The sequence below is a fragment of the Nomascus leucogenys genome, chromosome 15, assembly GCF_006542625.1.
Source record: "Nomascus leucogenys isolate Asia chromosome 15, Asia_NLE_v1, whole genome shotgun sequence".
Taxonomy (NCBI): Eukaryota; Metazoa; Chordata; class Mammalia; order Primates; family Hylobatidae; genus Nomascus; species Nomascus leucogenys.
This window is the reverse complement of record NC_044395.1, coordinates 66,557,165-66,701,343: the sequence shown is the minus strand read 5'-3', so window position 1 is coordinate 66,701,343 and position 144,179 is coordinate 66,557,165. Positions and strand designations below refer to the sequence as shown.

The 144,179-nt window shown below is 39.2% G+C and overlaps 4 protein-coding genes and 2 pseudogenes across 9 annotated transcripts; 2 read left to right on the top strand and 4 right to left on the bottom strand.

Annotated features, from left to right (window-relative positions):
* Window positions 1-4,682: 4,682 nt before the first annotated feature.
* Window positions 4,683-5,974, bottom strand: LOC100590898 (putative olfactory receptor 52P1). The gene is made up of 2 exons (XM_030828729.1): window positions 5,100-5,974; window positions 4,683-4,797 (listed from the first exon to the last, which is right to left on the bottom strand). Exons 1-2 carry the CDS (start codon window positions 5,972-5,974, stop codon window positions 4,683-4,685), a joined length of 990 nt encoding a protein of 329 aa, XP_030684589.1.
* Window positions 5,975-24,934: 18,960 nt separating this feature from the next.
* Window positions 24,935-25,866, top strand: LOC100580651 (annotated as a pseudogene).
* Window positions 25,867-40,131: 14,265 nt separating this feature from the next.
* LOC100580314 (olfactory receptor 52K1-like) lies at window positions 40,132-41,112 on the bottom strand. The gene has a single exon (XM_012502352.2). It carries the CDS (start codon window positions 41,110-41,112, stop codon window positions 40,132-40,134), a length of 981 nt encoding a protein of 326 aa, XP_012357806.2.
* A 22,057-nt stretch (window positions 41,113-63,169) lies between these two features.
* LOC100590562 lies at window positions 63,170-64,112 on the bottom strand (annotated as a pseudogene).
* An 11,337-nt stretch (window positions 64,113-75,449) lies between these two features.
* On the bottom strand, window positions 75,450-96,659 carry TRIM22 (tripartite motif containing 22). Of its 2 annotated transcripts, XM_012502104.2 has the most exons (8): window positions 96,449-96,659; window positions 89,631-90,119; window positions 88,943-89,038; window positions 87,742-87,972; window positions 80,104-80,126; window positions 78,031-78,131; window positions 77,701-77,727; window positions 75,450-77,260 (listed from the first exon to the last, which is right to left on the bottom strand). In XM_012502104.2, the coding sequence occupies exons 2-8, from the start codon at window positions 90,051-90,053 to the stop codon at window positions 76,665-76,667; spliced, it is 1,497 nt and encodes a 498-aa protein (XP_012357558.1). In that variant the 5' UTR covers window positions 90,054-90,119; window positions 96,449-96,659; the 3' UTR covers window positions 75,450-76,664.
* A 4,527-nt stretch (window positions 96,660-101,186) lies between these two features.
* On the top strand, window positions 101,187-140,731 carry TRIM5 (tripartite motif containing 5). Of its 5 annotated transcripts, none has more exons than XM_030828610.1 (8): window positions 101,187-101,280; window positions 112,252-112,732; window positions 113,322-113,417; window positions 114,042-114,272; window positions 122,607-122,629; window positions 124,855-124,955; window positions 125,254-125,280; window positions 126,746-127,715. In XM_030828610.1, the coding sequence occupies exons 2-8, from the start codon at window positions 112,313-112,315 to the stop codon at window positions 126,829-126,831; spliced, it is 984 nt and encodes a 327-aa protein (XP_030684470.1). In that variant the 5' UTR covers window positions 101,187-101,280; window positions 112,252-112,312; the 3' UTR covers window positions 126,832-127,715.
* The last annotated feature ends 3,448 nt before the right edge of the window (window positions 140,732-144,179 follow it).

The window sequence follows — 144,179 nt, the reverse complement described above, 5'->3', positions numbered from 1 at the left end:
TGTCCTTTGTAGGGACATGGATGAAGCTGGAAACCATCATTCTCAGCAAACTATCGCAAAGACAAAAAACCAAACACTGCATGTTCTCACTCATAGGTGGGAATTGAACAATGAGAACACTTGGACACAGGAAGGGGAACTTCACACACCAGGGCCTGTTGTGGGGTGGGGGGAGTGAGGAGGGATAGCATTAGGAGATATACCTAATGTTAAATGATGAGTTAATGGGTGCAGCACACCAACATGGCACATATATACATACATAACAAACCTGCACGTTGTGCACATGTACCTCAGAACTTAAAGTATAATAAAAAAATATAAAAATATATATATATTGTTTGTGTATGTGTATGTTTTTGTTGTTCTTCTTTTTGGTGGTTATTTCTTTTACTCCAAGCTATGTTTAAACTTTAATAAGATTACCAACTACTCTGTTACACACAGTGAGGATTTAATTTAATAACTGTATCTATATCTGTCACCTGCCCTTTCCCTCAAAATATTTTATGTGTATATATGTATGTATATAATCACACACACACATATAAAACATCAATGTTAGTTATATCTTTAATTTTCTGTTACAAGATAATTACCACCCTACATTAATTCTGGAAATCTTTTTGATTTGTTTATAGTTTGGTTGCAATAATGGAAAATTAATAAATAATATTTGAATTACTATAATTATATAAATAATTTTATGAGTGTTGAATATGAATGCTAATCACTTTACAGCAAAGTAGGGATTATATTTTCTTCTTCATTAGTTCAGTATCATCATCTTCATTATTCTTGAAGTATGTTTCCAGTATCAATATTTTTTCAGAGATTTCTGAGAATATTTTGGACCAATCAAAAAAGGAAAGGAGTTATAGACAATTAGAAAATAACATTTATAACAGAGAAAAAGGAATGATAGCAGAAATATCCAAGAAAAGAAATATAAAGTTGTGAAAATCTCACAAAAAGGACACGAAAAAGGCAAGGCAATGTAAAACATGAAAGTAACAATATAGATCATCTCCTCAGGATGTCAAATGTCTGACTTTATGATTGCTATTAAAAGAGAAAACTGCTAAAGCAAAGAATAATTTATCCCAACCACTATGAAATAATTTTTAAAAACCAAATTCAAAATGTGATTTTTAAGAAATACCAAGAAATGCCAAAATACCTAGAAGAATTGTTGATAGAAGACTCAAACCCAGACACACAACTGTGAGGATATGTGACCTACTTTTTATGCAAATTTCAATATACAATGCATTATTATTAACTCTAGTCACCATACTGCACATTATGTCTTTATAATGTACTCATTTGATAACTGTAAGCTTATATTTTTTGGCCAACATGTCTTCATTTCCCTCACTACCCTAACACGCTTCTAATCTGCTTCCACCCTTCTCTCTGTTTCTATGAATTTGGCTTTTTAAAAATTCTACATGTAAGTGAGATAATGAAGTATTTATCTTTCTATGCCTGGCTTATTTCACTTAGTTTTCCAGGTTCATCCATGTTGTTACAAATGGTAGAATTTCTTTCTTTTGAAGGTTAAATAATATTCTATTGCACATATATGATGTTTTCTTTATCCATTCACCTATTGACACACTTGCCAGGAGGAATACAGATAGTCTTCTGCTTTATTTTAGCTCATAACTGCATCTTTGTTTTAATTTTCTTGATAGTTATTTTCTTGAATCAATAATTAAAGAAAGTGATTTGAATAAACTCAGTTACTGATAACTTGCTTGTTCATATTTAAAAAGTGGAGGCCGAGAAACTACAATGCTTATCAAAATTACTGAATTTTTTTTTTTTTTTTCTGGAGACAGAGTCTTGCTCGTCACCCAGGCTAGAGTGCAATGGTGCAATCTTGGCTCACTGCAACCTCTGCCTCCCAGGTTCAAGCAATTCTCCTGCCTCAGCCTTCCCAGTAGCTGGGATTACAGGTGCCCACCACCACGCCCTGCTAATTTTTGTATTTTTAGTAGATATGAGGTTTCATCATGTTGTCCAGGCTGGTCCTGAACTCCTGACCTCAAGCCATCTGCCCGCCTCAGCCTCCCAAAGTGCTGGGATTACAGGTGTGAGCCACCGCACCTGGCCCTAAAATTACTGAAAGTTAAGTAGAAAATCTTCAAGCTCAGAAAGGTAGTTTATTGGGAAGTTAAATAGTAATTTCAGCACATCAAGAAATCCAACGTAACAATGACCCTCAATTCTGACTATGGGTAAGGTTGACCCACTTACATCTACTTATGGCCTGTTCTATTTTACTTTCCATTATCTGGCACCTATAGTTGGGGGAGACCAGTTACTCATAGAGAACCTTACTGAATAAGGTGGCATATATGCTTGGATTGTGTTCAAGAGCATAGAATAGAGTTTTGGTGCAATCTTTCTGGGGGGAAAAAAGTCTAGCAACATAAAAGCTTTAAAATTAGCGTATTTTTTACTCAATATCTATTCAGGCCTATAAATTTTCCAGTGGAATTAATCGTGATTGTGTTGATGTTCACCATAAAGTTATAACATATTGGAAATTAACTCAATCTTTTAAATTTTAAAAATAGGTAAGGAAAGTTTATAGCCATAAAGTAGCTTTGCTGACTTTGACATTCATATTGCAGAGGAGTCAAAGGGTGAAATATTCATGACATAATGGAAAAAATCGTGATAAAATATCCTCTAAACTATGAATATCTCGGCCGGGGGCGGTGGCTCCCGCCTGTAATCCCAGCACTTTGGGAGGCCGAGGCGGGTGGATCACAAGGTCAGGAGATCGAGACCATCCTGGCTAACACAGTGAAACCCCATCTCTACTAAAAAATACAAAACATTAGCCGGGCGTGTTGGCAGGTGCCTGTAGTCCCAGCTACTCAGGAGGCTGAGGCAGGAGAATGGCGTGAACCCGGGAGGCGGAGCTTGCAGTGAGCCAAGATCACGCCACTGCACTCCAGCCTGGGTGACAGAGTGAGACTTCATCTCAAAAAAAAAAGAATATCTCAATTTGAGGATTAGATACGTGGACACAGGAAGGGGAACATCACACACGGGGGCCTGTTGTGCGGTAGGGGAAGGAGGGAGGGGGGAGGGATAGCATTAGGAGATATACCTAATGTAAATGACGAGTTAATGGGTGCAGCACACCAACATGGCACATGTGTATATATGTAACAAACCTGCACGTTGTGCACATGCACCCTAAAACTTAAAGTATAATTAAAAAAAATTGAGGGTTAGAATAAAAAAATTAAAACCAGTGACAGCCCATATACTAGTACTCTCCCTATAAAAAGTGATTATTTTCTCTCTGAAAAATGGACAGTGCTCAGCCTACTTCATTGAGTTTCACTATTTGCGCACTGTTTATCCCAACATTATTTGAAGTATCTCAATAAAACACTTATATTCCTGACAGAGACAGAGCTTTGAAGAGCTGGGCATTGGCTTTCTACCTCAGGACTGATACTTTCCCAGGACGGGAGCGTCTGTGAACTTCCACAAGGGAGTTTTGTGTTCCCGCCACCTAACAGGGTAGGATGGCATACTGGCGGATGACAAGAAAAAAATGTGTACCACTGACGAACTCAAACTCGAAAGTGCTAATTTGTTAAGAGAATGTGTTTGATAAATTGTCTGAAGCTATTTGGTGGGGAGTGGACAGAAAGCTCAGTATGTACAGTAACTGGTTTCCAATCTTAGTTTCATGGATATAGTTAGGAACTTTCCATCACTACATGGAATCAACTAGAATCAAACTTGATCTTCATTATAAATAAATAGATGAATTGATAAATAAAGACTAATTTAATAATTAAGAATTCCCATTCTGAGTGGTTTGGGTAAGTGACCATTTCTTATAGGTTCAGGAGATAAGTCAATGACTTCTGAAAGGTCCTCCCATTGTATGTATGTAGAAGAATATTTGGAAACTGCTTGTGAGGGATGATATCCAAGGTCATTCAGACTTAGGTTAGTTCCTGAGAGGCTGGAGACAGGAGTGTACCTGTGAGATAAATAGAAAATGTCTAGAAATGAAGAGTTATTCCTAACCTCTCTTGTGCCCTCATTCATAGAAGTCCTAAAGGATTCTAGTTTTCAAGCCTTTGTTCTGCCACTAAGTAATATTGTGGATATTGGTGGATCTTTTTCTCCTCTTGGTTTGAAGCTCTAATGGAGAAATACAGGGTTTATGGAAAAGCATAATAATTTTTTTGTGGCTTTAACGTCTTTAACTGTGGCTATATTGTCCTATCTTCTGATTCTTGCAGCTGGTAAGATAGCTGCTATATCCTAAGGTATGAAATTAGAAATCCATGCCTGGAATATTGGAAGGGTGCCAGGAAATGAAAAGAGATCTTATGGCTATGCAGGGACTCTTCTAAACTGCAGCAGGGTAGAAACCCTCCAGAATGCAGTGGGTTGTTTTCAATATCTGCATGTTACCCAGGTTGCAAGAATCTTCCCATGTTTACACTTCTCTGAAAGGAAAGAAAAAATGCCTTTCTCTGTGATTTATCATTCTTGGAAATGGTCTAGAAAGTTCTGCAGAAGACATTATCCCCCTCTTGAAAGCTCTTTCTGGTCTCACATACTGAGGATTATCTTGAAAAGTTTTTTTTTTATTATTTTGGATTAAGGGATTAAGTCCCTTCTATACTCCAGGGTCACTCAGATGCCTTGATGCCCATTCCCTGCCCACTTTGAAACACCCTGACAACTCCTTTACGGATCTCTTTGGTCTTAACTCCATATACCACAGGATTAAGAGCAGGTGGGAGGCCGGGCGCGGTGGCTCACGCCTGTAATCCCAGCACTTTGGGAGGCCAAGACGGGCGGATCACGAGGTCAGGAGATCGAGACCATCCTGGCTAACATGGTGAAACCCCGTCTCTACTAAAAATACAAAAAATTAGCCGGGTGCGGTGGCAGGCGCCTGTAGTCCCAGCTACTCTGGAGGCTGAGGCAGGAGAATGGCGTGAACCCGGGAGGCGGAGCTTGCAGTGAGCCGAGGTCATGCCACTGCACTCCAGCCTGGGCGACAGAGCGAGACTCCGTCTCAAAAAAAAAGAGCAGGTGGGAAAAGCAGATAAACATTGGCCAAAAGAATGTGAATATGGACTGGAACATGATGGCCAAAGCAGTGTGTAAAAAAGGAGAAGAGGGCTGGTGTATAAGAGATGAGGATGACACAGACATGGGAACCGCAGGTCCCTAGGGCCTTGGACTGAGCTTCATGGGATAAGAGGCGAAGGACAGCTTGTGCAATTAGGGCATAGGAGAGACCAATGCAGAACAAGGCAACCCCAATGACCAACAGTGCAGCTGTCAGCCCATACACACGGTTAGGCCTGGTGTCTCCACAGGCCAGCTTCACCACAGCCATGTGCTCACAGTATGTGTGTAGGATCACATGGCTTTGGCAGAAGTTCAAACACCCAATAAGGAAGGGACATGGGAGCATGAGCAGGGAGCCTCGCACTACAGCTGCCACCCCTATGCGGGCAATGATGGGGTCAGTGAGGATTGTGGCATAGCAGAGTGGGTGGCAGATGGCCACGTAGCAATCAAAGGCCATGGCCAGTAGCACAGTGGACTCTATCATGCAGAAGGCATGAATGAAGAACATCTGTGCCAGGCAGGCAGAGGCAGATATATGTCCGGCTCCACACCAGAGGATGGCCAGTAGCTTGGGAACTGTGGGGACAGAGGCAGCCAAGTCGATGGTTGAGAGCATGCACAGAAAAAGGTACACAGGCTTGTGCAAGACTGGTTCAGTGGCAACAACAACCAGAATAGTTACATTGCCCACAATTGTGGCTGTGCCTAAGCCACACACAGGGAGTGAGAGCCACAGATGAAATTGTTCCAGACCTGGGATGTCCAGGAGGAAGAAGACAGAAGGGTCAACATCAGTGTGATTAGGAGATTCCATGTTGTGGCCAAGAGTGCTGGACATTCTCTGTGGTCAGAAACCTCCACATAGTATCACATTACCTGGAGGAACAAGATAGAACGGAAATAGGAATGAGAGAAGAGTAACACTTACTAGCTCTATCATGTTTAGAAAGCTTCGTCATCCATAAAATAGCAATAATAATCATATCTATTCCCTATAGAGAAGAGAATTATATGGGTTAATATTTCTAAAGATTTCTAAAAAGCTTTGAATAATACCTGATATATAATGCTTATTAAATAAAATAAATGAATGTGAGAAAGGGCTCAAATAAGCCTTTAGATAAACTAGAATTGTCTCCTAGCTAAGGCTATACAAATATACCTGAATACATACATACACACAAAGAAACACACACACATACATACACACTGTCTTTTATGGAGTATAAAAAGAAATTAGGTGTGACTATCAGTTTAGTGACACAAACTACAAACATAGGTCACTGGGTAATCTTGGACGTTCTGTTTCTTGTCCTTTAAGTTGGAATAGATTCTAATTTGGGACCCTGTACTTGGGAATTATTTTCGAACTTAATATTACTCTAGTCGTTTCCACTCTTTTTACTAAGCTATAGGTATATTTTCACATATATCTGTTCAAACTTCATCTGAAATTTCATAAGATGCTTCAGCTATCCTTTCCCCAAAATGTCGAAGGTAACCCTTTTGGACTCCATTCTACTTATGAAACTGAAAATTCCAAGCTTTTTCAGCCCACATCTTGGTCAATCCTTTATTCACATTCCATCTGCAGTACCTGGTGATTTCTAAGAAAGGACATAGTCAAATCCTTCTCAATGTTACCGTTCCACAATGGCAAGAAGTGATTTTACAAGAGTACTTTGACTTTAGCTGGACAGTGATGACTAATGTCTTTTTATGGAAAAAGAATGTATACTATTCTCTAATTTATCTGACCCTTCCAGTACCCTAGCCCCTAAGGGGACTCAATCCACAGCAAGTGTTACTTAAGCTAAAAGGAATTATGCAGAGTATGTGGGACCATGGTGTTGGGAATAAACAGAGGGGCAATCATTAGGATAAAAGTTGAGAAATAATTTTAGCTAAAAGTTTTCAAGATGAGTATGAGAACTTCACTGCCTGGAAATTTATATCCAGGTGTCCAACCACAAATATTTAATGTTTGTCTCATATATAACTAGCCTTATTTTTAAAGCTGGAGATAATGTGAAGATCAGTACAAAAAAGCCAGGAAATCTGAGGAGTTAGAATATAGTTATCAAAGGAGAATCAACTCTGTCGTATCTCTTTCTCCCTTTGGGTGTGTACATATTAGGGTGTGGGGGAGAGTTAAACTCTCCTGTTTCTTAACAGACCAGCTACTCTGTGTATATAGTCACTGAGAACATAAATTTAAAGGGCCCTCTCCATTTTTTAACCACACAGATGTTCCTATTTTGGAATGTACATGGATTTAAACTAAACCACACCAGAAAGCCCAAATATGTTGGTGAACGAGATCAACTATTATTTTTTATTTTCAGAGACTTAGGAACTAACTGAAGAAGAGGAGCTTGGTGACCGTGTTAATCTGATCACAGCTCAGAGTCAACAAATGATATGACTTCCAGGAAAGACAGAGATAAACCCCTGTAACGGAGGTGTGTATGAAGGGTCTTGCACACAGTGCTCTGTGAGCTTATGCCTAGGAGGGCAGAGGCAGCAAAGATACAAGGTTCCAATCAATTTCAGCTAGGGGCTTATCTTTCTCAAAGAGAAATACATTAAGGGGAAAGTTTGGATGTGGTCAAATGTGTGACCATTACTGATATTGTTTGCACTTTCCAGACCTTCACCTAATATTCAGGTAAGAACGTATGCCAGATCTCATGATTGCCTTCATGTACTCTTTGAAGAGGCAGGCTATTTCAGAGGTATAAAATCTTGGGGATTTAAAGCAGCAAAGTTCAGTGGTTAAAACAAATGTAGGCATTGGAACCCACAAAACTGGGAACAAATCTTTGTGTTTACTTCCTATAGGCAGTGTTTCCTTGAATGAGTCAATTTTCCTCTAGAACCTTACAGTTTTCTAATAAGCAAAATGGGAACAACACTTTACAAGCTGGTGAGAATTTAAAGAAAAGTATCTACTACAGCGTGTGGCCAACAGAAGGTGCTTAATAAATGTCATTTATTATCATCATCTTCGTTTTAATAGGAAACAATCTCATGTCCAATGCAGAATCCTCACTGCAGTTTTTTTAACCAGCTAGAATCTTGTCTTAGTGTACATGTTTATATGAGTAACTAGTTTACATTCAATGTAATTTGCTCCATTGTAGGGAAAGCTTATTGATAAACTATAAACACATGTTCTTTATAATTTTTTTCTGTATGCCTTCTAGGGCTATACAACAATAATTTGGAAAACAGCTTTCCTGATCGCTCTCAGCCAAATTGGATGCACTCAGCTATGGCTTTCATGACATAAATTTAATTTATCAGTGAATGTGATCTCTACTCAACTGATGGCTCAACACAGATAATGGACCTGAACTCAGAATACAGAAGTAGAGGGGCCCCGCTCACAGCATCCCCACAACTCTTTAGTTTATGCCACATTTCCTACAGTTTTCGGTCTTCTTACAAATTCACTTACTCAGAGCCAGGAGGCTTAATTTGATGATTTTTTTTTTTGAGGTTCCTTTTGCATTTTAGGTTTTTCCCTTGAAGAAACTGGACTGAGCACAGATGACCATATATTACTTGATTAGATTCACTCCTCCTTTAATTGATGTAAGCGAACATTACTTGCAGTTCCTCTTGGTTCCTCTAGTCTTTTCATTTTTAGGAACCCCAACCTTTGCACGCACCAATCCTTTACAGAGCCATGTGCTCTTATCCATTCCCTCACTTCCAACACTATTCCATCCAACTTGCAGATCTGTGGTCTCACATCTTTCCTTATACAATGTATAAGGAAACTTTTTGACCATTCTCACTCATACCTCAGTTTGAACTTGTCCTCCAACCCAATCACAAACCTGATGCTTATTGTAACATTAAAGCCAGTATCTTCAGTAAGACAAAAGTTCTAACATCACAACTGGGGGAAGGCCTAGGGGTGGAGAATGTTTTCCATGCCCTGAAACCAAAGCCTGTAAGCCTATCTGCACCAGAGCATAGCTACACTTGGGCTGCCTCTGCCTGATGTCAGAATACTAGGGGGAAAAAAGCTCAAGGAAATCTAAGGTTCTGCTGATTCTCCTCTGCCTAGTTTCATGCTGTTCATCTTTATAGTGTCTGTCCATCTCACTAGGCATACAAATTCCCCCTTCCGTGCTTCGTGAGAAATTATTGCTTGTTAGTAATTTCAGGAACATTATAGTAAATGCCATAAACTTTCTTCACAATGCCTCGCATGTCTTTCGTCTGGTTAATGTACCACTTACTTCTTCCTTTCCAGGCAGTTCCCCACTGTGTTCCCCTTTCCAACTACTCAGCTTAATGCCAAACTATAATTTCTGTTTCAGGATGCCTGCTAACTAAAATTCCAAATCAGACTCTATAGAGGTGTTACTCGGGCAAATTTCCTTTCCTGGTCTTTAAATCTTATTCTCCATGCTTTCAAGCAAACTTTCCCTAACCAGTTTGCACAGAAAAACTTCTCTTGAGGGCTAAGAAATGACTTTTCCAGAGTCTTCCTAGCCAAACTCACATGGTTCCAGAAGAGCAGAAAAGAGAAGGCACCACAGTGTAGAAGCATCCTCAGAAGATTGCAAGAACATTACAAGTCTCTGCTCACCCTCAACTGTCTGAAATATATTTCACAGCCCCCTGGGAGTGTAGTGGCTTGCACTGAGTTTAAGGCTAGAGCCGCCTAGGGAGCCTCTATGTTCCCTAGGAAACTGGGCATTCCCACCCTACTCTTCTGAATGCAGTCCAGATCAGAATGTGAAGGTGAAGCCAGAGGCTTTTGTTAAAGATTCAGGGAAGACATATTTGTAGTCTGTTCCCTTGGAATTCTTTTCCTGTTGTTTTGGTTTGGTTTTAACTCCCCACGTATCAGTACTGGCACCATTTCCATAAGGGCACCTAACATTTTAGACTCATTGAGGATACAAATACTGTGGTTACTTGAAGGCAGCTCCACCACCCAAAGGATTCCAGGACATGCTTTCTTTTCCTTCCACTCTTTTATGTGATTATCTCTGGCACATTCTGCTATGTTTACTTTTTCCTAAGACTCTAATACTGTAGAAAATTTACTACACATGTTCCCAGACTTGCTGACTGGCTTTGTGAAATGCTCTGCTGATTTTTTTATATTACCTGTGAATGATGTAGCAAGATGGTAATGAAACTCAGTAGGATATTGTACCCATACATGATATCTAGGAGATGTGACTTATTAAAGACAATTTTTCACCATATAAAGTAATTATCTTATGAACTGAGCACACCGGAGAAGACACGCATTAAGCATTACCAAACCTATATCTCCTGGTGGCCTTTGCTGAAAACCTGTCCACTGTACTTATTTCAGTAAACTATATTGTCAGAGAGCTCATTGGCATTAAACCTAAAACCTAATTTTTCTATGGACTAACTTACTCTTGGTACCAATACTCTAATACTCAAATATTTATTTGGTATAGCCCTACCACTACTGTAATTTACTCCACCATGCATCCCTGACCTTCTTCAGGTTATGAATGAGTGTCTTCAACCTCTCAGAAAAGTAGCTCCTGCCATGATCTGGATTCCACATTATGCAGGGAGAGTTTGGAGAACTGTCAATGTAGAACTGTAATCTTTTTCGACAGTTTACGGCAGTTGGACTACTTATCATCTTTACTTAAGTTGGTCTCCTTATTCTCTTTCCAAAAGCTCCCCTGGTTATTTTCTCCTCCAGCCACACCCTAACTAAAGAGATCTGTCCTTACCATGAATAGTGCCCACACCTGGACTGGATCTGAATTCTGGTGATCATACTCTTAGTTCCTGAGAGGCTCTCTAAGCCTGTGGTTTGAAAATGTTCTTGTACTTCAAAATTACTTACTTCTCTTGTTAAACACGGATTGCTAGTCCACATCCCCAGAGTTTCTAATTCAGTGAGTTTGGAGCAAGATCTCAAAATTTCCTTTACTAACAAATTTCCAATTAAAGGGAATGCTGTTGGTCAAGAGACCGTACTTTAAAAAACCACCACTCCAAAAAAGCAGTTTTTTTTAAGTTTTTTGATTGAGTTTTTCTCCCCAAACTGCTATCTGGTCTGCACTCTTCGCGGGTTCTACTAGATGATTTGGCTACCACAAATATCCTTAACAAGTCATGTTAAAAATCTAGAGCAGAATAGGCTTGCAGTAACTTTCCTTTCCTAGAATCTTGACCTGAAAAATTTTATCTTTCTAGAGCTAAAGATGCCTCCAAAAGCTTTCATCCCACTGGGAATTTCTTTGTTCATCCCACAAAACAAGTCTACCTCTCAGCAACTTCTGGGAAAATTTGTGGATAATGCATTCTATGGAGAATATAATAGCCCTGCGGAGTGTCAACTTGCTTAGGCAAAACTATATTCCCTGGAATTCACTTTCTATTATCTTTTCAGATAAGTGGACTACTAGAAATAATCTCTTGTGAGACTTAAGATGGAAGGGAAATAACAGCCATTGCACTGCACACACACCACTCTCAGTTATTCAAACACGAATACAGGTGTTGCTGCAAAGTTATTGCAGAGATGTACCAGAATACCGTAATCAGTTGGCGTTAAGTTAGGTGAATTATCTGGGGTGGGCCTGACTTAATCAGTTAAAAGCCCTTAAAAGAGGGCTTAGCCCTTCCTTGGAAAAAGAAAGACTCATAGCTCTCGAAATCAGCTTCATCCCATGCCTGGGCAGATTCCAGCATGCTTGTGATTTTTACTTTCTGACTTGTCCATTCTGTGAACTTTGGACTTGCCTAGCTAGCCTCCACGATTATGTAAGCCAATCCCTTGAATGCGTATGTGTATGTGTATATCTCTCCTAATGGTTTTGTGTTTGTGATTGAATCTTGACTAATAAAGAAACCAATGTGTTTTCTCCATTTATTTTACTATGTCGTTATTGTATTCTGCAAGGAATTTGGGGTATTTGCAATAAGCACTAGAAATGGCAAAAAGACACAAATCAGACACTGCAAAAATGAAGGCATAATATGATGTTACTACAAAAGCCCAATGAAAATAGGTATGTAATCTTAGACTGACTATATTACTTTTTAAGAAAATATGAGACACAAGTAGTATGAGATATTGCTGAACTAAAAAATTAGAAATGTGTAATAAATGGTAAAAAAGTTAGAAGCATTTCTAAATGCTTCTAAAGCAAGAATAAAAAGGAGTACGCAATCCCCGTGCTCCTTCCATATTGAGTATTGTACCAAAGGTCACAGCCGTGCAATAAGAAGAAAAGATAATAAAAAATTAGGAAGCATGAAAGGTATTACAATTTGCATAGAAAGTATAAGACAATCTACGGAGAATTTGTTAGTCTATAAAGATTTCAACAAGATTGATAGATACAAGATCAAAATAAAGAGATTAGCAAAAATTATAAAAAATTATGGAATTTTTTATGAATATAAAATGCGTAATAAAAGAGAACACCACACCATAAACCTGGATAAAAGATTCAATACCATAAAGATATCTGATCTTTTCAAATGAATCCATAAATTGGATAGGACTCCAATTAAAATACCAAGAGGAAATCTCTAGAACTCAACAAATAATAAAATTAACATGAAAAAATAAAAGTCTAAAAACAACCAAGACTGTGAGAGCAATATGGGGAGACTTGCCCTATTATACCTTACAAATTATTTTAAAATGCAGAAGTTTGTGTCAAACTTTTACTAGAATAACACTGAGATAAAAAGAATGAAGAGCCCAGAAACAAATTCCTAAGTTTTTTTAAACATACATGACATTACTAATCAGAAAGGATAGCATGTACTAATCAGTATCTGAGATTAGATATTAATGTACTTAAGTATGTAATGAAATATGACCATTTAATGAGCTATAAAAACATGAATTCCAGATGAATTGAAAATAAATTCTTAATTTTATATTTATATTATATAAAAATCCTCATTTTGCAGGAATATAGTATTGAACACAAGAAAAATTAAGACACAATGTACAAATCACAAATGAAACAATTGATATCATTCCCTTTTTTATAATTTATGTTAGTATAACATGAAACGATAGCATTTGAATAAATAGGAGAAATTAGGAGAAAATTAATGAAATAGATATGTGACAGGGTATTTATAATATAAGCATGAAATAAAAACAACCTCAAATCAATTTCCAAGAAGAGTAACAACCCATTAGGAAATTAGGCAAAAATACATGAAAAGAAAGTTCATTTAATTAGCTAATAAGGCTAGCAGAATAAATACAAGTGTACACAATAGTGAGATGTCATTTCACATGTATCAGATTACCAAAAATAAGCCATATCCATTGCTATCAAGAATGTGGGAAAATGGGGAATTTCATATTGTGTATGGGTGTATAGAATGACAGTAATATTTTGAAGAGATATGTAACAATATGCAGTAAAGGTGAAAGTATATATAACCTCAAGTAAAGAAGCTGTGTTTATTTGTATACATTGTGTTGTAAGATATTTACCATTGTAATATCATAAAGTTGACAAAGATTTTCTGCTTCAACAAACTTCAGAACAAATAGAAAGAAGTCTCATAACACCATTATTATATCATGACATGAAAACTGGAAATGGACACAATTATCTCTTTTCCTCTGAGAATTCCTTTTCAGGTCATGTTGCCCTTTGAATAAGAGGCCCAATGGGATGCTCTAATAAAGGACTTCTTCCATTCTTCCTCTATCCTTGATCTCTGGAGAGTCATGGCTGTGCCCAGATTACTTGGAAAACAAAATCACAGACTTCAAAATCTCCCTTATATAGTGCGAGAGAGACTTGGCCCACTGTAACAAGAAAGCTTACATGTTGGGTCTCAGGAAAGAAACACAGAAGGAGGGCCAGGGGAGACAGGGAACTCCTTCTCAGGTGCTTTTCCTTCCCAGCTTAACAAAGATAGTGTTCCATGAAACATGAGATGGGCAGATTTAAGTTGTGACTTCCAAACGGCAATGCTCTGGTTATCAGAAGAAAAGAATGTGGTAGGAAGAATATAGTGTTCTAGGTAAGTTATAATTTAAATAATTAAATAAACTAACCCCACGTCCCCTTTTTAAAATCAGATTGTTTTCCCTAAGCTCCTTCTATCTGGAGCTTTAACTGATTCTGTCTACCTGGCATTTATTTCCTAGCCACACAGCAACCCTCTATTCCAGACACCTGAAACTACTGCCTCCCTTCTGAAAGTTGAGCAAGTTTACAGAAGATGTAGAGGGTGAATGAGTAAAAGATTCAAGAATCTAGGACTTTAAAATAATGCAAACACATTATCAAGCATGACAAGGTGGAGTTAGTTTACAAATTCTAGCTCATGGTGAGTATTTAATAAATACTAGTTAATGAGAAGAATTGTTTAAAGAAAAATTTAATGCTTAAGTGTTAGGCAATGGAGTACAGATATGGGCAAAGCCATGATATGGGCAAGAGGAAGGTGAGAATAAGATTGAGCTGAATATGAGTTTGTCAAGAAAAGAGGAATGTGATGTGAAAACTATTCTAAGCAAATGGAGCTGTCAATCACAAGTTCACCTCTTACCTTGTTTCCAGGACTGCATGTATTTGACAGCAAGGACACACAGAATTCCTCACCATTCCTTAAATATACCTACATTTTCTGATACTGTGTTTCCCCCACTTATTGTTTTCTCTATGCAGAATTCTTTCTCCCCACCTCTCTATTTGACTAACTCTTGTTGTTTTTTTAGGCTATGATAAATCATACTTTCTTAAAATTTTCTTTGTCCTCCCTACAAGGAAGAGTCCTTTCAAACTCCATAAACTCTTTTACATCTCAGTTATAACATTTATTGAGTTGTGTTGTGACTGTCTGTTCATATGTAAGTTAACCTACTGGACAAAGAATAATGAAGGAAGATGAGAAGGAAAGGGCCAGAAAGAACAAAGAAGAAGAGAATTACTGAGTTTTGAGCACCCTTGCATCTGCAGTTTCTGACTCAGCTCTTGGGCTGGTCATTCAAAACATGGTTACACGGGGAAAGGCCTCCACAAGCTCTGAAAAGAGTTTGTTTCTAGGGTCCAATTCCATACATTCAGATCCAATCAGTGGCACCTACATATCAGTAAGTTTTAAACTCTTCAGTTTTTTCATAGACACAGTCAGGACTTTGAATTCCTTTTTGATTCCATCAAGTATAAAGGCATTTATTTTTTAAAAAGATTGTTTTAAAAGCTGACATGTTTAATGTGACTAAAATAGAAGTTTAAGATGCAATAATCACAGATCCACATAAAAACAGAGTAAGTCATGTGAATATTTGTGGGGAGACGGAATAGCAAGGACAGGTACCTTGAGGCAGGGACAAACTTATCATGCATAAGGAAGAGAAAAGACCAAGAATAAAGTGAGCAAATGGTAGGGTGTAGAAGATGAAGTTGGAGAGGTGAGGTGAATCCAGGAGATTCCTTGTACCTCATGAGGATCATGAGTATTTATGATCGGTGTACATCACAGTGCCTTGTACATCGTGGCACAGACTTTTGATACTATTCTTTATATAACAGGAAGCCATTATGATGATATGATAAGCTGTTATGAAATCATACTACTTATATTTTTTAAGATTTTGAAGATCACATGGCTGCTTCATGAACAATAAGCAGTACATAGGCAAGAGAGAAGCAGAACAATCAGTAAGGAGTTCTATCAGTTGTCCAAGTAAAAATTAAGGACATTCTGGCTAGAATGATGATGGTGAAAATGAGGGTAATGGGAAGTCTCGCTAGAAGTAGAATGCTGATAAGGCAGTAGAGAAGAGTATGATTGCAGGAAGAAGTTTTTGTATGAGGGAAAGAAAACATTCATTTTATAAGCAGATGAGTAAGCTTTAAATAAGAGTGTGGCAGCAGGTCATCCATTGTTACAGGAAGACACGGTACCAATGCAGTGGGTGCTATTTTTGGTGTTGGGGAAATGAGGAAATTGTTTCGGTTTCTTCTACTTTCTTATAAAATATACAGAAATAGCATTTTATTTTAGATGAGAGGTGTACGTGTTGCGAGATTAAGAAGAAAGACAATAAAATGTCTCACAGAATAGAAGTGTTAATAGAAAGATACTATGATTGCCTGGGTGTGCTGATAATTCCCCCTGAGGATTATAGCTAAACTAGAATCAGTGATCGCGAATGTGCTTCTTGAAGTCACGTTCAGCTGTTCAGATGTGAATGCAAAGCAGATAGAGCTGGTATTGCGTCATTACTATATTAGTACAATGAAGGAAGAGGAGAATGAAGAAGTGGAGCGTAAACATATGAAAGTGATTATAGTGATTGAACATAGTTTCTAACTAGCTGGTGAGAAGGTAAGATGGTAACAGGAAAAGGTGGAAGCATTGATGGATTAGAAACCCTTATGATGTCAAGGAATTGCTGAAGTAGAAGGTTACTGACAAAAATGAACTAGAAAAACATGAGCTAAATGTAAAGGCTAAATGTAAGACCCTTAAAAACAATATTTTAAAGGTGATGCCATTTTCTAGTGTATTATTTATAATATTCTGAGTGGCTGATGTGGGGTGAAGAAAAAGACTATTAAAAGTAAGGAAGTCAAGAAACAAAAGGCCAAGCCTCTTTTTCGTTGCTGATATAAATCAATTATAGGCAGCTGTTATGACAGAAGTAGTAATAGAGGGAAAGGCATCAAAAACCTACCTTGATATGAAAAAAAGTGCCAAAAGCACAACTTGATGAGAAAAGGTAAGCAAAAGAAGAACAAGTAACTGAAAAGGGAGTGGGGAATAGGTAGTGTGATATGACAGTCTGTATTTCATAGGGCCCTGGGATTTTAAAGTGGGAAGAGAAACAAAGATCTGGAAAGTACAGTGAGGAGCAAGACAATCTAATACATACCCGCACTCCTAGAATCTGTGGTCTGTGAGCAGTGATATTTATTAAAAATATAAAAATAAAATAATTATAAAATCCAATATCTATAAAATCAATGCATTGTTAAAGTTGCTACAAATGATTATACAGAATGTCAGTGCCAGATTCTTTCACATACTTAAAAGTCATCTTCATTCACAGAGCAACTGGACTAGGTTTAGTCTAAGCATTCAATCTTCCATTTGATATGGCTATTTAGAATGCAATATGCTCAGAGCATAGCCTACTTTCTGTTAGAGGAAGAAGGTAAAGTGAATTTTCATGGAAAGATATAAGTTTTTGACCATACTGTCTGATTTCTAGAGAGCAGAACATATTTTGGAGCTGATGAGTAGCTATGGAATTAAAAATAATTAGGAGGTTTCATAAACATTTAATGATAAAAGTAATGGTGGTTGAGCTTGACCCGGAAGGTTGTTTTCTTAAAATGTCAATAGTAAATAAGGATGTGAGGTATGATTAGATTAGTTCTGAAAGTATCTGAGATAAGATGTTCAGAGGTAACTTGAATTCTTTTGTTCAGAACCAAATTCTATTCTTTTGTGGTACTGTTCCACAGATAGGTTGTATTGACAAAGGGTATAGGGGATATTACGTGTTGATAGGGGAGGAAGCATAGGTTGGAGGATGAGAGCTGGTTTACCAAAAGCAGAAGAACTGCAGGTCTCCTGTAACTCCTGTCATGGACTGCCTTTTGTTCAAGAGAACTATCAGTTTTATTAAGAGCATGCCTCCCCTAAATGCTACAGAGTCAAGTGTTAAAGCTATAGGATAAGGGTGGTCTCACAAGGAGATAATATATTCTACACTTCTTTCAACAATTCAACATATGATAATTTTTTTCAATAATTGAAGTACTATATCTATACTTATTTTTTCTGTGACAAATGAAAAATGTCGTTACCTGATAAATTAAATGTGGGATGATAACTGTTGGCCTTCTGGAAAGTAATGGCTTTTGAAATAAATGGTACATGAAAAATAATTATTGACATTTCAGAGCCCAATTAAGATTGAAAAACTATAAATGAATGATGGGTTCTATCAGAATTGTGCAACGTTTTATAGATGTTACAATAATCCGTGCATTGAAATGGGGGAAAGGGTCATGAAGGACAAGAGGGCAGAGATCTTACAGCCATTAAAAAAAAGAGAGATAGGTTTAGTGGAGGGAGAGTTAGAAGATTAGAAGAAGATGAGCGTGTGCAGGGATGGTGATGAACATTGTAATTGTGAAATCAGTTCATCTGCAGAAATATTTATTTTACCCAGAAGTGAGGCAACAGTGAGGATAGAATAAGACACTATGATCTATAATTCTTCTGTCTCAGTAATGGTACTTCCAACCTCTCTATTAATATTATTATTCACATTCTGTCTTTATGTCAGTTAGTTTCTTTTATGAATGCTTAGACTAAACCTAGTCCAGTTGCTCTGTGAATGAAGATGAGTTTTAAGTATGTGGAAGAATCTGGCACTGACATTCTGAATAATCATTTGTAGCAACTTTAACAATGCATAGATTTTATAGATATTGGATTTTATAATTATTTTATTTTTATATTTTTTATTTTTGTGAGTACACAGTAAGTGTATATATTTATGGGTTACATGAGATATTTTGATACAGGCATGCAATGTGTAATAATCACATCACAGCAAATAGGGTACCCATCACCCCAAATATTTATCCTTGGAGTTTCAAAACAATCAAATTGTACTCTTTTAGTTATTTTAAAACATACAATTAAATTATTTTTTACTATAGTCACCCAGTTGTGCAAGCAAATCTAGGTCTTATTTATTTGTCCTATTTTTGTACCCATTAACCATTCCCCTGCTTCTCAACTACGTTTCCCACCCCCGAGAAACCATAAAATGATTATAAAAATAAAACAATTATCTCTTGTCAGGTGGGTAATTTGGAAATTTTTTTCCATTCTGTGGGTTGTCTCTTCACTTTTTTTATTGTTTCCTTTCCTATGCAGAAGCTTTTCAACTTGATTCAATCCAGTTTGTCCATTTTCGTTTTGATTGCGTGTGCCTGTAGGGATATTTTCAAGAAATCTTTGCCCATGCCAATGTCCTGGAGAGTTTCCTTAATATTTTCCTTAGTAATGTCATAGTTTGAGGTCTTAGATTTAAGTCTTTAATCCATTTTTCTTTGATTTTTTTAATATGCTGAGATATAGGGGTCTAGTTTTATTCTTTTGCATATGAATATCCAGTTTCCCAGCACCATTTATTGAAAAGACTGTCCTTTCCCCAGTGTATGTTCTTGGCACCTTTGTCTAAAATGAGTTTACTGAAGATTTATACATTTATTTATGGGTTCCCTACTCTGTTCCACTGGTCTTTAGGTCTGTTGCCATGCCATTACCATGCCATTTTAGTTACTATAGCTCTGTAGTATAATTTGAAGTCATATAATGTGATTCCGTCAGTTTTTTTCTTTTTGCATATAATAGCCTAGGCTATTCTGGGTCTTTTTGTGGTCCTGCATAAATTTTAGGATGGTTTTTGTATTCCTGCCAAAAACGTCAGTATTTCGATAGAGAATTGCATTGAATCTGTAGATTGCTTTGAATAGTATGGACATTCTAACGCTATTGATTCTTCCAATTGATGAACTTGGAATATCTTTCTATTTTTTGTGTGTCCACTTCCATTTCTTGCATCAGTGTTTCATAGTTTTCACTGTAAAGATCTTTCACTTCTGTGTTTAATTCCTAGGTATTTTAATTTATTTGTAGCTATTGTAAATGGGATTACTTTCTTGATTTCTTTTTCAGATTATTCACTGTTGGCATTTAAAAATGCTACTGATTTTTGTATGTTGATTTTGTATCCTGCAACTTCACTGAATTTATCAGTTTAAATAGTATTTTGGTGGAGTCTAGGTTTTTCCAAATATAAGATCATATCATCCGCAAACAAGGATAATTTGACTTCTTCCTTTCCAATTTGGATGCCCTTTCTTTCTTTCTCTTGTTTGATTGCTCTAGCTAAGACTTTTAATACTGTGTTAAAGAACAGTGGTGAAAGTGGGTGTCTTTGTAGTGTTCAAGATATTGAGTAAACACTTTCAGTTTTTCCCCATTAAGTTTGATACTAGCTGTGGGTCTGTCTATATGGCTTCTGTTATGTTGAGGTGTACTCCTTCTATTCCCAGATTTTTTTAGGGTTTTTCTTATTAAGGGATGTTGAATCTTATCAAATGCTTTTTCAGCATCAATTGAAATGATTACATGGTTTCTGTCCTTCATTCTGTGGATATAATATATCACAATGATTGATTTGCATGTGTTGAAGTATCCTTGCATCCCTGGGATAAATCTCACTTGGTCATAATGAATGATCTTTTTAATGTGTTGTTATATTCAGTTTGCCAGTATTTTGTTGAGGGTTTTTGCATCAATATTCATCTGTGATATTGGCCAGTAGTTTCCTCTTTATTCTTTGAGGTTTATTTGTTTGGTTTTGGTATCAGGGTAATACTGGCATTGTAGAATTAGTTCAAAAGTATTCCAAATTATATTTTTTGAATAGTTTGAGCAGAATTGGTATTAGTTCTTCTTTAAATGTTTGGCAGAATTCAGGAGTGAAGCCATTAGGTCCTACGCTTTTCTTTGCTTGAAGCCTTTTTATTATGGCTTCAGTCTTGTTACTGTTATTGGTCTATTCAGGTTTTGGATTTCTTTATGGTTCAGTCTTGGTAGGTTGTATGTATCTAGGAATTTGTCCATTTCTTCTAGGTTTTCCAATTTATTGGCATATAGCTGCTTATAGTAGGCAGTAATGACCCTTTGAATTTCTGCAGTGTTAGTTGTAATGTCTCCTTTTTAATCTCTAATTTTATTATTCGGGCCTTCTCTCTTTTTTTCTTAGGCTATAGAAATGCTTTTTGTTTAACTTTTCAAAAAACAGCTTTTCGTTTCATTGATCATTTGTATGGTTTTTCTCATTTCAATTTCACTTATTTCTGCTCTGATCTTTATAATTTCTTCGAATTTGGGGTTTGGTTTGCTCTTGCTTTTGTTGCTTTTTAAGATGCATCATTAGGTTTTTCTTTGAAGTTTTTTTTCTTTTTTGATGTAGGCACTTGTAGCTATAAACTTCCCTCTTAGTACTGCTTTTGCTGTATCCCATAGGTTTTGGTATGTTGGGTTTCTATTATGATTTGTTTCAAGGAATTTTTCAACTTCTTAATTTTTTCATTTACCCACTGGTCATTCAGGAGCATGTTGGTTAATTTAAATTTGTTTGTATAGTTTCCAAAATTCCTCTTGCTATTGATTGCTAGTTTTATTCCATCATGGTCAGAGAAGATGCTTGATACTATCTCATTTTTTAAATGTTTTAAGGGCTGTTTTGTGACCTAACATATGGTCTTTCCTTGAGAATTATTCACATGCTGAGGAAAAGAAAGTGTATTCTGCAGCTGTTGAATAAAATATTCCATAAATATTTATTAGGTCAATTTGGTCTATAGCACAGATTAAGTCCAATGTTTCCTTGTTGATTTTCTGTCTGGAAGATCTGTCCAATGCTGAATGTGAGGTGTTGAAGTCTCCTGCTATTATTGTATTGTAGTCTATATCTCCCTTTAGGTTTAATAATATTTGCTTTATATATCTGGGTGCTCCAGTGTTGGGTGCATAGATATTTAAAATTAACTCTTGCTGAACTGACCCTTTACATTATATAGTGATCTTCTTTGTTTCTTCTTACGTTTTTGTCTTGAAATCTATTTTGCTTGACATAAGTATAGCTACTCTTGCTCTATCTTGGTTTCCATTGGAATGGAATATCTTTTTCTATCCCTTTATTGTCAGTCTATGTGTCTCTTTATAGGTGAAGTGTGTTTTTTGTAGGCAACTGGTCACTGGGTCTTGTTTTCTTTAGTCTATTCAGCCCATCAATGTCTTTTGATTGGAGAGTTTAGTCCATGTACATTCATTGGTATTATTGACAAGTAAGAACTTACTCTTGCCATTTTATTTGTTTTCTTGTTGTTTTGTGGTCTTCTTTTGCTTCTTCCTTTTTGTCTTCCTTTTACTGAAGGTGATTTTTTTCTAGTGGCATCATTTAATTTCTTGCTTTTTATTTTTTGTGTATCTGTTGTATGCGTTCTGATTTGAGATTACCATGAGGCTTGCAAATACTATCTTATATTCCATTATTTTAAGCTGATAACAACTTAACTTTGTTTGCATAAACATAATAACAAACAAAAAGAAAACTAATGAAAATTGTACACCTTAACTTCATCCTATCACTTTTTAACTTTCTGTGGTTTCTATTTTTGTCTTATTTTTACCGTCTATGTTTGAAAAGTTGTAGTTATTATTTTTGAATGGTTCATTACTTATCCTTTCTACTTAAGATAAGAATATTTTACACACTACAGTTATGGTGTTATAATACTCTGTGTTTTCCTGTGTACTTACTATTATCAGTGAGTGTTGTATCTTCAGGTGATTTCTTATTGCTTAATAACATCTTTTTCTTTCTGATTGAAATTCTCCCTTTAGCATTTCTTGTAGGACAGACTTGATTCCTCTTTCATGTTTGAAGGATATTTTCACTGGATATACTATTCTAGGATAAAATATTTTTTTTCCTTCAGCATTTGCAATACCTTATGCTGTGCCACTCACTCCTGGCCTATAAGGTTTCCACTAAAAAGTCTACTGCCAGACATATTGGATGGAGCTCCTTATATGTTATTTGTTTCTTTTCTCTAGCTGCTTTTAGGATCCTTTCTTTATCTTTAACCTTTGGAAGTTTGATTACTAAATGCCTCGGGGTAATGTTCATTAGGTTAAATCTTCTTGGTGTTCTATGAGTATTGAATTTTAATTGATACAAGCATGGTTAAAAGAGTAATCCATAAGAAGTGCTGCTTTCCCAGCATTTTAGTTATAATCATCAGTTAGGATGGATATCTATGAAAAAAGCAAAGATCTTTAGCTGGGGGCTTTATAAAAGAAACAAAAAGATTATAATTAATGACAGGCGTATTCAGATGCTAGAATGAGTACTGAAATGAGATATGACTATGTTTTCTAAAAGTCAAAGAATATGCAGAAACTACTTAATATAAGCAAATTTAATATTTATATTTTACTACATGCAGGCAAGTTCCAAAGATCTTGCTATGGGGTACAGTTTAATTGCAAAATTTATTTTAATAGCATTATTAATAATCTGAAACAATTATTTGTGAAATCATTAAGTTCCAGAGGAGTAGCTCAAATATTGAAGTATTATCTCTGTCTTTTATGGGTGGAAATTATATCTTGTGATAGTGTTAATGAGTTTAGTGATTCACAAAGTCATTAAAATGTCATGCATGTTATCTACACTGAGCTTCTAATACACCTATAGAGCTCCTAGCTATATCACTAGACAAATGTCTCTGTTTCATCCTACGCTTTTCTTCCTGTATTATACACAATCTACAGATTCTATTCCACAAACCTCATCTGGATGTTACTTGTGTGTATCAGAACTAATTGTTCTTAGTGTCTGCTCAGGTGTGAGTGCAAAGTTCTATCTAAGTACATTCTACATTTCTATTTTCCATATTTCATGTTAATATGATTTTCAAAATGCTAAGGACAGTGTTATTTTATTTATTCAGTTGAAGGGCTTTTTTCCATGTTATTGGTTATTTCTCCCCACACCATACACTCTATTATAAAGATTATCTTCCTATTAGAAGTCCAGATATAATACAGATTTCCCTCATTATGCAGATGTATGCACACCTGCTTCCTCTAAGAACTATTAATCAGCTTCACGACTGCATCAGCTCACAGGATATCTAAATATAATTTTATATCACAATGTTAAGTTCCCTAACATATGGAACCATGACCAGAGGCCATAAGCTTAAATTGAATGTCTACAACCAAAAAACAGATAGTTTGGACAATGCACAGGAAATGAAAGACAGTTAGTACCAAAGAGGTAGGAATTAGTGGAAAGAGTTCTTGATTTAATTAGTACTTAAAGTGTCCATAGATCCCTCGAAGGAGAGAGAAATTCTGCTTAATTTATGATAAAAACTAAAGAATGAGTACTCTTAGGTAGCCCAGTGTACAAATTTAAAGCAAATACCTCATAATTAAAGGTAATACAATTTACACGTGAAGGTCAGTTATAGTAAAGAGAGAGAGAGAGAGATGCACGAGTCAGATCCAAAACCTCAATGGATTGTCCAGCAAGTTACAAATATGCATAACTTGGGAGATGATGGGAAATAGCCACCTGATAGTGTTTTTATTTGGACATTGTATCTTTCATATTTTGTCTGCCAAAACCCAGAAGGCCCCAAGGGCAGTGAAGCAATCACCACCTAAAAGTGGATCTCTAAAAGAGGGACAAAACATAAAAGCAAAGGAACTCAGTTCTTCCAACAGCTCAGTGCCCCTGGAACAAGGTGGGGGAAAATATGTTTCCTCTCTTTTTGTATATTTTGCAGGCTTCCCAAGGAGACAGTTACGGCTCTTCTATCAAGTTTTTCCATCTTTCTATCAAAGGTAAAATTTTATCCTATTTAGTCAGATTTCTTAAAATGTGGAATTGCTGAACTGGAAATGGTGAGAATAAATGTTCACTACAATATCCTTTATACAGAAAAGAAGGCAAAGCCCCATAAAGAAATTACTGTGAAACAATATAGGTGCTTAGACGTAGACTTGAAACCAGATTGTGGATTTCATGATCCCAAAGGTCCATTCTGCCATCTTTCTCTAGGCCCCGTCTCAGCAAGTCTTTAGAACCCAAACCCAGTAAAAACAACGCACCAGCCATATCTCATTGACAGGTGTCTAACTTTAACAACTGCCAACTATTTCAACCATGCTAATCCTCAACCATTCCAGCTTCATGACCTTCACGCTGATGGGCGTACTGGCTTAGAGTCACAGCACTTGTGGCTATCTGTTCCTTTCTTCTCCATGTTTTTGGCTATCCTCATTGGCAATGGTTCTATCGTTTTCCTGGTGACCACAGAACCCACACTTCATTCACAAATGTACCTGCTTCTGGCCCTACTGATGGTGGCTGACCTCATATCCACTCTGGCTGTGGTGCCCAAACTCCTCTGCCTCTTCTGGTTCAATGATCGGGACATAGCTGCCAATGCCTGTTTCACTCAGATGTTTTTCATCCATGGATCATCCGTGGTACGATCAGCCCTCCTTGTTTCCATGGCTTTTGACCGCTTTGTGGCCATATGTGAGCCCTTACGCTACAACATAATTCTGAGCCGTTCTTTAGTTGGACGCCTGGGACTGCTGGCTCTTGCCAAGGGTGTGATCCTTATCCTGCCCATGCCTCCTCTACTTCAAAGATTACCCTTCTACCACACAGCCATTCCTCATACCTACTGTGATCACATGGCTGTGGCGAAGATGGCCTGTAACCGCACCAGGCCCAATCGTTATCTATGGGCTCTTCATGATCCTGCTTGTGGTAGGACTTGATCTGCTGCTCATTGGCTTCTCTTATGCCCTCACCCTATAGGCTGTGGTATGCCATCTCGAGATGCCACCTGCAAAGCCCTCAACACCTGCTCAGCACACCTCTTTGTCATCCTTGTCACTTATGTGCCTGCACTCTTTTCCTCTGTCACCCACTGCATTGGTCACAATATCTCACCTCATACCCATATTCTCCTTGCCAATCTCTACCTTCTCCTGCCCTCAATGCTCAACCCCGTCATCTATGGTATAAAGATGAAGGAAATACGGGGCAAGGTGACCAAATGCCTGTGCAGAGGAATTGCATAGACTGTGGGTCCCAGCAATAAACCCGTGAGTAAGTGAACAATAAGGCCAACTGATAATGCTTTTGCCCAACCATTCAATACCCAGTTGTATCTCCATATGAGCTGTGGGAAAAATAAACCATGGATAAGTGATTTTCTTTTTCTTTTTTTGTGGGGGCGGGGGGGTGGGTGGAGTTTACAAGAAGGACCAATGTATGTGTACTTTCATTGAGTTATGGACTACAAAAGGGAGGGCCTAAGCTATCTCTTTCTATTATGCCTATTTACCAGGGACATTCTGATGGCACGGGTCTCCTGATGACATTCACGTCTGTGTTTTGTTCATGTTCATCAATTACATACAATATTGCTCTGCAATGATCCAAGGTCATGTTTCCTTGTCTTGGTGAAGACTTTATATTTGCTTCAGTCTTCTTTATATTTTCTATTTCTCAAATTATCTGTGTCTATTTCTAACTAGTATCTTTTTGCTGAAAGGAATGCAGTACTTATTATCTTAGTACAACACCTTGACATGTAATAACTCTTCAGGCAACTGACCTTTTCATCAAAAATATTTTAAATGAAATAGCAATGTGGTATGTTCACAGTACTGACAGGATAATTGTGATGATATGGATGCAATGACAAAAACGAAGGAATTTGAGGATGACATACGTAGGCTGAACTCAGGGACTGCTGAGACACATATTTCAAAAAGTTTTATTGCAAAGGAAAACATGTATTTATACATCTAATTCAAAAGACTTCCATGACCAGGAACTTCATCTTTAAAAAACATATGTGAACATGAAGCCACCTGTTCTTGAAGTGTATTCCACAGTGACTCAGATTATGTACAAAGACTAACTTATATTGTTTTGGTCAAGCATTGCTTTGTTGATATGTTTTGAATCACTGTAATGAGTGAAATTTCTATCTAATCATTTAAATACACAGTTATCATTGGATCAATTGTACAACGTAATAAGACAAATAAAAGATTGGGTATTTAAGCAGATAAAAGTTAAAATTAACAAATATTAAATTGAAACTGCAGAATATAGGAACTACTGAGAAATAGTATAATCACAGCTTTAGCACAATTTAAACATATGTGATTAATGAGTTTAGAATCAGGAGAAAGAATCCAATATTTCTAAACTCCTTTCAAATCTAAATCACTGTATTTGAGATTCTTTAAAAGACAATGACATGGAGAATAAGTGTAATGTATGTACTCTTTATCCCTAGCCATGACTTCTAACAAATTCTTATCTCCTCTCTATTCTGGTGAGCTAAACAATCTATAAATTCTAAGAACATCTTTACTTCCTGTGATCTAGAACAGAGAGGTTCCTCTTTGCTGATTACTCCTTTCCGTTGGGTTTCACCTAGTCTTGCCTAGCCTTTAGAGTAGGAAGATGACTCCAAGCAGGAAAAACATCATTTTATCTATATAAGAGAGTAATCAAATTCTATCCAGCCAGTCCTGTTGTTAATTCTCTTAGATAAGAAATGGCCTAATTTACTCTTAACTATGAAAGTGTTTTTATGGAGACTGTGTTGGGAAAAGTTGGCATGGAAGGAGGAAAAGAGGTAAAGTCAGTGATATGGTTGGGCTCTGTGTCTCCACCCAAATCTCATGTCGAATTGTAATTCTCAATATTGGAGGAGAGACCTGGTGGGAGGTGACTGGATCATTTCAGCAGATTTCCTCTTTGCCGTTCTTGTGCCGGAGTTCTCACAAGATCTGGTTGTTTAAGGGTGTGTAGCACTTCCCCTTCGCTCTCTCTCTCACTCCTGTTCTGCCATGGTAAGATGCGCTTGCTTTCCTTTCGCCTTCTGCCATGATTGCAAGTTTTCTGAGGCCTCCTATCCATGCTTTCTGTATAGCCTGCAGAACCATGAGCCAATTAAACCTCTTTAATTCATAAATTACCCAGTCTCAGATAGTTATTTATAGCGGTGTAGGAATGTAATAACATAGTCACATCATTATTTTATGTTAGACTCTTTGTGCCTTTTTGTTCTCCATAAGCCAGATCTCCCACTGAAGGTAGAGCATGGAGAGAGGATATATGTCTAACACCTTCAGTCACCATCATGATTAGCATGGCAGAGTTCAGAGAAAACTAAAAAAAAAAAGGACTGAATATTCTACTCTCATTAAAATATAATCCCACTGATGGAAAAGAGTTATAGCATTCAAATCTTGGAAAGCAGGTGAAGATACTGGGTGATAAGAAACCCTAAGAAAAATTCAGGACTACCGCTAAGGTTGGGGTATTTCTGTCCTAGAAAAGGAACGAATAAAGGGTTCCACATTTTCTTCCTCATATTCTATTAATTCCAGCAAAAATACCAACTCTTTAGGTGGTTCCATGATAGTTATTCCAGGTATTTTTACATAAAATAGCTCATTGAATTATTTCAAATTTAACTCAAGTTATATAATAACATCTATTTTGCAGATTAAGTTACGAAGGCTCAATTTCCTTATGTAAGTTACACTTACTGGTAGTGAGTAGTTAGCCTGGATTCTAATCCTAATATATCTAATCATAAGACATCTTCCCATTCTATTATGCCTATATTGTCTTTTTAAAGACAACCAAGAATATAGAATGAAGAAGTTGTGGAGCAAGACTAAGTGGAACAGTTAGCAAGAATGGCTTCAGTCATAAACACAAGGCGACTATTGTGTGCCTACCTCATTCCTAATACCAAAAACTAATTCAACTTTGGTGTATAAACAGTTGCAATCTATTTGGAGAAGTAAAAATATCTTCCTTGTCTAGTTATTCATTTTTTAATGTTCCGCCTGAACTTCATTCAATTTCCACTCTTCTGAGATGCTTGTTGTATCACTAGGAGTTAGCTTTGATGGAGTGTGTCATCCAATATCCATTGCCATCTGATTTATGATAAGGTTTGCCAAAGAAAGCTATGTGAGTCTCAGTCCTCAGAAAAAGAGACAAGATTACAAATACAAGAATTTTGAAACCAAATAAAGAAGTGAAAGTGAAACACCTGTGTGGAAGGAAAAGGGAAACAGGGTAGGCTGGGAAAGACATATTAGAAAGTTATTGTTGGTCTCTGCTGCTGACAAGTTGAGTATTCAGTGGGAGTTCATGCTGTTGAGTTCACATGCAGCTTCCATCTCTGCCACCATGGTCACTATGTGCCAGTTCTACAGCGGCTGATGATGAATACTGGCTAATGTCATTTTGACTAAGTCATTTTGTCTACTTAGTTGTCTTTGGATGTGGATGTATTTTGGTATTTTGATAGTTATTAACATGTAACACAAAAGGCTTCAAATTTTATACCCATTCTCATATATTCGCCACATGCCTTTGACCCAGATCTTCTTGCCTTCAATCTTTATTCCATTTACTTTCATAACCCCAACCAGGCGTCCAGGCTATTGGGCACTGTCCAGGCATTTTTATTCTCACCGTAGGCCACTTCTTTCACTCAAAACCTATGGCTTTTGCACTGCTCACAGCTCCACCCATTGGAAAGATTTTTTTCTCTACTGTAATTTGGGGCCGGCCATGCCTGAATGTGGCTGCAAAGCAAACTCCATCCCTTTTCTTCTTGCACCTACTTACCAAGGTGGCCAATAAGTAAACCTTATAACCTTATTCAGGCTTTTTTCTCTTCCTTGGTTGGTCATTCTAGACCCCCTTCTCCCTCCCCAGGTATAAGTGCAAACCCTGGAGAAGCACTAGTGCAACTCAGTTGAGTAACATTGGTGTCTGGACTTCTTGCTCATGCAGTCTATTTGTGCCCTGTGGTCCCGCTCAGGATCAATTCTGATGTATTATTTACATCTAATGATGGACTGCTGACTTCATAACTTGATGGGTCTGACTTTATAACTTGGCAGGTCTGACAGTACCTTGGTCACTATAGGAAGTTCTTGACAGATAGTCACTGCCTGATATATTGCTGTGAAATGAATTATCCCTAAACAAAGCAACTTAGAACAAACAACACTTATTATCATGTAGAGTTGTTGAAAATAAGAAGTGTGGGAGCAGTTTGACAGTTCTAGTTCAGGTTCTTTCATGAGGTATGATATAAATATGTGGTATAATGATATAAATATACCAGCAAGGGTTAAAGTCATCTTAAGGCTTGAATGAGACTAAAGGATCCACTTCTAAGAATATATACCCACATGACTGTTGACTGGAGGCCTTAGTTTCTTACCACATAAATCTCTCCATGAGGCTACTGAAGTATGCCCATGGAAGCTGGTTTCCCCAAGAGTTAGTAATCTAAGAAGAGAGAAAAAGCTACAAAACCTTTTATGACCTATTCTCAGGTACAATCTAGTGTCATGTCTGCCATTTTCTATTGGCCATTTAGAATAACCCTGATATAATGTGTAACTGGACTAAAAAAGGTCTTGTGTACCAGGAAGCATGAATCACTGGGTGATATCATGGAATATGGTTACCAAAGTGTCTATGTTCAAGTATTTTATCTCTTCCAAGTCTCAGTAATATACCAAGAGCTGTTTATCAAAAGGCAAGCAAGCCTCTGCTGCAGTTGATACGGTCTTACTCCCAAATCCCAGGATTCTTCACTGTGATACTGCTACTGGAATTTGCCATTAGTTCCATCCTGCATCTTGTCCCACAACTGATACCCAGTAACAGGTTTACCAGATCATGTGGCCCAAGCAGCAGAGATGATTGTACAATGGCCTGGACGTGCTGTTCCTGGCCTCCAGTTGAAGTTACAGCCTCCTATGTCACCCACTATTCGAACTCAAGTAATTTTCCTATGTGTGGGATGTGTCACCCAGACTCTAAAGGTTATTATTAAGCTGTGTTTCTTTATTCATGGAGGTGCAGGAGAGTATGAAAAATACATCAATTTGACTTTTGCTTTTGAGGGGATATCTTGGTATTTACCTGATCCCTGCACCCTTAAAAACTTTACTGAAGTGGCTAGTTCTTGCATCTTCATAGGATTTGGCTTTTACCATTGGAGTGCGTGTATCTGAGAAAGTCCTACAATATTCAGGCAATCTCACTCATCTTGTCCAACAATTCAACATGATGTTGTCAATGTTATGGATCCGCGTGATATTTTGTGGGATGTCAAGCAGTCTAGATCTCTGTGGACTGTGTCATGATATACAGCAGTAGAGTTAACATAGTCTTGAAACAAAACTATAAATGAATATTGTTTGTCCCATGTGAATGCTGTTTGCGATTCACTTTTCTAATTGGAATAGGAAAAATGCATTTTACAAATCAATGACTACATTCTATGTACATCAGGGCTTAAGTATACTGTTCTATCTGTGATACCACATCTGGCACAATAGTTGCAATCAGTTTCTACATAAGTGTAAAATAGTCCATAGTTATTCTTCAGGATTCATCTACATTCTGCATGGACCAGAATTAAACAGATATGTGATAAGCACCACAACCCTGACACCTTTTAAGTCTTTAATGATGATACTAAGTTTTAACATTCTATTTCTGAGAAAGTAAGTTAATTCTTGCTCATCTATCCTTTATGTTCTAGCACTTTCAATCAAGCATCCTCAAAATCCAAACCCAAGGGTTGCCTTTGGCTCCTGCCAATACATGCCAGCTAGTTCTTATAATTCTTTAGATGCATATCTCCTTTATTCTCTGATGAGATCTAGAGTGTACCTACCTGTGTTATGCAGTAACGTAGCCTTAGTTACAAGCCTGGCAGCCAGGAGAAGGGGAGGAAGCATGTCGTGAGGAAGTGCCTGTTGTCTTTTGGGGCATTAGCTTCTGGAGCATCATCCAGTACAGAAGTAAACTGGACCTCTGCAGAGATCTCTGCATGTCTAGAATGTCCAAAAAACATTATTGAGTCAATGTCTTCAGAAGCACCCATCTAGATAATAATGACTCTGTCCCAGGTTTCCAAATTCTAGTTTTTCTTTACCAGCATCTTGACCTACACATAATAGAACCACTTTAGTTGAATGTTTAGACTTCACTGGATCCCTGTGAGTCTTCCAAGTAAGACTTCACCTGCCATTGACTGTGTATACCCTTCCACTATAGGTGATAAAAGCCTCTTCATATATTACCACCACTGAGGCTCTCTGGTTCTTACAATTAGCTATTAAGTGTTAGTGGCTTTGAGTCTCTCATCTTTCAAAACAACACCAAACTAAGTCACCAATAATCAGTAAACTCTATTATTTCTGTAGGCAATTCTTCCTCCATATATTTCAAATGGCTGTATCATCGCACTTACAACATTTACTTCCACTGGTGAAATAGCAACTGAACCACCACCTCTTATCAGGAACTATCCTGCCCCATCTCAATCAAGAGAGCATCCTCTGCCTGCCAGACGGAAAGTCCCAGTTCCTTATCTGACTACTTGTATCACTCTCAGGATTACTAGTATCAGTAAGAATCTTCAGCAAAGCAGATGCCAAGATGGGATTTACCATATAAGAATTTAATCAAAGAAACACTGTGTGAAAGAAAACAAGGAAGCAAATCATCATAGTTTGGACAGCAGTCACATCACAACAGAAGTTCAATCCCAAATTAAGAAGAAAGAAAGAGAAGTTTTGGCCAAAGTATCTTAGATTGTGATGCAAAGCCAAAGTCAGATGACCAAGGAGCCTACCAACGTGTCCCACATTCCCCAGTAATGAGTTTCCTTCAGCATGCTTGCCACACTCAGTCATAGTGGAGAGTAGCCAATGGGAGGCATCACTTTGATGCAAATTCAATGACAGATTTCAAATTGCAGGAGTTAGGCACTTCAGTCAATTAGGCTCCCTGTAGTAGGAGGCCTCTGCGGCACATTCATATGGCCATCATAGGACACAAAAGAATTTTGAGGGCAAGAGAAGAGCGAACCCTGAGTAATTATTCCCCACAATCTCTTTGTCTCTGACTCCTTTACTCCTTTAAACCAGGTGTCAGCAAACATTTTTCTGTAAAGTTTCAGAGAGTAAACATTTTTTGCTTTGCAGGTGATATTGTTTCTGTCACAACTAATCGGCATTTTCACTCGAGTGCACAAGCAGCCATAAATTATTATGTAAGTAAATGAGTCTGTCTGTATTCCAATAAAACTTTATTTATAAAACAGGCAGCAGGCAAAACTTAAATCACAGACCACAGTTTTCTAATCCCTGCTCTATAGCCATGGTATTGTTGATAAAAATGAAGAATCGGAATCAATGCACCTGTCTACTAATACAGGATTGGTTAAAAAATACTATGAGACAATTTTTTAAGTGCTATAAATTTACATATACCATCATGGGTTGATGTCAAACAATGTTAGGTTAAACAATAAATTTCAAAATACCATGTGTAAACATAATTCCACTTTATAGTGACAATACTTGTAGATTTTTGTTTACATAAGGAATAGGTATGAACAGATACATGTTGTATTGGATTGAATAGTGACCCGTCCTACCCAGAACTTCAGAATGTGACCTTATTAGGAACTAGTGTTTTTGCAGATGTAATCAAACTAAAATGAGATTTTACTGGATTAGGGTGTAACCTAATCTAATGACTGGTGTCATTATAAGAAGGGTGAAATTTGGACACAGACAGGCACAAAGGGGGGATGATGTGACCTGACGCGCAGGGACGATGCCATGTGTTGTCAGAGGCAGAGATTAAAGTGATATGTTTTCAAGCCGAGGAAATTCAAGAATTGCCAGCAGCCATCAGAAACTCAGAAAGAGTTAAGAAAAGATTCTCTCCTAGAACTTCAGAAAGAGCATATCCTTGCTGACACCATTTTGGACTTATAGTGGCCAGAACTGTTAAAAAAAAAATTATTCTGTCATTTTAAGCACCCAGTTTGTGGTAATTTGTTATAGCAGCCCTAATAAACTAATACATATGTCCAAATATTACCAGTTATCATTGGGGAAGATGTTTACATTCTACATTTTTTATCTTAATGTTTAAATTTTATGGTGTGTATTTTGGTGATGAGGTAAAATATGCTACAATAAGAAAGTAAAAAGTGTACATACCACTTCCTCTAATAATTTCATTTTTTAATGTTTATTCAATAATACTATGTGAAAAAGAAAAAAGACAGTCAATATAAAAAGATAACTTTTTCAAACAACAAAAGCCTAAAAACAAGCATCTGTCTATTGATAGGTGACTTCTTAAATAAATGTTGACCAACATACAAAGAAATGCTATAAGCCATGAAAAATAATAAATAATAAATAAATAGGACTATTTGGGTGATAAAGAACAGTCATCAAGAGATATTATTAAATAAATAAACGAACAAAAAAATTAGAATGATTTATTTCTATTTCTGTGAATTAAAACTATAATTCTATTTTGCCTACAGAAGTTATTTTTTGTTTAACCTTCACTATATATCTTGTTCCATAGAAGACAGGTCGTGACATCTATATTGTGTTAAGGATGCATTTTTCCTAAGTTCACACTTAGTAATTTGCTAAAAATTAGAATACTCTACTACCAAATTTAAAGTGGTCCCAAGCTGGAACATCCATCCAGATATCAATGGCCTAGGCCTAGTTCTTACGATTTCTGGTTAACTAAACAACAAGGTTCAGTTGCATGACAGTAGACAAGAGTGTCAGGACTCTTTGTGTTTTTAAACAATAGAACAACAGAAATAAGCTTCTAAAAATCTCTAATAAACAACATTGATTTTATCATTAGTATTGTGTTTAAGCAAATGACAGGCAATTCAGATAAAATGAGATGTGAGGATATCTGATACAAATTAAAATATTTTTCATTTATCATTTGCCAACAATTGCTTTAAAATTTCTTTGATTAAATTCTAAGCATATTTCACCAATCCAAGATTGAAGTTCCCTGAAACCAAACCATTTTTTAAGTATATCTCTCCCACATGACAACGGGTATTAACAGTCCACAGTTCATATAAAAATCCCCTAAGCTCCAGTGAAGTTTTCTTCCATTAGGATCCGTAGTGTTTTGCGTGATCTTGACCGCACTCCCCATTCTTCTGATATTAACCATTTGAATTAATATTTAAATATACAAAGTCAGTCCTTTGTCCTGATCATATTTTACAAAGAATCAAATTTGTAGCTTTTTCATAAACCTATAAAATATAACCATGTAGAAACAAAGGAAGACTTTTACATTCCATTGTATCTCCTATCGCATTTGATTGCTTTACCAAGGACACATAAATACTGTAATAACGATGACAAAAAATAAACAGCAGAATAATAATGATAATATCATTCTTATTTAGTTCTAGGTGAAAAATAGGACTGAGAATGAAATAAGGATTGAGAACTATGCATATCTATAGAAGCTCTTTTCTTTCTAGGAGTCCTTTAAGTATTTTTAAAAGACTATTTTCTAAGGTTACCTGAATTGGCTGTGATTGTTTGTGGAATTAAATTCTCTTAATAAATAAAGAAGACTTTGATGATTTTGGTATTCATAGCTGAAAAATTAAACAAATAATTCAGTGAAGTGGGCTCCAGATGTGAGCCCCCTATTAATCACAAAGAAAGCCCGTAGTGTACTATAAGAATTCCATCACATAGATTGTTGCATTAGACAATTATTACATACCATTTCGTAGTCCCTTTGACAATATTTCTTATTCAGCCACTGCTGCTGTGACCATTTCCACGCAGATATAATCACAGAATCAACCTCAGGTCATGCCTAGCACCTACAGCTTCTTGCCATGGGGTTTTCCTAACTCTATTGGATGGAACACCTCCAGCAACAAGCTCTGCGCTGATGCATACACAGCCCGGAAGTGTGAAGGAGTTAACACCTGTCAAGGAGCCCCTGAGTCCCACATAAGCTAGCAGATAAAATTATTTCAGTACCTGGGAAAACATTTCTGAAATACGTTGTTGTTGTTGAGACAAAGTCTCGCTCTATCACCAAGGCTGGAGTGCAGTGGCACGATCTTGGCTCACTGCAACCTCCGCCTCCTGGGGTAAGTGATTCTCGTTCCTCAGCCTCCCGAGTAGCTGGGACTACAGGTGTGCACCATCACACCTGGCTAATTTTTGTATTTTTAGTAGAGATGGGGTTTCGCCATGTTGGCCAGGCTGGTCTCGGCCTCCTGACCTCAAGCAATCTGCCTGCCTCAGCCTCCCAAAGTGCTGAGATTACAGGCATGAGCCACCACACTGAGCCTCTGAAATGTGTTTTATACGGCTCTTCAGACGGTCATCCCAAGGTTGGAAACCTGCCTCCACTAGCAGTGAACGACTAGATAAGAAATCCTTGCACTGGCTTTTCCTCCTTCCCTAATTCACTCTGCTTGTTTTGCACTCCCCTCCCTGTGATCATATTTCCGAATAAGCAGCCAATATGCAAACTTTTGCCTTAGGTTTTCCTTCTGGGGAACCAGGCTTAGATTCTCCCATGCTGAAAAATCTGCCCTTATGCCTTCATTTCTGGTTAAAGGTGATACCTCCCTAATAACTTACTAGAAGTTATTTATTTATATAATTACTAATGTAACGTTTAAGGTTCTTGCCTAGCCACGCCAAAGAATTGGTGTGGCAGCTGACTGTGGCAAGTGATAGAGACACAGACCGAGAGAGAGAAAAAGTTGTAGTCTTTATTGAGCAGAGGGAAAGTACAAAGTTTCCACAGCGTGGAAGGGGTCCCGAACGGGTAGCCAGGGTTAGATTATACAATTGTCTTTTAAACTCTTTAAGGCAGGAAATCCGTGTGGCGGGAAGATGTTACCAGAGCGAGAAACAAAGGCAGTAAATTATTTTGTGACATGTCTTAGATTTTGAGGAAAGAATTGCAACTTAGGTTTTATCTACTTTATGACCTTGCGGCGGCATGGCAAAGGAGACAGGATCTTACAGGACCTTACAAATTATGTTCACAAGGAATTGGAATTGGGAGTATAGATAAGGTCCCTGGTCACAGAAAAACTGGCAGTTAATGTTCCTTTTAGTTTTGGGGGAGAGGGAAGGGAGAGAGGGAGAGAGGACCCAGGGAAGCTTACAGCAACATTTTCGCTGTCTATAGCTTTCTTGAGGAGGAAAACACATGCACAAATCCTGGTGTTAGGAATGTTTTAAGCATATATCTTCAATATTATTCATCCAGGACTGAAGTAAGTCCTGGTGCAGGAAATGAGTGAGTTTCACAGCTTTCTGAGCCCCTACTCGACCCAAGAAGCCCAGCTGGCCCCTCCTCTCACTAATATGTAATTATATATAATTACTTATATAATTATTTATAATATTTCTATCTGGAGCCTTGTGACCATTTCAAGGCCCAAGTTGTCCAAATATAATGGAGACAGTGATAGAGAAGTGGACTGCGCATTAATTCAACTTCTAAATACCTAACAGACACTTACAAAGTGATTTAATCTTGACCAAGAGATCAGAACACATGAACATTTTTCCAGGTTTTCCATAGCTAGGAACAATTCTATAGACACTGTATTTGTCTACCCTGACATTGTTATAAAGAAATAGCTAAGACCGGGTAAGTTATAAAGAAAAGAGATATAATTTGCTCATGATTATCCAGGCTGTGCAGGAAACATGGTAGCATCTGCTCAGATTCTGGGGAGGCCTCAGGAAACTTAAAATCCTGGTGAAAGGTGAAGGGGAAGCAGGCACTTCACATGGCCAGAGCAGAAGGAAGAGAGGGAGAGGCGAGGTGCCACACACTTTTAAACAACTAGGTCTCCTGAGCACTCAGTCACTATCGCCAGGACAGTACCATGGGGGAAATCCACCCCCATGATTCAATCGCCTCCCACCAGTCTCCACCTCCAACACTGGGGATTACATTTCAATGTAAGATTTGGGCAGGGACACAGATTCAAACCATGTCAGACACAAAAAGAAAAATAGTCAGTTAATATTAGTGTCATCTGTCACATTTCCAGCAAGCCAAAAAGAGAAGAATCAAATTCATCCTGCAGTAAAAAGTCAAGATACATTGACTATTAACAAAATAGATTAACAAAACTTTTGCGGAAAGAAAAGAACTCAAGCAAGAAAGAGCAGACCCAATCAGGCTGTTCTCCCTGTGTTTTCTCTGATTTTTTTCAGTTCCTCAGTTTCCCCAGAATCAGCTGTTGCTGCCAACTTTTGTGGCATAATTCTCTCAATATATACTGTGCTCAAGTGTAAATAAATCTTTTGCTCATAATTTCAGGAAAAAAAAAAGACTTCATATTTTTATTTAAAATATCAAAAAATGAAAGAAAAAAATAAATATATGAGACATCATAATATCATATAGCACTTGAACTCTCTGCTCTTGTCCCACAATCCTATTTCAACCAGATGAAACAAACAAACAAATTCACTCAGATTTTAGCAAAAAGGAAGTTGTATGCTGCCACAACGTCAGACTAATGATTCCTCAGGCTGTTTTAAATTGTTAACCACAACATTTTGCTGATGACTTTTTTCTTTGTAGGTTTGTGATGGCTTAAATATGTACTTAGTACTTATTTCAGACAAACAGTACTCTGTTCTTCAGCCATTAATGCTCCTGCAAATTCTCCTTGATCTCTGGCCTTCCATTTATAGAAAAGGCACTTTCTAGTTAGTTCTCTCTCTTTTATTTTTCTCCTAAAGTTTGGACTGTTTGTTTCAAGCTCTGAAATATCCCACCTTTCTCAACCTATGTTATTAAATTTTTTGTTTACTTCAAGCCTTAATTATTAGTATAACTAGAGCAACACTCTGGAGAAGTTTCATTTATTTTCCTGCCATTTTAAGAGTCTCATTTAAATAGTGGTCATTTGGCTTTTAAAGTAGGTATCTTTTTCACTGAATTCTGCCTTTATACATATATATACATATGTATATATACACACATACGTATATATACACACATATGTATATATGTATATATATATTTTTTTTTTGAGACAGAGTCTCACTCTGTCACCCAGGCTGGACTGCAGCGGCACGATCTTGGCTCACTGCAAGCTCCACCCCCCAGGTTCACACCATTCTCCTGCCTCAGCCTCCGGAGTAGCTGGGACTACAGGCGCCCGCCACCATGCCCAGATAATTTTTTTTAATTTTTAGTAGAGACAGGGTTTCACCATGTTAGCCAGGATGGTCTCAATCTCCTGACCTCGTGATCTGCCTGCCTGGGCCTCCCAAAGTGCTGGGATTACAGGCATGAGCCACCACGCCTGGCCCTGCCTTTATATATTAGCTGTACAATATGATGAAAAACCCTAAAATAAGCTACAAACTTCATGTGTCTTAAAATATTTACCACTATGTTCCAAATCAATGTCTGGAAGCGATAAACAATATCTCCTGAATTTAATGTATTCACATATCTTGGCACACAATCTGAACTCTGCATACCACCTCAAGTGCTTGTTCATGATTTCTTCCTGGATTTTCAGAGAAATGGCCTGGCAGAATTCTGTAACCAAGATTTCCAATATAAAACTGACTCGTATAACTATGACCCTTCACAGAACATTCTCAGAATTTTCTCTTTGCTAGAAATTCTTGTCATATGCTGGAATTAGTTGAGACAAGCAGAACAGTTGACTCTAGGAATTGTTACAAATATAAAATTTGTTAGAATGCATATCCACCTTTTAAGAGTAAGAGTTTCCCATTTTCTCCTTTTCCTTTGAAATTTCTCTGGGAATTTCAGATTCTGTTTTCTGTACATATTCCCTAGGCTTATAAGGAAGCAACAAGTTCTGTTGCTCAAGTGTAAGTCTTCTGCAGTAAGGGCAACATAGTGACTAAACTCAGTTTTGAACATTCATTGTCCTTTTTGACTTCTCCTAGGCAATCTTCTCCACTTCACCTTCCCCTTGAACACACAAATACACACACACACCCCTACACACACAACTTAGCCTTATCTTGCAAAGTAAGTAGCATTCTACAACTCATTGATTTGATGTTGGGCAAGTTATTGGGTGCTCATATGTTCTCTCCATATGGAAACATTCTACTTCATCTTACATGTGTTCAGCATGTGTTGTTCAAAATGCTTTTACAGACATTATAACGTGTAATTTGTACAACCCCTCTGTCAGGTATAGAAAGCAGATGTCATTATTTTCATTTTACAGTGGGGATAATTTCCTTGCTTTGGAATTACTGAGATCAAGAAGGTCTCCTGTCCTTTAGCTTCTCTGACCAAGGATAAACATCTTGGCAGCTAAATCTGCCAACATAACATATTTCTACCACTAGCTGATTCCCCCAGGAATTGCATCTACTTAACATTCCTTCCTCATACTCACAGCTGCTGGATTACCAGACAAGTTTCTGACCACAGGCAGTGGTTGTGGGCTCTTTTTTCCAGCAACCATATTTGGTCACTTTGTCCCGGAACTCCTTAGTTTTCACTCCATAAATTATAGGATTGAGCATTGGAGGTATAAGGAAGTAAAGGTTGCCAAGAATGACGTGGACCTGGGGTGGAATGCCTCGGCCAAAGCGGTGAGCTAGAAAAGAGAAAAGTGAGGGAGTATAAGAAATAAGCATGACACAGATGTGTGTGGTGCAGGTGTTGACTGCTTTGTGGTGGGCTTCCTTAGAAGAGAGACGCATTATAGCCTGGATGATTAGCACATAAGATGAAGCAATAGCTGAGAGATCTAGCCCAGCAACCAACAAGGCCACCACCAGGCCATATATCCTGTTGACTGTAGTATCTACACAAACCTTCTTCACCACAGCCATGTGCTCACAGTAGGTGGTGGGGATGACACGATTGGCATGATAGGGCATTTGCTGAAGGAGGATGGGCATGGGGAGAATAAAGAGGATAGCTCTCACCAAACTCACTAAGCCAATGAGTCCAGTGCGACTATTGGAAAGGATGGTGGCATAGTGCAAGGGCTTGCAGATGGCCACATAGCGGTCAAAGGCCATGGTCATCAGGACAGCTGACTGCATGGCAGAGATGGAGTGGATGAAGAACAGCTGAACCAGGCATCCTTCGTAGCTGATCTCACTCTGGCCAAACCAGAAAATGCACAGCACCTTGGGAACGGTGGTTGTAGACATGCCCAGGTCTGTGAGGGCCAACAGACAGAGGAGCAGGAACATGGGTTTGTGCAGGGAGCGCTCTGTGGAGATGGCGAGGAGGATGGTGCAGTTCCCAAGCACCGTAATGAAATACATGGAGGAGAAGGGGATAGATATCCATCTGTGTTTGTCCTCCATGCCAGGAATGCCTTGGAGAATGAAGAAAGAAGGGTGGCCCTGTGAGGCATTGCAAGCAGTCATGGTGGCACCCTGCTGAAGTACCTGCAGAGAACAATAAAGAGGCTACATGAGCTTCAATTTAAAAAAAGAGCTTCAACATGGAAAACAAAGATTGAAGTGTTATACACAAAAATGATCTGAAATCATGATGTTATGTATCATAGGGTATAGTTGTAATAGTACAGTAGCAATAATGAAGTATAACTGCATTCATATCCAAGAGGATATATTTTATGCTAAATGTTTTTATTAAGGACAAAATGATTCATTATTTATTAATAAAATATCTTATTAAATAAATTTTAATATATTAAGAAATAGACATGTGTCAACTTAAAGAACAGAACTTGAAGTATGTACAGCAAAAATGCATGGCATACAAAGAGAAGCTGACAAAATGCAATATACCCTTTTCGGAAACCAAAAGATGAAATGTATTCAACACAACAGATTTTTTTAATTAAGATAACTTAAAAGCTATAATAGAATTATGCATTCAAAAATTAAAGAATACACATTTTCAGCAGATACAGGATATGAGGGAGTGGGAACCTTATTGATGAGAATGGTGCAATGATGATTAAGAACGAAGTAGGCAACGGGGTGCTGGACAGCTGAAGCTCACCAGAATATGAACATAAAGCCCACCCTCATCTAGAACACTTACCTGAAAGAGAGGCAGTGAGAGGATAGGCAGCTGGTCCCAGACACCTTCTGAGAATATGTATGTGTGAGTGTGTACATATGTATGTAGGTATATCTTAAACACCCATATGACTCTTGGAGAGCACACCCGTGGCCCTGCATCTCTCCATACTTCACTTCTGGGCACCCAGAATCCATGGTGTGGTCTTTTAAGTAACCTAAGTAAAGTCCCTCAGGGTGCCTGGCATTAGCTCTTTGCTTACTTCTGCCAACCCCAACCTTCCACCTCCCAACACACAAGGCACAACTATTATTATGTGTAAAACTGACCCTGGAGGTTGCCTGAGCTCCCAAGATGAGGGTAATTAATCTTAGGAATTCAGGAAATGTTCCACTCTTTGCCAATCTTGGAGGAGTTTGAAGAGACAGAGGGTGAAGTTAAAACTGAATCAATGGATGGATGGATAAATAAGTAAACTGTACAGTATATGTACAATGAGAATATTATTCAGACTTAAAAAAGGAGGATATCCTGCCATTTGACGTAACATAAATGGACCCAGAGGAGATGATACTAAATTAAATAAGCCCATCACAGAGAGACAAATACCACATGATCTCACTTACATGTGAAATTTGGAAAAAGGGGGGTCAAACATATAGAGAATAAAAGGATTACCAGGGTCGGGGACACAGAGAGGAAACAGAGATACTGGTCAAAAGATACAAAATAGCAAACATGCAGAATGAACAAGTCAGAACACCTAAAGTACAACATGGGCACTATGGTTAATAACAGTATATTGTATCAGGATTTTTGTTGAACGAGCAGATTGTAGCTGCTTTTGCTACATGGGGAAAAATGGGTAACTATGTGAGATGATGAATATGTTAATTTGTTCCACTACAGTGGAACATATATATACTACAGATATAGATATGTTATAACATCGTGTTGTATACCTTAAATATACACAATAAAATTTATTTTTAAAACAAAGTTGAATCTGGCACTAGACTGGGGACTAGCAGTTTGGGCATTCTAAAGGCCCTCATTTCCAAGCATGTGTAGGTGTGGGAGCCAAGGAGATGCTTACTCTGTGGCTGGAGTAATTATGCCGATTAAGGCATCAGAGGTAAAACTTCTGTTGATGGATACCCTGGCAAAATAGTGTTAGCAGCCTCCAATTCTATCTATCTCTGGACTTTTTCTGGTTTTTAGTCTCTAACCTTTGTCCCAGGCCTATGATTTTGCCCTAGACATTCCTCAAGGCATCTTTGGCAATCCATTGCACCCCATCCTCATGGCCTCTGAGCCCCAGCATCTCTCCAATTTCTGAATTCAGAGAGAGCTAGATTTCATTGCTTCAGAGGAAGTTATTAATTTCTGTCAAAAAGTACTTTGCCAAGACCACTGCAAAATACACAAAATAAAACAGTCACAAAATCTTGCAAAGCCCACACACAGAGAGCCAGATTCTAAATCCTGAGGTAGTGTAATTCTGCCTACAGATAAGTTCTGTAGAGAGACTTTGTTCAGAGCCAGGTGTCAGTAAGAGGGAAGTAATGGCAGTGAAAAGTGAGTGGCAAATTAAATGGCCTGGGACAATTAGTACATCAATAGAAAAATCTGCTAATACACAAACACAGGTACCCTTGCTTAGAGGTACATATCCACAGTCTGCAGCTGTCTCCTGCAGAAAGCCTTGGCTCTAATCCATTCAGAAATTCTGTCCTCTGTTATTTCTTTCCTCGCTGCCCTGTGGTGGTCCTAATGAAAGACTAATAGGTGGCAACAACCAAAGAGTCAAAAGCGTTGTTCTCTCACTTCTGTATTAATGGTCCTATCAAATCTCTGAATATGACTTGTTAAAGAAAGTTTTCTTGCAAAATATCCCCCCAGTGCTCTATCAGAGGCCCTTCGCTATTGTCCAGTGGGCTCTTACCTCTCCATCCAAAATTTTTAACCTCACCATTTGTATAATTATACCAATCTGGGATAATAGACCATATCCCCAAATCCTCTATGCTTGTCACTAATATGTTTGGTGCATGGTACACATATAGTGTCAAATAAGTGACCACGTAATAAATAAGCAAGTACCTAAATTCATATAAAAATAATCAAAAAGTGTATCCTACCTATTTCATGAGCTCCTACTCATTTTTCTTTTCTTTTATATATAAAAACCAAAAACATAACTAAGTGGCAAAAGCTATATCTGCTCCTTAAATGAATGTACAAATTAAGAGAAAGTCCAGATGAATGTCAATAATTCATTTTGTTTGGAGCCTTCTTACATCACTTACGATATTTTCCTGTCTACCAATGCCAAATTTACCTCTCTTCTAACATATTTTGAACACACAAAATTTATAAATAATAATATAGCATACATCCAAGTATACATAATGTAGATTAAGGTACAGAATATTACCAAAAAACAGCAGGAAAACTTTCTGTACAGCTCACCCAAGTGGCATATGTGGTTTTTTTAATCCTTTAGAAATGAATTGCATCATCATTCCCATAACATTTTGTACTTATTTACACTTTTACTACATATATAAATCCTAAAATAATGCATAGTATTTTAGAGAATAATTTCTGTATTTAAATGATGTTATGTCATGTCATTTTTCTGCATGTTAAGTCTTGTTCAACGTTATGTGAGATACATTCATGTTGATGCATGTGGTTCTGGGTAAGTACTTATTGCTTCTATACAGTGTATTTATTACAACTATATGGGAGGTATGATATTTTATTAAGTCACTATGTTTAATTCATTCATTTATTTAAATGAAGATACCATATTTAGTTTATTCATTCTTTTTGAAGAATTTTTAGGTTATTTACAATTAATTATAATGTTATTAAATTCTTGTTTACTTGTGGAGCATGTTTCTACAGCATACATTTAGGGATGAAATTCCTGGGTTGAAGATTATGCATATGTCTAATTTTCCTAAATATTAGTAATTTGATCTCAAAAGTAGTTGATCCAAATTTGCAGTACATATTAAATACATATTTAATATATATTTGCATTCATTTAATAGTTCTTTAAAAAATATATTTCAATTGCTTTCCTGTTTTGACATAGGTTCCATGTACATTTTGTTTATGTTCATTGTAAGTACCTTATATATTTTGTCACTATAATCAGTTATAACTTTTAAAGTATATCGTTCTAATGGCTACTTTATATAACAGTGTAATTAGTTAATTGTGTTTTTGATGATTTACCTCAAATTCAGCAAATTTCTTAAAAGGTAATTAATTACAAAAATCTATCTTTGGAGTCTGATGGGTTTTCCCTGTAGAAAACTCATGTCATTTGTTAGCAAGGAAACTTTCTTTTTCCTTTGTGACTCTTAAAACCCCATTCCTTTTTAATGTGTTATTATGTCACTTTAAACTTTCAATACCTTATTGAATAGCAGTGGTAAGAGAAGGTATACAATGTCTGTCCCTGTCTTAAAGAAAATTATTTCTTTCGCTCTTTACAAAAAAAAAATAATAGAAACAATGTAAATGACCAAATAAATCAAACATTTTAGAATTGTTATTATGTACTGAAAAATTAAGTTTCCCCAAAGAAACATTTGACCCTTGCCTTCTGCTACTGGGAGGTGATCTCCAAGCCCCCTGGCCTGTCATGCTGCCTGATAAAAATGACTTTGCTTTTGCTTGGGGCTTTGGCCACCAGATAGTCTAGCAATGGGATGTGGTCTTTTTGGCCATGTCATATTAGTTCCAACCGAAAAGGAACTGTAGACTATAAATGTTAGCCCAACCTTCTGGAGGGACCAAATATTAAAAGTCAGTCATGTTAGCTGTATGGGATTGAGCCCCTGTAAAGTCTCTGACACCAAAGACTCGAGTGAGCATTTCTGGTTACCAATACTCGGTGCGTATAGTAACACATCGTGACCAAGAGGAACAGATGGCACTTGATATGGTTTGGCTACATCCTCACCCAAATCTTATCTTGAATTGTAGCTCCCACAGTTCCCATGTATTGTGGGAGGAATCTGGTGGGAGGTAATTAAATCATGGGGGTGGGCTTTTCCCATGCTATTCTTATGATAGTGACTAAGTCTCATGAGATCTGATGGTTTTATGAAGGGGAGTTTCCCTGCACAACTTCTCTTCTTTTGTCTACTGCCATGTGAGACATGCCTTTTACCTTCCACCAAGATTGTGAGGCCTCCCCAGCCATGTGGAACTGTAAGTGCATCAAACCTCTTTTTCCTTTTAAATTACCCAGTCTTGGGTATGTCTTTATCAGCAGTGTGAAAGGAAACTAACACAGTGCTCATCTATGACTCCACAGGGAAAAGATAACTGAAGCTCCACATTTGAACTCCTTCTGGACTCTGCTCTATGCTTCTCTTTTCTTTGACAATTTTAATTTGAATCTTTTTATTATAATACTGCAATTACATCTCTTTCCTGAGATTTGTGAAATTGTTCTAGCAAGCTATTGAATCTGAAGATGGCCATGATGGCCCCAAAATTTGTAGTCAGTAGGTCTGAAGTAATGGTGGTGCAGGAAGCCCCAGATTTGTAGGTGGTATCTGAAGTAAAGGTGCTCTTCTGGGGGGTGTTGTTTCCTCAGAACTTGCCATTTGGCTAACTCCAGGTAACTATAATCACTGAATTGAAAAACATTTTCTTTGTTTCACTACATAATTATTAGTAATAAGGAAAACTGTGCTAGACATTGGTTTAGTTATTTATTGTTGCATAATAAATCATTCCAAAGCTTAGTAGCCTAAAACAATGTTTATTTTGTTCACAAATTGAAATTTTAGGCAGAACTTAGCAGTCTAAAATTGCTGAGTTTTTTTTTCCTACGTTGCTGACTAGGGCAGCTTCAAGATTAGATCTGTTTGGCATCAGCCAGGGCAGCTCAAAGGCTGAGGGCTTGAGTCATCTGAACACTGACTCATTACAGAGTCTAGTGCCTGGGCTGGAAGAATTCAAATAGCTAAGGCCTGGTATACCTGGGAATCCTCATTCACCTCTCTCCCTCTGAATATGACATTATGGCAGCTTTAGGGAAGCTAGACATTTTACATGTGAATTAAAGGCTACTGAGAAAGAACAATAAGGAAAAGGAGAAGAAAGGAGGAAGAGGAGGAGGAGAAAGACAAGAAGAAGAAGGAGAAAGAAGAAGAAGGAGGAGGAGGAAAGAACCAGCAGCAGCGGAGGGGCAGGAGGGAGGGAGATGAGGAGGAAGAAGGAGGAGAAGAAGAAAGAAGAGGCAGAGAAGGAAGAGGGAGGAGAAAGGCAGAGGCGGAGGAGTAGGTAATGAAGAAGGGAAACCCGATCCAGATGTGAAACTGCTCCAGCCCGGGGATCCCCAGTAGGATGAATGGGCCTGGATTGAAACGGCTCAGGTTGAATGTCGCCATTATGGTCATCGATTAGATGTGTCTCATGAACTGAAAATAAAAATTTTATGGCTGATTGTTACAGTGATCTACAAAGATCTGCCTCTGATAGGAAGGATCCTTCTCCAATATTATCCCCTCACTTTCAGCTCTAGGAAATGACAAATTATCCCTCTTCTCTTCTCTTTACAATAAAAATGTGTTAAATTTTCAGTTATAATTTTAAGCCATAATAAAAATTCTGTTGCAATATTTTGCAGAAATACAAGTCATATAATTTAAACCAGTCTTGCCTACCTCTCAGCAACCCAGCAAGTTTTCTAAGAAAACATATGCATAGAAAAAACATTAGGCAGAAAAACGCTATACTAGTCAGAGATTTTAAGCAAAATTCATTGTGAAATCTCCTGTTCTGGGGAACCGAAAAAACAACTATAGAGGATCACAAGGGGTTTAACAAAAGCAGGCTCAGTTTCTAAAACCTAAGTAGACAACGCTGTCTCTTTCTTCCTTGCTTCTCCCCCAACCACTAAACCGTCTGCCTGGGTTGCCATTACTCTTACAGGAAAGCTCACCAACATAAAGAGGAAATGGAGAACATTCCTCTATAAAATGTAAGATGTAGGTGGTTTAATCCGCCCCTTCAGACGTTCCTAGGTTGGGGAAATTTTCAAGAAAAGACAGCCCCCAATAATTTGCTATGTTAGATTTGTCTCATGAAAAGAAGGTAGAACCCTCCTCTTATCCAACAAAGAAGGCATATACCAGCAGGGGAAGCCCACTTTCCTGGCAGTATTATGCAATAGCATTCTTATCCCTGCTTAATTTGCTTAATGATTCATTTTTTGAGACTTCATGGAAGCAGTTGAATCTTTCTTCCAAAACTCTTCTATTTCATGACATGATGGATCACTCTTTTCCTCCAGCCTCAGTATTCACTCCTTTTTTTCTATCTGTCCTTCAAGTGTTGGAATTTCGCAGTGCTCTATCCATGCATCCATGACTGCTGCTTTCTTGGTGGACAAACTGTACCTGGAAGATTTCCACAAATATCATGGTTTTACCTGTGGCCCCTATGTTGAAGATTATGAAGTGCATAATTAAAAAAAAATTCCTCTCTTCTCAGTTTAGAAATTAGTTATCTTATGCTTGTAATCTTTACTTAGAAATCCTACAGGTGCATCCAAGTCAGTATGTTCCATACTATCCCATTTGTCTTTCTATTGCCCCAGACCCATTTCTCCTACAATGGTTTTCAACTCAACAAACGGCAGTACAACACAATTTCTCAATCTAGAAACCTTGAAGCTACCTAAACCAAATCTTTCTCACACATAATCATCATTCTCATCTTCTAAATAATTATTGTATTATAAGTAAGCATTCAATCAGTAAATATTCACGTTACATCCACTTATTGCTACTCCTACAATGACTGCTCTATCCTACATCCTACTAATTCTCATCAAGACCTCTGCATATTTTTTCTAATTTGAATGCATTCATTTTGCTTGAGCAATTAAAAGTTGATAAAGGAAACAAAATGATATACATATAATGAAAAGAATATTTTAAAAATATTTTCTGATGTACTTTTTGTGGTTTGCCTGCTATTAAAGCTGACCTCAGAAGTATAAGATTATTTCTCCTGGAGAAGGAAAGATGTGATATAGGGTGTATCCCAAATTAAGAGAAACAGAAAGTGGAAAGCCTAACACTTCCAGATAGAACAAAATGGCAAAGTTAGTCAGCAGCAGTGGATTTTGTCTGTGCTAAAGTCTAGATAAGGTCCATTTCATTACCAATAGATTCAGTTACAGAAGAGGTCAATGCACAGAGAAGCCTCAATTAAGGTTTAGCATACCAGATCTAAGATATTCTATTCAGTATCACAAAATTGTATGTAAGCTATCCCATATCCCATGTCTCCTATCACAAACACACATAGATGTATTTGGGAAAAAAGAAGGTCAAAATGGAAATTGGAAGGATAAACTGTTACAGAGAGATAATAATTAAATAGGAGACAATAAATCCCATTTTAAAACTGCCATAATTAAAAACTAATTCAAATAAAAATGTATGAATCTATTAATATTTATTTAAAGTATTCTTACAAATCACTTAGGTGAAGCCCTTGAGTCAAGTAGAAAAATTGGCAATGAATACAAACAACCATATAAACATTTATATAAAATAAATTTATATAAAAATAAATTCTAATCTTTAGTACATATGTAGAATATTCTAAATATCTTAAATAATTAAATTCTATATAAAACATGAATAAAGTATATTATTTACCAGATTAGCAAATATGTTTAAAGATTGATGATCTCATTGATAATACCCAATTCTATCCTACATACTATCAACTCTCCAATTCTGTGAAGTGTCTGAGAAAATAAGAACTGTTATAACTATTTTAGAAGGGTATACTATAAAATATTCTTAAAGTCTAATTTGGCAATATGCATCAAAATATAAAATGAATATATCCATTGTCACAGAAGTTCCAAATGCAGAAATGCTTCCAAAGATAGTTATGCAAATAGAAAAGGTATATAAATAGCCATTGCTGCAATATTTGAAATAGAAAATTTGAGTAAAATTATAATGTGGAGAATAAAAATTGAAAAGTTGGCATCCATTTAAATTTTAATAGGGGAATGATTTTAAAATTTACAGTATATTCACATAATAAAATACTTAGCCTTTTAAAAGAATGAGGTAAACCTATGTGTATAGAAATCAAAAGATGCCAAAATATGTTTGTTAAATAAAAAGAGACAAATTAGCACAGTGCTAGTATTTGTTATTAGTGTTGATTTGTTATTTGTGTTTTTATTTGCATTTAAAGGCCTAGAAAAATATGCATCAACTATTCTAAGGATGACATTTATAGGGAGAGTTTAAATTTTTTGTAACTTTAATATATACAGTATATAATTTAACATTTAAATTCATATATATGTAATTTATTTGTTTAAAAAATAAGCTTTTGTTTAAAAAGCTTTGACATTCTTCACAGATTTCATTGACTTTCTTCACAGAATCAGAAAAAAATTACTTTAAAATTCATATAAAACCAAAAAAGAGCCCATATAGTTAAGGCAATCTTAAGCAAAAAGAACAAAGCTAGAGGCATCACACTACCCGACTTGAAACTATACTACAAGGCTGCAGTAACAAAAACAGCATGATACTGGTACAAAAACAGACACAGACCAATGGAACAGAATAGAGATCTCAGAAATGAGACCACACATCTACAACCATCTGATCTTCAACAAACCTGACAAAAACAAGCAATGGGGAAAGAATTCTGTATTTAATAAATGATGCTGGGAAAACTGGCTAGCCATATGCAGAAAATTGAAAGTGGACCACTTCCTTATGCTTTATACAAAAATTAACTCAAAATGGCTTAAAGATTGAAATGTAAAACCTAAAACTATAAAAACCCTAGAAGAAAATCTAGGCAATACCATGCAGGACATAGGCACAGGCAAAGATTTCATGACAAAAACGTCAAAAGCAATTGCAATCAAAGCAAAAATTGACAAATGAGATCTAATTAAACTAAAGAGCTTCTGCACAGCAAAAGAAACTATCATCAGAGTGAACAGACAACCTACAGAATGGGAGAAAAATTTTGCAATCTATCCATGGGATGAAGGTCTAATATTCAGAATCTACAAGGAACTTAAACAAATTTACAAAAAATAAATAAAACAACTCCATTAAAAAGTGGACAAAGGACATGAACAGACACTTCTCAAAAGAAGACATTTATACAACCAACAAACAAATGAAAAAAAAGTTGAACATCACTGACCATTGGAGAAATGCAAATCAAAACCTCAATGAGATACCATCTCACGCTAGTCAGAATAGTGATTATTAAAACGTCAAGAAACAACAGATGCTGGAGAGGCGGTGGAGAAATAGGAATGCTTTTACATTGCTGTTGGGAATGTAAATTAGTTCAACCATTGTGGGAGACTGTGCAGCAATTCCTCAAAGACCTAGAACCAGAAATATCATTTGACCTAGCAATCCTGTTACTGGGATAAATCATTCTATTATAAAGATACATGCCCTCATATGTTCATTGCAGCACTATTCACAATAGCAAAGACATGGAATTAGCCCAAATGCCCATCAATGATAGACTGCATAAAGGAAATGTGGTACATACACACCATGGAATATTATGCAGCCATAAAAAGGAGTGAGACCATGTCCTTTGCAGGGACATGGATGGAGCTGGAAGCCATTATCCTCAACAAACTAACATAGGAACAGAAAATCAAACACCCAATGTTCTCACTTATAAGTGGGAGCTGAACAATGAGAACGTATGTACACAGGGAGAGGAACAACATACACTGGGGCCTGTTGGGGAGTAGGGTAAGAGGAGTGGTAGCATTAGGAAAAATAGCTAAGCCATGTGGCATTAACACCTATGTGACAGGTTAATAGGTGCAGCAAACCACCATGGCACACATTTACCTGTGTAACAAACCTGCACATTCTCCACATGTATCCCGGAACTTAAAATTAAATTAAATTAAATTTTAAAACAAAGCAAAACAAAAAAGTTGAAATGGAAAAATTAAATTAATAAAAACATTACAAATTACCAAAAATAAAAATAAGCATTTGTTAAAATATTAATAATTACCGATATGTCATTTTATTACATTATATATGTAATGCAACATTAATCAAAATCCACCTAGTATTTAAATTTAACTGGTAACACAATTTTAGAATATATATACACATATACATATATATTTAAATAAAAGTTAAAATATGTAAGAAAATACTTTTAGTGATATTAAAGAAGATCATCCCTTTTATGTGTTGAAGATAAATGGCATAATTAATTTAAATATATTTATTAAATGTATAAATACATAAAATTAATTAAAAATATAAATAACATAGCTTGTTGTTGACTCAAGAATAAATATGTATCAAGATGGCTGACTGGCCGGGGGTGGTGGCTCACGCTTGTAATCCCAGCACTTTGGGAGGCCGAGGCGGGCGGATCACGAGGTCAGGAGATCGAGACCACGATGAAACCCCGTCTCTACTAAAAATACAAAAAATTAGCCAGGCATGGTGGCGGGCGCCTGTAGTCCCAGCTACTCGGAGAGGCTGAGGCAGGAGAATGGTGTGAACCCGGGAGGCGGAGCTTGCAGTGAGCTGAGATTGTGCCACTGCACTCCAGCCTGGGCGACAGAGTGAGACTCCGTCTCTCAAAAAAAAAAAAAAAAAAAAAAAGATGGCTGACTAGACATGCCCAGCACTGGCTCCCTCACAAAGAAAGACGAAAAAATCGAAAATAGATAACCACACATTGAAGAGAGCATCAAAGGGAGAACACTAAATCAGCAAGAAAGGGACAAAGACCGCTGAGACACAGAACTCAAGATGGCAGCTTAAAAAGGAAAGCAAAGCAGCCAGCCAGGATAGGCTCAGAGACAAGAGGGACTAACCATTGCGGGGAAAAGGTAAGTGAAAGATTCCCAGCAGATCACAACACCATCACAGATGTCTGCAATCCTAGCTACAGGAGAGCCCAGAATAGAGGGCTGTCTACACTCCATGTGACTGCATTGTCCCGAAGTGGGAAGTTACACTGGATCTCCCCAGATATGACTGGGTGAATGAACAACAACAAAAAGACTCAACTCTATGCTGCCTACAAGAATTTTACCACACCTGTAAAGACACACATAAACTGAACAAAACAGAAAACTCAGAAGTAAATCCATATATTTACGGCCAACTGATTTGTGACAAAGGTACCAGAACATACACTGGGGAAAGAACACCTCTTCAATAAATGATACTGGGAAAACTGGATATCCACATGCAGAATAAAACTTGACCGCTATTTTTCACCACATATATAAATCTACTCAAAATGGATTAAAGACTTAAATGTAAGACCTGAGACTATAAACTACTAGATGAAAACATACGGGAAGTGCTCCAGGATATTGGTCTAGGCAAAGAATTTAAGGGTAAAACTACAAAGGCACAGGTATCAAAAAGAAACATATACAGATGGGACTTGATTAAACTAAAAAGCTTCTGCACAGCAAAAATAGAGGGAAGAAACAAACTGTAAAACGGGATAATTTATTTGCAAATTATTCATCTGACAAGAAACAATATATACAAACAACTTAATGGTAAAATAATAAAACAACTTAATGGTAACAACTTAATGGTAAAATAATAAACAACTTAATGGTAAAATAATATTTATAAATGGGCAAAAGATCTGAATAAACATTTCTCAAAAGAAGATATACAAATAATCAACAAGTCCCCAGTAAGTGATTTTCTAAACAGGTGGGGGAAAGATCTCTCTTCAAACAAAAGGGGGCAAGACCCCTCCCCAAACAAATGCCAAATAAAACATAACTTCAACCAAATCTGAGAGTTCTGTCCAAGACCCTTTGTGGGTAGAAGAGGCAGCCTATGGAGCCCAATATGTGTATGTCATGCCACAGTTCCAGGCACTGGTGTTTCTCCCTGAGTTGAATCAGCTTTGAATCTCCACTTTTTTGGTTTTTTTGTTTTTGTTTTTGTTTTGAGACAGGGTCTCACTCTGTAACTTAGGCTAGAGTACAGTGGAACACTCATAGCTCACTGTAACCTCAAACTCCTGGGCTCAAGTGATCCTTCCACCTCAGTGAGTAGCTAGAACAGCAGGTATGTCCCATTACACCCAGCTAACTTTTTTAAAAAAATTTACATAGAAAGTGTCTCTCTATGTTGCCCAGGCTAGGCTTGAAACTCCTGTCCTCAAGCAATCCGTCCTCCTCAGCCTCCCAAATGGCTGGGATTACAGGTGTGAGCCACCACACCCAGCTGGATCCTACTTCTGATACCACATACACCAAAGTCAAAACTGAAATGTAGAGATAGATCTCGAAATGTAACATTTTATTTGAGAAGAAAGAATTGCAATCTGAGGCATACACACAAATCGGATGGTCTTTATTATGTTCTGAAGAATAAAGAAAAGGTTGAGATTTTTTTTAAAGCCCACCTCTAATAATATAAAGGCCTAGAATGCAATTCCTTTTTTCCCCTAGGAATGCCAAGTTGTCAAAGTCAAAGAAAGGAGTCTCAGGGATGATATCTGGGTGTTTCTAACACTAGCCATGTTGGAATTTTCAGTGTTCAAGTTGTTACTTTTGTTGAGGTTATTCTTAAGTATTTTGCTTTTGATGATATTGTAACTAGAATTTTTAAGGCTAATTTTTATTATTTATTTTTTGTGTTCAGAAAAGCAATTGATTTTTACATTGATTTTGTATCCTGTTACCGTACTGAACTTATTTATTATTCCTAATAACTTTTAGTAAATTTCTTACAATATTGTGAGCATAAGGTCATATCAAGTGCAAATAAAATAATTGTACTTTTTTCTTTCAAAAAAACAATATGGCCTGATACAGTGGCTCATGCCTGTAATGCCAGCACTTTGGGAGGCCGAGGTGGGCAGATCACTTGAGGTAAGGAGTTTGAGACCAGCCTGGCCAACATGCAGAAACTCGTCTCTATTAAAAATTAGCTGAGTGTGGTGGCGGGCACCTGTAGTTCCAGCTACTCACGAGGCTGAAGCAGGAGAATCGCTTGAACCCAGGAGGCGGCAGTTGCAGTGAACCAAGAACGCATCACTGCACTCCAGCTTGGGTGACAAAGTGAGACTCTGTCTAAAAAAAAAAAAAAAAAAAAAGCCAAGTATATGAAAAAATCCTCAACATCACTAATCGTAAGGGATATGCAAATCAAAACTATAATGAGGTATCATCTTACCCTAGCTCGAATGGTTACTATCAAAAAATCAAAAATAACAAATGCTGATGAAAATGTTGGTAAGACTGTAAATTAAAATAGCCATTATGGAAAACTGGAGGGTTCTCAAAAACCTAAAAATAGAACTATCATATGATTGAGTAATCTCACTACTGGGTATTTATTCAAAGGAAAGGAAATCAGTATATCGAAGAGACATTTGCACTCTCATGTTTTTTGCAGCACTATCCATAATAGCCAAGATATGTAATCAACCTAAATGCCTAAGAACAAATAGATTTTTTAAATGGTACATGTACATACAATGAAATACCATTCAACCGTAAAAAATAAAATCTTGTCATTCATGGCAACATGGGTGAACCTGAACATTACTATGTTAAGTAAAATAAGTCAGGCATAAAAAGGTAAATACTGCATGTTCTCATCCACATGTGGCAGCTAAGTAAAAAGAGCTCACAGAAGCAGAGAGTAGAATTATGGTTATCAGAAACTGGGAAGGGTACATAGAGGAAAGGGAAGATAAGGAGAGATTGGTTAACAGTTACAAAATTACAGCTAGATAAAAGGAATAAATTCTAGAGTTCTACATCACTGTAGGGTGAATATATTAATAATAATTTATTGTACAGTTCAAAAAGCTAGAAGAGAGGATTTTGAATGTTTCTTACACAAGCGAATTTTTAATATTTAAGGTTCTAGATACTCTAATCACTTGGATTACATCATTATACATTGTATCAGAATATTATTATTCTGTACTCATAAACAGTATTATACAATTATTGTGCCAACTAAAAATATGAGAAAACAATTACGTCGTACGTCTTAAATATATATAACAAAAATGTCATTACTCTAAAAAAGTGAATAAGAAGCATTAGATTATAATAGCAGATTCAATATAGAGAACCAAAAAAAATGAATCCATGTGAAAATTTAGTAAGAAACACTAGAAGATGATTAAAGGTTATAGCACCCTAACACTATCAGAGAAAGAAATGAAAGCCACATGTTCATTAAAGAAGGTAAAGTGTGAAAAAAAGAATAAATATACCCAAAGAGCAAAATATATAGCTCCAAAATTGGCTGTAATTTCTATCATATTATAGTAATTGAAAGAATCAAAATTAAATTGTAAAAAATTAAAAGTACTGGATTATTCTACAAATAGCATAGAAATAATTCATTATTGTTTATAGAAAAAAATATAGCTAGAGCCATAGTTTATGCTAAATACCATAAAATTCCTCATGAATTAAAAAAACATGTAAATCAAATCACAAGAAAACTTTCACATTGTATTAAAAAAGAGTATCTATCTGAAAGCTGTATGAGGATAAGATTTTTAAGAAATATGTTTAGGTAAATAAGTAAGCAACAAATGCTAAGTTAGGTAGAAAGGAAAAACTGTAAATATAGACTGAAAAAAAGCCTGAATGATCACACTAAACGGCATAACTTCCAAAAGTAATAGAAGCTGCATAAGATGCAAAATTTTAATCTTAATCACATTATTGATTTAATAATAAATAATATAAATATACTAAATATCCAAAAATGGAAATCAATTGTTTTAAAAAGAAAAAAGTGTCAAGTGTAATTAGTGGAATTGAATCTCTAATGTAACAAGTAAATTACATAAACATGATGACTAAAATTCAGAAACAGACAAAAATAGAATTTCTAATAATAAAAAATGTATTTTCTAACAATGATGGTATTTTACAAAGCAAATTTAACGTTTTAACAATTGAATTAAAATTAGTGATATTAAGGAAACTTAAAAATAACAAATATAATTTATGAATAATCAGAAAACCCAAATAGACCTATATATGAAACAAAAACTTCTCAGAGACTACCTCCCTCTAAATGGTGCTTATATGGGACGATTATATCTATTATTAAACAATTATAACTTTTTTCTTTTATTATTATTATTATTTTTTGAGATGGAGTCTTGCTCTGTCACCCAGGCTAGAGTGCAGTGGTGTGATCTTGGCTCACAGCAACCTCTGCCTCCTGGGTTCAAGCAATTCTCTGCCTCAGCCTCCCGAGTAGCTGGGATTACAGGTGCCCACCACCATGCCTGGCAAATTTTTTTGTATTTTTAGTAGAGACAGGGGTTTCACCATCTTGGCCAGGCTGGTCTTGAACTCCTGACCTCATGATCAGCCCACCTCGGCCTCCCAAAATGCTAGGATTACAGGCGTGAGCCACTGCACCCTGCCAACTTGAAAACATTTTGAGAGCAGAGGGGGAGGCTCAGAAGTAAGCTCCAAGTAGACATTTCTCTTTTACTCTAGTCTCTTACAATAACTGTAAGATCTAAAACTATATTCAAAGTTATAATCTTGGCCTTTCTTGTTTTCTGGAGCCCACCCTTTTCCCAACTCCTTCTGTCCTCTTCACCAGATCTATTTCTCATCTGCTCTACTCCCCACTAGCTTCGCTCCCAAATAGTTCCTCACTATTCTCCACCAACTGATGATACCTTGGAGGTCTTGGTGCTGGAACTGTTTTTTGCAAAAAGCAGGATAAAAAGCAGGGTGTGTGGAAGTACAGCTGGCAATATACAGACCAAAGGACAGGAGAAGCAGTCCCAGGCTCAGGAAGGACAGACACAGAACAAAAGGGACAGACATAGGATCATGCTCATGGTAGGGAAGAACAAACACAGAGCCTGCAGGAGTGGCATGCAAAAGTACACCCGTCATATTCTCCAGGGATTAGAGACAGGTTAGGTCAGAGGGCCTCTGAGCCAGGGGATCTATAGGTCCCAAGGCCCCAAGTTAGTCTAGGATATGAGCAAGGATTCAACCAAATTAACACTTTCTCATCTTAAAAATCTACACTTCTGCTCTTATTAGTGGTGAGTTGGGAATTTTTGAATCTAAGAAGATAGTGTAAGGGTGAAAAGATGTTATACCCTTTCCTCATCTATTCCAAGGTCCGTGGCCAACACCACTATGACAAAAGACAGATTAACAAAAGTATAATACATGTATTTAATCAAAGTTTTGCATGACACAGGAGACATCAAATATAAAAACCCCAAAACCCAGGAGTTTTTTCAATGCTTAAGTTCAAAGAAGGATGGAGGGCTGTGTAGAAGTGTGATTGGACTAAAATGGTATGATCTAATGGTAACAAACTAAGGAGAACTTAGGAAGACCTATTTGTTCAGGTTCTTCTTGGCTTCTCCGTGTAGAGAAGCCCTTTCCCTCCATCACTCCAGTTGTGGGGCAAGACCCTCTGGAATGTGGGTCTATAGACTACTTTCAGTGGAGGTAGATCAGAAAGTGACTTCTCTAGGTTTTATGGCTTGCTTTGAGGGAGAGGAGATCTAGTTTCTATGACCTGCCCTGGGGAATAAGCAAGTAAGTCTAGTTTCTATGACCTGCTTTGAGGCAAAAAGAGAGAAGGAGAAAAGAGGGTGGGAGAAAGTGAGAGAAGACTTCTTGCTTGGGAGGCCCTTCCAATCTCGATCTCCTTCAGTTCAAAGCACTTAGGGTGCCAAGATACCATACTTTGGGTTATCATGTTCTGAGCCGCAACAGTAGCATACTGAATCTCAGCAAGGTGTTTATCTAGCTCGATCAGCAACTTGATAAAGAAACTTTGCAAGAGTTAGGTTTGTCATGTCCCTGGACTTAGCCTAGAGCTCCTAAAACTTCTTGTGCAGGAACTGTTTTATTTTCTGAATCCTTGGCAGAGATTACTTCATAGTAGGTAATTAATAAATGCCTGTTGAATTAAAATGAATCCCCCTCTAACCTTAGATGACAAAACCCTGAAAATATTTCTCACTGAGGCTGCCATTTCCCCAGGTGTTCAGAGGCCTCCCTTTTCTGATACTTTCCTCAATGGCCAGACTTGCTTAGTAATTCTCTTTCTTCACTGCTGAATCATCATCAACTTTGTTTTTAATCCATTATTTAGAGTACAGATTAGTAGTCTATTGGTGTGGGGTAAATCTCTAACACAAATTACATGCAGGTCTAAAAATCATAGATATCCAACATAAGTACTTAGGAAAACTCTAAACACAGCCTCCCATAAGTCCAACAAGGAATCTAATTTCAAAGTCGAGTGGCAAAAAATCTAGAATTTTTTCCTTGTTTTCCTTATCCCTTCATTTGTGCTATAGCAAAATACTTAACTGTTTTGAAAACTAGTTTCCACATCTAGAAATTTACTTGGAAATGCTTATAGACAAGGTCCAAGGAATAAGTGGAATAACGATTATCAACTTTCTATGAAAAAAATAAACTTTTCTCATTGACTATTCAGAATTATCTTTCTAATTAGGCTGAGTTACAAATTCAGGCAGATTCTTACCATGGAAAATAGAGATTTCATGAATTAATTAAGACTCATTTGTTTCAATCCATTTATTCAGCAAGTATTTATTGAGCACTTACATGTGCTAAAAACTTTATAGGTGATGAGAAAACAGTGATACAAGGCAGACACTAAACTGGTCTTCAATGACCTAATGGAAAGGATAAACATTAAAAACTAAGAATATAAGTTATCACCTTATTCAAACTGTGAATAGTCCTAAAATAAAAACTACATTGTGTCATGAAAACGTAAGCAAGTGATACTAATCTAGTGTGCAGGATTAAAGAAGGAATATCTAAGGAAGGAATTTTAACTGAAGCCTAAACACGAGTTCTCAAGCAAAGAATAGTAAAGAGAAGAAGCAAGGAAACATTTGGTTTATTTGAGAAGCTGAAACTAGGCAAGTATGACAGCTGTACTATCGTAATTCACTTGCAGTAGTAACACTTTGCCCTGTGTGGTCACTTTTGCCAACTTCTCCAAAATATAGAACTAACTTCATCAAGATTCTAGGAATACTTTTTCAACTGAGTGTGTAGAAGAGACAGGTGAGTTTAGGACATAAGCAAGACAATGACTCAATGCATTCTGGAATCTAAGCTGGTTAGAGAAGGAAGAAAGAAAAAGTTAGGGATGACCGCTTGCAGGAATATATTTCTGAAGTTTGAATATGTATGAAACATATTGAGAACACATGGTTTGACAGGTATTTTCACTGGACAGAGTGTAAGAAGGTGCTTAAGACTAAGTTTCTGCCTTCAAAGAGCTCATAATGATGGCAGCAGGAGGCAGACAAATCCCAGGCAGACAGGGACAGGTCCCTGGTGAAACCCCACCTTCAAACCAAAGACAGCTTAAAGCCTGAAAGCCAAGCTAAAAATCCTGGGTAAATCCACGGACTGGATTGAGAACCTCTCTTCCCATATGGCACACTTTCCTCTGATCAATCCTCACCCTTCACCTGTTTTACATATACCTACCTTCCCTAATTGGATTTTTACACTGTTGTGCCCACCTTTGAGTGGTGCTTTTGTTTGAACCTTTTCTGCATACTCACAAACCAATCAGCATGCACTGCCCATTCTGAGCCCATAAAAGCTTCAGATCCAGCCACACAGAGACAGAAACCATGTGACTTCTGGTGGGAGACCACCCTTACATTCCCTGCTCTGCTGAGAGCTATTTTGTTGCTCAATAAAATTCTTCTCCACCCTCCTCACCCATTGATTGTCAGTGTGATCTCATTCTTCTTGGACATAGGACAAGAACTTGGGACCCACCGAATGCAGGTATACTGAAGGCTGTAACAACTGTGGCCCTCTGCCCTCTGCTGGCAGAGGGCAGCCACCCCATGCAACAGGAAGCAGCAGCAGGGCCAAACCAGACCCAGAGCCATGGGCTGGAGCAAGGCAAGGGAAGGGGCTGACAGAGCTGTTAATGGGCTGCCATCTATCAGGCTGCAGATAACAGGACTAAAAGAGCTAATTAGCACACTATAACATCCCCTCTGAGGCTTCAGGGTCGTGGGCACCCCTGCCTGGGCACCACCACATTCCCTTTGTCTGGATGCCAGAGTCCATCGCAAGAGTGGGTTGTGACACTCCTGGTCCCTGCTCTGGCTGCAAGCCCTGCACAGAGCCTGCTACTGTGCTGGCACTCAGAACAGCTGGCCAGACCCCACACTTTCTCGCTCACCCACCCTCTCCTGCCAGGGGCTGAGCACACAGTCACAGCCACTGCGGGATTTGCACCAGAGTGCAGGCCGGGAATGGCCCAGCAGGCTGAATATATGGGGCATCTTCTGTGGCAAACCTTGGCCTGAGCAAGGCCTGGGCAGGGGCATCACCAACCAGAGGTCTCTGGCTGGCAAAAGTGGCTGAGAAAAATTCTGCATCAATAATATAGCTGTGGATAGATAAATATATAAGCAAATAAATATATCAATTTTTAATAGTGGCATAAATAAAGCAGCCTCTGCATGTGTCTATTCTGGCTACAAGGCATGGCAAAAGCAAACAAAATATCAACATCTACCAGACACACACACATACCACACACTCACATACACACAGGATCTTATCTCAGAATGCCCATTTTACTCTTCACTTCTTCCTCTCAAGTAATTTAATATGTTCATCTTGATTCAATGTATGTCTTCTTTTGCAGTGGAGGTCTTAAGAAATAGGTGGTGTTATCTTGGGATAGTTTCCTAACAGGATCTTGAATGGATCCTACCCAACTCCACCCAACACACACTCCACCCACACCAAGTTTTATTTTATGTAAAATAAAACAAAAAAAAACAGGACACTGAGTATGACAACATAAAAGAAAAACATCACTTCTGGAATTATTTATTCTAAGAGTCAGGGGAGTGCAAATAAAGTGTAAATAAACATAAATAAAATATGAATAAATGTAAATGAAGTGCAAAGCTGTTAGTTTTACAGGAGGTTGCTCTTTTCATTCATTCTTGCATTCCCTGCAATGACCCTAAGGAAGGACAGTACTTATGCACGACCCTGAGGACAATAGAACCACTGAAGAGTTTCAAGGTACAAAGTGTCATAACATATGTGAATTGTAAAATGATCACTCTGGCTTTTATAGAGAGAGTGGATTGGATGGAGCAAGATTGGAACCCCTTCAAAAAGATTTTGGAATACTTTCAGAGAGACAGATAATAGATTAGAGCACAGTCATGCTCAACAGCCATAATAAAGGTAAAAATGTTATGAATGTATCCACTGGAATAACTTACAAGCACCTCAAACTCAAATATTAAACTTAATGTTGACTTAATTTTCTTTGAGAGTAATTTAGGAGAAATAAAGAGTAAACGATAGATTTCTTGCTTGGAAATTTCTGTTTTTGATAGTGCTATTTACCATAAAGGAAGACAGAAAAGAAAGAGGTTTTTGTTTTGTTTTGTTTTTTGTTTTTTGTTTTTGTTTTTGTTTTTTGAGAAAGAGAGGAAGATAGCAAGTTTCTAGGTAAATTTTGGAGAAATTAACTTTAAGGAGCTTGTAAACCATTTTTGTGAGTAGATACCCAGGAAGTTAGTGGCTAAGGAGTTTAGAGTCTGGAATCATTCAAACCTGGGTTTAGATCCTAGATCTATTGATTACCTTTCTGCAATCTTTATGTTTTGGTTTCCTCATCTGTAAACCAAATTAACTAATATTACCCTCTCATAATTATTTTCTTAATTAAATATATAAATACTTATAAAATACAGGTCTAGGGTTATGAAAACCCAAGTTTGGAATTTTCTTGGAACATACAATTAAAGTAGGTACAAAATATAAGCAACTGTATGTAATAAGAGATGGATAAGGGGAAAAAGTAAAGGGCACAGAAGGAGGCATTAATAATGTATAGAATCTGGACTGAAGAAGTGTGAAGCCGTATGCTTGAGAATTATAGTAGAGAGGATTGATAACTACTTAACAAGGGAAGGCAAGAGGCTTTACCTTTAATTCGTAAGCTGAGAAACACGGGAGTGAATTTCCATGTTAGGAAATATGTATCCTTCAAATATATTAAGATTAGCATTAGGAAAGATATAAGCTTTAGTTTTAGTGCTCTACAGTATTCATCATCAGCTTCTTCACATAAGTGGTGAAAAAACTAAACCAAGAAAGTCCTCTATTTTCTAGACGTTTATAAGATTTTTCTTTCTCCCCTCTCCCTCTTGCCTATACTTTGCACATAGGTGGAACGCTGAAATTTCAAATTAATAAGAGTTACCGCTTTATCTTTATGTCATCCTATGTTACATAAAATTTCACCAGATCAATTTTACATACATTTCTCCTTCAGTGTCCACTCATTGTGAGTTCTTCAAAGAGAAGAGGCGAATAAATTTGTCCTGGATCTGCTTTGTCTTCACTCCATAAACAATAGGATTTAGAGCAGGAGGGATGGCCACATAGAAGTTGGCAAACAGGATAAGCACGTTTCGAGGGACACTGTGCCCAAAGCGATGAGCAAGGATGGAGAAGAAGGCAGGGGTGTAAAGCATGAGGATGACACAGACATGGGAGCCACAGGTGCTGAGGGCTTTTTTGGCGGGCACCCTGGGATGAGAGTTGGAACACAGCACAAACGATGAAGGCATAGGAAACAGCAATAAAGATCACATCTGAGATGACAGTCATAAGAGGTACCGCAAACCCATACCAGACGTTGATGGAGATGTCTGCAGACGAAAGCTGAGCGACACCTATGTGCTCACAGTAGGTGTGTGGGATGATACGTGTCCTGCAAAAGGGTAACCGTTTTAGCAGAAAAACATCTGGCAGGATGATGGAGAAGCTTCTCACAACAATGCTCAGCATAAGCTTGATGATCACTTGTGGAGTCAGGATGGTGGTATATCTCAAGGGGAAGCAGATGGCCACATAGCGATCAAATGCCATGGCCAGCAGGATGGCTGAGTCCACCACAAAGCTGAAGTGGAGGAAGAACATCTGAGTTAGACAACTGGAAAAGGTTATTTCTTGGGAGCCAAGACAGAAGTTACTGAGCAGTTTGGGCACTGTGGCAGTAGATAAGATGAGGTCTGTGGTGGCCAGCAGAGAGAGGAAAAAAAACATGGGCTCATGAAGGCTGTGCTCAACTGCAATGAGGTAGAGAAGGATGCAATTGCCCACAACAGCCACAACATAGATGACACAAAAGGGAATCCCAATCCACATGTGGAACTTCTCCAGGCCGGGTATTCCAACAAGGATAAAGGAACTGGGGTTATAACAACTCAAGTTATACATGGTCTCTTCAGTCTGGGATCCACTGGTTCTTGAGCCCTGAGGATAAACCAACTGTCAGAATGGGCTGCGAAACCTACAGTTCCACCCCAGTGTTGAACATTGTTGGGGGCTGCAACTGTCACATCCAGTGTAACCACACTGAAGCACCTCCTGTCCCAGGAAGAGCTGACACCTATAAAACTGACCCTTCTCTTGGCCTCAGACCCTTCATTTGCCCCTTCTCTTTGGCATCAGACCCACCTCATTTCCTTAGATATTTACTAATAAATCTATGAAATGGTTTTATTTTTGTAGGTCAGGAATTTCATGATTAAACATAATTAACCATTTTTCTTTTTCAATACAATTATTAAGGATAGACTCAGGTTTTAAAGACAGGAAAAAACAAGTATAAGGAGAAGGAGTAGGGAGACAGGGAAGGGAGAGAGGAATCATAAAAATATTAAAAATACCAAGCTGGATGACAATAAGCTATGAGAAAAGGGGAGCAACTGACTTTTACAGAGCAAATATATTTCAGACAATGGGTCTGATAAACTGAAGAATGTGGATAAAGCAAAAGAAAAAACAATAGAAAGGGAAGAAAAAAGAAAAGGCAGACTCCAACGCTGTGTGTTTTGGTAGAGTTTCGTTTCATAGGGATTGAAATATGGTTCAGAGCGTATGTTTACTGGGATGTTAATATGAGAAAATGTATGTATCAGAAAACACACAGGGACAAGGGAACAACATTACTCTGACTCAAGCAGAGAGCAGTGAGTTCAGAGCATAATTTATGACTTGAAAGTCAATGTCCTAAACTCTGGAGGATCTCTGATGTTAGTAAAGGAGACAACTTTACCTCTCCATGAGTCTGACAATGCCTTCATAACAGAAAACACCAAGAGCAATTAGTCCTAGGCAAAGTCTAGCAGAGCAGATTCATACCTTCTAAAGAGGAAATAAAGAATAATAAATGAAGTTTTACCCCAGTGTTTTCAGTTCTGGCCTGCCAGTGCTTGGACCCCATCTGTGAGAATCTCCAGCTTTGTACTAAACAGAGCCCACTCTTGAAGGTAGCTTTTGCACTGGAAACACCCTTTGAGTTTTAACTTTGCTAGTGGGACCTATTTTATAGGGTACTTTCGAAAAGGAAAGAGAATCAGGGGCATGATACCGGGAACTGCAACATTAGAGAGGCACCCAGGGACATGAGCCATGGTTTGGGTCTTACCTTCCCCAACAAATTTACAAAGTCCTTCAAAAAGCTTTTAAGGAAAGAGTGGATTTTGTGCGCTATCACACCAGCTCTGTATTATGATGTTTGGTGAGGATCTGTAGCCTTCTTCATAAGGAAGAGCGGATCAAGCCAAGTAGGATTTAGTGACATCTACCAAGTTCCTAGTCAAAGCTTTACATAGGTGAGCTTCCCTCCCTTAATTTTTTCACTGACAGTCATTAATTAGCTGAAGTGGGCGTATTATATTTTCCTGGGAGACACGTGACTAGCTCTCACTGCCCAAAGGCAATCCTCTGAATGAAAGTCTGTTCCAAGTTACATCTCCAGGTCTGATTCAGGCTGAACTCCTACTGGCATGCAGCTTATGGGAAGAACATGTAGCAGCAGAGTCATAAGGAAGTCCTCCCTAAATTGGTGGTCACATGATCTCTTGTGGTCTAAAAAGTAGTAGACTAAAACAAACTATGAAAAAAACAAAACGTCTCTATAATTTGTGCTAATTTGCAGTTCAGCTTCTTGGAGCACTGATTCATTGCCTCCAGACAGGAAGCACATTTCACCAGTGTTACAGGGAATACATTTAAAGGTGAGAAAAATTAACAACTAATTATTAAAACTATGAAGGAAAGCCAAAAGAAAACATTCAAACTAATGTTTGTTGGTTCAGTCAAATCCTACTCTGATCTCGTTTCTTCTACCCAAGGAGCTCTTTCAGCTTACTGCAGTCGCTCCCTCCCAGGCTCAAGCGATCCTCCCATCTCAGCCTCCCGAGTAGCTGGGGCTACAGATATGTATCACTATGCCCAGAAAATTGTATTTTTTTAGAGACAGGTTCTCACCCTGTTGCCCAGGCTGGTCTCAAACTCCTGAGATGGGGCGATCCACCCACCTCGACCTCCCAAAGTGCTGAGATTAAAGGGATGCACCACAACACCCAGTCCCTCTTTTCTTCTGAGTTCCCTTTTGCACCACTGGTCACATTAGCTGCTCTACACGTGAAATCAATATTCTCTGACCATTATTTATCTCCTTATTATAGAATCACTGGTGTCATAAAAACCTATTTCTCCCAGGGCCATGTCCTCCAGGACACAACCTCCGTTTGAACATTGATTAAAGTAAAGGCTCTGTTATTTGATAAAATCAAAGAGCCAGTGTAGGGTTTTTCTTCTTGCTAATTGACTGCAGTTTTCTACTTACCAGGCTCTCTTCTCTTCTGGTTCACAGGGTTAGTAGGAAGTATCTATTTAGAAGGATGCAAGTAAAAGCTTTAGGCTGATGAAAATTCTACTAAGGGGTAAAATGAAAACATTTATGCATTTTCCCATGTTCCCAGAAGATGATAGGTTATCAGAGCCCCTCTATTTTCTATTCCCACACAAGGGATAGGACTAACCGTATTAACTATTTTCCCTTGAGATGGAATGTACCTTGGGGTTTAGTAGTAGCCTGTAGATATCAGATTCCTAGGGGATTCAGCCTAAGACAAATCAAACTCAGTCAGTTCAGATAGAATTCTCAAAAGCCTAAGAAGTTTTCTGTATGTTCAGTATTCCTCAATTAGTGTATTTGTATAAACTTGCACCAATACTATACAAATACAATTGAGATTTTCTGTATACTTAATTTTGGAAGGTAAACCCTCCAATTATTTATTTTTATTTATTTATTAGCCATTCTTGTCACTTAGCATTGCCAAGAAAGTTTCATAAGCAGTTCTTAATTGGCAACACACACACACACACACACACGCACACACGCACACACACACACACACTAGCTTTTAGATTGCATTAAATCTTTTTGTCAATATGGAAATATTTGATATGTTTATAATACTGTATATTCATACTATAAATATTTTAAATATCATATATCTTCTCATTAATAGAGCCTTTTTTGATTTCCTCAATAATGGATTAAAATGTTCATATGTTCTTAAAACATACAAATACCTCCCTTTTTTAGAAGCAGAATATATCAGTGTCCTAAACTCACTATAAAAAATTACCACAAACTTCACAGCTTAAAAGGACACAAATGTATTATGAACTGTAGTTTTGTAGTTCAGGGTCTGGCATGAGCCTCACTGGACTAAAAGCAAGGTGTATGGAAAACGGCATGTCTTTTGGAAAACACTAGAAGAAAATTTGATTCCTTGCTTTTTCCAGCCTCTAGAAGCTCCTTTCTTTCCTCTTCAAAGCCAGCAATGTTACTTCTATATTTCTGCCATATTTTAAGTCATATTTTCCTCTGACTTCCTCATTCTCACTTTCTCTTCTGCTGGTTTTGTTTTGTTTTGTTTTTTTGTGATGGAGTCTTGATCTGTCACCCAGGCTGGAGTGCAGTGGTGCGATCTCGGCTCCCTGCAACCTTCACCTCCAGGGTTTAAACGATTCTACTGCCTCAGCCTCCAGAGTAGCTGGGATTACAGGCCTCTTCTGCTTTTAAGAACTCTTATGATTGTATCTGAGCCATCCAATAAACCAGGATAATCTCTGGTTTATCCATTAGTTTAATGTTTATCAATTACTTTCATCTAAATTTCATCTGATGATTCTCTTTTGCCATGTAACCCAACATAATCACAGGTTCTGGGGTTTGGGATGAGAATTTCTACTGGACATTATTCTGCATAGTTTCATCATTTGTAAAATATATTTTCCACACTTATTACTCTAATTTTTTTAATTAAATATTTATTTCAGATACAGGGGGCACATATGCAGGTTTGCTACTTGGTATATTGCACCCAGGTGGGAGTATAGTACCCAATAGGTAGTTTTTCAGCTCATTATCTCCCCCGCTCACTGCCCCCTCTAGTAGTCCACAGTGTCTATTGTTTCCATATTTATGTCAATGTGTGCTCAATGCTTGCCTCCCACTTATAAGGAATAACATGCAGCATTTAGTTTTCTGTTCTTGCATTAATTTGCTTAGTATTATAGCATCCAGTTCATGGTGCTGCAAAGGACATGATATCATCGTTTCTTATGGCTGCATAGCATTCCATATTTTCTTTAATCCACCACTGATAGGCACCTAGGTTGATTCCATGTCTGCTATTATAAATAGCACAGCAATGAACATTTGAATGCATGTGTCTTCTTGGTATAATGATCTATTTTCCTTTTGAGTGTATACACAGTAATGGGATTGCTGGGTCCAATGGTAGCTCTGTTTTAAGTTCTTTGAGAAATCTCCAAGCTGCTTTCCACAGTGGCTGAACTAATGTACATTCCCACCAACAGCATACAAATGTTCTCCTTTCTCTGCAGCCTTGCCAGATCTGTTGGGTTTTTTTTTTCTTTTCTTTTGGACTGTTTAAGAATAGCCATTCAGACGACTATGAGGTGGTATCTCATGGTTTTGATATACATTTCTCTGATAATTAGTGATATTGAGCATTTTTTCACATAGTTTGTTGGCTGCTTGTATGTATTCTTTTGAGGAGTGTCTGTGCATGTCTTTTGCCCATTTTTATTTTGGTTATTTGTTTTTTGCTTGTTGATTTGTTTAAATTTATTATGGATTCTGGATACTAGACCTTTCTCAGATGCATAGTTTGCAAATATTTTTCTCCCATTCTGTAGGTTGCCTGCTTACTGCACTGACAGTTTCTTTTGCTGTGCGGAAGCTCTGTAGGTCCCACTTGTCAATTTTTGTTTTGTTACAATTGTTTTGTGGGCCTTAGCCAAAAATTTTTTGCCAAGGCTGATGTCAACAAAGGTATTTCCTTAGTTTTCTTCTAGGATATTTATAGTTTGAGGTCTTACATTTGAATCTTTATACCCTCTGTTTTTGAGACAGGGTCTTGCTCTGTCACTCAGGCTAGAGTGCAGTGGTGCAATTACAGCTCTCTGCAGCCTCAATCTCCCAGGTTTGAGTGATCCTCCTACCTCAGCCTCCCGAGTGTCTTGGGCTACAGGTTCATGATACCAACTCTGACTAATTTTTAAATTTTTTGTAGAGATGGGGTCTCCTTATGTTGCCCAGGCTGGTCTGAAACTCCTGGGCTTAAGCAATCCTCCTGCCTCAGCCTCCCAAAGTGCTGGGATTATAAGCAAGAGTCATGACACCCAGACTTTAATCCATCTTGAATTAATTTTTATATGATAAAAGTTAAGTGTCCAGTTTCATTCTCCTGCACATGGCTAGCCAGTTATCCCAGCACATTACTGAATAAGGAGTTCTTGCTCATTGCTTTTTTTTTCTTTTTTTGTCAGCCTTTGTTGAAGATCAGATGGTTGTTGGTGTGTGGCTTTATTTCTGAGTTTTCTATTTGGTTCCATTGATCTATGTGTCCATTTTTGTGCCAGTACCATGCTGTTTTGGTTACTGCAGCCTTATAATATAGTTGAAGTCAGATTACGTGACGCCTCCAGCTTTATTATTTTTGCTTAGAATTGTTTTGGCTATTCTGTGAAGAAAGATGTTGGTAGTTTGATGGGAATAGCGTTGAGTCTGTAAATTTCTTCAGGCAGTATGGCAATTTTAATGACATTATTCTTCCAATCCATGAGCATGGAATGTTTTTCCATTTATTTGTGTCATCTCGTGAAATCTGCTGATTTCTTTCAGCAATGTTTTGTAGCTCTCCTTGTAGAGATCTTTCACCTCTTTGCCTAGCTGTATTCCTAGGTATTTTATTTTCTTTGTGGCTATTATAAATGGGGTTGTGTTCTTAATGTGATTCTCAACCTGGATATTCTTGTCGTATAGAAATGCTATTGATTTTTGTACATTGGTTTTGTATCCTGAAATCTTGCTAAAATTATTTGTCAGTTCTAGTAGCCTTTTGGCCAAGTCTTAAGGGTTTCTAAGTATGGAATCACATCATCAGTGAAGAGAGATAATTTGACTTATTTTCCTATTTGAATTCATTTTATTTCTTTATCTTGTCTGACTTCTTTGGCTAGGACTTCCACTATCAATGTTAAGTAGGAGTCCTGAAATAGCTATCTTTGTCTTGTTCCAGTTTTTGAAAGGAAATGCTTCCAACTTCTGCCCATTCAGTATAATATTGGCTGTGGGGTTTCCATAGATGGCCCTTATTATTTTGAGGTGTTTCTTTGATGTCAAATCTGTTCAAGGTTTTTATCATGAAGGAATGTTAGACTTTATTGAAAGATTTTTCTGCATTTATTTAAATGATCATATAGTTTTTGCTTTTTAATTCTGGAGTGGAGAAAAACTTAGTTTACTCTCCATGTTTGGTTGACAAGCTTGGTCTGCTGGTTGATGATGTTTTGTTTTTTTTGTTTGTTTTGTTTTGTTTTTTTGTCAAGTGTAGAGATCTCTCTAGTGAGCATCCACATGGGTAACAAAATTTATTAGGAAGAGAACTGATTTTATCCAAATTTGCTTTATCCAAATATTCACTGAGGGGCTCGTTTTATATTCCAGCCCAAGACCTACTAAAATGATCACGTCGTTAGCTATAGCTCAGGCTATACCTGGCTATAGTCAGGTAGGTTTACAGTCTTACAACATGCCCTACTAAAATGATGTACCTAACAGTGGCAATTCCCATTGTGGTTTGGGGGTTAAGACTAGCAGAGGTGCAAATAGACAATTTGCCAGTAACGATAATACATTCAGCAGCAGGAGCCATAGCAGTAAAGGCTACAGGGGCCTGAAGATATCCACCCATAATCAAGCTTGGGCAAATCTGAGTGGTGACAAATATACTCTTCTTAACCATACTCCAGTCAGGCTCCTCTGAAATCTTTTCTGAACTGGGCCCTGACTTTTGAACTTTTGTGTTCTTCTCTGCATTATCCAGTTTTATGAAAAATCTTATTGAGTCGGTTTATCAAAAATTCCTCACCCTTGGTCTGAGCATCCTTGATATCTTACCACTCTGGCCTGCCTTCAGCAAAAACTCTGTTAGGTCAGTTTAGCAAAAAATTACCCAACCTCTTAGTAGTTTTTTATCCACTGACCCCCTACCCTGCACCTTTGTTTATTGTGCAGTAAGCCCTCGCTTAATGTTGTTTATAGGTTCTTGGAAACTGCGAGTTTAAGTGAAATGACATCTAAGAAAACCAATTTTCCTTTTTTCATCAATGTTAGAACAAAACGTAGTTGAACAAAATGACATTGAGGACCAGTTGTATGTTGTTTCACTTAACGTCACCATTTCCAAAAACCTATCAGTGATGTTAGGTGGGAACTTACTGTATTTAGAGTTGAGTCCAATCTCTCCTACTCTTTAAATAAAGTCTTTCTTACTGTACATCTTTAGTAAGTATCATAATTTTTTTTTAACAGTGGTGGTTGCCTCAGACTCCAAACCAGCAAGCATTATCTATTTTTCCCTCATCTTAGTGTTAGGGATCTCATGGGTCATAGTCAACTGTGCACCAGTATCTAAAATGTCCAAGAAGTACAATTTTCTTTTGTCTGTTTATTGAACGTTAACCTTGGCATAGAGCCTCTGGTCCCTCCTAGGAACAGAGGAACATCACCTTAAGGCCCAGTTTTGTTTATCTCTGCAAGCTAAGAAATCTGGGCAAAACAGGGCCCTCTAACTCACCCCCAGACCCACTGAGAGAGGCAGGGGAAAAGCACCCTAGATGAGTCACAGAGGCTGTCTATAAAGATTTAGACATGTTTTCTGGGGTGGAGGGAGAGATTGGAGAGCTGAGTGGAGCAGTGGCCCAGGTAGATGGCTGTTTTATGGCCAGAACTTCTGGGAACCGTGCAGGGATGGCTGATTTGAGCTCAGCTCAGGCTTCCCACAGGGTTTCTGGCACTGCCCGGAAGGATGCGGTTGCTGCTGCTGCTTGTGTGCTGTTATCAAGGCAGCAGCCGCTGTCAGGGCACTCTAAAGAATGAGGTCTGTAATAAGTCACCCTATACTGTGCTAGTCTTGCTGACTAACTATAGCAAGATTACTTCTGGAGGGCATTTAAGTAAGTCTCTAAGGTCTCTTTAGGGCTGCTGGGCAAAGTGATTTCAAGGAGCTCTACACCCCTTTTCTTTCCTTTGAAGTTGCAACAACTTGCTGCACAACAGGGTATTTATCAGGGCCAGAGACCTGAGTAGAGTTACGCGGCTTGCAGAAGCCCACTGCCCATTCCCATTGACAGAGGGCCCTAAGCAGTGGCTAGAGAACTGTTTCACTAGCTTTCTCCAAACCCCTCTGTAACGAACAGACACCCACTAATTTCCACCTCTTTATACTCATGCCTTTATAAAATTTCTTCCTTTTTAGAGTAGGTAGAATTTCTGAATTGCTTATAATCAAAGATATGTGGCAAAAGTGATGGGATGTTACTACCATGGTTGTCTTATATTATGTAAGGCCTTCTCACTAAAATAGTCTCCTTCTCCTGTTGGCCTTGAAGAGGCAACAACCATAGTGTGAACTACCTACTGAGAGGTTCGTGTAGCAAGACACTTCAGGCAGTCTTCAGGATCAGAGGGCCTAGGTCCTACACGAGCAAGGAACTGAATTCTACTAATAACCTAAGTTAGCTTGGAAATAGATCCTTCCCTACTCTGACCTCCACATGAAAACTCATCCCAGCTGGCACTGTGAGTTCGTTATGGAGAGATCGTGAAGGAGAAAACCCATCTAAGCTGGGTCCAGACTTCTGATCCACAGATACTGTAAGGTAACAAATGTTATCTTACATTTATCTTGCTACTAAATTTGCAATAGCCTATTTTTATGTAGCAAAGAAAGCTAATGCAACTTCTACCTGCATGGATAAAATACTGTACATTAATATAATATTTATTTGTAATTGAATTGAAAAATGTTAAGGACTGTGATCCTTTACTCAGATTATTATATTTCTTAAAACAGTTAATTATTTCAAAACTAAATTAATATGCATTCTTAAAATTATTTTTCTCAAGTCAGAGAAAAGAATCCAAGAAAAAAAATAACATATACCACTCTGTGTCAATGCATATGTTCCATGAAATAGCAGAAGTTATTACAAATATACTATTATTTAATTCTCATAATATCACTGCCAGGTATGTATTATAAGGGCCACTAGGTGGCTATGTCATCATTATGTAAAATTCCACCTGTTTTCAGAATGCAAGTTTGTAACCATTCAATTGGAATGTTCATCCTCTACACCAAGGGGAGGGAACATTTTCTGCATGTCATCTTCAATAGCATACTTGTCATAAAGTGCTTCCGTGTCCTTCTTCCTCATTTATGGCTATATGCATTCAGAATATCAATTTACATTTGATGGCACCTAAAGTTTTTCTTAAAACTCCTGCAGATCAGAATTTCCTGGGCTCTCCCTTGTCCCCATCTCCTGGGAAATCGGCTGCTGCCTTCTCCATGGTGGTGTGGTGCAGAAGAGTGAGCACAGGTGCTTAGTAACACAGGCCTGGTATTAATCCTGCATCTTCTACTCAATAGCTTTGGGACCATCAGGAAAACTCTAACAGTTTATCGACTCCTTCAACCCTTTTATATAAGTTTCTCTTTGGCCAGGCACAGTAGCTCACGCCTGTAATCCCAGCACTTTGGGAGGCCAAAGCAGGCAGATCATCTGAGGTCAGGAGTTCGAGACCAGCCTGGCCAACATGGCGAAGCCCCAGCTCTACTAAAAATACAAAAAAAAATTAGCCAGGCATGGTGGCACGTGCCTGTAATCCCAGCTACTAGGGAGGCTGAGGCAGGAAAATTGCTTGAACCCAGGAGGCAGAGGTTGCAGTGAGCCGAGATTGTGCCATTGCAGTGAGCTGAGATCGTCCCATTGCACTCCAGCCTGGGCAACAACAGCAAAACTCCATCTCAGAAAAAAAAAAAATCTCCTTTTTATGATATTTGTGCAGATTATCTTGGATAATGTTCATGTGTGTATCTATATTTATACATATTATTATATGTATATATACCTATATGTATAGATATATGAATGAGTGTGTATACATGTCTATATCAATCTCAAGCCAGGCACTTTCACACTATTCCTTTCTTCACAGTCCTACAAATCTTGATGTGAATTCTGTACAGTGGCATAACCTGCCCTAATTTATAATGCATACATGATGGTTAATTTTACATGCTAATTTGACTGGTCATAGAGTGCCCGGATTAAACATTATTTCTGGTGGTATTTGTAAGGGTACTTCTGGTTGTATTTGTAAGGGTGTTTCTGAAAAAGATTAGCACCTGAATAGCTGGACTCAGTAATGTCTACCTCTCCAAAGCTTGCCCTCCCCCAAGTTGCTGGACATCATCCAATCCATAAAGGATGTGAGTAGGAGAAAGGGTTGAGGAAGAAGATATTTGCTTCTTTTCCTGCCTCAGTGCCTGAGCTGAGACATGTCACCTCATCTTTTTCTGCCTTTGTACTGGCATTTATACCATCAGCTCCCTGGTTCTTAGGGCTTCAGAGCCACACTGACTTATATCACCAGCTTTTGGGTCTCTGGTTTCCAAATGGCAGATAATGGGAAGTCTTAGCCTCTATAATCAAGTAAGCCAATTCCTCACAATAAATATATATCTCTTATTGTTCTGTTTCTCTGGAGAACCCCGACTAATACAATATATTTCTTTAAGAAAGTTTTGCGTCTTTGCTATCCTAGGTAGTTCTACTACTCATCCTGTGTTTGCAAAAAGACTTAAAAAAAAAAAAAAAAGGGACCGGGCGCGGTGGCTCACGCTTGTAATCCCAGCACTTTGGGAGGCCGAGGCGGGCAGATCACGAGGTCAGGAGATCGAGGCCATCCTGGCTAACATGGTGAAACCCCGTCTCTACTAAAAAATACAAAAAATTAGCCAGGCGTGGTGGCGGGCGCCTGTAGTCCCAGCTACTCGGGCGGCTGAGGCAGGAGAATGGCGTGAACCCGGAAGGCAGAGCTTGCAGTGAGCCGAGATTGCGCCACTGCGCTCTAGCCTGGGTGACAGAGCGAGACTCCGTCTCAAAAAAAAAAAAAAAAAAAAAAAAAAAAGTACCTAGGTTGGTAAATGCAATGGTAGACTCAAGTGTTTCATTACGAGAAAAAGATCTGAACATCATAAGGTCGTCTCTTATCAAGGACAGCTGAGCCTAGACATGACCTTCTTTACTGGACGTATGGAAACATATTATCTGCAGCAAGATTTTGGAAACTGAAGAATGACATTTCAGTAGAGCCAACTATTGTTTTACTGAAGCAAAAAGAAAACAAAAACAAAAAATTGTTTCCCAAGACATTGAAATGGCTGACATCTTTTCAGTAATAATCAGAACAATATTTATTTTTATATTTAAAATTCATAGAAAAGTGCCTTACATTTAATAAAAGCTTGTTTCTCAAAGTGATCAGAGGAATTAGATACAGTCTTGAACACCAATATTAATTTGAGGAAAATACACCAAAATACATTAAGTAAATTATTTAAGATCATAGAGCTTGTAAGTGAAAAGATAAAATTTTACCTCAGCAACTCTGAGCATTAAAAATCCACTATTAGCAAATAAATTACTATGGACTTCTTGCTTTAATTTTGTGATGAATATGGGGTGTCACTGGTAAACCAACACATTCTGAAGGATACATTACTTAGTGACAGATTCTTAAGTACTTTGCTAGATAAGGTGGATATGAGTTGACAAGTCTCTCTTTCTTCAATCTTTTAAGGGGCAGAGGAAATGAGGAAGAAAAGAGATTGCAAAGGAATTACAGCAATACTGTTCTTTCTATAGGAGGGATTAGATATGTTTCCCTTGCAAATAAAAAAAAAATAATAATGTTTACTACTAGTGAAACCAAGATATTGGGAATAATAATGTACAAGCATCTCTTGCAAGAAAGGGTAAGATTGTTATGAGTGAAATCGTGACTTCCTCAAATTTATATGTTGGAGTTTTTATTCCCAATACCTTCGAATATTACCTTATTTGGAAATAAGGTCTTTGTAGAGAATATAATGTTAAAATGATTTCATTAAGGCATTAGCGGTAGGCCCTGAGCCAGTATGACTGGTGTCTTAATAAAAAGGGAAAACTTGGGCACAGAGATGTACATAAAGACAATGTGAAGAGTCATAGGGAGAAGATGCCGTCTACAAGCCAAGGAGAGAGGCATGAAACAGAGCCCTTCCTTGCAGACCTCAGAAAGAACCAACTCTGCTGGAATCTAGATTTGGGATTTCCAGCCCACAGTACGGCAATACAATTACAGTTTAAATCAGCAGTCTATGATGCTTTGTTATGGAAGCCCTAGCAAATGAATACAAAGACATTCTAAGTAAAAGAAGGGGAAAGAAAGGAAGAGATGGTCTCAGTAGAGATGAACTCAGGTGCAGAATCTGTCTCAGCACAAGGGCTACTATGCAGAAGTGGGTAAGGGAATGAGAACGCTCAGGAGCTCGGTGGGCACACAGTCATAGGGACTAGGCAGTTCCAAGGATTGAAATACGGATAAGCAGGTTGAGAAAAGCGACATCCAGAGAACTTGTAGATGAGTGCTCCATGGTTTGTGACATTGAAAAATGAGACAATGCCTGCCTCATAGTCTAGGAAAACTCCAATACGACAGGGAGGCACAGCCATAAAGAGAGTCAAAACCTTGGGATCAGAAGAGGAGGAGTCCTCAAAAGCATTATATTCACATGTATTCTGTAATCCTATAACCCAGTAGCCATATTGAGGTCTGTATTTGGAGTAAACTTTTGAATAATTTACACTTGGATCAAAAGCAAACCCAGAGCTCTTCCTTTTATTCAGACTACTTATTTTACTGTGTACACCCAGGATCCAAGCAATCTTTCCAGACACATCTACTTCCCAGTAATATTTCCCTGAAGAGAAATATTGGCAGCCGAAGACACCAAAAGCAGAAAAATCACATGGATTTGAATTCTTAAACGTGCAGGTGCGTACAGTTTTCACTTGTCTCTGATCCGCAGAAACAGCAACATTCGAAGTGGCACTGACTGGATTCAGCATCACATCCACTGTGGAAAAAATTACAGTCAAGTGAAGGATACGGGATAGGTGTGTCTTATGGCATTGAGAAGAGACATATTGAAAACGAAACTTGTGTCGATATCAAATGGAACTTGTGTTGATAGTCAGAGGTTAGTAGGACACTTAAGAACTACAGAATACAAAAATTAGCCAGGCGTGGTGGCACACGCCTGTAATCCCAGCTACTTGGGAGGCTGAGGCAGCAGAATCATTTGAACCTGGGAGGCAGAGGTTGCAGTGAGCCAAGACCGCGCCATTGCACTCCAGCCTGGGCAACAATAGCAAAAATCTGTCTTAAAAAAAAAACAAAAAACTACATGGTGTAAGCATGTTTGGGGAGGAACACATGAGACTCAGATTATGAGATCTAATGGTAACCACAATTCTGAAAGGAAGTGATTTGAAAACCCCATACATATCATCTTACCCCAGTAGTACTGGACATCTGTCAGCTCTGAAACGACAAAAGTTTCAGTGATGTTGTTAGAAGCAAATGAGTAAGTACTGACACTTGTCTCTTCTCCAGAGTAGGGAAAGGAAAGGGGGAATACTGGGATTCTATGCACTGGTGAATGAGAGGATGAATCAGACACCTGGCCATTCCCCCTAAGATAGGACCACATCTACAGCACAGGATTTTCCTCCTTCTCTGGCCCACCTCCTCTCCTATATCCTAACCTAAAAAAACCACCCGCTTCCCTATTGAGCCCTGATACTAAGAAATCCACACTCACAGCCTTCCCCTGAATCCCCTTACCTTTAAGAACTTGCAGCATCCCACTCAGATCTGGTACTCGGAATACACTCTTTAGTTTCTTGGAAACAGATTTTGGCTTCTTCAATGTCCAGCTTTCACTCCTAGTGATAACAAAAATTGATAACCTTTACACCTTTGCCCTATTTCTCTCCATCCAAGATCACTGTCTCTTTCACCTTTCACCATACTTACTGATGCACTTGGACCCTCTTCCCTGAGGACAGCAGAGGGGAGACGCCTGACACTGGAGCTCAGAGAAATGTGCTCATGTCTACCTGTCTGTGTGTAATCTTGGGAAGGTCTTCTCCTCTGTGTAATCTTGGGAAGGTCTTCACTTCAACGATGCTCACTCTCTTACTTTTAAAATGCAATAATTAACCCCATGCTGTCTACCTCTTAAAAATGAATATAAAATTAGATAAAATAATAATGCTTTTTTGTGGCTGGGCGCGGTGGCTCATGCTTGTAATCCCAGCACTTTGGGAGGCCAAGGCGGGTGGATCACGAGGTCAGGAGATCGAGACCACAGTGAAATGCCGTCTCTACTAAAAATACAAAAAATTAGCCGGGCGTGGTGGCGGGCGCCTGTAGTCCCAGCTACTTGGAGAGGCTGAGGCAGGAGAATGGCGTGAACCCGGGAGGCGGAGCTTGCAGTGAGCCAAGATAGCGCCACTGCACTCCAGCCTGGGCGACAGAGCGAGACTCCGTCTCAAAAATAAATAAATAAATTAATTAATAATAATAATAATAATAATGCTTTTTTTTTTCTTTTCAGATGGAGTCTCGCTCTGTCGCCCAGGCTAGACCTCTTAAAAATGAATATAAAATTAGGTAACATAATAATGCTTTTGTTTGTTTGTTTTGTTTGTTTTTGTTTTGAGATGGAGTCTCACTCTGTCATCCAGGCTGGAGTGTATTGGCGCGACCTCCGCTCACTGCAACCTCTGCCTCCCAGGTTCAAGCCATTCTCCTGCCTCAGCCTCCCGAGTAGCTGGGATTACAGGTGCCTGCCACCACATCCGGCTAATTTTTTTGTACTTTTAGTAGAGACAGGGTTTCATCATGTTGGCCACGCTGGTTTTGAACTTCTGACCTCAAGTGATCCGCCTGCCTCGGCCTCCCAAAGTGCTAGGATTATAGGCGTGAGCCACTGCACCCAGCCAATAATGCTTTTAAAAGATATTCAGTGCCTCTAAAAAACTTATTTAATATTTAGAAAAGTCATTGCCATCTCAGTGGGTCCACCAGGAAGAGGCCAGAGATGTGGGTTCCTAGACAGGTGGTCATTAAGGAGGCCATAGAATCTGTCTACTGAGTTGTTGAGAGATATCAAAGTGGGATCCTATACTGAAGAGCTAAAGGGTTTCCAAAATCTGTTATCCCAACATGAGACCTAGAGAATAACGTATGAGGTTTCAAGTTCTTTGGGGAAAGACAAATTACGATGACTAAATTAATTAATAGTGGTCTGATTTTCATGTGTTTAAAAAAACTTTGATGCTGCCAAGTAGGTGGGCAACTTTAGACATAAGAATATTATTTTTTCCTACAAGACAGTAAAGTACGTGAGCAAGAAAAGGTTATATTAGCACCAGGACCAAAGCCACTATTCCTCAAGACTTGAATCTATTTTTCTAGAAATCTAAAAAGCACTACCTAGAAAGTTATTGTATATTTTATTCTCAGGGAGGAAAACAAACATAAAGGCACTGTCTCTGGAAAATTTGGAGTCTGGCATATAAAACGGGCAGACCCTCACTGCAATAAGACAGGCATCTATGCAATATGGAAGCAACAGAGACAGAGGTTGGAATAAAGTGAGTGAAGTCATGGGGTTCTGATACTGCAAACTCTCATTCCTAAGGCCTCCATTGACCCTAACTCTGTGATCTCCCAACACCAAAATTTCTTACAATTGAAAACTTTAATCTGTGATTAGCAATTTGGGACAATTTAATACACAAATTTCCCAGCCTTGCGATTTTTTAAGTTGTTCTGATTGAAGGAAGATATCTCTCAGGACTATAATTCTCTTTTCAGAAAAATAAGACCACATCCCTCTTCCACATATACCTTTTCATGACGTCAATCACATCCTGGGGAAAAGATAGAAAACATGAGTCAAGATAGGGTTGCCAGATTTAGAACATAAAAGTGACTAGTTCAATTAGAATTTGGGATAAACAGTACATTTTTTGTTATATATATGACCCTTGCAATATTTAAGATACTCTTATACTAAAAATATTACGATTCTTTTATCTGAAATTAAACTTTAACTGAGCATCCTGTATTTTGTCTAGCAATGCTCAAAAGAGTGATAGGCCCTCCTATCTTACAAAGTTTTATCCACCTTCCTCCCCACACTCTTACTACCCCTGGATATGGTGGGAATAAATAGATGGTCACAGACTGGGGACAAAGTGTGGAGATAAGATTCAGACTGACCACTACAGAGGACTAAGACGAGGGTGTTAGGAAGATGCTTCAAGTATCTCAAGAAGGAATATATTTTAAAAAGAGGGAGGAGCTCTAATATTTTTATACATTTTTAATGAGATAACCTCATTAATTCATTGTGTTTTTATTTTATACATCAACAGACACAAAACGGCGAAATATGTTTGCCAGATATTTTTTCAGGCTTTAGGGATTTAATGATGAAAATTAATAATAAAAGTCCTTAAGAAGTGTACTGCTGCCGTGAGCAAAAGCAAGCAAGCATTTCAAGTAAAAGTTTGTCTGGCCTCCAGGTACTCACTCTATATGCTGACTAAACTCCACCGTAGGTGATCTCATCCATTTTTCAGTACGAAACAAGCCACAGTAACAAGTAACTGAGTAGGTCTTAAATGTAACTTACTATTTCCCAACTATTTACACCCCACTGTCCCGAATAGTGTCACTATCCACTTAGTCATCATCTTTGAAACTATAAAATTTTATCCTGGATTCCAACATTTTATTAGCCTAGACTAGTTTACATTTTTAACTGTTTTTAGCTATCTTTTCTTTCTCACCGTAATCATTATTTCCTTTATTTTTTTGAACAAGTATGTGCCAGTATATTTGGTCTCCCGCTGTCTGCTCTGACCCCCTTTATACCAACAAAGAATTGACCTCCAGTTGACTTCACACCCTCAGAAATAGTTTCACTGCCTGTATTAGCTTTTTTGTTGTTATAATATCTGACAAAACCAACTAAAACTGGTTTAAATTTTAAAAAAACAAATTCAAGGGGTCAAGTATAATTTTACTCATAGCTAGATCTTTAAACTAAAATCTTGCCATCAGAATCTGGTTTTTCTTCTAAAAATTATATTTTATACCTATTATATTGACTTATTTTCAGACTAATTATGGCATCAGCTTGACTCTCCTGGTTTAAATTATTATCCCTGATATGATATCCATCAGAAAAGACAACTGTTCTTTTTACTCATGACAGTAAAATTCTAAGGCATGCAAACCATCGACCCCAATTGAGTCAAGTATATATCTTAAAATAATTACTGTAAAGTTGGTAAAAATATAAGAATTGGATATAATGATTTGCCAGAACTGAGTAACATATACATGCCTAATGCTACTAATTTTGTCTACTTTAACCAACTACAGGGAATGACACAGGGTAGGGATGGTTCCTCAAAAGTTATTATAAAGAAACAATCACAAGGGTGGACAGACACAAAGGTTGGACAGACATAAAGGTTGGACAGACAAACAAAATCATAAACGTTGGACAGACAAACAAATATTGCCCTCTATGGTCCATTCCTCAGCTGTCTGCCACTTCTTCACCCTTATTACCAAACTGTTTGCAAAAAATGGCACATTGCTCAGCTCTCTGCCACCTCTTCACCCTTATTACCAAACTGTTTGCAAAAAATGGCACAATATAACACAATGGCTACAATAACATTAAAAATAGATAACTTATACCATATAACCACTATAACTAAAAATAAATCAAAGACCTGAAGATATAAAACTATTAGAAGAAGAGGGGAAAATTGCATGACATTTGATTTGGTAGTGATTTGTTGGTTATGATATAAAAAGTAAAGCCAATGTGAGAAAAAATAAATAAACAGACCTTTACCAAAATTAAACTTTAAAAAAATCACTTTTAAAGTATGAAGAACACTATGAAGAGAGTGAAAAGGCAATCCACAGAATGGGAAAGCATATTTACAAATTATATGTCTGATAAGGTATTAATATCCAGAATCTATAAATGACTTCTAAAATTCAACAAGAAAATCAACATCCATTCAGATAAAACCTCTCAACAAACTGATAATAAAGGAGAACACCCTCAAAACTGATAAGAAACATGTATAAGTAATATACAGCTAATAACATAATTAATAGTGAAAGTCTGAATTACTTCCTCCTAAAATCAAGAAAAAGACTAGCGTGTGTGGTTTCACCACTACGGTCAACATTGTACTGGAAGTTTTATCAAGTGCAATAAAAATAAAAAAAAAACAAAAAAAGAAACATAAAGAAGAAAAGAGTAAAAAGAAAAAGAAAAAGACATCTAGCATGAAAGAGAAGTAAAACTATATTTGGTTTGGTAGAATGACTTATTTTCCTTTGGGTATACCCAGTAGTGGGATTGCTGGGTCTAACAGTAGCTCTGTTTTAAGTTCTTTTAGAAATCTCCAGACTGCTTTCTACAATGGCTGAAATAATTTACATTGCTACCAACAGAGTACATGTTCCCATTACTCTGTAGCCTCACTAGCATCTGTTAATTTTTGACTTTATAATAATAGCCGTTCTGACTGTTGTGAGATGGTGTCTCATTGTGGTTTTGATTTGCATTTCTCTGGTTATTAGCAATGATGAGCATTTTTTCATATGTTTATTGGCCGCCTATATGTCTTCTCTGGATAAATGTCTGTTCGTGACTTTTGCCCATTTTAATGGGGTTCTTTGTTTTTTTGCTTGTAGCAGAGACATGGAATCAACCCAGGTATCCATCAACGGTAAACTGGATAAACAAAATGTGGTACATATACACATGGAATACTACATAGCCATAAAAAAAAATAAATTTCCAGGCGCGGTGGCTCATGCCTGTAGTCCCAGCACTTTGGGAGGCCAAGGTGGGTGGATCATGAGGTCAGGAGATCGAGACCATCCTGGCTAACACGGTGAAACCCCGTCTCTACTAAAAATACAAAAAATTATCCGGGCGTGGTGGCAGGCGCCTGTAGTCCCAGCTACTCGGGAGGCTGCGGCAGGAGAATGGCCTGAACCCGGGAGGCAGAGCTTGCAGTGAGCCAAGATCGCGCCACTGCACTCCAGCTTGGGCGACAGAGTGAGACTCCGTCTCAAAAAAAAAGAAAAAAAAAGAATAAAATCATGTCCTTTGCAACAACATGGATGCAGCTGGAGGCCATAATCCTAAGCAAATTCACACAGGAACTGAAAATCAAGCACTGCATGTTCTCACTTATAAGTGGAAGCTAACTATTGTGCACACATGGACATAAATATGGAAATAATAGACACTGCAGACTACACTAGGGGAGGGAGGAAGGGTGCGGGTTGAAAAACTACTGATTGGGTACTATGCTCATTACCTGGGTGATGGGGTCTGTATCCCAAACCTCAGCATCACACAATATTCCCATGTAACAAACCTGCACATATACTCCCCGTATCTAAAATAAAAGTTGCAGTTTTAAAATTAACTATATTTATTTACAGACAGCATGATTCAGTATGTAAATGATCTCAAAGAATATACACACCCACAAACACACAACTACTAAAACTAGTAAAAGTTTAGCATGTGGAATAAATATTAAAGTTTTGAAAGAATAACACCCATGACTCAAGAATTTTATATTCAGAAATTTTGTCCTGCAATAATGAAGGAAATACTTTGCCATAAATGTTAAAAGACATTATTCAGGGGGAAGAAGAGTATATGTCTGAAATTCAGATCTTCACAAAGAGAGAAAGAGCACTGAAAAAGAAATAAAGGTAAAATAAAGTATTTTATTTTTCTGATTCTCAACTAATATATAAGATAATGGTTTAAAGTAATATCAACAATGTAGTTGGTGATTACAGCTTATGGATAAGTGAAATGAATGACAGCAACGTTACTGGAGATTGAGGATACTCTGCTCTAAGGTACCTACACTACATGTGAAGCGGTATAGTGTTATTTGTAAGTACACTTAGATTAGTTGTAAATGCGTATTGCAAACTCCAGGGCAACCACTAAGCCTTTATATATGTATGTATAGTGTTATTTATATTTTTAAAATATATTTTTATATATTTATAAAATGTTTATATTTTTAAAATACTTTAATATTTCAAATATAAAAAAATTTCAAATATATATGTATGTTTGTTTTATATTTATATATATACCTTTAGGCATATTAGTTATGTATATTATATATAACTAATATAGCTATATTTGTTATGTATATTATATATACATAGTAATATATGTATTACTATGTATTTATATTACTATGTAATTACTATACATTAGTAATATATAACTAATAAGCTAAGAGAGGAAAGAAAATTGAATAATATAAAATAATCAATTGAATAATACAAAATAGTTAAAAGAGGGCAGAAAAAGAAAGGAAGGGGAAAAAAAGCAAAGAACAAATACAGTGAATAGAAAACAGTCAAAAATGGCAGGCGTTTTAATTTTCTGGGGTTGCTGTAACAAAGTAGCACAAACCGTATGGTTTTTAAACAACTGAGATTTATTATCTCACAGTTCTTGAGGCTAGGTTCAAAATCAGGATATTGGTAATGTTGGTCCCTACTGTAATCTGTTCCATGCTTCCCTATTAGCTTCTGGTGGTTGCTGGTACACTGATTTTGGACTCTGGGCTTTCAGAACTATGAGGCAATTTTTTTGTATGTGGTTTTAAGTTACAAAGTTTGTGACAATTTCTTACAGCAGCCACAGGAAATGATTACCACTATAGTTGTACCTGAACAGCACACTATATATCAACTGATTTAAATGACATTCATAGAATATTCCATCTAAAGGCAAATATCTATTCTTCTCAAGCTCACATGGAAAATTAACCAAGCTATAACACATTCTATACCACAAAATACACTTTAACAAATGTAAACAATTGAACTCATACAAAATGTTTTCTTATACAACAATAGAATTTAACTAGTAATCAGTAACAGATAGCTGTAATACTCCAAAATATTAAGAAACACTTTAAAAACAGGCTTAGTGGATTTTATTGGTAAACTGATGAATTCTACCAAAAGTTGGAGAAGGAAATTATCAAAATTCTCCCCAAATTTGTTTCAGAAAATGAAAGGAGATGGACTACTTTGTAACACATTCTATGAGGTCAGCATTACCCTAATCCAGAGCCAAGTAAAGACATTATGAGAAAGGAAAACCAGAAACCAGTATCTCTCATGAACACAGATGCAAAAATTCTCAACAGTACATTAGTAAAACAAATCCAACAAAATATATATATAAATTGTGCACCACAAGTAAGTGAGATTTATTCAAGGTATGCAAGCTGGTTCAATCTTTGAAAATTGATTAATGTAATGTACCATATCAATAAAGAAGAAAAATCATATGATTATATCAACTGAGGCAGAAAAGCTATTTGAGAAAATTCACACCATTCATGATAAAAACTCTCAGCAAACTAGGAATAAAGAGGAAGTTTCTTGGCCAGGCGCATCTGAGGTCAGGAGTTCGAAACCAGCCTGCCCAACATGGTGAAACCCTGTCTCTACTAAAAATACAAAAATTAGCCGGATGTGGTGGTGAGCGGCCTGTAGTCCCAGCTGAGGCAGGAGAATCACTTGAACCCGGGAGGCAGAGTTTGCAGTGAGCCGAGATCGTGCCACTGCACTCCAGCCTGGGTGACAGAACGAGACTGCGTCTCAAAAAAAAGAAAAAAAGAAGTTTCTCAACTTCATTACAAATCTAAAGAAAAAAAGACTCCTATAGCTAACGTAATACTTCAGGGTGAGAGACTGAGTACTTTCCTCCTAAGGTCAGAAAAAAGGAAACGATATAAGGATATCACCCTCACCATCCCTACTGAACATTGTACTAGAAGTCCTAGCTAGTGTAATAAAACAATCAAAGACAAATGAAAACTATACAAACTGCTGGCCGGGCGCGGCGGCTCATGCCTGTAATCCTAGCACTTTGGGAGGCCAAGGCGGGCAGATTGCCTGAGCTCAAGAGTTTGAGACCAGCCTGGGCAACACAGTGAATCCCTGTCTTTACTAAAAATACAAAAAAAATTTAGCCAGGTGTGGCAGCATGCGCTAGTCCCAGCTACTCGGGAGGCTGAGGCAGGGGAATTATCTGAACCCGAGAGGTGAAGGTTGCAGTGAGGTGAGATCGTGCCACTACACTCCAGCCTGGGTAACAGGGCAAGACTCCATCTCCAAAAAAAAAAAAAATAAGTAACAGAAAAGAAAACTATACAAACTGCAGAGTATGAAACAATTAACTTTATTCTCTGATGACATGATTCTCTATGTAGAAAATGCCAAAGAATTGACATTAAAAAAAAACTCTTCTATGACTGATAAGTAATTATAGCAAGGTTGCAATATACAAGATTAAAATACTAAAGTCAATTTCTTTTCTATATGCCAGCAACGAAGAATTGAAATTTGAAATTAAAAAAAAGTTACAATAGCACCAAAAATAAAAAATAGAAAAAACTCTTAAAAAAGGTACAGAATCTACATGTGGAAATAATAAGCTTTTCAGCAGTGTTAGTTATTAGGAAAAAGCAAATTAAAACTACATTGAGATACCATTACATTCCCAGCAGAAAGGCTGTAACTAAAACAAAAAAAAGAAGGAAATAATCAAGTACTAACAAGGATGTGAAGAACCTAGAAACTTTTTATATTGCTTTTTATAAGCTTTTATATGGTTACTCATATAAAATGAGTAACAACTTTGGAAAATAGTATGACAACTTAAAAATTATACATAAACTTAACATACAACACTCTTAAAATCTACTCAAGATCAATGAAAACATGTTTGTATGAGGACATGTAAGTGAATGTTTACTGTAGCATTATTCATAATAGTCCCTAACTGGAAAATATTCATATAGCCACCAGCTGGTGAACACATAAACGCAATATGATATATTCAGATAATGGAATAGTATTAGCAACAAGAGCAAAATGCTGATACATACTGCAATATAAATAAACCTCAAAATATTATGCTAAGTTAAAGATGCCAGATGCAAAAGACTACATGTTTTATAATCCAGTTCATATTGAAAGGTCCAGAGAAGCCAATTCTATACAGACAGAAAACAGATTGGTTGCCAGGAGGTGGAGGTAGAAACAGATATTGACTACAGACAGGCATGAGAAATGTTTTTGATGTGATGGGAAGGTTCTAAAACTGATTTGCTCATGGCACAAAGAATCGTCTCTCCAAGCTCAAATTTTTACACTGCCTTTCATAAGTAAATAATAATGGGAATTTCCCTTGCCATTCATACACTTAATGATCTCTGTGACCCCTGAAATGATGGGCATAAAAGGGGCACTGCCGGGCCAAAGGAACCATTTAATGTCACCACACAGAAGAAAGCCGAGAGACTAGGAAGAGAAGGAAAATCAGCCTCTGTGTTTCTCCCCTAATCTCTTATGTAGGTGTTCCATCCCAAATCTTACCTGTAGCATCTCTACTGACGATCCCCTCAACCTCCGCTGGAGATCTGAGATGAGCTTACTGGCATCTTGCCTCTGCTGGACCAGCTGGTCTGTAGCTGCTGCCAGGTTATCCAGCACATTCACCTCACCTTCCTCCAGCTTTTGCAGCTCTCTCTGCTCCTCACTGTCCAAGATGACTCTCATTTCATTGAACCCTTTCAGAATCTTCTGTCTCTCGATCTGGATATGATTCTTGGGAATGAAAAGAGAAAAGAGGCAGTCAGTCTGGCTGGTTGAAGGCCTGCTTTGTATGAGCCTAGGAGCCAGGATAAGAATTGCTTTCCTCAGGGAGTTCTCAAAAGGAACAGGAGGCAAAAGCCAATACACAATTTCTGGTGAAGCCATGTTTTTCTACTTTTTAACCTGAGCTCCTCCCAAAGCAATACCCTCAAGTCTGTTTTATTGAGGCCTAATCTGAGACAAAATGTGATGCCTGGATGAGGCTTGGATTGTAGACACCTGTCCTGAACAACTTTGCCTTTCTGTGTCTTAAATCCCTCTACCTGGCCAGGCACAGCGGCTCATGCCTGTAATCCCAGCACTTTGGGAAGCTGAGGTGGGCGGATCACAAGGTCAGGAGATTGAGACCATCCTGGCTAACATGATGAAACCCCATCTCTACTAAAAATACAAAAAATTAGCCGGGCATGGTGGCACATGCCTGTAGTCCCAGATACTCGGGAGGCTGAGGCAGGAGAATCGCTTGAACCAAGGAGGCAAAGGTTGCAGTGAGCCGAGATCGCGCCACTGCACTCCAGCCTGGATGACAGAGAGAGACTCTGTCTCAAAAAACAAACAAACAAACAAAAAATCCCCCTACTCAAACCCCCTAAACAGGGAATCCTGGGTCTTTCCTCAGGGTGTTTACTGGAAGGATTGGAGCCTCAAACCTGATGACACAAATGGAACACAGGATTCACAGCAAGCATTTTCACAGATATTTCCCTCCATGCCTTCACTTCCAAATATAGTGTTGATTTATGATATGTCTACTCTCCAGCCCCTAAACTCCAACGGGGAAGGAATTAAATGAGACCTAATCAAATGACTTCTATACTTGTTAATTCTAGCACAGCAAAGAGGAAGGGGTCTCCTTGTGATAGAGCTCAGGGTCCTGCCCAGATTCCTGTCTAATTATCCCTTAGGAGGTGTCTCCTCCTGCCTTCCAGGTGGTTCTCTCTTGTCTGATGTCATCTTCCAGCTTCTCAGCTTCTTGATCCTCCTTTATCAGCTTCTGCAGGGCTGCCTGCAGCTTTTCCTGTAAGAAAGAAATTATACCAGAGTAAAGTTATGAGCTTTCTCACCACCTAAATAGAGGATAGCAAGGAAGAAATCGGATGGCTCTCAGAAGGAACTAGTTTACAGAAACAGTGAGGCTGGTGATTAGAACCTATGGCATGGGGGAAAATCTGAGGAGATGAATGTATTCTTTATTCCTGGATGATGGAAGTCACCATCCTCTTATCAAGAGTAGCCTGATTCTTTTCCTAGAGAAAAAGCAGACCCTGCAGTAAGGAAAGACTTCCTTTCACTGCCACTCTTCCCACATCTAACCAGACATGTTCCCAAAAACACTGTTCTTCTCGGAGGGGCAATGAAAGCTTATCTTACAAAGCAATTCCCCATTCATTCAACTTTTCCTTGCTAAAAATTTGTACTCTTTTTTAAATAAAAACAATGTGCAGCAGTGTCCTTCGGGCTTCAGAAACTAAGCAAAGAGTATGGAAAGAGATCACAGGACTCTCAGTTCTATGGTGACAAGGGGAATAAAGCAGGAGAAAAAAGTGGAGATTTCACATCAGGTACCATCTTCTGCTCTCTGCTCTCTTTTCCTCTATCTTGGAGCCTACCTGACATTCCTTGACCACCTCGTTTATGCGGAATGTTTGGTGACCTTGGTGTTCCTGAGACAGTTCACAAACCCAGCAAATGACTTTTCCATCCTCCTTACAGAAGATCTGGAGTTTTTTTCCATGCTGCTCACAGACATCTCTCTTCTGCCCCTCCTGTGGGCTCATCTTGACCTCCTTGACTCTCTCAACTATGTTGGCCAGATGCCGATTAGGTCGGAGGTTCCCAGGCTGGAATCTGGTCTGACACACAGGACAGCTGCTTTCCCCTCTTGAGATGATCACTGACTCCTTGATCTTTGCAGTGATGCAGGCTTGGCAGAAGCTGTGGCCACAATCTAGGCTCAGAGGTTCTGTCAGGAGCTCCAGGCAGATGGGGCAAGTCACCTCCTTCTCTATGTCTACCTTTACTGAGAAATCCATTGCACTGCTCCCTTGGCTTCCTTCTGTCTTGACTCTTGAAGTTCTTGGTCACAAATTCCTGCAGTGCTGAGAATGTTGAAGGGGACAGGGTAAGAAAAGCAGGAATAGAAAGAATACTGCTTTTACAGAGATTTAGAACAGGACAAAACATTAATATTTAACAGAGAAAGGAGAAAAGAAAGGCATGAAGAATAAACCAATGACAGAATAAAATGGACTTTGTAGTAATTTCAAACACTTTATTCTTAATTTTTGTCTCAGGACAAATTTCACCCCATCAAGGCAATTATTGTTATTTTCTCTTCTACTGGAGAGGACAAACTGAGGCTCTTCTACCAAGAGCTCCCTGTAACCCATCATTTGTCCTGCCTGTTGTTCCCCAACCCAAAACACATTTTCCATGTGAAATGCACTAAACACACCCTGCCCCTGGGCTTGCACACAGGCTTTTCTCTCTGAATGGCATGATTGTATCCCCAATATTTGCATGATTCACGAATATTTGCATATTTTTAAGCTATTGAATTGTATTTACATAGCATCAAACACTGTCATTTTTAAGTGTATCATGCGATAATTTCTAGTAAATTTGTGGAACTATGTAACTATTACTGTAACCCAATTTAAAATTATTTTTATCACCTGAAAAAAAAAAAACCCTAATGCCATCACTCCTATTCTGATCCCAAGCTCCAGGCAACCACTAATAATATCCTTTGGGTTTTTAATCAATTGATAAAAATAGAATCATAATATATGTCTTTGGTGTCTGAATTATTTTACTTAATACTGTTAAGGTTTATCTCCTCTGCCTTTTTTCCCCCATGTAAAAATTACCTCCTCAATTAAACTGTCAAATCTATGGCTCCTCAAGGCTTTTGCACTTGCTCCTCTCTCTGTGTAAAATGATCCTCCCCCTGATGTTAGCAAGACTCACTCTTACGTTTAATTCAATCTCCTCTTAGATGTCCTCTTCTTAGAAGGACATACTATAATTTACTTATAGCAAAACCACCAGTACTATCACTCACTGCACATTTAGCTTCTTATTTTTACTATGTAATATATAAGATTGTTCTTTAAATGTCTACTTCTTCCTCCTGAAAAGTAATCCATTCAGACTGGGACTTTTTTTGTTCACTGATATATCCTCTATACCTAGAAGAGTGAATCACAAACAAGAATAAAATGTTTAACGATTATATAAAGCCACAACTTCCTTATCCCTCCATAGATGATTAGACCTTTTAATCAGATTCTCATCTTTTCTTACCATCAATTAGCAGTTTCCCAATAGCTGAGCTTTGGGACCACAATTATGGTTTCCAGTGAAGAAGTGTTTACATCCTAACACATCTACCCATAGCAAGTCCTCCCATGACCTCACACTCCGTCCCCAAAGACATACACACACACCCACACACCACCGCCACCACCACCACCACCACCATAATAGGAAAATAATTTTATCATGAACAATTTTGTAAGCAGTTACAATTTAGAAATCATTTTGACGTCTTTATTCTTCATACAAAACCCTTGAGAAATAAAAATACTCCCTTTCTTCAGGTGTGTCAGTAGAATCAAGTGACTTACAAAGATCACTCATTCTAATCTAATAGGTAGAGTAGGAGTGAATGTATTGTCCCCAAGTTCCTCCTTCAGAATTCTCTCCACTGCAGCAGATTTAAACAGACAACAAAGGTAAAGGCTACAAGAGCTATACTGATACCCAGTGCTCTGGGGGGTATAGAAATGGAGAGATCCAGACCAGCTATATAGTTCTGGGGCATGCTGTGGTTTTAAATGTTGAAATTTCACCTTGGCCTGGACATACGGCAAGGATGGTGATAGGAACCTAAAGATGTATATCTTTAGGGAAGAGGAAAAGAGGCTAAAATAGTTATAGGATCACACACATGACATAGACTCAATGAATATACATTTCAAAGAAACATCTGTTGGTCATGGGAAAAAAGTCTCAATCCATAAAGGAGGCCAAGTATATTGGGAATATGTAGCAGAGAGATAAAGTCTGTCCTGTTTCTCCCCAAATGATGTTGAAATCCTAATGTGTGAATGTGCTCTTATTTGAAACTAGTATATTTAAATACTATGTAGTTACCATGCGCTCATTAGGGTAGACCCTTATCCAACATGACTGTGTCCTTATCAAAAAGGGACATTTACACACAAGGAATATGCCAGGGTGAAGAAGAAAGCAGAGATCGGGGTGATGCACCTATAAGCCAAGGAATGCTAAAGGTTTCCAGGAAACTATTAGAAGCTAGAAGAGAGGCATGGAGCAGATGCCTCCTTCACAGCCTTCAGAAGGAACCAGCCCTGCCAACACATTTTATCTTGGATAACTAGCCTCCAGAATTGTAAGGCAATATATTTCTGCTATTTAAGCCAACCACTTTTGGTACTTTTTCTATGACAGCTCTAGAAAACTAATATAATTGCTTATTTTTCTTGATTTATTTATTTTTATTTTTATTTTTTTTGAGACGGAGTCTCACTCTGTCACCCAGGCTGGAGTGCAGTGGTGCGATCTCGGCTCCCTTGCAAGCTCCGCCTCCCCGGTTCACGCCATTCTCCTGCCTCAGCCTCCCGAGTAGCTGGGACTACAGGTGCCCGCCACCAGGCCCGGCTGATATTTTTTGTATCTTTTTAGTAGAGACAGGGTTTCACTGTGTTAGCCAGGATGGTCTGGATCTCCTGACCTCATGATCCGCCCGCCTCGGCCTCCCAAAGTGCTGGGATTACTGGCGTGAGCCACCACGCCCAGTCTATTCATTCTTTATTCTAACATTGAAGAAATGTAGCCCCATTGAAAGCCTTCCGACCTAAGACAGGTAGACAGACAGACACATAAACAAAATGCATGCTCCCCTTTGAAGGTGGTGCGGATGTAGGAGTTTTTATGACACAGTGAAGGCTAACTAGGTCCATAGCTTCCTTATTTCAGAATACTCTGATTACCTGCACAGCAGCTTTCTTTATCTGTACAATTTAGATCAAAAAAAAAAAAAAAAAAAAAAAAAAGATGGCCAGGCGCTGTGGCTCAAGCCTGTAATCCCAGCACTTTGGGAGGCCGAGGTGGGCGGATTACCTGAGGTCAGGAGTTTGAGGCCAGCCTGGCCAATATGGTGAGATCTCGTATCTACTAAAAAAAAAAAAAAAAGAAATACAAACATTAGCCAGGTGTGACGGCAGTTGCCTGTAGTCCTCCCTACTCGGGAGGCTGAGGCAGGAGAATCACTTGAACCCGGGAGGCAGAGGTTGCAGTGAGCTGAGATCACACCACTGTACTCCAGCCTGGCGACAGAGCAAGACTCCATCAAAAACAAAAAAAAAAAAAAGAGATTAAATTAAATTACAGTGGCTACACAATAAGGAGAAAAACTATAAGGGGTTTAGCCACCAATATCTTTTTTTTTTTTTTTTTTTTTGAGACAAGGTCTCACTGCGTTGCCCAGGCTGGTCTCAAACTCCTGAGCTCAAGCAATCCTCCAGGTCTTGGCTTCCCAAAGTGCTGGGATTTTGGGCTAGGCATTGGCACAAGCTACCAGGTGCCTGGCCTAGCCAACATCTTTTAAATTTCCCCTGTTCCTTGGGTCAGGAACTACCAATGGAGAAAATAGGTCCTGTTCTTGGCATGCAGAAACCTGGAGAACTCAGAAACATTGTTACCACTCCTTATTTGTCTAAACTCAGAGTTCCTTTTTCAATGACCCATTAAAATGTCCAGGGTTTAGCTTTCCCCACATTAATGACCCTTTTTCCAAGAGTTCTAACTCTCTGGTCAATATGTTTCAGATAAGTCATTTTATAACAGAGGACAAATTTCATAAAGCTACCCCAGTCTCATCTCTTTCTCTCACAGTTAGTTCATCAGTTCTTAAATCCATCATTTTATTGAAGACTGCTCAAAGTCATTTTCTCACAGTGAGACCTAATCTGAAATCTATTTAAAGTTGCAAAGCCCTTGACAAGAGCACTACAGATACCATATCCTATTGCAGCCCTTTTAGTTTGTTGCTTTTGTTTTATTGGTTTTACATTTATCCTGTAGTAACTGCTACCTTTTTGCTACATTAAAACTGCTGGTTTACCTCCTTTTTTTGACTGCGTGTTTACTTCCTTTTTTTGACTGCGTGTTTACTTCCTTTTTTTGAGTGCGTGTTTACTTGCTTTTTTTGACTGCGTGTTTACCTCCTTTTTCCTAGTCCAGAGTATAATCTCTTACTGGTATTCAATGTTGATTATATATCGAATAGATAGTTTTTTTGTTTTTGTTTTTTACTATACCTGTATGCTTTTGTTTTGTGAATTTAGTCAAAAATATTTTTCAAAAATTAAAAGTACAGTTTTATTTATTGGGTCCTGTACTAGACTTGACAATTAATAAGTACTAGATACGGACCTTGACAAGATGTACGATACAGACACATAAGGAGACAGTTACCTGGACCTCTGAAAAGTGAAATAAAGAAAAGGACACATCAGAATATGGGTGACATAGGCAGAGATAAGATCAAGATAAGACTCAGGAGAAATTACCAACTCCTTGCCTTAACTCTGTGCAAGGGAAAATTGAGTAGGGAGTTGAGGTAACTCATGATGAAAAGGTGTACCTAGAATAATAGCAACTTCTAAAGCAGGAGTGGATACCAGAGGTTCATTGGGTACTACAGAGGTTAAGGGAGGAGGCCACCCCTCATATTGTCTTATGCCCAATTTCTGCCTCCAAAGAAAGAAAAAGTAAAAACTAAAAGGCAGAAATGAAATCCACAAGCAGACAGCCCGGCGCCACACCCTGGGCCTGGTAGTTAAAGATCCACCCTGACCTAATCAGTTATGTTATCTATAGATTCCAGACATTGTATAGAAAAGCACTGTGAAAATCCCTGTCCTGTTTTGTTCCGATCTAATTACCGGTGCATGCAGCCCCCAGTCACGTACCCCTTGCTTGCTCAATCGATCATGACCCTCTCAGGTGGACCCCCTTAGAGTTGTGAGCCCTTAAAAGGGACAGGAATTGCTCACTTGAGGAGCTCAGCTCTTGAGACAGGAGTTTGACTATGCCCCCGGCCGAATAAACCCCCTTCCTTCTTTAACTCGGTGTCTGAGGAGATTTTTCTGCGGCTCGTCCTGCTACAAAGGAAGAGTAAGCTGTGGGCACTAAGAAGAACAAGTTCCCTGTGACTGGACCTTCAGAGACAAGAGACCAAAGTGGAGCTGCAGAGATGAGCAGCAGTCTGCCCGTCCCGCGGCCTCTCTCGTCGGACTAACCAGAGGGCTGCTAATTTGCTAATTTATCAGGAAAGCTATGGACAGCATCCAAAGAGTTACCAGAAGGCAAGTAAAAGGATACGCTTCAAAAGGGCCTTGCTTCTGAAGAGTGAGTACCTAAGACTCCTTCGCCTCATACCCAGATCCAGATAAGGGCTCTCATCCCTGCTGAACCTCATCATGAGGTTGCTTTATGAAAAGTGAAAACAAAGCTTCATTGCACAGGCTTCTTCGGGAGAAAGGAAGAAGGAATTTGCTGCCTCTGAATAAAAGAATATTCTGATGTGCGTTGGCAAAATGGAAAAATCAAAATGACAGAATAGGAATGTGGGATATGATAAGGTTTCTCTTCAAATAGCCTTTATTCTTTAATTCACGGTGCCCCCCCACCACTTCACTTTTCTTCTCTTTTCTTTCCTTTCTGCTTTTGCTACATGCGCAGACATGCCACAGTACCAGGCGTTATCAGTACCAACTCACATTCCTTTCCTTATTTTGGAAGAAGATTAGTTCTCTAGCTCCTGGCAGACACCCCTTCCCCATCTCCCCTGTCTCCCTCACGTGCCCACCTTATCTAAAGAAAGTTAAAATGTTTAGCCAACTGGGTCTAGTTTAGATTGTGTGGCCGACTCCAGCCAATGGGGAAAGGGCACAGGGGTTGGATTTGCGTCAGGAATAAAAACTTTCTTCCTCTTTTGTTCTAGTGTGCTCTCGTGGCGACTGGCCACAGAGAAGCACCCCTCTGCGCAGAAGTAAAATTGCTTTGCTGAGAAATCCTTTGTTTGAGTACTCGTCTCCCTTAAGATTCTGAGCTTTATTTCCAACAAGGAAGGTGATGGAGGCACCTAGATTGAAGAAATGAATGGTCCCTCTAGGAAACAAGGCTTTTTGCTTTTGCAAACCTCTCTTCTTTAAAGGTTACCCCTCTCCCAGACTCAATGCTTTCTTCCTATGCCATCTCAAAAGACAGTTCACAAGCTGCCTCTTTTTGTTTATGCAGAGCAGCTTCAGTACTACAAATTAAACTCACCCAGACACAGTCAATCTATTCTTCTCAAAGCCTCCCATTCTATGTTCCCACAAATTGCTCCACTCACCTTCAGTCCAAAACAGAGGAGTCTTGTATCAGGGGAGAACAGTGAGGGCAGGGCAGGAGTCGGTGTAGACCAGATTCACTCACCAAGCCAGAGGGCTGGTCTCCACAAATGAGTTTCCCCACAGGAGCCGAGTGAGAAACGAAAGTTAAGTTCTCAGAAGTGAAAGAAAACAAAGGAAGCTGAACAAGAACTTACATAACAATAAACCCTGGGGAATAGTAATGCTGCAGTATGTTCTAGCATCTGCTGTACTGGCAAGGCACTCAGTCACTACTTCCTTATTCTTAGTGTGGTTTACTCAAACAAGAATATTTGAATAAAAAGAATGTGAATTACAGTTATACGTTCTACAGCTTGCCTGAATACTTAGAATTCCAATGCAGTCCTATAATTATTAGTCGAATTTATCTTATATTTAAGACCTAAGCAAGGAAAATAAAGATCCAGAGACTCGGGACCTAGCTTCTTGAATGCAGTCTGATGAGGAAGATACTCAGTTATAAAGTTCTACAAATTTGGGCTGACAAGATGAGTATTAGCAGCTGACATTGTGAATGGTAAAAATAAAATTATTTTTTATCAATAAAAGGATCTTTAGTGTGAGCCCATTGAAAAAATGTTCTCAAAATGTCATTAAATCTTAAGAGTCCATCAATTAATTATCACTTTGTGCTCCTAATCCAGACAGACCAGATGAGGATGGATTCCAGAGAATAACAGAGGTAAAACTGTGTCAGTGTCACGTTACCCAGCCACTGAGGCAGGTGAGAACATGGAAGTTAATACATGATGCTGTTTAATTATAATCACTCGTTGAGTTACTCTCATGCCTTCATAATTTTTCCACTTTTCCCTGCTTCTCTAAGAAAAGTTTGGTCATTTTTACACAATCAATTAAAAAGTAGTACTGAAACATGTTATATGTCATGCACATACTTCTGTGTCCTGTTGCCTATCGTATTCTCGTTTAACTGCATGTGCCAGATAATGCCATCAAAAACTGATGGAGGCCTGTGGTGTCTCGTGCTTGTAATCCCAGCACTCTGGGAGGCCCAGATGGGTGGATCACTTGAGCCCAGGACTTCAACACCAGCCTGGGCAACATGATGAAATCCCATCTCTAAGAAAAATAAAAAAAAAAAAAAATAGCTGGGTGTGGTGATGTGCACCTGTAGTCCCAGCTACTCGGGAAACTGAGATGGGAGGATGGCTTCAGCCCAGGAGGTGGAGGTTGCATTGAGCCAAGATTGTGTCATTGCACCATAGCACTCCAGCCTGGGTGACATAGTAAGACCCTGTCTCTACAAAAAACAAACACCACACAACACACACACACACACACCCAAAAAAAGAAAAAAAAAGGCAACTCATGGAGTTTCCATAACATGTATCCCTGGCTGACACTATGGAGCATGGCCATCTTCATACTTTAATCAATCATACACATGTAGGATGACTGAGAAATCTATGTTTATTATTTAAATAATAGATATTTTGGTATTATTTGTTGCTCACAGAATAATAAGATAATCCTGGCTATAAATTCTTTCCTACTCACTTATATCTATGAGGACCTTATTCAATCAGTTGAAAGCCTGAATAGAAGAAAAAACTGACTTCTCCCCGAGAAGAGGGAATATTACCAGCAGGCAAACTTCAGGCTTGAGCTATAACATTGACTCCTTCTTGGATCCACAGCCTCTTGGCCCACCCTGCAGACTTTGGATTTGCCAGTCTCCAAAATCATCTGAGACATTTCTCAAGTCTCTTTTCAAATAAATTCATAGTTTAGTGGTTCTATTGCTATGATGAACCTTGACTAAGACGGGCATGAAATTTTCTTATTTCTTCTTGCAGATAAATAAGCAAGAGATGTAATTTTACGTATATTCCATGTTTGAATAGAATATCTTGTTGACATTTGCAGGGGAGTGAGGGCTCAGTGAGTGAATGTGGTTTTTTTGGAGTGCACAGAGTGGAGTCCGAGTGTCAACCACAATGGACAAAGTGAATGAACTCATTTATCCAGAGACCTGTTCTCTGTCCATTATTTCTTCCCTTCTCAGCACTTCCATAGATCTCATAGCCATCCTTTTGTTCTCCTCTGTCTTTGAACATCTGAAGTGACCTTTCATCCTAGTCTGATTTATCTCATGAAGTATTAATTGCAGCTGAGAGAAAACAGTAGGAATATTAGGTCCTGACAAGATACCAGAAAACCTGGGCCAATAGAAAACCTGAATGCACCACACACAATTTGTCACCAGAGTTGAGCATGTTGGCAGGCTCCATATTCTAACCTATGTTCTAAATTGTAGAAAAAATGAATTATTGTTGGATCTCTGTGTTTTCTCTGTAAACCTTATGTATCCTGCTTTCCTGCTTGAAGAGGAATCAAATGAAATATCTCCACCTTTGGGTCCATGGATATTTAACATTTTTTCTCTTCAAGAAAAGGAGCAAAATAAGAGTAAATATGGTTAGAGTCTGAATAATACTTAGGAAGAAAACAGAGAGGATATTTTAAAAAATCGTTTAAAATTTGTTAAAAATTTTACATAATTATTTCTTTTTTTTTTTTTTTTTGAGACAGAGTCTCACTCTATTGCCCAGGCTGGAGTGCAGTGGCATGATCTCGGCTCACTTCAACCTCCACCTCCCGGGTTCACGCAATTCTCCTTCCTCAGCCTCCTGAGTAGCTGGGATAACAGGCGTCTGCCATTACACCTGGCTAATTTTTATATTTTTCGTAGAGATGAGGTTTCACCATGTTGGTCAGGCTGGTCTCAAACTCCTGACCTCAAGCGATCCACCCGCCTTGGCCTCCCAAAGTGCTAGGATTACAGGGGTGAGCCACTGCAACTGTAATCATTATGTAATAATTACTAATGCCACATAATTATTACTAGTTAATTAGTAATATTAATTATAATAATTAATTGTAATTATTAATTGATTGCAATTATTAATAATACTAATTATTATAATTATTACTGCCACATAATTATTGCTAATGCCAGAAGAATATTTAAATTAAACTATGTGACACAGCAGTTATCTTTACAGCAAGAATAGAACAGAAATGTGACATCAAGATATTCAATTCAGTTAAAATTAGATTAATAGTTATATATCTTCATATCTATTTAAATATTACTCCTTATATACGCCATATTCTAGTAAATCTGAGACAATAAAGAACAAAATGTAAAAGCCCCCTACCTGATTTCATGAAACTTAAAGCTGCGGGGGTATAGTGTGGAGGGGGTATGGGGTTACTGATGACGGGATTAAGTGATAACAGGCTGCCCACTGCAGTGCTCCCCATTGCCTTCTCCTTAGGCATTTTCATTTTCAAACTAAATACTCCTCTCTACCAGTGATCCTAGTTCCAGTGTGGACTTCCTGAGATGTCCCAGTAAGGGAAAGCTTAGAAGGGAGGCTATGGTACATGGACCACAGTTCAGCCTTTTGGACCAGTTTTGCATAGTAACCAGAAGAGAAGAGAGAGGAAGGCCTGGCCCTGCTCCGGGATGCAATAGATACTTTGGAAAAGACAACAGCAGGAAGTTGGAGAGTTCTTTGAAAGTTAACAGTTGAACTTCTATCACTGTAATAACGTGGTATTTCTTTTTTTTTTTGAGACGGAGTCTCGCTCTGTCACCCAGGCTGGAGTGCAGTGGCGCGATCTCGGCTCACTGCAAGCTCCGCCTCCCGGGTGCACGCCATTCTCCTGCCTCAGCCTCTCCTAGTAGCTGGGACTACAGGCGCCCGCCACCGCGCCCGGCTAATTTTTTGTATTTTTAGTAGAGACGGGGTTTCACCGTGGTCTCGATCTCCTGACCTCGTGATCCGCCCACCTCGGCCTCCCAAAGTGCTGGGATTACAAGCGTGAGCCACCGCGCCCGGCCAATAACGTGGTATTTCTTTATCGCTCTCCAGATAAATTTTTTTCTTTTTTTTTTTTTTGAGATGGAGTCTCGCTCTGTCACCCAGGCTGAAGTGCAGTGGCGCGATCTCTGCTCACTGCAAGCTCCACCTCCCGGGTTCACGCCATTTTGCTGCCTCAGCCTCCCGAATAGCTGGGACCACAGGTGCCCGCCACCACGCCCGGCTAATTTTTTATTTTATTTTATTTTAGTAGAGATGGGTTTTCACCGTGTTAGCCAGGATGGTCTCGATCTCCTGACGTCATGATCCACCCGCCTCGGCCTCCCAAAGTGCTGGGATTACAGGCATGAGCCACCGCGTCTGGCCCTCTCCAGAAAAATTTCTAGCATCCTGTCCTCTCTGGGTTTCAGAGTCTTAATGATATGACATCTCTCCTACCTGCAGCTCCTTTTCTGTTCGTAGGTCCTATAAGATTTTTAAGTCCAGACCAGAAATCTACTGCAATTCTCTAAAAATCATTAACTTTGTTCTTCCTTCTCTTTGGGCCATATCTGTCACCCAGAAGCAGAACTCAGCTTGTGAGATCAGGAGCAAGAGGAGCACATTGGAAGAATTTCGAAAAAGGGCACCTTTTCTAATTTTTAATACTTGGCTGGGTTAATCTGAAACTATGTCAGAAGAAGTGGCATGATAACAAGATCCTGAGACTCAAGAGAAAAGGGAGATTGAGTGGGAATGCCTCTAGTTCCCATGGCTCCTCCTGTGAACAGCACAGCTACACAGCCGGCTGATTCATTCAGAGGGCGGGACTCACCAGGCCCTACGTGGAGAAATGCCATTGGCCCATAGTTTCTCTTTCACTTTCCTGCCCTGGGTGTGAGCAAGAATTTCCCGCAGTTCCTCTAGGAAAATTCCTGTGTGCAGATCAGGCCCGTGGATTGGTGAGTGAATCCTAACCATGTCTTCCCTGGCCTGCCTTCACTCTTCTCCCCAGAATCACTGCTTCTGCACTGGTGTCTGAAGGTGTATTGAGTGATTTTGTGGAGGGCAGAAGTAGGAAGTCTTTGGGAGAAAACTGAATTTACCTTGGTGAGTTTAACTTATCTGAAAAGCTGTGCGGGGATGGGGAGAAGACACAGTTCACAGACTTCCTGCTGCCAGAGCTGACTGAGGGGAACAGAGCCCCCTGGCGGGCAGGCAGATTTGAAAGAAGGGAGAGCTTTAAAGTGAAGGGCTTTGTTTCCTGGAAGGCTGGTTATTTTTCCATGCTGACTCTCTCCCCATCCCCTCCCTATTCTATAATTTTTAATTGAAGTTTGCTGTAGAGAGCCAGAATTCTCTTTCAGTATCTTCTCCTAACAAGGGCAAAGACAGGGGCCTTGGAATCCTAATGATTTAATGCCTATTAGTGTACTAATGTAGTGTTTCTGCGTAAATCTACAGGTCAGTTCTCATCACCTTGGCCGGTCTCTGTGACATCAGCCTTGATGGTGTGACAGCTGTCCAGCTCTGTAGTCCTGTCATTGTCACTGGTAAACGGAGTTCTTTCCCTAGTTCATATTGGTTACAAAGATAATGGGAAAAAAGGCAAGCAGGTTTTATTTCTTGCTAGGAATGGAGAATAAGAGAGCACCTTCTCTAAAGCCCCCTCCCCCAAAACAGTGGAAAGCATTGGCTTTAAAAGAACTGTGTATGGGGAGAGAAAGGAGTGTTAGCCTACAGGGTGGAACTCCCGTTGTGCCACCTCTGTTTATAAACACATGTCTTCATACTGTGTCCGGAATTGGTGGATTCTTGGTCTCACTGACTTCAAGAATGAAGCCGCGGACCCTTGCGGTGTTACAGTTCTTAAAGGCGGCGTGTCCGCAGTTTGTTCCTTCTGATGTTCGGATGTGTTCAGAGTTTCTTCTTTCTGGTGGGTTCACGGTCTGGCTGGCTCAGGAGTGAAGCTGCAGACCTTCACAGTGAGTGTTACAGCTCATAAAGGCAGTGTGCACCCAAAGAGTGAGCAGTAGCAAGATTTATTACAAAGAGCGAAAGAACAAAGCTTCCACAGCATGAAAGGGGACTGGAGCAGGTTGCCACTGCTGGCTCCGGCAGCCTACTTTTATTCTCTTATCTGGCCCCACCCACATCCTGCTGATTGGTCCATTTTACAGAGAGCCGAGTGGTCTGTTTTGACAGGGCGCTGATTGGTGTGTTTATAATCCCTGAGCTAGACACAAAAGTTCTCCACATCCCCACTAGATTAGCTAGATACAGAGTGTAGACACAAAGATTCTCCACCTCCCCACCAGACTAGCTAGAAACAGAGTGTCGATTGGTGCATTCACAAACCCTTAGCTAGACACAGGGTGCTGATTGGTGTGTTTACAAACCTTGAGCTAAATACAGACATCTAGCTCGATTGGTGTATTTACAATCCCTTAGCTAGACTTAAAGGTTCTCCAAGTCCCCACCAGAGTAGCTAGATACAGACTGTTGATTGGTGCGTTCCCAAACCCTGAGCTAGACACAGGGTGCTGATTGGTGCATTTACAATCCCTTAGCTAGACATAAAGGTTCTGCAAGTCCCTCCCAGACTCGGGAGCCCCACTGGCTTCACCCAGTGGATGCTGCACCAGGGCGGCAGGTGGAGCTGCCTGCCAGTCTCATGCCATGCGCCTGCACCCCTCAGCCCTTGGTGGTCAATGGGACTGGGCACCGTGGAGCAGGGGGCGGCGCTCGTCTGGGAGGCTGGGGTGGCACAGAAGCCCATGGAATGGGGGAGGCTCAGGCATGGCCGGCTGCAGGTCCCGACCCCTGCCCCAACGGGAGGCAGCTAAGGCCTGGCGAGTAATTGAGCACAACAACTGCTGGCCCAGGTGCTAAGCCCCTCACTGCCCGGGGGTCGGCCGGCCACTCCGAGTGCGAGGCCCGCCAAGCCCACGCCCACCCAGAACTCCAGCTGGCCCGCAAGCGCTGCGTGCAGCTCTGGTTCCCCCTCTCGCCTGTCCCTCCACACCTCCCTGCAAGCTGAGGGAGCCATCTCCGGCCTCAGCCAGCCCAGAAAGGGGTTCCCACAGTGCAGCGGTGGGCTGAAGGGCTCCTCAAGTGCCGCCAAAGTGGGAGCCCAGGCAGAGGAGGCGCCCAGAGCGAGTGAGGGCTGCAAGGGCTGCCAGCACGCTGTCACCTCTCAATACAACCCAGGCACAAAAAAGGGTGGAGATTTTCTTGTTTGGTGTCGAGGGGGGGTAATTTAACACTCTAGTGATATGTTAATGATCTAAAGGCAATTAGGGATTGTCAGTTCCAGTTTATACGCTGGTTTGGAGGTCTAATTTCCCCCTTGGATCTGGTCAGGGGTCAAGATCTGGACCATGCTGGGCAGTCTGGCTTCTTTAAGCAACTTTATCTATAAATAAAGGGAATAAATAAAAACGTTAAGAAAAATAACTTTCCCAGTTATTTCATCAGGGCTTCCCTGGTGACAGCATCTGTTTGCCTCTACTAGGGCACCAAGTCCAGACTCAGGGAACTACTGGATTTTCTTAAAAATCATTAACCTTGCTCCTCCCTCTCCTTGGGCCGTATCTGTCCCCCAAAAGCAGAGCTTAGTCGTGAGATACGAAGAGCAGGAGAAGCATGTGGAAAGAATACCCAGAGGCGGCACCTTTTCTAACTTTTAATAAACAAAATGAGTACTTGTGTAAACCAAAAATAAAATTCTGTAGCCCCCAGCCACCTGAATGGACTTTCTCCTCAGCCAGGCTGCTCTTAAAATGTAACCTGAAAGACTGATTCAGGCCATGACAGGAAGTGGGGGTCAGACATGACTCATTCTCCAGCACGAACTTCAACATAGATTCTAAGTCTGGTAAGAAACATTTCAATCTATTCTCTCTGAAGCCTGCTACCCGAAGGCTGCATCTGCACAATAAGAACTTTGGTCTCCATAGTTGCTTATCTGAACCTAAACATTTCCTTTCTTTTGATCCCAGGTCTTTAGATAAAGACAATCGTCAACCAGAGTCTTTCTTAAATGTATTTGATTGAAGTCTCTTGTCTCCTTAAAATATATGAAACCAAGCTACGCCCCAACCAGCTTAGACACATGTTCTTAGGATCTCCTGAGGGCTCTGTCATAGGGCATCGTCACTCATATTTGGCACAGAATAAATCTCTTTAAAATATTTTACAGAGTTTGACTCTTTTCATCGACACTTGGTTGATAATGATATCAGATGTCAGAAGTGGTGTGATAACAGGATCCTGAGACACGTGAGAGAGGGAGTCTCTCTCATGGGGAGCCTCTGTATTCAATCCCAAATGTCCTTCCCATGGAAGGTATAGCTGCTGCACTTAAGCTAGTTCAAGCTTATATGGAAGACTCCAGGCAAAACTCTTTTCTCATCCCAACTTCCCTTCATCTGACCAAATCTTACTGCCTCAAGGTTGATTTTTGGAGATTTCACCTGTGCTTCATATTTCTTGTCCCTGCTTCTGGTGATAAATCAGTGCTTGGCACCCATCTTCTGAACTCATACAGAGTATCTTTCTCATGGCATTGTAAACCAAATAAACGAATGGAGGGGGGCCTCAATCAATTTGGATGTTTATTTTGCCAGGGTTGAGGACATGCCTAGGAAAAGGGAACACAAAATCACAGGAACATCATCTGTGATTCATGCTTTTTCCAAAGAGGGTTTGAGGAGTTCAGTATTTAAAGAAGAAAGAGAAAAGAAAAAAATGGAGGAGAGTCGATAAAAGAAGCAAAACGTTACATTCTTTTGAGGCTTTAGCTAGCGATGGCTGAATCCATAATTTACATGTTAAAGGAGGGCTTGGAGGAGTAATCAATTATGCACTGTCTCCCACTCAGTGAATCTGCATTTTTACACAAGATAAACAGAGTAGCAGAAACGGTCAAACATCCATTTGTCTCAGGTGAGCTGAGGGATGATTTATCCTCTGTCTTTGTCCCATACTAGTGAAGATAAGCTTGCTAATTGACATTGTCAGGGTGAAATTCAACAGATCTGTTTCAGAGTAAAGACCTTGGGGCCCACAAGAAATTTCCTTGTGAGCAAATTGTGAGGGAAGCCACCTGGGAGGTATGTGGCCTTCTATCTTTGCAGCTATCTATTTAGGAACAAAATATTATGGAAGGCAGTTTTGCGTGGCCCAATTCCCAAGCTTTAGTATTCCCTTTGACATAGTGAGTTTGGGGCCCCAGATTGTTATTTTCCTTTCACACTAGATATTTCAAGATTTTTAGAATTAATTCAATAATCTCCTTTTTTTTTTTTTATTTTGCTGGTATGATGGGGAGTACACCATTAAATGGTTGTGATATTGTGAAATACATTTGGTTTTCATCACTGTTTCCTAGCATACATCTCCTAAAATTCTTGAATCTGCAAAGTGGTAAGTGTCTTTTTGTATGATAATTAATCAGTTGATGGCTGGCAGCCCCTAGTAGCTTCAGGAAATGGGGGTCCTCTCCAGAAAGACTAACGCAGGAAATGAGGGTTGGGACTTTCAGCTCCACCCACCAACCTCTGGGGAGAAGAGAGAGGCTAAAGGTTAAGTCGTACTGGTAGCCAGTGATTTCATCAATTATATTAATGTAATGATGCCTCCATGAAAACCTAAAAGGACAGGGTTCAATGAGGTTCCAAATAGCGGAACACTTGGCGGTTTCTGAAGCCTAGTGTGCTTGCTGAGGGCAGGGAAGCTCCATGCCCCTTCTCTCATGCGTCAGCCTATGCATCCATCTGTATACTTTGTGATGTCCTTCATAATGAACCAGTATATATAAAGAGGAGAACCCTGATTTATAGCCAGTTAGTCAGAAGCACAGGTAAAACAACCTGAGGCTTGCAATTGGCATCAGAAGTTGGGGGGGCAGTCTGTGGGACCAAGCCTTCAGCCTGTGAAATCTGATGCTATCTCCAGATATAATGTCAGAATGGAATTAGAAGACACCCCGTTGGTGTTTGTGGCTGAAAGAATGCTTCCTTCTATTTTGGGGAAAAACCCTCACAAATTTGACCCCAGAAGTATTCTGTGTTGCTTGTTTACTGAGTGTATAGGCTATGCTGAGTTTCTGTGTTTCCTACACAGTACTATGGATACGGCTCTGACTGTAGGAACACCAGGTTTTTGGTCTTGCGCCAATAGGATTAATGACACGGACACACGTGGAGTGGTTTTAAGGAGCGAAAAGTTTAATAGGCAAGAAGGAAGGAAGGAATGGAAGGAAGGAAGGAAGGAAGGAAGAAAGAAAAAAAAACAGCTCCCCCATAGAGAGACAGGGGAAGGGGGGATCTGACAAAGAGAAAAACCTCATGTGCAGTGGAAAAGTGGCTGCTTATAGGAGGAGGCTGGAGGAGGTGGTGTCTGATTTGCATAGGGCTCAGGGGATTGGTTTGACCAGGCATGTCATTCACGTGGCTCGTGAAAAAACTAGCCCTCTCACCCTAGCCTTTCAGTATGCAAATGCAGGGCACCACAATGTTTTACACATGCGGGGATATCTGGTGGCAGCCATATTGCCTGGCACATGTTGGGGCAAGGAAGAAGATGGTGGGAATCACCATGTTTGGGTTGGACCCAGTTTCTAATGGCCAGTATTTGCATATTAAAGCTTGCTGGCCCAGCTCTAAGAGCCGGGGCTTTTCTGCTAGACAAGAAATGTTTCTGGAGCTGCTTTAAAACAAATGAAAACTTCCCAAGCACCCCTTTCCCTCTCTATATGCCTAAAACAATTTCTTAATAACTCCTACAACAGTATTAGATGATATTGCTTAGCAAATGAATCTCAGTACAATTTCATTTTCCCCACCTATGTATGAAAGGTGATGCCTTCCCATATAACATCAGTAATTTGCAGCTATATTATGCTTAGAGAAAGTTTTACCCCGGTCACAGGAGAAGAAAATTCTGTCTATAATGTATATTGCTTGGATTTTACAAAAACTTATTATTGTCTTATAATGTCTTTGTTGCTTGTCTTTAGCTGTCACCTCTAGGACATGTTGGGTTTGCATTCTCATGATCTCAGATGTCAGGAGAAGGTCCATGTGTAAGGTGCAGTCACCTGACATGTATGGCAGGTAGCTGACCTGAGAGATACCAGGCAGATAATCGTGTTCCCGTCTCAACCTCCCTGACTGCTGTGCGGCCCTCGGGTCACTGCTGAGGTAGTGGTGGGGTTAGCCGCATGTGTGGAAATTCTGGTTCGTCTGCATATTCCTCTTTCTATGTCTGTTATGGCATCAGTTACTTTGACATTGGATCCTTGTAATCTCACATGAAACATAATTTTCACAGCCGCATGGCAGAAGGCAGTCTCCGTTCCTCCCTCCCGTAGGCTCTTGATGCATCTCAGTGCTAGTGCAATTTTTAATGGAATAAAAGATAAATGGAGTCCTCACTCTCATGTTTGGATCACAACTTGAGTCATAAACAAGGCTAGACACTATCATATGATTTAAACCTTTGATCTTGCTATTTATCAGAGCCTGATACAGGCCAACGTCCCTGAAGCATAACACTATATGTCCTTGGCCCATTTTCAGTATCTGTACCACTGGATGGATTGCGCCTCCATCCCACCTTCATTCAGCCTTGTTCTTTATGGCCTTCACAGATGATGGGAGGAGTGTAGGTCTGAATTTATCTCCATATAGCCTTTATAACATTTCTTTTCCTTTTTCAGAACAAGGGAAAGACTCATCAGCTGTCTCACAGTGAAGATCTTTGTTTTACCATGAACCCTTGACAGCCAGCAACACATCAGTATCTATTAAGGTCTTCTCTTACTTTGTTTTTAGCTTTACAGCTCCATTTACTTGGAACTCCTGACAGCCCTTGATCCTAGATTGAGGCCACAGGGTCGTTACTGAACCCAGGTCTATCAGTCAACATCTCTGAGCCACCACTCTGTGATACTTCCCTGACTGAACACCAGCAGCAGTTTCCAATCTGGTTTGCCATTTCCCTTGGGGGACATAACAGCCCTAAACTAGCCAGGTTCGTGTAGTTCAGCCAGGGTATGCAGGACAGAAGAACCATGTGGCACAGCTTCCTCAGATGAGTTCTCAGTGAGAGTCCCTAGGGTAGTACAGGAGGTATTATCTCTATCATCTGAGTTTTCTAAGAGATGAAACTGGCTGGATGTGTGTGAAACTGCTGTAGGTTAGATAAGCCTAGTACCCCAAAGGACTGATTATCTTGTGAAAGCTCATGAGAACAGTTCTCAGGGACTCAAAAGGGACATATCTGGTTTTGTGGTGGAAAATGAGGTCTGTTCCTACCAACTGGAATTTAAGATCTATATACAGCCTTCCTAGTCCAAATGTGCTTTATATATCAGCATATATTTACTCTCAATAGATTATTGTACTCTTACTATATACTTCTATTACAGAGTATATTATTATCAATAACAGCCTCATGTAGGCTAGCAAGACAGCTGACATTTCACTCTATTGTAACCCAATAAATTTCCTAGAAGAAAAGAATACTAGAAGGATAAGCCAGTATCATCTTTACAGGAGAAAAGAGCTCAAGCCTGATATTAACCCTTGGTCCCACATGTGTAGTCTAGTTCTCAGTACTGTTCCTTTTATCTCGATTTCTCTCTCACTCTCATTTGCTCTCCATTTCCTCCATCACCTTGTCCTGCAAGCTGTCAACAGCTCTCTCCTATATCCTAACTGATCTTCCCACTTGCACACTAGATCTGTCTAACCTTTCGCAACCCATGCTCAACGTTAATTGTGTCCTCACTTTCTTCTGCTGATTGAGAATGATAACTTTAATGGACGGTTGACACTAATAATTTTTCCTCGCCCTTGTTTTTTCTTTAGAGACGGAGTTTCGCTCTTGTTGCCCAGGCTGGAGTGCAATGGTGCAATCTCAGCTCACGCAACCTCTGCCTCCCGGGTTCAAGCGATTCTCCTGCCTCAGCCTCCCTAGTAGCTGGTATTACAGGCATGTGCCACCACGCCTGGCTAATTTTGTATTTATAGTAGAGGCGGGGTTTCTCTGTGTTGGTCAGGCTGGTCTTGAACTCCCGACCTCAGGTGATCTGCCCGCCTCGGCCTCCCAAAATGGTGGGATTACAGGTGTGAGCCACTGTGCCCAGCCTAATTTTTCCTCGCTCTTAAGAAAGAATTCCCAGATGTTATGTCATTTGGGATGTGTCACATTTTCTGGTCCCTGTAATACTAAAAGTCTAACAAGTCTGTGCACAGTAGGCACCATAATAGGTCTGTGCACAATAGGAAACTGGCAACTTAAAACGCTTAGATGTTGCATCTTCCATGAACAAGTTATTCATGTATGTAACTTCTTCTACTGATACATGTGCCCTATTCTCATCCTGCGTTTTCTCATATCACGCTTCAGTTAAACCTTTATGTTTTCAATTAGTAATTCTTGGATAACCCTTGGTTTGCTTCATTATTTGACTTCCCGAGAGCACTTACCTGTCTAGTAGTATTCATCACATCTGCTATTTCGTATATATATGGCTGATCATTTAGTTCACTATAAGTTTTTAGGTGAACGCCAAGTTTATAGTAGATTAAACACCATGTTGATCTTTGTCTTGATTTTGGTTCCGTTGCTAGCATATAATCAGTCTTCAACAATAATTTGTCAAATTGTGGCAGGCCAAGTTTCACTAACGCAGGCCTCCATAACAACTGTTTCAGCACTAACTGTTAGTTACTTTTTTTTTTATATTTTTTATTTTTTTTTCAGACAGAGCCTTGCTCTGTTGTCCAGGCTGGAATGTAGTGACATGATCTCGGCTCATTGCAACCCCCACCTCCCAGGTTGAAGCGATTCTCCTGCCTCAGCCACCCAAGTAGCTGGGATTACAGGCACCCGTCACCAAGCCCAGCTAATTTTTGTATTTTTAGTAGAGACAGAATTTCACCATGTTGGCCAGGCTGGTCTTGAACTCCCTGCCTCGGGTGATCTGCCTGCCTTGGCCTCCCAAAGTGCTAGGATTACAAGCATGAGCCACCACACCCAGCTGGTTAAGTTAAATATTAAAAGCTGAAGCCAGGCTCATGCCTGTAATCCCAGCACTTTGGGAGGCCGAGGCAGGTGGATCACAAGGTCAGGAGTTCGAGACCAGCCTGGCCAATATGGTGAAACCCCATCTCTACCAAAAAAAAACAAAAATTAGCCAGGTGTGGTGGTGCGTGCCTGTGGTCTCAGCTGCTCGGGAGGCTGCGGCAGAGGAGTCACTTGAACCTGGGAGGCGGAGGTTGCAGTGAGCCGAGATTGCGCCATTGCACTCCAGCCTGGGCAACAGAGCGAGACTCCGTCTCAAAAAAAAAGAAAAAAAAATATTAAAAGCTGATAGAGCCAGTGCCCTTATACAAAGGCTGGAATGTAACAGAAGCCCACCGAGAGTTTTGCCCAGGCCTTTCCTGGGCCTTGAAGCATGTCAAGATAACAAAGGAATCGATTAGGACCTGTTTAGGATTAAACAAGTTTTATGGGGGTCTGAAGGAACTCCCAGGCCTCCACAAACAAGTTTATTGGGGGTCTGAAGGAACTCCCCAAACCTTAATGATTTAGCAGGAGAGACAAAATAAGGGTAATTACCCCAGCACCTGGACCCATCTAGATTACGTAAATTTACTGAGGCGCCAGAGGAAGGTCTTTAAAACTCAGACCTTAGTTATAGATTAGAAGAAGTTAACTACTTATGCTTTTAGATGAATGCACACCTATACATAGAGATATAGCTTAGAAGGTATATAAGCTCTGGAAAACTTTGTAATTTTGAGTTGATCTGGCGATATTTTCCAGGCTTTATCCCTGTACGCAGAAATAAAAACTCCCTTTTTTCCCGGTAAATCTGCATCTCGTTATTGGGCCGTGAGAAGAAGCAGCCGACCCTCCGTTTGGTCCGGGAACAAAATCATCTCATCTAATATTTTGAGACTTCTCTGTCAAGACTGATACCCGTTTCCTCTGTGTTCCTAGTTTTCAAGTCTCCAACATGTGTGATCCACTGAGTATTTTTCTATCATCACTCTCTACACCATGTCTATACCTTCAGGCTCCAATAAATGTCCTTGGCAAACTTTCAGGATGAGAGTCCCCAGAACCTCCCAGCTGTTGTGGATTCCTCTACTTCCACACCCCAATTGCTCTGAGTATTAATTGGATATATGCCATTATCTCCATTTGTCATTGATTAACCAAAAGAGTAGCAAAGAGGCCAGTGAAAGAGGACCCTGAATACGGGGTCATCTCAGGTCACCATATTGAAGGTAAATAAATTTTGTAAATCAATTATTATGTCTATTTATACATTTGATGAAACAGTCATTCACTCTGCTGATAATAAGAGCAATCATTGCAAATGTACAGTGAGTGGTGAGATTTGTTACACTGCACATAAGGTAGTCAGAGCAGGTATTTTTGATAATATAACATGTAAGGAGAGAATTTAATAAAATCATACTAACATCAGAGAAACAGTTCATGCTGAGAGAAGAGCAAATGTGAAAGCCCTGAGGCATAAATGGTTTGGTGATTTTAATATCGAGGATGTGTTTTGGCATGGGAAAGAAAAGCCAGGAGAGATGATGGGTCACACAAAGATCTTGGTAGAAAAGACCTCAGTCTGTTTTCTATTCATTGAAAGTAAAGAAAAATGATAACCAATGCACAGATAAGAACAGAATTTGTCATATGACATGAACTGGGAGTAAAGTATTTAAGGTGATTATGAAAAGCCCTTATTACCAGGTAACTAAACACCTTTTCTTATTTCTCCCCGTTTTTTTTGTCTTTAATTATTTTCATCCTGCCCATTTTCTAATTGTGCACAATCAATATCCTTTCTATTTCTACCTTTCTTACTTAGTCCCATTTTAACCTTCCCAATCACGCAGGGATCTGTGAACAAGAGGAACCTCAGCAGCCAGGACAGGCAGGAGCAGTGGAGTAGCTACTATGGCTTCTGGAATCCTGGTTAATGTAAAGGAGGAGGTGACCTGCCCCATCTGCCTGGAACTCCTGACACAACCCCTGAGTCTGGACTGCGGCCACAGCTTCTGCCAAGCATGCCTCACTGCAAACCACAAAACGTCCATGCCAGACGAAGGAGAGAGAAGCTGCCCTGTGTGCCGGATCAGTTACCAGCATAAGAACATACGGCCTAATCGGCATGTAGCTAACATAGTGGAGAAGCTCAGGGAGGTCAAGTTGAGCCCAGAGGAGGGGCAGAAGGTTGATCACTGTGCACGCCATGGAGAGAAACTTCTACTCTTCTGTCGGGAGGACAGGAAGGTCATTTGCTGGCTTTGTGAGCGGTCTCAGGAGCACCGTGGTCACCACACGTTCCTCACGGAGGAGGTTGCCCAGGAGTACCAAGTAAGAGACTGGGATGGAGGGAAGAGAGGGCAGAAAATGGGACCAGATGGAAAATTTTCACTTTGCCTTTGACATTAATTGCCTTGTCATGATAGACCTGAGGCCTGGGATTATTTTTTTCATGCTATGCTTAACTTCTGAGGATTTAAGGACATTTTTTTGCATTTCACCCAATTACAGGAGAATAATCCTAGAGTATATATTCCTGGCCAGGAGTAAATATTTTGTACCTTGGGTTAGATGGGTAGAGATTTGGTGTCCAAGAAAAGCTCTGATTACCCCTTTCAGCAGGAGAGTAACGAGTGGGTTGAGATGTAAGTTCTTTCCTTGCTGCAGGATCGGTTTTTTCTTCTAGGACAAAAAGAATCAGTCTACTCATGGTGAGGAGGTGGGGAGGTCTATTACCTGAGATGTAGGGAGCACATTCACCAATGTAAGTTTTCTTCCAAGTCATGGATTCTCATTGCCATTCTCACAGTTTCTGCAAATTTGTTTCTTCTGAGATCAACCTGATTTATTTCATGTTTATACTCTATGTAGGTGCTGGGAAACCTCATAGCTTGACTATGGTGTGATTCCTTTCTCACAGATGAAGCTCCAGGCAGCTCTGCAGATGCTGAGGCAGAAGCAGCAGGAAGCTGAAGAGTTGGAAGCTGACATCAGAGAAGAGAAAGCTTCCTGGAAGGCAAGAGGATGTGGTTCCCGAAGGAGTTAGCTAGAAATCTGGGCAGGACCATGGGAAGGAGCTTTCTTCCTCTTTATTCCCTGACACTTGATAAGTCCAGAAGTCATTTGATTAGTCCTCTTCATCCTTTCCCTGATGGGGTGTGGTGGCTGGGGAGTGAATATGTCACATTGAACACAGTAGGGAGCTATTTACTTGAAGGATCTCTCTGGTGAGGATGGCTAGTGAATCCTGCATTCTATTTTTGTGCTACCTTTTGAGTCCGTGACTACCTGGGGAAGACATTTGGCAATGGCTCATGATCCTGTCCTCAGTGTTCAACTTTTGGCAGGGAGTTTGAACTTGGGCTGAGAAGTAATACAGGCAGGCATGAGTGTCCTGCATAGCTGTGTGAAAGGTAAGCTACATCAAGGTAACCCATTTTGATGCAGGATGAACCTCAAGGTCATTGTTTTAAAATGTCATGAAGGAAAAGAAATAGGACAAATCAGCTTTCCTAAGACCTACTCTCCTGCTACTATGTCCCCTCCTTGTGAGAACTCTCCAAAAGAAACAGCTCTTTTTCTGGCTAACAGCCTCTGCCTGGTAGACTAAGTGCCCCTTTCTCTTTTCTTATCTCTGAAGACTCAAATACAGTATGACAAAACCAACATCTTGGCAGATTTTGAGCAACTGAGACACATCCTGGACTGGGTGGAGAGCAATGAGCTGCAAAACCTGGAGAAGGAGGAGAAAGACGTTCTGAAAAGGCTTATGAAGTCTGAAATTGAGATGGTGCAGCAGACCCAGTCCGTGAGAGAGCTCATCTCAGATCTGGAGCATCGGCTGCAGGGGTCAGTGATGGAGCTGCTTCAGGTAAAAAGTGGAAAGAAGCCTGAGCACTGAGATTAAAGAAAAGTGAAGGCTATTTCCTTTTCTGTGTTGCTGTGCTCTTTCAAATATTAACAATGTTCTCTGCAGGACCACTTTTCTGAATCAATTGCTGAAGTTATAGGAATAATTGAATGTAGAAGTAGCAAGAGATAATCCCATTTTTATTAATTTATCCAGAGCAGTAGAAAAATTTGGCATAGTAGAGATGATCAATTAGCTCTAGTCATGTTTGATAGGTTCCTGTGCTCTGTATTCTAGTGTTGAGACTTATCAGTGCAGCTTTTCATTGCTCAGCTTAGCCACTGGCAAACAAATACACGTCAAAATACCAGATGCTTTTTATTTTTTTCCTTCATGGAATTAATTGAGACTTTTTCCTCTTTTTTAATTTTCTGAAAAAAATTAAATAACTGCTATCATTTCTTCTTTATATGCTCAATAGAATTCACTAGTAAAGGCTGGGCATGGTGGCTCACGCCTGTAATCCCAGCACTTTGGGAGGCCCAGGCAGGCCGATCAGGAGGTCAGGAGATTGAGACAATCCTGGCTAACACGGTGAAACCCCATCTCTACTAAAAATACAAAAAATTAGCCTGGCGTGGTGGCGGGCGCCTGTAATCCCAGCTACTTGGGAGGCTGAGGCAGGAGAATAGTGTGAACCCAGGAGGCGGAGCTTGCAGTGAGCCAAGATCGCGCCACTGCACTCCAGCCTGGGCAACAGTGCGAGACTCCATCCCAAAAAAAAAAAAAAACTGCTCTCATCCCAATTTTCAAGAATACAATACATTGTTAACTATAATTGCCACATTGTGCAATAGATCTCTTAAAGATAGTCATCTTTTCATTCTGAAGTTGGTATCCTTTTACCAATATCGGCCTCAACTCTCCCTACACCCCAGCTCCTGGAACCCCCTCTTCCACTCTCTACTTTTATGAGCTCAACAATTTTTTTTTTTTTTTTTTTTGAGACGGAGTCTCGCTCTGTCACCCAGGCTGGAGTGCAGTGGCGCAATCCCGGCTCACTGCAAGCTCCGCCTCCTGGGTTCACGCCATTCTCCTGCCTCAGCCTCTCCGAGTAGCTGGGACTACAGGCGCCCGCCACCACGCCCAGCTAATTTTTTGTATTTTTAGTAGAGACGGGGTTTCACCATGGTCTCGATCTCCTGACCTTGTGATCCGCCCGCCTCGGCCTCCCAAAGTGCTGGGATTACAAGTGTGAGCCACCGTGCCCAGCCTGGAGCTCAACAATTTTTTACATCTACATACTAAGTGATATTATACAGTGTTTGTCTTTCTGTTCCTGACTTGCTTTACTTAAAGTCCTTCATGGTGTGAGATAGTCTTCTGCATATGGCTATCCAGTTGTTCCAACACAACTGAGAATGGTCCTACCACTGAGGGCAACCTGGCATTTAGATGGCCCGTAGACTGAGTCCACTGCACAGTTCTAAAGCCTAGGCTGTGAGATACGGCCTGGAGGCTTATCCATAGATACCGGTCTGGAGTCTGGTGCCTTGAGACCTGCCAGGCTGGGTTTTACTAGGTTGAGCCCAGTGTTAGGGTCTGAGGTAACGTTTGGTGCTCATTTTCCCCTCTTCCTCCTTGTGGAGGGTACCTCTCACATGCTATGCTGCCTGGAGTTGTAAGAGGGGTGAAAGGGAAAATGTAAAACTGTCCTTCCTACATTCTTCCATGAGTCTTTTTCTTCTTTCCGTGCTATACCCAGATGCTGTAAGCTCCCACCCTATTTCTTAGTTCTGGTGAGGTGTTTTAGTTCTTGGATGGTTGTTTAAATTGTTTTTTGGGGGAGACAACTGCTAGAGACTCCTATGATACTATTTTGCTGACATCCATCTGCAATTCCTTTCATTTCTATCTACAGCACACACACTTATGTCTCCTTTTTTATTCCTGATTTTGGTGATTTGTTTTCTCTCCCTTTTTTTGTCCTTTTAGTTATATTTGGTCAATTTTGTTAACTTTTACGAAGTTAAAAAGGCTTTTTGCTACATTGATTTTATCTTTTCTTAAACTTTCTGTATCGTTTCTGCTCTGATCTTTATTATTTCATCTTTTTCATTGAGTTTTTTGTTGTTCCTTTTCTAATTTCCTAAGGTGAAATCTTAGATATTGTGAAATCTTCTTTTTTTCTGATACAGTGTTTAATAAATGAATTGCTTTAACTGTATTTCATACATTTTAATTTTTGAGTTTTCATTCGGCTCAATGTATTTTCTAATTTTCTTTGTGGTTTTTTGGTTTACTCTTGGGTTATTCAGAAAAGTAGTGTTTAATTTTAAAGCATTTAAGAATTTTTTAAATGTTTCTTCTGCTGTGGATTTCAAATCCCATTCCTTGGTAATCTGATAACTTGTTTTATCATTTGTTAATGTATTGAAACTTATGGTATGGAACATTACATGAGCAGGAAAATATTTTATATGCATTTGAAAAGAATATGTATTCTGCATTCATTTGGTGAAATAATCTAAAGATGTCCATTAGGTCAAGCTAACTGATAGTGTTGTCTTCTATATCCTTTATGGTTTTTATTCTAGCTTTTCTATTAATTACTGAGAGTAAATTATTGAAATCTTCACCAGTTGTTATTGAGTTGTCTGTTTTCCTTTTCTTAATTCTTTATATATTGTTTTCAGTATTTTGAAGCTCTGTTGTTAGGTGAAGATACACTAATATTGTTATTTCTTCTTGACATATTGAACCTTTTTATCATTATGAAATATTCCTGTTATTCTCACATAGCATTTCTTGCCTTAAAGTATCTTTGGTCTAATATTAATATATCTACTTGAGTTGTCTTATGGTTACTGCTTGCATAGTATATATATTTTTATTTCTACTTTGGGTTTATTTATGCTTTGAATCTAATATATGCTCTCCTATAGGTAGTGATAACTGAATCTTCTTCTTTACCCAGTCTGTCTGACAGTCTCTGACTTTTCATTTGGGTTTTCATTATAACATTTAATGCAATTATTGATAGGGTTTTACTTAAATTTACCATTTTGCTATTTGTTTTCTATATTTCTCCTGTCTTTTTTGATGTTGTTATTTTCTGCATCCTTAACTGGCTTCTTCTGTGTTAAATAAATATTTTCCAATGTAGATTTTTAGTTTTTCTCTTTCCCAGCTGTATGACATTAGTACTCTTCCTAGTGCTTGCTCTAATGATTACAGTATGCATCTTGTCCTATCACAGCCACCTTCTGATTAATAGTAACTTAATTCCAGTAAAATACAGAAAATTCCCTTCAATATTGCTTCATTTTCTTCATCTTTGGTTATCATTTTGTCATATATCTCACAAAAATTAGCTGGGCATGGTGGCACGTGCCTGTAATCCCACCTACTTGAGAAACTGAGGCAGGAGAATCGCTTGAACCTGGGAGGCAGAGGTTACAGTGAGTCGAGATGGCACCACTGCACTCCAGCCTGGGCAAGAGAGTCAGACTCTGTCTCAAAAAGAGAAAGGAAAAAACATTTTTTCTCCATCTTCCAGCAACAAATTCTCTCAGTCTTCATCTGAGAATATTTTTTTCTTCATATTTGAAGAAAATTTTTGCTTTACGTGGAGTTTGGAGTTGACAGTTTCTTTTAGTGCTTTCAATAAATCAGTCTAGTCTTTTCTCTCATCTACTATTTCAGATGAGAAGTCAGCTATTAATCATGTTGAAAGCATTCCTTATATAATGATTAATTTTTTTCTTGCTGCTTTAATTTTTTCTTTGCTTTGATTATAGCCTTTGGAAGTTTTTCTATGATATGTGGGTCTCATATTAGTTATTTAACTTAGGGTTCATTGAACATAGATTTATATATTAACATAGATGAAATATTAATTTTTATAGAATGTAAACAATTTTTCCCCAATTATTTTTTTCTACTTGAAAATGTAGCAACATACATGTAATAGGTCTTAAAACAGGTTTTAAACACCTTTTCCTCTCTTCTTTCCTTCTGGAAGATCTATTACATGTACATTGCTGCACTGTGACATCTGACATGCTCTTTTTATTTCTTAAGTCTTTTTTCCCTCTGTTCTTTAAATTAGAAAATTTTTATTGATTCAGCTTTTCAGGTTCAATGATCTTTTTGTGTGCTGTGGAGCACTTTTAGCGAATATTTCATTATTGTTATTTTACTTAAAATTTTCAGAATTTTTATTTCCTTATCATTTCTATCTCTCGAGCATATCTATTTTTTGAGTCATTGTTTTTATACTTCAATTCTTTAAGCATAGTTCTCCTTAGTTTTTTAACCTATTTGCAATAGTTGCTTTGAAGTCTTTATCTTCTAGCTCCAACATCTGGGGTCACTTGAGGATATTTTCTATTTATTGTTTTGGGGGTTTTTTGTGTGTGTGTGTGTTTTTTTTTAATCCCCCTGAGCTGTGGTATTCTATCTTGTTTTGTTTGTATGTGTACACATTTCTTTTGTAAATAACATATATATATATATATGTTAGACAGAGTCTCACTCTGTCGCCCATGCTAGTATGTAATGGTGCGATCTTGACTCACTATAGCCTCAACATCCTGAACTCAAGCAATCCCCTCACCTCAGCCCCCAGAGTAGCTGGGACTACAGCTCTGCACTACCATGCTCACCTAATTTTTGTATTTTTTGTAGAGATGGGATTTCATCATGTTGCCCAGGCTGGTCTCAATCCACTTGCCTCAGCCTCCCAAAGTCCTGGGATTACAGGAATGAGCCACTGCAGCTGGCCAAAACATACATTTTTGTTACTTTGTTGTTTCTGAGAATTCCCATCCTCTAGTCTCTACCCAGCAAGAACTGTTTCTGTATCTTCATTTAGTTACTTCCCCGTGGTTGCTAATGTCTCTGCTGTGTTTAAAGAAAGCTAAAATATAATTTTTAAGTGTGGCATCCTAGCTTTGCCATGTGTGTCCATGTATCTTTGGTTTGCCTCTAATCTCGAATAGAAGTTATGTTCAATCCCCTCAAGGTAGTATGCCTTCTGTCGTCTCCTGGTGAATCTATGCTTGGGTAAGTGAGATTGCCCAAATTAATTCAAAGTTAAGGCTGTTTAAAAATCTGCCACAATTTACTCACTGACATGTTGTTTCACTTATCCTTTCCATACCTGTGTGTCTTTAGCATGGCCAGGGTTGCATATAACTTACTCCTAGTTAAGTTAATATATGTAATTCCTGTTGTTTCCAGCCACAGTGCAGTAGTGCTTTTAAGATGGGCATCTGGGCTGGGCGCAGTGGCTCATGCCTGTAATCCTAGCACTTTGGGAGGCCGAGGCGGGTGGATCATGAGGTCAGGAGATTGAGACCATCCTGGCTAACACGATGAAACACCATCTCTACTAAAAATACAAAAAAAAAAAAAAAAAAATTAGCTGGGCATGGTGGCGGGAGCCTGTAGTCCCAGCTACTCGGGAGGCTGAAACAGGAGAATGGCGTGAACCCAGGAGGCAGAGCTTGCAGTGAGCCGAGATTGCGCCACTGCACCCCAGCCTGGGTGACAGACCGAGACTCCATCTCAAAAAAAAAAAAAAAAAGATGGGCATCTGATCCAACACAGACAAATGCCATGCAAGCATAAAAGTTTTTTATGTTAAAACTTAGAAGTTCTCCTTTCTACTGGGGTTTATATCAGGAGAGTTACATTTCCTTCGTGTACACAGAATAAACTCAATGTAGAGGAATACGTAGAATTTGGAGCGGGACATTGATCACATTTTTGTTTTTTGTTTTCAGATGAAGTCTCACTCTGTTGCCCAGGCTGGAGTGCAGTGGCGTGATCTCAGATAACTGCAACCTCCACCTCCTGGGTTCAAACAATTCTTGTGCCTCAGCCTGCTGAGTAGCTGGGATTATAGGCATGCGTATGTTTTGAAGAGACGGAATTTCACCAGATTGGCCAGGCTGGTCTTGAACTCCTGACCTCAAGTGATCTGCTCACCTTAGCCTCCCAAAGTGCTGAGATCACAGGCAGGAGTCACTGTGCCTGGCCTATAGACCAGATCTTGATGACAAGGTTTGAGTTTCAAAATTCCGCTGTGACTGAAGTTGTAATTACCCTTTCCAAAATATTTTTCACCACTTACTCCAGTTTTATTTGGTTTATGTTACATACAACATAAAAGTATTAATACAAAAAGCAAAACTATTTGATTGTACGTGTAGATCCAGCTATTGGCTTTGTTCTTGAAAAAAAATCTATGTGGAAAAATTATGTCTGGCATAAAGGAGACCAAAGACATTGCATTGGTACATATCTGCTAAAACAAAACAATATTTGTGGTGATAAAGAAGAGTAGATTACCCAAAACCATTAAGAATGTAAACTAGCCGGGTGCAGTGGCTCATGCCTGTGATCCCAGCACTTTGGGAGTCTGAGGCAGGAGGATCGCCTGAGGTTGGGAGTTTGAGACCAGCCCGACCAACATGGAGAAACCCTGTCTCTACTAAAAATACAAAAATTAGCTGGGCGTGGTGGCGCACACCTGTAATCCCAGCTACTCGGGAGGCTGAGGCAGGAGAATTGCTTGAACCCCGGAGGTGGAGGTTGCGGTGAGCCGAGATTGCACCACTGCACTCCAGCCTGGGAAACGAGTGAAACCCCGTATCAAAAAAAAAAAAAAAAAAAAAAAAAAAAAGAATGTAGACCAAACTGTCCTGTTAGAGACTAGAGTTCAGAGTAAATGTTTTTAGGACAATGACTGAGTAGATATTAGTAATATTATGGACAATGTGGTATAAGAGAGAAGACAGTATGGTTGGTGTTACATAATAAAAATTCTTAGTTGTTGGTCCTTGTTGCTCCTTCACTACTGAATACATTAAACTGCATTTAAGTGACAAACTTGGGTAAAAGTAGAGAATTGGAAATCAGTTGCACATATGTGTGTCAAACTTAAGGAAGTGAGTGAAGTCAGTTACAGTTAATGTCTAAAACGAAAAGAGAGCAACCTTAAGTACATAGGCCGGGTGTCGTGGCTCATGCCTGTAATCTCAGCACTTTGGGAGGCCGAGGCAGGTGGATAACTTGAGGTCAGGAGTTCAAGACCAGCCTGACCAACATGGTGAAACCCCATTTCTACTAAAAATACAAAAAATAGCCGGGCATTGTGGTGGGCGCCAGTAATCCCAGCTACTCAGGAGGTTGAGGCAGGAGAATGGCTTGAACCCGGGAGGCGGAGGTGGCAGTGACCAGAGATCACGCCACTGCACTCCAGCCTGGGCAACAAAATGAGACTCCTTCTTAAAAAAAAAAGAAAGAAAAATATCTATCTTGTTTAGTACACTTGTTTGCTTATACCCTCAGCAAAAGCCACGTAAACATCTTGAGCACTATTATTCATTCATATTTGATTCTTCAAAATGTGACATAATGCCTGGAGAATAAGTTTATATATATGTTTTGTTGCTTATTTTTGTGATTTTGTTTTTGTTTAGAAATGGGGTCTTACTCTGCAACCCAGACTGGAGTGCAGTAGTGTGATCCTAGCTCAGTGCAGCCTCAGTCAAACTTCTGGGCTCAAATTCTCCCACCTCAGCTTCCCAAGTAGTTGGAACTACAGGCTCATGCCACCATGCTTGGCTAATTTTTTTTTTTTTTTTTGTAGAGATGGGGTCATGCTATGTTGCCTAGGCTGTACATCTGTTTAATAAATCAAAGAAGCACTAATTATTTAAATCATTTCATGGAGAGCCATATACGTTTGGAGAAAAACAAATTGTCAGTCACTTCTTTTCCTTCTAAACATGTCCCATCTGCAGAAACCAGAAGCCTCTTCCACAAGGATGAAAGCTATTTCTACTTTTAAGGGAACCTGGAACTCTCACATGAGTCTTCTGGGATGATTGCCTCTTGAGTCTTATCTTTGCTTTTTTTTGTTTTGAGACGGAGTCTTGCTCTGTCGCCCAGGCTGGAGTGCAGTGGCATGATCTTGGCTCACTGCAAGCTCTGCCTCCTGGGTTCACGCTATTCTCCTGCCTCAGCCTCTCTGAGTAGCTGGGACTACAGGCGCCCACCACCACGCCCGGCTAAGTTTTCGTATTTTTAGGAGAGACGGGGTTTCACCATGTTAGCCAAGATGGTCTCGATCCCCTGACCTTGTGATCCGCCTGCCTCGGCCTCCCAAAGTGCTGGGATTACAGGCTTGAGCCACCGCGCCCGGCCTTATCTTTGCTTTTTTGTCTTTCACACTGTCACCATCTCCATTCTCAGCACATTAAGAACTGGGGGAAATGTGATGAAGCTTTGTAAGTGAGGAGAGACTCTTTCTTTCTTAATTGATATTTTCTCTCTTTTTCCTAGGGTGTGGATGGCGTCATAAAAAGGTATGTGTGGGAGGACAGAGATGGTCCTTTTGTGCAGTGAGGAGAGATTTATAGCCATTAGAATTGTCCTGGGTTTAGGGCCGGGCGCGGTGGCTCATGCTTGTAATCCCAGCACTTTGGGAGGCCGAGGCAGGCGGATCACGAGGTCAGGAGATCGAGACCATCCTGGCTAACAGGTGAAACCCCGTCTCTACTAAAAATACAAAAAATTAGCCGGGCGTGGTGGCGGGTGCCTGTAGTCCCAGCTACTCGGAGAGGCTGAGGCAGGAGAATGGCGTGAACCCGGGAGGCGGAGCTTGCAGTGAGCCGAGATCGCGCCACTGCACTCCAGCCTGGGTGACAGAGAGAGACTCTGTCTCAAAAAAAAAAAAAAAAAAAAGAATTGTCCTGGGTTTAATTAGAATAAAACATCTCCCAGGGCAGAAAAATTTCTGTATTGTTTTATCATAAATTTCTGGTCATAAATCAGCATTCGAATGTTCTATAACTATTAAGAATAGACCAGATTTGGCCAGGTGTGGTGGCTCAAGCCTATAATCCCAGCACTTTGGGACGCTGAGTCAGGAAGATGAGGAGTTTGAGACCAGCTTGGCCAACATGGCAAAACCCTGTCTCTATCAAAAAAAATACAAAAATTAGGGGGGGCGTGGTGGCACATGCCTGTAATCCCAGCTATTCAGGAGGCTGAGGCATGAGAATTGCTTGAATCCGGGAGGCAGAGGTTGCAGTGAGCTGAGACCGTGCCGCTGCACTCCAGTCTGGGCGACAAAGTGAGACTCTGTCTTAGAAAAATCAATAAAATTAAATAAAATTAAAAAAAAAAAAGGAATAGACCAGATTCTATGGTAGAAAATTTGGGTGGTGGAGACTCAGAGTGTGGGTCAGTAGTGGTTTCAGGGATAAGGTGTTGCAGTGTCGGACCCCTGTGCCATCACCATTTTATTACCTACATCTAGTTCTGTTTCTGTATTTAATAGGTACTTGATTTATTTTGGATGGGCCATATTTTCTTTTTCTCTCATATACCCCGAATTGTCCATTGGGACAATTCCCACATGTTTATATTTTCCTCCTGGAAAAAGACCAGTTCCTCTTCATTTATATTTAGATTTCCAAAATCAGATGTTTATTTCTGGAATAATATTTCAAAATAATATTCTGGATTATATGTGGTCATGGTACAAAGAATTGATCCACCTCAGTTGCGTTGTTTAGAGGAGCATAAAAAGGTGCTATTCTTGTGTCTAAAATCGCACACCTCGCACACCTACGTGGTGGTATCAAGTTCTTTCTAACCACATGAAATTCAGGCCAGTAATAGTTTAGTGCACATAATTTCTCATTTGCCAAGTGTTTGTAATTTTTCCCAGAAATCTGAAACCTTAGATGTTATCTGAGTACCTCCCTGCTGGGAATAGCTTTGAAGGTCTTAGGCCTCTCCAAACAGGATTCCTCTCTTGATATGTCTCAAACACCCAGGAGCCAGGTTCTGCAACCTCACTTTCTAACCATCTCCCTGGGAACTCCACATACATAGCGATGATGTTTCCACCCATTAAATGTTAGGGTTTCTTTTGTAAGGCACCAAAGTTTTGTTTTGTTTTAAAATCCTTTTTTTTTTTTTATGTCCTATGAGTTTAAGAATGTAGACAGGTGGCCGGGCGCGGTGGCTCGCGCTTGTAATCCCAGCACTTTGGGAGGCCAAGGCGGGCGGATCACGAGGTCAGGAGATCGAGACCACAGTGAAACCCCGTCTCTACTAAAAATACAAAAAATTAGCCGGGCGTGGTGGCGGGCGCCTGTAGTCCCAGCTACTCGGAGAGGCTGAGGCAGGAGAATGGCGTGAACCTGGGAGGCGGAGCTTGCAGTGAGCCGAGACTGCGCCACTGCACTCCAGCCTGGGTGACAGAGCAAGACTCCGTCTCAAAAAAAAAAAAAAAAAAAGAATGTAGACAGGGAGAGGTTAATTATTTCATTTTAGAAGGAAGAAACTGTGCTTCTGAGAGGTTAAGATCTTCCCACATTCTCACAGAAAGTGAGTGGGAAGGCAAACATGAGAACATTTTGTTTGCCTCCAGGGTCAAGAGTTTGCACTCTCCCTTCTCAGGATCCCCAAGAAGAGAGTTCAAGTGCATCAATGGGCTGAAATGATAGGAAGTCAGGGGTGTTCCAGGGACACAAGGTCAAAGGTTTGGAAGTATTTTTTTTTTTTTTTTAATTCTTAGGATGAAGAACGTGACCTTGAAGAAGCCAGAAACTTTTCCAAAAAATCAAAGGAGAGTGTTTCGAGCTGCTGATCTGAAAGTAATGTTAGAAGAGTTGAGAGGTGAGGAGAGCTAGATCAACAACAGGGTTACGGAATTCAAGTGGTGTCAGGGTGCTAAATAGGGAAGAGGGTGCAGTTTCCAAATATGGATAGAGGGGATAGGGGAGGATGGATATTGTCTGCTGCTGATGGGATTATATTTAATGGGAAATGGCTAGGTGGCTGTTTCATCTCGTCATTCAGCAATTTACTGCCCTACCATAGGGCATACCTACTCTTTCCCTAATCTGGAGAGAAAATGAATTTCAGTGCTGACTCCTTTGTTTGTATTCAATATTGTGCATTTTTATCATTTCAGAGCTGAGAGATGTCCAACACTACTGGGGTAAGGAGAAGTCACATTATCATAAGCCACCCAGCAGCTTATCAGCTTATCATTATTATTACCTTTATCTTTTAGAATTTTATGTTCTCTATTAGGTCTCATGTTTTAAGATTTATGATTCTCCTTCCAACACACATAACTTACCCCTCCTTATAACTTCTAAACAAGGTTCCTCCCAGTTTTCTCTCAAGTCTTTATCAAGATTTCTCTCATATCACAAATAAAGTTACATTATATCCCTTAGCTGACCTGTTAATTTTTCTACAGTTGATGTGACAGTGGCTCCAAACAACATTTCATATGCTGTCATTTCTGAAGATATGAGACAAGTGAGCTCTCCGGAACCACAGATAATATATGAGGCACAAGGGACAATATCTCAGACATTTGTGAATTTCAATTATTGTACTGGCATCCTGGGCTCTCAAAGTATCACATCAGGGAAACATTACTGGGAGGTAGACGTGTCCAAGAAAAGTGCTTGGATCCTGGGGGTATGTGCTGGCTTGCAACCTGATGCAATGTATAATATTGAACAAAATGAAAATTATCAACCTAAATATGGCTACTGGGTTATAGGGTTAGAGGAACGAGTTAAATGTAATGCTTTCCAGGATGGTTCCTTCCATACTCCTTCTGCTCCTTTCATTGTGCCCCTCTCTGTGAATATTTGTCCTGATCGTGTTGGAGTTTTCCTAGACTATGAGGCTTGCACTCTCTCATTCTTCAATATCACAAACCATGGAGTTCTCATCTATAAGTTTTCTCACTGTTCTTTTTCTCAGCCTGTATTTCCATATTTAAATCCTAGAAAATGTACAGTCCCCATGACTCTGTGCTCACCAAGCTCTTGAACCTTCTTACACACTCAGCCCCTTCTGTACAGCACCTCTTGTCCAGGTGCATCTCATACACCTGAACTCATTTGCATCATTTTAACCATCTTTTCCTTGCTGTCTCCCTTCTTTCTATTTGACCATCCTTCACTCATCAGTAAAATGTAATTGCCTTGTGCCATATTCTCCCCAGTATTTTATTGACATTTGATAGCAATTTTTTTCATCATTTTCCATACTCCTAAGGAAAACTGACCTATACCTCATAAAATGAGACCACTATTTAGGTATTACTTCCGCCAAATATTTATCACCCAATTGCCTCTGACACTAAGGAGATGAAGACAAGTTTTTCAACAGCCTTTCTATATCATCATGTGATAGTTGCTCACCAATGAATGAGTCCTTAGCCCTGTGTCAGTTTACCCTCGATGCCCTTATTTGTGAGTTAAAGAGAAAATATCATAAATGGTATACTCTTAAGTGTAGAGGTTTTGTATCTAGAGGATCTGAGTTCAACTCCTGTCTCTCCATATACTAGCAGTGTAACTGTGAATAACATACTTAAATGGCTGTGCTTATTTTATTTTATTTTATTTTTGAGATGGAGTTTTGCTCTTGTTCCCCAGGCTGGAGTGCAATGGCACAATCTTGGCTCACTGCAACCTCCACCTCTCAGATTCAAGCAATTCTCCTGCCTCAGCCTTCCAAGTAGCTGGGATTACAGGCACCCACCACCACCCCCGGCTAAATTTGTATTTTTAGTAGAGACAGGGTTTCCCCATGTTGGTTAGGCTCGTCTAGAACTCCTGACCTCAGGTGATCCACCTGCCTCGGCCTCCCAAAGTGCTGGGATTACAGGCATGAGCCACCGTGCCCAGCCTGTGCTTATTTTCTTAAAATAATTTTTGTATTAAAAACTTCACATTAAATAAGTGCTAATGTTTTATTGCATAGTAGGGTGACTAGAGTTAACAATAACCTATTGCATATATTTTGAAGTAGCTAGAAGAGAGGATTTTGAAAGTTCTCAACAGAAAGAAATGACACATATTTGAGGTGATGGATATGCTAATTACCCTGGTTTGGTTATTACACAACGTATACATGTATCAAAACATCACACTGTACCACATAAATATGTACATTTATTATTTGTCAATTAAAAGCAAAATAAAACAAAAAACCTTCGTCTAATACTTTGGATCATTGTGAAAAAATAAATTCCCGAAGTATAAAGCATCTATCTAAGTGTCTCGATCTAATAAGTATTTGTTCTACAAATTACTGAAAAACATAAACTCTATTAATGTCTCATGGAACAGGTTGTGCCTTCAGGGAAACTAGGATTGGATTTACTAAATTCTCATTTTTTAGATCTCAGATACTACTGTCAAAATGACTTCAATTCTGCCTTCTATATATAATACACACATATACTTAGGATTTCATTGTAATTCTAGTGTTGCTACATATTAGTCTTTATCAAACAAACTGAATTATGTGGGAATCAGTTTATTAATTATAAAAAATTATAATAAAATTAGCTGATATAGTTTTTTAAAAGTTAAGGAGTTTTTTAAATCACTCATTTCTAGCACGTAAGTGGTAATCTATTATGGTGTTGGGTTTTTTGTTTGTTTGGAGACAGGGTTTGTCTCTGTCACCCAAGCTGGAGTGCAATGGCACGATCTCGGCTCACTGCAACCTCCACCTCCAGAGTTCATCCTCCCATCTCAGCCTCCTGAGTAGCTGGGACTACAGGCACGCACCACCACGCCCCGGTTATTTTTTGTATTTTTGGTAGAGACGGGGTTTCACTATGTTGCCCAGGCTGGTCCCGAACCCCTGGGCTCAAGCGATCTGCCCACTTTACCTCCCAAAGTGCTAGGATTATAGGTGTGAGCCACCATGCCCGGCCTCATTATGGTGTCTATTAATTTTTGGTTCCCTCTCACTGTGACTGAAAGCAATAATTTTTGACAATATGTAATAGTTTATTTTCAAAATTATCTTTCTCCCTTCGTTTTAAGAAATAGAACTAAATTAAAAACAGATTTTTCTTGTAGAAAGTTTTAAAATAAGTGTTTATAAATGGGAAAAAAAATTTGTTTTTAATTTCATAGCTGCCTAGTCTTAAGTTGTTTTAAGTATTTCTGAGTACTCTAATTTCACTGTAAATTTTTCCTGTTCACCAAGTAGTAAAAATGTATTTTGCACAGTGATGCAGATAAAGTCAGAAGTACATGTGGCATTTCTCAACAATGGTATCGCTAAGTGAATTGTGAGCCCAGGTTAGCCTCACTCTTTTCATTAAGGTAACAAAGGCATGGTAATTTTCATAAATGACAAAAAAATACTTGTTCTCCTTGTTCAGTGAGAATTATTTTTGCAGCGGATATTTATGAAGGGCATGGTAGGATCCCTATGTCTATTGGCATTTCTATTTCCAACTCTTTCCCCAAGTTTTGAGCTGAAGTTGTTTGTTTTGTTTTAATGGGCTGCCTCATCAAATAGTCTCTGTTCTTGACCCTGCTTGGTAACAGAAATTTTAAGTTCTCTATCTCTGTGGTAACTTTAGTCAGCGAAGGGATTCCAAGGGGAATATTTTCAGTAACTGTGTATGTGTGTGCACACACCTCTACCTCAGCACCATCCAGGGAAACCAAGGAAGTTGATGCTATAAATTTTCCCTTTTACCTCTGCTTTCCTGTCACCCAATGCTATGAAGATTGAGGCTTTCACTCACTGGGAACAGTCTGGACTAGCTTGAATTATTGACAAGTGACTCTCCAGGGACATTAATGCCTTTTCAGTTCCTGGAAAGCCAAGTCCCACAGCTCCGGATGAAGTACCCAGTTACACAACAATAAAGACCTGAATTTGTATATACAATACAACAGAAAAGATCTGCATACTAAAGGATTTTTTTAAACAGATGCTCCTGGCCCTAGTAATGAATCTCTCAGCTGAAAAGAATATGAAGCTTATGAATTGCTCTGAGCTATACTCCGTCTTCTCAGTAAAAGGCTGAAGAAGGCAACCTGTGCTCAAAAAGGCTAATGGGCATCAACTGTGGATTTTCTCTCTGCCTACGTATCAGTTCTAGGATGTTCCCTTCCCATTGTGTCCGGAATTGGTGGGTTCTTGGTCTCACGACTTAAAGAATGAAGCCGCGGACCCTCGCAGTGAGTGTTACAGCTGTTAAGGCAGCACGTCTGGAGTTGTTCGTTCCTCCCAGTGGGCTCGTTGTCTCGCTGGCTTCAGGAGTGAAGCTGCAGACCTTCGCGGTGAGTGTTACAGCTCTTAAGGCAGAGCGTCTGGAGTTGTTCGTTCCTCCCAGTGGGCTCGTCTCGCTGGCTTCAAGAGTGAAACTGCAGACCTTTGCGGTGAGTGTTACAGCTCTTAAGGCAGAGCGTCTGGGGTTGTTCGTTCCTCCCGGTGGGCTCGTGGTCTCGCTGGCTTCAGGAGTGAAGCTGCAGACTTGCGGAGTGTACGCTTTGCAGAGCGTCTGGGTGTCGTTCCGTGGGTCTCGCTGGCTTCAAGAGTGAAACTGCAGACCTTTGCGGTGAGTGTTACAGCTCTTAAGGCAGAGCGTCTGGGGTTGTTCGTTCCTCCCGGTGGGCTCGTGGTCTCGCTGGCTTCAGGAGTGAAGCTGCAGACCTTTGCGGTGAGTGTTACAGCTCTTAAGGCAGCGTCGAACCAAAGTGAGCAGTAGCAAGACTCATTGCAAAGAGCGAAAGAACAAAGTTTCCACAGCGTGGAAGGGGACCCAAGCGGTTGCCACTGCTGGCTCAGGCAGCCTGCTTTTATTCTCTTATCTGGCCCCACCCACGTCCTGCTGATTGGTAGAGCCGAGTGGTCTGTTTTGACAGGGCGCTGATTGGTGCGTTTAGGATCCCTGAGCTAGACACAAAGGTTCTCCATGTCCCCACTAGATTAACTAGATACAGAGTGTGGACACAAAGGTTCTCCAAGGCCCCACCAGAGTAGCTAGATACAGAGTGTCGACTGGTGCATTCACAAACCCTGAGCTAGACACAGGGTGCTGATTGGTGTGTTTACAAACCTTGAGCTAGATACAGAGTGCCGACTGGTGTATTTACAATCCCTGAGCTAGACATAAAGGTTCTCCAAGGCCCCACCAGAGTAGCTAGATACAGAGTGTCGATTGGTGCATTCACAGAGCCTGAGCTAGACACAGGGTGCTGACTGGTCTATTTACAATCCCTGAGCTAGACATAAAGGTTCTCCACATCTCCACCAGACTCAGGAGCCCAGCTGGCTTCACCCAGTGGATCCTGCACTGGGGCTGCAGGTGGAGCTGCCCGCCAGTCCCGCGCCGTGTGCTCACACTCCTCTGCCCTTGGGTCGTCGATGGGACTGGGCACCATGGAGCAGGGGGTGGTGCTCGTCGGGGAGGCTTGGGCTGCACAGGAGCCCACAGAGCGGGTGGGAGGCTCAGGCATGGCGGGCTGCAGGTCCCGAGCCCTGCCCCGCAGGAAGGCAGCTAAGGCCCAGTGAGAAATTGAGCGCAGCAACGGTGGGCTGGCACTGCTGGGGGACCCAGTACACCCTCCGCAGCTGCTGGCCTGGGTGCTAAGCCCCTCATTGCCCGGGGCCGGCAGGGCTGGCTGGCTGCTCTGTGTGAGTGCGGGGCCCGCCAAGCCCACGCCCACCCGGAACTCTAGCTGGCACGCAAGCGCCGCGCGCAGCCCCGGTTCCCGCTCGCGCCTCTCCCTCCACACCTCCCTGCAAGCTGAGGGAGCCTTGGCCAGCCCAGAAAGGGGCTCCCACGGTGCAGTGGTGGGCTGAAGGGCTCCTCAGGTGCCGCTGAAGTGGGAGCCCAGGCAGAGGAGGTGCTGAGAGCAAGCTAGGGCCGTGAGGACTGCCAGCACGCTGTCACCTCTCACCATCACTTCTGAACCTCTGAGTAACAATTATGTCGTCTAATATTCTGAGAGCTCAGGTCTATGCTGGGCCATTAATTAGGCATATCTGCCTAGAATTTTGGTACAATCTGGGGAGAAGCACAGAGAAAAGAGGTTGTAAAAAAACAGGGATTGCTTGAAGACTGTTTTGCAGGACACTGAGTAAAGAATGGGAGCAGGCCTCAAGCAGAAACCAGTGGGAGGACAAAGATAATACAAAGAAGCAGAATGAGAGTTCTCAGGGGCTAAAGAGAAGGTGCCCTGATGAAGAGGCAATTCTAAGATTCAAAGGGAGAGAAAAGTAAAAGAATGTTTATAGGATGTGTTGGAGGGATGGGATGGAATAAGCGTCGGGCAGAGGAGAGTTCTTTGGAAAAGAGATCTCTTTGGTTTTTTCCTTTGGACATTGCAACCAATACTTCTACTTGATGCTATACTTGTCACATGGTAACAATTATGTTCTGAGCTCCTTGATCCTCTTCAGTATCAATAAGATACATAAATTAAATCTCATAATATGCCTAAACATATATCTAATCTTAATAATATCTTTGTATTAACCACCATACTCCAACACCACCATTATTTTCTTTCTGAATTATGTGACAGTGCAAAACGTTACAACCACACTGAAAAAAAAAATCCAGCGGTTTGGTAGAGAAAGAAAGTGTAAAATCGAGCAATTTAACATATAGTTAAAGATTGTCTAGAGTGAGCAAAACTGAGGTTCTATTTCCATTAATGAAGGTATATATTCTAATAAAACTGCATGCCCTCAGCCACAGATCCAACATTAGAAACCTTGGACAAAATGTAAAAATCAAGTAAACCTGAAGGCACTAGAAAGTGACAAGCAATCAGAATATTCAGCGTAATAGACACTTAGAAAAAGACAACAGTATTGGGGGAGTTTCCTGTTCTGTGGCTTTTCACTTAAAGGCAGACCTCAATTGTTACTGGGTAGAACACTAAAAACTCAGTTAACAATATACATACTTGTTGCTTTGAAAAACAAGAATGAGCCGGATGCAGTGGCTTACACTTGTAATCCCAGCACTTTGGGAGGCTGAGGTGGGCAGATCACAAGGTCAGGATTTCAAGACCAGCCAGGCCAATATGGTGAAACCCTGTCTCTACTAAAAACACAAAAATTAGCTGGGCGTGGTGGCGGGCGCCTGTAGTCCGAGCTACTCAGAAGGCTGAGGTGGGAGAATCACTTGAACCCAGGAGGCGGAGGTTGCAGTGAGCCGAGATCTCGCCACTGCACTTCAGCCTGGGCGACAGAGCGAGACTAAGTTTCAAAAAAAAAAAAAGAAGAATGATTTGTGCCTGCCATAGCAACTAGAAAATGATAGTAGAGTACCTGTAAAGAAGAGATATAGAGGAATAAATACCAAATTGTATAAACTCTGATCAAGTCTCTAAAGTACATGTTTGAGACAGATGTGAAGCAGCCCAAAATAGGCTATAGGAACTACAAAAAGATTTCAGCTGCTGTATGTAGCAGGGAAAAATTAAGAATTTAATTTCAATCAAATTAACTACCTAAAAAAAAAAAAAAAAAAAAGGCTTCAGAGAATTACACAGAATCCAGAACAGGAGCTTACAAAACAATAAACCCTGGGGATAGTAATGTTTCAGTATGTTCTATGGTCTGTACCATCTAGGCACTCAGTCACTACAGTTTTATTCTTAGTGCAGTTTACTACAGCAAGAATATTTGAATTAAAAGAATATGAATTACAGTTATACATTCTACAGCTTTGAATATACAGTGCTCTACCTGAGTACTTCGAATTTCCATGCAATTCCATAATTATTAGTTGAAGTTATCTTATACCTAAGCTCTAAGCATGTAGAATAATGACCCAGAACAACTTGGCACCTAGCATCTTGAAATGCAGTCTGATGGGGAGGACACTCAGTTACAAAGCTCTGCAAATTTGGGCTGACAAAATGAGTTATTAGTGAAATGAGAAAAGTTCCCTTGTCCCCCTGGCAGGGCGTGCGACGGGGAATGGCTCGCTTCAGTGCCCCGCTGCTCAAACCTCTAGGGGAGAATACAGACGGGCAGGTTGTGGGGCTCCAACCCCACAGCAGCCTCTAGGGGTGAGTGTTTACAGTTCCTGTGGGCCCCGTGGACGTGTGTTACACTGTACTCTTTTTTTTTTTTATACTTTAAGTTCTAGGGTACATGTGCACAATGTGCAGGTTTGTTACCTATGTATACCCGTGCCGTGTTGGTTTGGTGCACCCATTAATTCGTCATTTACATTAGTTATTTCTCCTAATGCTATCCCTCCCCCAGACCCCCACCCTACCACAGGCCTCAGTGTGTGATGTTCCCTGCCGTGTCCAAGTGTTCTCATTGTTCAATTCCCACCTACAAGTGAGAACATGCGGTGTTTGGTTTTCTGTCCTTGTGATAGTTTGCTGAGAATGATGGTTTCCAGCTTCATCCATGTCCCTGCAAAGGACATGAACTCATCCATTTTTGTAGCTGCATAGTATTCCATGGTGTATAGTGCCACATTTGACCCAGCGATCCCATTACTGGGTATGTGCCCAAAGGATTATAAATCATGCTACTATAAAGACACATGCACACATTGTACTCTTTCTAACAAAACTGCATGTCCTCACCCATAGATCAACATTAGAAACCTTGGACAAAATGTGAAAATCAAGTAAACCTGAAGGCACTAGAAAGTGACAAAATCAGTCAGAATATTCAGGGTAATAGACACTTAGAAAAATATAACAGTATTGGAGGAGTTTCCTCTTTGCTGCCTGCAGGTGGCTTGTGTTTATCTGCTCAGACCCTCTGCCTTATTGCAAGGACACAGGGCTTTCTGTATCTCAGGTTCTTGCCTTAATGTATCAGAAAAATTGGATCACACGTGGGCTTAGAGAATGAGTGCAAAGTTTTTTATCGAGTGGTAGTAGCTCTCAGCGAGGTGGATGAAGAGGCCAGAAGGGAGATGGAGTAGGAAGGTGGATTTCCCTGGAGTTGGGCGGCCCAGCAGCCAGGCTCTCCTACGACAGCCCCGACCAATCTCTGCATCATTCCATCGGTCGCTGGCCTTCCAGCATGTGCTGGTGCCTGTTGGTGTGTTCTTCTACCAATTTGCCACTCTTGACATCCAGTTGCTTGTGTCTCTTCCCGCTATAAGCACAGGATGGAGGCATGGCAGGCCAGGGTGATCTTGGAAAATGCAACATTTGGGCACAAAACCAGAAATTCCTGTCCTCGCCTAAGTCTGTGGGCCCAGGCCCCGGGGTGGAACTTTGTCAGGGACTGTGCCTTTCTCTTTTCAGCACTTCCCTGCACCCCTCTCGTATAATTAGCAGCTGTCATTCTGAATGGGAAAAATAAACTTATTTTTATAAATAAAAGGATTTTGCCAGACATGGTGGCTCAGGCCTGTAATCCCAGCACTTTGGGAGGCCGAAGCTCTCAGATCACTTGAGATCAGGAGTTAGAGACCAGCCTGGCCAACATGGTGAAACCCCATCTCTACTAAAAATACAAAAATTTGCCGAGCATGGTGGTGCAGGCCTGTAGTCCCAGCTATTCCGGAATATAATGTAATGTAATGTAATATAATATAATATAATATACATAATATAATATTTTTATATTATATAATATATATTTATTGTATATAATAATATAAATATTATATTATATATTATATGTTATAAATAAAAATATTTTATTTTATTTTATATATAATATATATTACATAATATTTTATATAATATTTATATAATATTTTATATTATAAATTATAAAATATAATATATTTATATTTTATATATTTTAGATATTTACTTATAAATAAAATTTTTATAATATTTTATATATTATATAATATATAAATGCATTATATATATAAATATTATATATATATACACTTTATGTTCTGGGATACATGTGCAGAACGTGCAGGTTTGTTACACAGGTATACACGTGCCATGGTGGTTTGCTGCACCCATTAACTTGTCATCTAAATTAGGTATTTATCCTAATGCTATCCCTTCCCTAGTCCCCCACCCATCGAAGGCCCTGGTGTGTGATGTTCCCCTCCCTGTGTCCATGTGTTCTCATTGTTCAACTCCCACTTATAAGTGAGAACATGCAGTGTTTGGTTTTCTGTTCCTGTGTTAGTTTGCTTAGAATGATGGTTTCCAGCTTCATCCATGTCCCTGCAAAGGACATGAACTCATCCTTTTTTGTAGCTGCATAGTATTCCATGAGGTATATGTGCCACATTTTCTTTATCCAGTCTATCATTGATAGGCATTTGGGTTGGTTCCAAATCTTTGCTATTGTGAATAGTGCTGCAATAAACATATGTGTGCATGTGTCTTTGTAGTAGAATGATTTCTAATCCTTTGAGTATATACCCAGTAATGGGATTACTGGGTCAAATGGTATTTCTGGTTCTAGATACCTGAGGAATCGCCACACTGACTTCCACAATGGTCAAACCAATTTATACTCCCACCTACAGTGTAAAAGTGTTCCTACTTCTCCACACCTTCTCCAGCATCTGTTGTTTCCTGACTTTTTAATGATCGCCATTCTAACTGGAGTGAGATGGTATCTCACTGTGGTTTTGATTTGCATTTCTCTAGTGACCAGTGATGATGAGCTTTTTTTTCAAATGTTTGTTGGCCGCATAAATGTCTTCTTTTAAGAAGTGCCTGTTCATGGCCTGGCATGGTGGCTCACGCCTATAATCCCAGTACTTTGGGAGGCCAAGGTGGGCGGATCACCTGAGGTTGGAAGTTGGAGACCAGCCTGACCAACATGGAGAAACTCCATCTCTACTAAAAATACAAAACTAGCCGGGCATGGTGGTGCATGCCTGTAATCCCAGCTACTTGGGAGGCTGAGGCAGGAAGAATTGCTTGAACCTGGGAGGTGGAGGTTGCAATAAGCCAAGATCGCACCACTGCACTCCAGCATGGGCAACAAGAGCAAAACTCTGTCTCAAAAAAAAAAAAAAAAAGTGTCTGTTCATATCTTTCACTCACTTTTTGATGGGGTTGTTTGTTTTTTTCTTGTAAATTTGTTTAAGTTTTTTGTAGATTCTGGATATTAGCTTTTTGTCAGATGGATAGATTGCAAAAATGTTCTCATTCTGTAGGTTGCCTGTTCACTCTGATGGTAGTTTCTTTTGCTGTGCAGAAGCTCTTTTGTTTAATTAGATCCCATTTGTCAGTTTTGGCTTTTGTTGCCATTGCTTTTGGTGTTTTAGTCATGAAGTCTTTGCCCATGCCTATGTCCTGAATGGTATTGCCTAGGTTTTCTTCTAGGATTTTTATGGTTTTAGGTCTTACGTTTAAGTCTTTAATCCATCTTGAGTTAATTTTTGTATAAGGTGTAAGGAAGGGGTCCAGTTTCAGTTTTCTGCATATGGCTAGCCAGTTTTCCCAACACCATTTATTAAAGAGAGAATCCTTTCTCCATTGCTTTTGTCAGGTTTGTCAAAGATCAGATGGTTGTAGATGTGTGGCATTATTTCTGAGGCCTTTGTTCTGTAGATATATAGACCAATGGAAGTTTGTTCATTTTTACACAATGAATTAACATGTAGCATTGAATGATTTTATATGTCCTGCACATACTTTTGTGCCCTATTATCTACCTTATTCTTTTTTTGACTGCATATGACAGATGACGCCACCAAAAACTGAAGAAGCCTCCATAACGTTGGTTCTTTACTGACGCTGAGGAGCATGGCAATCTTCACACCTTAATCAATGCTATTCATGTAGGATGACCAAAAAATGAATGTTTCTTACTGAAATAATACATATTTTGGCATCTTTTGTTACCCATAGACTAATAAACTAATCCTGGCTTATAAAATCCTTTTTACCTACTTATTTCTATTTGGAGGAACTTAAAATCATATTGGTATAATGATCCATATAACAATTACAGTTTCTTGGTTGAGTGAAGTTTGCTCTAACAAACAATAAATTCATCATGTTTCTCAAATTAAATGATAATTATTTAAATTGTAGATAAATATTATTCTGGGAGGCAAGAAGTCTTTTTCTTTATTTATCACATACTACTATCATTGAATATTGTTCCCACGCAGCTCTACAACCAATGGTACGTTTCCTAAAGGCAAAAAAAGGCCATTTCTTTTTTTTTTTTTAGACGGAGTTTCGCTTTTGTTGCCCAAGCTGGAGTGCAATGGCGTGATCTCGGCTCACTGCAACCTCCACCTCCCAGGTTCAAGCGATTCTCCTGCCTCAGCCTCCCGGAGTAGCTGGATTACAGGTTCCTGCCACCACGCCCAGATAATTTTTTTTGTATTTTTAGTTGAGACCAGGTTTCACCATGTTAGCCAGGCTGATCTTGAACTCCTGACCTCAGGTGATCCACCCGCCTCAGCCTTCCAAAGTGCTGGGATTACAGGCATGAGCTACCGTGCCTGGCCAGAAAAAGGCCATTTCTTATATTGCAGTCAACATAAATGCTGTGGCACATAATGAAATTCTGCTATTTTTGTGGCATTATTAACATTTAGGTAATCCTTTTTGACAAGTTTTAACCTACAATTTTTCACATCTCCATTTTGTTCCTGAAGTTTATCTGGATACTTACCTCAATGCATGTGGTTAATCTATCCATAACACAACACAACACCCTAAGCACATTTTTCCTGTGCCGCATAGTGTTTGAAACTAGAAATAGTCAAAAGTCATTGGTACAAACCCACACTCACCCCCGTCTGCCACCACCAGCTCCCATGTATGCTGCCCAGGTATTCGACGACTAGCATGCCTGGCCCCTGGCACCACCACTGGTACTCACACGTGCTACCCAGGGTCACAAGGGACATCCTGCCTGACATCCCCAGCAAAGCCTTACCATAGCCTCCACTAACAACCACAGCCTAAGCAATTGAGAAATTTGCAGGCTCTACTGATGTTGAATACAGCCAAATAAATTACATGAACACTATACCACTGTGCCTACCCCGTCAAAGGCTCAGCACCCTACTCAATCAAAACTATAGAGTTATCTGAAGAAAAAAGTATTTTTCTATGAAAATTAATCTGTAAAACTGGAAGAAATGACTATTAACCAGATGTGTAGATATCAATGTAAGAACAAAAGACACAAAAATGTAAGAAAACATGACACCTCCAAAGGAACACAATTCTTCAATAAAAGGTTTCAAGGAAAAAATATCTATGAAATGCCTGAAAAATTTTTCAAAATAATGATTTTATGGAAACTCAGTGAGATGCAAGACAATACAGGTAAGCAATAAAAAGAAATCAGGAAAACAATTCATGATCTGAATGAGAAATTCAACAAAGAGACAGACACCATAAAAACAGCCAAACAGAAGTCTTAGAACTGAAGAACTCAAGGAATGAAATAAAAAAGAATACACTCTAGAGCATTAACAATAGACTAAATCAAGCAGAAGAAATAATTTATGAATTGACACAGGTCTTTTACAGTGATTTACTCACATAACAAAAACAAAAAACGATACTAAAAATAAAGAAAGGCTACAGGACATATGGAACTGTATTAAATAAAACAGTTTCAGCCAGGCATAGTGGCTCACACCTGTAATCCCTGCACTTTGGGAGACCGAGGCAGGTGGATCACGATGTCAGGAGTTTGAGACCAGCCTGACCAACATGGTAAAAACCCCATCTCTACTAAAAATACAAAAATTATTCGGGCATGGTGGTGCGCACTTGTAATCCCAGCCACTCAGGAGGCTGAGGCAGGAGAATCGCTTGAATCCGGGAGGCAGAGGTTGCAATGAGTCGAGATCACTCCACTGCACTCCAGCCTGGGTGACACAGCAAGACTCCATCTCAAAAAAAAGAAAGAAAGAAAAAAAACACAGAAAAAACAGTTTGCCATTTTGGAAATTCCAGAAGGAGGATAGATGAGAGAAAGCAAGGAAAATCTATTTAATGAAATAATTGCTGAAAAATTCCCAAGTCTTGCAACAGATATAGACATCCAGATATAGGAAGCCCAAGGACTAACACATATGTTCAACCCAAAAAGTCTTCTTCAAGGCACATTAGATTCAAACTATCAAAAGTCAAAGAGGGAATTCTAAAAACACCAAGAGAAAAGTTTATACTCACATATAAGGGAATCCTCATCAGAATAACAACAGATTTCTCTGTAGAAACATTACAGCATTACAGGGCAGGCAAGAATGGGATGATACATTCAATGGACCAAAAAAAAAACTATATATTCAATGGACTAAAAAAAAACTATAACAGTAACAAAAAACATACTATACCCAGCAAATCTATCCTTCAAAAATGAAGGAGAAATAAAATTTTTTCTGGATAAGCAAAAACTGAGGGAATTTATTACCACTAAATCAGCACTATAAGAAATGCTTGGCCGGGCCCGGTGGCTCACGTCTGTAATCCCAGCACTTTGGGAGGCTGAGGCTAGTAGATCACCTGAGGCCAAGAGTTCGAGACCAGCCTGGCCAAAATGGTGAAATCCTCTCTCTACTAAAAATACGAAAATTAGCCAGGCGTTATGGCGTGCATCTGTAATCTCAGCTACTCAGGGGGCTGAGACACGAGAATTGCTTGAATTCAGGAGGCAGAAGTTGCGGTAAGCTGAGATCCTGCCACTGCACTCCAGCCTGGGTGACAGAGTAAGACTCTGTCTCAAAAAAAAAAAAAAAAAAAAAAAAAAGCTTAAGGAGTCCTACAAGTGGAAGCAGAACAATATCTACTGTCATAAAAGAAAGTATAAAACTCGCTGGTAGTGCTGACACAAATCAGGAAACAAAAAGAATAAAAAATTATCACTGCAAAAACCACAAAGCCATAAAAGTGAGCAATAAAAATGGAAGAAAACAAAAAATATACAAATTGATCACAAAACGATTTAAAAAATGGCAGGAGTAAGTCCTCACCTATCAAAAACACTTAAGGATAAATGGTTTAAATTCCTTAATTAATAGATATAGATTGCCTTTTTTACAGACGCCGCCGCCGCCGGGAGCCCTGTACTATTAGCCATGGTCAACCCCACTGTGTTCTTCGACATCACCGTCAACAGTGAGCTCTTGGGCCACGTCTCCTTTGAGCTGTTTGCAGACAAGTTTCCAAAGACAGCAGAAAAATTCTGTGCTCTGAGCACTGGAGAGAAAGGATTTGGTTATAAGGGTTCCTGCTTTCACAGAATTATTCCAGGGTTTATGTGTCAGGGTAGTGACTTCACACGCCATAATGGCACTGGCGGCAAGTCCATCTATGGGGAGAAATTTGATGATGAGAATTTCATCCTAAAGCATACAGGTCCTGGCATCTTGTCCATGGCAAATGCTGGACCCAACACAAATGGTTCCCAGTTTTTCATCTGCACTGCCAAGACTGAGTGGTTGGATGGCAAGCATATGGTCTTTGGCAAGGCGAAAGAAGGCATGAATATTGTGGAGGCCATAGAGCACTTTAAGACCAGGAATGGCAAGACCAGCAAGAAGATCACCACTGCTGACTGTGGACAACTCTAATAAGTTTGACTTGTGTTTTATCTTAGCCACCAGACCATTCCTTCTGTAGCTCAGGAGAGCACCCCTCCACCCCATTTGCTCGCAGTATCCTAGAATCTTTGTGCTCTCCCTGCAGTTCCCTTTGGGTTCCATATTTTCCTCGTTCCTTTCCATGCCTAGCTGGATTGCAGAGTTGAGTTAAGTTTATGATTATGAAATAAAAACTAAATAACAACAACAACAAAAGATATAGATTGACTGAATGGACCAAAAAAGAAAACAATCCCAATCATATGCTGCCTACAAGAAATTCAATTCACCCATAAAGACACAAATAAATATAAAGTGAAGGGATGGAAAGAAACATTTTATGCAAATGGAAACCAAAAGCTTGTAAGAGTACTTATACCAAGCAAAAAAAGACTTTACATCAGTAAACATAAAAAAGAAGCTTATTATATAATGATAAAGGAATTGATTCAACAAGAGGATATAACAATTATAAATATATATATATATATATATGACCAACACCAGATATATAAAGCAATTATTATTAGAGCAACAGAGTGAGATAGAATCCAATATAGTAGTAGTTGAGGACTTCAACACCTCATCTTCAATATCAGATAAATTATCTAGACAGAAAATTAACACAGAAACTTTCTACTTAATCTGCACTATAGAAAAAATGGAACTAACAGATATCCAAAGAACACTCCATCCAACAGCCAGAGAATACACATGTTCTCATCAGTACATGAAACATTCTCCAAGACAGACCACATGTTAGCCCACAAAAGAAGTCTCAATAAATTTTTTTAAATTGAAAGAATATCAACTATCTTTTCAGGTCACAGTGGAATAAGATGAGAAATCAATAACCATAGAACTTTGGAAAGGGTACAAGTACATAAAATTAAACAACATGGCTCCTGAACCCCCATTGAGTCAATGAAGAAATAAAAACACTTTTTGAAACAAACAAGAATGGAAACAGAACTAGGGATACACCAAAAGCAGTGCTAAGATAGAAATTTATAGCAATAAATGCTTACCTCAGAAACATAGGATTATTTTATATAAAAAGACTAATGATGCTCCTCAAAGAATTATAAAAGTAAAAAAAAAATCCCAAAATTAGGAGAAAAAAAGAATAAAAATCAGGCCATAACTAAACAAAATATAGACAAAAAAATAGAAAGGATCGATGATACAAAAAGTTCTTGAAAAGATAAATTTCACACTGCACTAAACAAAAAATACTAGCAAACCAAATCAAACAACACATCAAGAAGATAATGTAATAATAACAGTTGGGATTTATCTTGGCTAGCTACACTAACCAAGAATAAAAAAGAAATGACTCTTTACATAAATACAATTAGAAATGAAAAAAGAAACATCACAGCTGATACTACAGAAATACAAAAGATCATTACTACTTTGTGCAACTATAAACCACCAAATTGGAAAATTTAAAGAATACAGATAAATTCCTGGACACATACAAAAATCAAGATTGAACATGGAAGAAACATAAATCCTTAACAGGCCAATAACAAGAAATGTGATTGAGTCAATAATAAAAAGCCTTTTGATAAAGAATAGCTCAGCACTGTGTGGCCTTCCTGATGAATTCTACCAAACTTTTAAGAAAAACTAACATCAATTCATCCTAAATAATACAAAAAAACAAAACAAGAGGAAATTCCTGATTTCATTCTACAAGGCAAAAATTACACTGATACCCAAATCAGATAAAGACAAAACAAAAAACAAAAGGAAACTACAGGCCAATATATCTGATGAACATGGATGTAAACATTCTCCACAAAATACTAGCCAACCAAATCAAATGATACAGCAAAAAGATAAAACAACAATATTAGTTGGGATTTACCTCAGGGATGCAAAGATGGTTCAACATAAGTAAATCAATAAATGTGATACATCACCACAAATTAATGAAAGACAAAAACCATATGATCATTTCACTAGATGCAGAAAAAGCACTTGATAAAATTAACATCAATTAATGATTTAAAAAAGTACTCTCAACAAATTAGAAATAGATTAACCATACCTCAACACAGTAAAGGCTGTGTATAAGAAACTCACAGCTAACATTACACTGAATACAGAAAAACTCAAAGCCTTTTATCTAAGAACTAAAATAAGGCAAGATTGTCCACTTAACTACTCTTATTCAACATAGTACTGGAAGTCGTCCTACCCAGAGCAACAGGCAAGAGAAAGAATTAAAAGGAATTCAAATCAAGAAAGTGGAAGTCAAATTGTTCCTCTTTGCAGATGACATGATCTCACATACAGAAAATCATGAAAATTTCAATCCAAAACTTTTAGCGCTGGTACGTAAATTTAGTAAGGTTGCAGAATGCAAAATAAATGTATAAAAATCAGTAGTATTTTTATACACTATTAGTGAACTAGCTGAAAAAGAAATAAAGCAATTTCATTAACAATAGCTACAAAAATATAAATAAAATATCTAGGAATAAATTTAATCAAAGAGGTGAAAGAGCTCTACGATGCAAACTACAAAACACTGATGAATAAATAAATTGAAGAACACACAAATGGAATGACATCACATGCTCATGAATTGGAACAATTAATACTGTTGAAATGACCGTACTGCCCACATCAATCTACAGACTCAATGCAATCCCTATCAAAATACTGATAACGTTTTCCGCATAAATAGAAAAAACAATCTTAAAATTTGTTTGGAGCCACAAAATTCCCTGAATAGCCAAAGTTAATACTGAGCAAAAAGAACAAAGATGGAGGCATTATACTGCCTGACTTCAAAGTATAATACAAGGCTAGAGTAACCAAAAACAGCAAGGTACTGGCATCAAATCAGCTACATTTACCAATGGAGCAAAATATAGAACTGAGAAGTAAATCCACATATTTACAGCCAACTGATTTTCCTCAAAGGCACTAATAACATACATTGGGAAAAGGACATGCTCTTTAATAAATGGTATTGGGAAAATTGAATATCCACATGCAAAAGAATAAAAGTAGAGCCATGTCTGTCACTATATTAAAAAAAAACCCAAAATGAATTAAAGACTTAACATAAGACCTGAAACTATAAAACAACTAGAAGAAAATATAAGTGGAAACATTTTAGGACATTGGACTAAGCAAAGCTTTTATGGCTGAGACTTTAAAAGCACAGGCAACATAACCCCCCCAAAACAAAAACAAACAAATAAAAAAATATATATAGGAGACTGTATTAAATTAGAAAGCTTCTGTACAGGGGCCAGGCACGGTGGCTCACGCCTGTAATCCCGGCACTTTGGGAGGCCGAGGCGGGCAGATCACGAGGTCAGGAGATCGAGACCATCCTGGCTAACACAGTGAAACCCCGTCTCTACTAAAAATACAAAAAATTAGCTGGGCGAGGTGGCGGGCGCCTGTAGTCCCAGCTACTCGGGAGGCTGAGGCAGGAGAATGGCGTGAACCCGGGAGGCGGAGCTTGCAATGAGCCGAGATCACACCACTGCCCTCCAGACTGGGAGAGAGAGCGAGACTCCGTCTCAAAAAAAAAAAAAAAAAGAAAG

Coding starts and splice junctions, on each gene's coding strand:
- LOC100590898 (XM_030828729.1), bottom strand. CDS start 5,974: ATGTCCAGCACTCTTGGCCACAACATGGAATCTCCTAATCACACTGAT. Junction 4,798..5,099: donor TTGGCCAATGTTTATCTGCT/TTTCCCACCTGC, acceptor CACCGCGCCCGG/CCTCCCACCTGCTCTTAATC.
- LOC100580314 (XM_012502352.2), bottom strand. CDS start 41,112: ATGACTGCTTGCAATGCCTCACAGGGCCACCCTTCTTTCTTCATTCTC.
- TRIM22 (XM_012502104.2), bottom strand. CDS start 90,053: ATGGATTTCTCAGTAAAGGTAGACATAGAGAAGGAGGTGACTTGCCCC. Junction 80,127..87,741: donor CGTCAGTAGAGATGCTACAG/GTAAGATTTGGG, acceptor TCTTTTCCCCAG/GATGTGATTGACGTCATGAA. Junction 78,132..80,103: donor GTGATTGACGTCATGAAAAG/GTATATGTGGAA, acceptor TGTTATCACTAG/GAGTGAAAGCTGGACATTGA.
- TRIM5 (XM_030828607.1), top strand. CDS start 112,313: ATGGCTTCTGGAATCCTGGTTAATGTAAAGGAGGAGGTGACCTGCCCC. Junction 114,273..122,606: donor CAGTGATGGAGCTGCTTCAG/GTAAAAAGTGGA, acceptor TCTTTTTCCTAG/GGTGTGGATGGCGTCATAAA. Junction 125,281..125,547: donor AGATGTCCAACACTACTGGG/GTAAGGAGAAGT, acceptor ATTTTTCTACAG/TTGATGTGACAGTGGCTCCA.